We start from the raw sequence: 144,179 nt of genomic DNA on the forward strand, positions 1-144,179 counted from the left end.
ATTGTTTTGGGTATTCCTTGGCATGTTAAACATAATCCGTTGGTGGATTGGCAAAGCGGGGAGATTATTGAATGGGGAGATTACTGCCATAAGAACTGTTTAGATATTTCCCTTGCTACAGTCTCTACGGAAATATTACCTGCTTTTCAGTCTGGTTTTGAGAATGTTTTTTCTGAGAGGGGGTGTCAAGATTTGACTCCTCATCGTGCTTATGACTGTCCTATTAACCTGACCCCGGAGCTAACCTACCGAAGTTCAGACTGTATAATCTTTCTGGGAGACAAGCCATGAATGATTTCATTGCGGAAAGTCTGGAGAAGGGACATATCAGACCCTCATCTTCGCCCGTGGCGGCAGGGTTCTTCTTTGTGAAGAAAAAAGATGGCGGTCTACGTCCCTGTTTAGATTTCCGGGAATTAAATCAAATTACCATCCGTGATCCATACTCTCTTCCTCTGATTCCTGATTTGTTCAGCCAGGTTGTAGCGGCTAAGGTATTCTCCAAGTTGGATTTAAGAGGAGCCTACAATCTGGTTAGAATCAGAGAAGTGGCTGAATGGAAAACATCGTTCAATACCCCGAAAGGACATTTTGAGAGTCAGGTTATGCCTTTTGGTTTGACCAATGCACCTGCGGTATTCCAGTATTTCATAAATGATATTTTCCATCATTTGGTGGGGAGGTTTGTGGTGGTCTATCTGGACAATATTTTGGTTTACTGACCTGATTTTGAGACACATCAGCGGCATGTTAAGCAGGTGCTCAAGATATTAAGGGATAACAAACTTTATGCCAAACTGGAAAAATGTGTTTCCGCTGTACAGGAGGTGCAGTTTTTGAGGTACTTGTTGTCATCTTTGGGTTTTTGGATGGATCCAAAGAAGATCCATGCAGTCCTTGATTGGGAACGTCCCGAGAACCTGAAGGCTCTACAACGTTTTCTGGGCTTAACTAATTTTTACCGGAAATCCATCCAAAATTACTCTGTAATTGTGAAACCCCTTACTAACATGACTAAGAAGGGGTCTGATTTTTCCAAATGGTCTGATGCCTTACTCCAGGCTTTTTACTCCTTAAAGAATAATTTTGCCACTGCACCTATACTCAGTGAACCCAATGTTTCCCAACCCTTTATTGTGGAGGTTGATGCATCGGATGTCGAGGTTGAGGCTGTGTTGTCTCGTGGTCCGTCCCCTGGTAAATGGCGTCCATGCGCCTTCTTCTAAAAAATTGTCTTCGGCTGAAATTATGACATGGATAATAGGGAACTTTTGGCGATCAAATTGGCGTTTGAAGAATGGCGACATTGGTTGGACGGGGCTGTTCATCCTATTACTGTTATTACTGACCATAAGAACCTGTCTGCCCTCCAGTCAGCTAAACGTCTCAACCCTAGGCAAGCCAGATGGTCCATGATTTTTACTAGGTTCAATTTTGTTGTCACTTTCCATCCAGGGTTCAAAAATGTCAAGGCTGATGCTTTGCCCCGGAGCTTCCCTGGTGGTGGTGACAATGAGAACCCTGCCCTGATATTACAGAAAGGGGTAGTCATTTCGGCACTGTATCTTGAACTGGAGGGTAAGGTGTTGGGGGCTCAGGGGGAAACCCCTGCCACCTGCCCTTCAGGAAGGTTATTTGTGCCATCTAATCTGCGCCGCAAAGTAATTAACATCATAACTCTGGACATCCAGGTGGCAAGGCAACCGTGGACCTCCTCTCTTGTCGTTTTTGGTGGCCAGGGTTGCATCGGGATGTGATTGAACACGTAGCTGCTTGTAGTATTTGCGCGCGTTCCAAGGTTTCGCATACCCGTCCGTTTCGTACTCTGCTTCCGCTACTTATCCCTAGTAGGCCATGGACACACTTGTCCATTGATTTTATTACTGACCTACCGGTTTCTGCAGGCAAAACGGTGGTTTTGGTGGTAGTAGATAGGTTCAGTAAAAAGGTTCACTTTGTCGCATTACCTGCTCTTCCAAATGCCAAGACACTTGCTCAGGTGTTCATAAATGAGATTGTGAAGCTTCACGGGGTTCCCTCCGATGTAGTGTCAGATCGGAGGACCCAGTTTGTTTCCAAGTTCTGGAAAGCATTCTGTTCTCAACAGGAGGTGCAGCTGTCCTTTTCCTCTGTCTTCCACCCTCAGTCGAATGGACAGACTGAGCGTGTCAATCAGAATTTGGAGACCTACCTCAGGTGTTTCGTCTCCGAAAATCAGGACGATTGGGCATCCTACTTACCACTGGCAGAATTTGCCATTAATAATCATTGTCAAGAATCCACTGGCAGGTCACTGTTCTTCGGTGCATAAGGCTTTCACCAACAGTTTGGTACTTTTAGTGGGGGAGGAGCTTCAGTTGTTCCTGAGGAGGAACGGTTTGTTTCGTCGCTCTCCTTGGTATGGCAGGGTGTTCTGAGTCATTTAAAGATCATGGGAGACAGGTGTAAACGTATGGCCGACAGAAAACGCTTGCCAGGTCTGGACCTGAATGTGAATGACTTTGTGTGGTTGCCTACCAGGAATATAAGATTGAAAGTTCCTTCTTGGAAGCTGGAACCTAGGTTTGTTGGTCTCTATAAAATAACCGCCGTCATTAACCCAGCAGCGTTTCGTCTTGAACTTCCTCAGACCCTTAAGGTCCACAACGTGTTCCACAGGTCCTTACTTAAGAAGTATGTGGAACCTCTTGAGTCCTCTCCTCTACCACTGCACCCAGTAATGGTTGATGGTAATCTGGAGTTCCAGATTTCGAGGATTGTAGATTCTCGTCTCCAATGTCGTTCTCTACAATACTTGGTGCACTGGAAAGGCTTTGGTCCAGAGGAGAGGATGTGGATTTCAGCATCAGAGGGGAACGCTCCCAGGTTGGTTCGTTCATTTCACACCTCTTATCCTGAGAAACCCAGCCTTGAGTGTCCGGAGGCCACTGGTAGAGGGGGAGGGAACTGTCACGGGTGGGTCAGAAGTGACAGACAGTCACCCTGCAGTTGGTTGCAGGAGATCTCTTCGTTTGGCATTACAGACTTCTTATAAGCTGTATCCCTAGGACGCAGCGGCTACATTCCTCTGGCTAATTAACACCCTGACCTGGGTGTGTAAATATCTGCTGTGTGCCAGAGGGAGGTGCCGGCGATATTCATTACCCCTTGTGAAGCCTTGACCAAGAGCAATACTTCTTCCTCTGTGGTGCTAGAGGACGTGTGCGCATTTGTCTGGAGTCGACTAAAGCTAAGCGATTTTCCCTTGTTTGTCCCCCTTTGTTGTCTTTAGTGTTCGACTAGTGCTCATCCCCTCCCTTGCTTGAGCCTAACGCCAGGGAAAGACAGGGTGAGGTACGCATGCGGCGATTGGTGAAGAACCAATATAGGGATGTTAATGGAGACAGGGTGACACTAGATCAGCCCAGGAGGTCTCCACTCCCCCTTTTCCCTAGAGTTTGGGCTCCCTTTCCCTCTTCCCTTTGTGTTGCACTTAGTCTTTCCCACACCTTGCTGGACACTGACTGCTCTAACTGTAAAGAACCCTTTCTCATTTAGCTGCCGAAATCTCCTTTTTGCCACCCATAATGAGTGCCCCCTTGTCCTTAGTATGGTCTTTGTAAGGAATAAGCCACGAGCCAGTACTTTGTACTGACCACACATATATTTATTCATGTAAATGAGATCTCCTCTGAGACGTCGTTTTTCTAAGCTAAGCAAACCCAACATTTCCAACCTCTCATCATATGAGAGGCCTTCCATCCATTGTAATCATCTAGTTGCCCGCTTTTGAACCAACTCTAACTTCTGAATATCCCTTTTAAAATGTGGAGCCCAAAATTGGATCCCATAGTCTAAATGTGGCCTTATAAGTGATTTGTAAAGGTAACAATATGTTGAGATCACAGGATTTTATCTCATACACCCTAAAATATTGTTTGCTTTTGCGGCTGCTGCTTGACATTGAGTACTGCTGCTCAACTTACTTGTAACCAGAATACCTAAGTCTTTCTGTTCTGTAGTCCCGAATATACTCCCATTTAATGTATATGTAGCAACAGGATTACTCTGTCCTAGGTGCATTACACTACATTTATCAACATTAAATCTCATCTGCCAAGTGTTTGCACATTCAGTCATCTTATCCAGATTGTTTTGCAATATTTTAATGTCAAGATCAGATTTAAATATCCTACATAGTTTTGCATCATCAGCAAAGTCTGACACTTTAACCTTAATCCTATCCACAAGGTCATTAATAAAGAGGTTAAAAGAATCGGTTCTAGCACAGATCCTTGCGGCACTCCACTGCTGCTCCCATTTTGAGACTGTACCATTTATGACGAGCGACTCTTTGTTTCCTATCACTTAGTCAATTCCTTACCCATCTACATATAGTTCCCCAAAGTCCTTGCTTCTGTAGCTTCAGTATAAGGCTGTTATGTGGTACAGTATCAAATGCCTTTGCAAAGTTCAGATAAATCACATCAGCTGAATTACCAACATCCAGATTTGCACTTATCTCCTCATAGACACCCAACATGTTGGTTACACACGACTTATCTTTCATTTATCCGTGATGGTTGCCAGTTATTACAGCATATTATTCTTTGTAATATACAGTAAAGACCAAAAGTTTGGACACACCTTCTCATTTAAAGATTTTTCTGTATTTTCATGACTATGAAAATTGTACATTCACACTGAAGGCATCAATACTATGAATTAACACATGTGGAATTAAATACTTAACAAAAAAGTGTGAAACAACTGAAAATATGTCTTATATTCTAGGTTCTTCAAAGTAGCCACCTTTTGCTTTGATGACTGCTTTGCACACTCTTGGCATTCTCTTGATGAGCTTCAGGAGGTAGTCACCGGAAATGGTCTTCCAACAATCTTGAAGGAGTTCCCAGAGATGCTTAGCACTTGTTGGCCCTTTTACCTTCACTCTGCGGTCCAGCTCACCCCAAACCATCTCGATTGGGTTCAGGTCTGGTGACTGTGGAGGCCAGGTCATCTTCCAGTGACTACCTCTTGAAGCTCATCAAGAGAATGCCAAGAGTGTGCAAAGCAGTCATCAAAGCAAAAGGTGGCTACTTTGAAGAACCTAGAATATAAGACATATTTTCAGTTGTTTCACTCTTTTTTGTTAAGTATATAATTCCACATGTGTTAATTCATAGTTTTGATGCCTTCAGTGTGAATGTACAATTGTCAAAGCCATGAAAATACAGAAAAATCTTTAAATGAGAAGGTGTGTCCAAACTTTTGGTCTGTACTGTAGTTCTGCAGGTCATCTCTTATGATGCCCTCAAAAACTTTGCACACTACCAATATCAGACTTACTGGACGGTAGTTACCTAGATCCACCTTCTTACCTTTCTTAAATATCGCTACCACATCAGCTATCCTCCAATCTTGTGGCACCAACCATGTTACAAGAGAGTCTAAGAATATGAGATACAGTGGTCTGTCAATTACTGAGCTCAATTTCCTCAGTAGCCGTGGATGAATGCCATATGGCTCGAGGATTTATCAATGTTTAATTTGCTCAGACGCAGGCATACTTATTGTGTCAAACTAGTTATATCAGGTGGTGAACTTTGATTTTTGCCTTGCTAAATGATCCCTGGAATAGATAGCTCACTGGTGAACACTTATGAAAAGTGCCTGTTTAATATCTCAGCTTTTCCTTAGTCCTCTATAATTATCATCTTTTAAGGGGCCGATACCATCCATGGACCCGTGGCCGATTCTCCCCATCTCTTCAGTTTCAGCGATGGCATGGATTACAGCGGGGGACACCTAGGAGAGGTGAGTACATGGATTTTATTATTTTATTCTTATTTTTACAGGTGGAGACATGGGGGGCAGACTAACACTACCCTCATAATGGTCCCTGCTGGTGCTGATCACAGCGCCGACAGGGAATCATGATGAGGGCAGTGTTCAGCACCGGCGCTGTGAAACAGTGCTACCTGTAGCGCTGATTTCCAGGCGCCCGTCCGTGTGATCCTGATGTGGCACACGGATGCAACACATAAAACACACATGGACACACGGGACAAGGATATCTCCGGTACCGGAGATATGCGGACGTTTGAAACCGGCCATATTACACCATCTTAAGCTTACATACAGATCAGGTCGCTCTGTCAGTGTGAGGCATTGGCTCTAGCGTCACCGCTCTGTATGCAAGTTCGAGCAGCAGCAATAGCTCACAGTGATCCTCAGATAAAGACTGCAGATACCAGTATACAGAGTCAACCTGCAGTGTCTCACCCTGATCCTGGCTCCAGGACATCCTGCATTATAGATCAGATATACATTATAATGTGTGAGGTCCTGCAGCCAGATCCAGGAGTGTCAGTCAGTGCATATAACACTGTATATATGTGCACATAGTATAGTACATAACAGCCAGTACACAGATTAGTATACACCTCATATAAGACAAACCTGGGCAAAGTGCGGCCCTCGGACCGAGATAGCCAAAGGCCCAAAAACACTGGTCCGCAGGCCGCACCATACGGCCTGAATCCAGATTTCACTGATATCTGCATCTTCAGGATGCAGAAAGCTGTGAATATAATGGTGGAGGACGGAACCACCGACTTCTTCCACCAGTGAGCATGTGCGACTGAGATAGTAGATGCGATGACGTCACTACATTGAGTCAGTGCACACAGCAAGACCGAAGCAGAGCACCGGGGGAACGGGAGCAAAGTGAGTATGTGTTTTTTTTTATGTGTGGGATTTGTTCCTGTATATAGAGGGCTCATGCTGTATATAGGGAGCTATGTGAGGGCTCATGCTGTATATAGGGAGCTATGTGAGTGCTCATGTTGCATACAGGGAGCTATGTGAGGGCTCATGCTGTATAAAGGGAGCTATGTGAGGGATCATATTGTATATAGGGAGCGATGTGAGGGCTCATGCTGAATATAGGGAGCTATGTGAGGGCTCATGTTGCATACAAGGAGCTATGTGAGGGCTCATGCTGTATATAGGGAGCTATGTGAGGGCTCATGCTGTATATAGGGAGCTATGTGAGTGCTCATGTATAAAGGGAGCTAAGTGAGGGCTCATGCTGTATATAGGGAGCTATGTGAGGGTTCATGCTGTATATAGGGAGCTATGCGAAGGCTGTTGTTGTATATAGGGAGTTATGTGAGGGCTCTTACTGTATATAAGGAGCTATGTGGGTGCTCATACTGTATATAGGAGGCTATGTAGGGGCTCATACTGAATATAAGGAGGCAATGTGGGGGCACATATTGTATATAGGGAGAGCTTTGTGGGGGCTCTTCCTGTTTACAGATACTGTTGTATGGAACAGAAAAGTCTGCTACACTGTTCAACATTTTTATTTGTAGTGTACTACCAGATACCAGACATATAATGTAATATAATATATACATAGTTGGGCTCTGCTGGTTCCAGCAGTTATCACATAATCAAGAGGATGCGCTTTGCACACTTGCTGTCATGTGCCAACTAGAGTCTCAGCCACGTCTTGCAATGTTCTATTCACTGGCACTCGAGTTGTCACTTAACTGCAAGTATGACACCACTGGAACCAGCAGAACCGAGTCTTAATGGAGATTTTACAGGTAGAACTTTTGCTATGGGGCCCTGTGATTTCTGGCACGGCAGTAACAATGAGGGCAATCTGGCTTGTTGCTGAGCCAAAGGCTCCGAGGGTCCTGTGACCAGATTGCCCTTATCATAAGCAGTGTGCCGGGCAGAGAGGGGGGCCCAAGGTTGTCAGAATTCGCCCCTGACCTAAGATCATCCCAGCAGGTACCCCCATCACTGAGTCCGATGCCGGCCCCTTACCATTGCTCCCGGTATTTGGTTGCAGTGGTGATGTAATGTCAATAGCATGTGTCACCGCACAGAGCTCAGTCATATGTGGCACAGCCATTGGGCTCATTGCACCAGGCACTGACGCACGCTGTTGACATGGCGCCACAGCTGCAACCAAAACTGGAATAATGGCAGGAAGTCGCCTTTGGACATGGAGAGTGAGTACCTGCTGAGTTTGTTAATCTAGGTAGTATTTTTACACAGTTTAGGCCCCACTTTCGTGAAAGTGGAGAACCCCTTTACTTTTTTGCATGGGTGTAGCACAAAGTTGCCATTATTACTTTTCGGGGGGCTTTCTTAAGCAGCTCTCTTACTGAATTTGGGGGCACAAGACCTGCCTTTCCCGGAGACTACACCATGATTAGTCAGTGGGCTTGTTTCCACAAGTGTTTAGAGCACAAGCTGTGATTTCTACCCCAGCACTTTCCTTACAGGTGCCGCAGGGCAGAAGAGCCCCCACTCACCTGGTGCAGCCTGTACATGGTGGGCTCATTAGCCCACTGAGCCTCCCTGCTGTGGCTGGTGCTCTGCCCATAGCCTATGTACCTTCCCTGCCCGGAGTGGGTTTGGTCCTAGCAGGTGGCACCCTTCCCCTACAGATGAGCAGAGCCCCTCCTCTCCCGGCAGTGCCGGACTGAGGCTCTGGTGGGCTCCTATCGGTCCCCCGAGCCCGGCTTCTCTTTGTTCCCATTGTGTCCCCCCCTCTCTCAGCATTAGTGGGAGGGAGCCGGCTCTCGCATCAATATTCCCAGCGCTGACAGGAGGCGCATCCACTCCGAGCAGAGGAGGATGCAGCCTGAGCACAAGTGCAGCAGCCATCAGCGTCCCTGACAGAGCCCGGAGCCGGCAGCTAGGAGTGTGGGCTGTGCCATGGCGGAGGTGAAGTGCGGCACCACAGCGGGCACTAACGGCATGGTGGTGAACGCGGAGCTGGAGGTGAAGAAGCTGCAGGAGCTGGTCAGGAAGCTGGAGAAGCAGAACGAGCAGCTGAGGAACCGGGCGAGCGCCGTCAGCACCTGCACTGCCAGCCCGCACCTGCTGCCGCCTGCAGTACATCAGCCCGGGACATGCCTGCTGGCTGCTCCAGCCCTGGCACGGCCCGCTGCACTGTGCCTGCCCAGCCCGGTGCCCACTCTGCTATGCACCTCCACTATCGGGGGCAGCCTGTACCCTCCAGAGAATCTCGGCTACTACAGCACCAGACCCCCGCTGTCCTGCCTGAGTGCCACCGAGGGGCCACTGACTGCCAGCTGTAATCCCGGTGCCACCATCCTGGACGAGGTGGACATATTGGACCTGGAAGATGGGTATTGTAGTGAAGAGGAAGACACCTGGTAATCCTGGCATGGATCTTGTGCTTAGTAGGAGGGCACTGGGTGGAAGGAGCATGGCATGAATGCAGATTAGGTGGCAGTGATGGAGCTGTGTGTTCTAGAACCTCTCCTGGTGATGTAGCAGTTTGTGTTTTTACATGGGGCTGCCTGCTGTAGAGCTTTACACTCAGGTTGTGACTCCTACATCTTCAGCCCAGAGCCCTCCGCACTGGGAATGGCCTTTATTAGCCCAAGAGGATTTGCCCTGTGATTGCTCAGCCCCAGACAGCAGGGACACAATCTGTTCCTGGCAATAGGATTTGGCTTTATCACAGGCTAAATCTCCCCAGCTGCTTCAGATGATTTGCTTTCTATAAATGGTTTTCTGCTGCGTTTCTCGGAATACTGCAGCCCTACATTGCATTGTATGCAGCTTCCATTTATTTATTCTGAATGGCAAAGCGTCATCTGTTTTTTGTACTATGCTGCATGGGATTGGTGGGCAAGGACGGGGGCGTTTTGTTTTGCATCACACCATCTCCTTAGTCCTATGCAGTGCAGAAAGCTGGAATTTATAGGGTGCATTTCTGGATTGCCTCCTAATAAACTCCTCTGTATTCAAGGCCTGGCATGAGTTATTTTTTCGATACCAGTCAGGAAATGACAATCCTTTTATTAAATGGTCTCTAGATACCAGCTGCATTTAAGGTGTGTCAACCTTCAGTAATATGTTACCTCCAAAAACACCTGCAGAGGCAATCACCCTAACACCCTATACATGTCTGCGGCACACACTGATCGTTTTTACTTTGTGGCGAATCGTTTCTGCCATGCTTTTTACCCGCACAGATAAGTGGCAAACTAAATGAATGTGTGTGAGTGAAAACCCATTTTAGTCCATCTAGGTAATGGGATATGGCTACTGGATCAATTGATTAGCAAGGGACATCTGTACATGTGAAATGCACACCAGACTGTATTGGAGGCATTCTGAGATTTTCTTGTGGATTTTTCTCTTGGTATAAAGAGCAGTAAGAGTAGAATTGATCTAGAAGATCTAGAATTGATTCAGAACAATTTGGAGGACGCGTCTCGTTGGCCAGGTTAGTAATTTTTGGCCTCTGGGCAGGAGCCCTGAGAACTGCCCCTTACTTCATCGCATCCATGGCTCTTTGGATTTGCCAGCCTGGCGTGATGCACGTGATATTGCACAAGGCTGGCTAATCAAAGAAGAGCTGCAGATGCTAGGAGGTAGGCGATGGTTCTTAGGGCTCCTGTTCAGCGGATACAAACTACTGATCTGGCTGCTGGATTGGGTTGTGCAAATCGAGGCTACCCATTTGCCAATAAGGGTACATCCACACAAGATAAAATCAGTTGCAGATCTGCAGCAAAATCTGCATGAGTTAGGGATCATTCAGATTTCAGTTTTTCACGTGCGACACTGACGGTGTGATCGAAGATACTGACGAATCTCCTACTGTTTTTGTACAAAAAAATGACCTCTGAGTGAGCCCTTTGGCCGAGTTCTGACAGCTGTGTTTTTGATCCGTATGCCATCAGTGCACAAAATGGATAGCATACGTACGAAGGAAAAAATGAATTCAATACTGACATAACCTATCTGGCGTTTGCTTTTAACAGATCCATTATTGTTGTTTTAATTGTGAAAGTAAAAATGGATATGACATGAACATCATAAATGAGCATATTGATGACCATGGACATGAAATCTAGTCTCATATGAAACGTCATGAAGATGGAAAACTTTTTTTTTTCTGGACGAAAAACAGAAGAATTTGATTCACCAGTCTAAATCCTTGAGAGAAGAGTGTAGTCAGCATGTGACCGCAACCATGCAGATCGCTTACTTGCACTCACGTGGCTGCCCACACAGGGTATACAGGGGAATTGTGACTGTGTGCGCATCACACATGGCCATGATATGGTACCCCGCAGTCACAGAGCAACTTCAGACTTTTCTTCTTGGAAAACCCCTTTAAATACAGATTCTGCCGCAGAGTTGTTGCTTATTTTACCCTGTGCATTGTATCGGGGGAAATTCGCTATGAAAATGTTCAGCTTAAAGCACCACTCCAGCGTTTTTTAAGTGCTGGAGTGGCACTTTAAACATAAGCCGTTGCTCTCATTCTTGTACTTGCCTTCGGGCGGCTTCACCTTTTACCAACGCCGCTCTGGTCCCACGGCGCCATCTTGTGACAGTAGCTTCTGACTGGCCGGGAGTCAGAAGCCTACGGCACAAGCTCTCAATGCAAGTCTATGAGAGCCAGAATGAGGCTCTAATAGACTTGTACTGAAAAGTGACCTCCAACGTGCTCCAGTAGACACTGGAGCGAGCTGGCAGGTCAGTTTTCACCGGAGACGGACCAGATGCTCCATACGGAATACTGGCCCCCATATAATTCTCCATACAGAACACTGACCCCCATATAATGCTCCATACAGAATACTGACCCCCATATAATGCTCCATACAGAATACTGGCCCCCATATAATGCTCCATACAGAATACTGGCCCCCATATAATGCTCCATACAGAATACTGGCTCCCACATAATGCTCCATACTGAATACTGGCCCCCATCTAATGCCCCATGCCTCCATACATAAAAAAAACAACAAAAAAAAAAACTCACCTGCTTCTGCTCCGGACTTCTCAGCCGCGTCGCCGTCTTCCTGCTCTGTGCTGTGACTGCTCAGGAGAGGGTGTGATGGAAAGACATCATTGCACCCTCTGACCTGAGAGGTCACAGTCAAAAGCCGCGGAATATACAGGACCTGCTGCGGAGGCACGGGGTGAGGCAAGTATTGTGCCGGCGCCCTGAGCAAGTGGGGGGATAGGGGGTGGGAGGGCGGACGCTGGCACTGCTCTCCTCTGCTCATGGGTCCCATAGCATGCCGGGGTGCCTGACGGCGAGTGGGCCGCCACCCCCCCCCCCCCCGCCTGCTCAGGGCCCCGGCACTTGGCCGGGTGGTGACGCCGGGCCTGGTTTTGGCTTACAAATACTGATGTAAAATACTGAATGTGTGAACGTGGCCTAATAATGATAATGACTAGGGTTGAGCGAGTATGTTTTGTCCGAGTATTTATAGCTGCTCGGTGATATGGTTGAATCGCTCCCGTGTGCATGATTTGCAACTGTTTGACAGTTTTATTACATGTGAGGAATGTGTAAGAAATAGACATTCCTCACATGTAATAAAACTGTTAAACAGTCGCAAATCATGCACACGTGAGCGATTCAAACGCATCACCGAGCAGCTGTAAATACTCTGTGCTCGGCCCGAGCATACTCGGCGAAAGGGTTAATAGAACATACTCGCTCAACACTAATAATGACCCATGTGAAAATTAAGCAGATCTAGTTTTGCAGCTACATTCTAACTTCTTTATTACCAATTTAGGATTGTAGCAGGAGAAATACTCTTAATTTAGTGATTAGACCTGCAGTGGGCTGGGACTTCTGGAAAACCTTTATATGGTAAAAAGAAAATAAAAACCTTCACAAAGTTGAGCTACATTTACACAGCAGTATTTTGGTAACTATTTCAAATCAGTATTTGTAAGTCAAAAATGCAGAAGTGGTGACGGGTTTCTATTATACTTTTCCTCTGATTGTTTCACTCCTGATTTTGGCTCCCACATACTGATGTAAAATACTGACCAAATACTGAATATATGAACGCAGCCTAAGACGCAGTAATAAACCTAAATATATGTTTTGTATTCAACCATTCAATTTCTTGCAAATCCCCACATACATGGCAGAGCTGTGCAAAGGTTGTGCAGCTCCCTGTAATGGAGCCGTGGGGCTCAGTGTGCTGCTGTAAAGATGCTGCATGGACACTGCTATCCTATATCCCTGTATGCACTCACTCCCATGGACCATAACAATTTGTGTTGACTAACAGAGACATCCCCAGATGAAATGGAAAGGTATGCATGAGTACAAAAAAAGCCCTATACACTAGAATGGAAACCATAGCCTCATATCTCCTAACTTTGGACAACTTGATGCTCTCAGGCTCCTTCTAATAGACTTTAACATATAATATTATTCTGTTTTTGTTCTCAGCCCATGTATTCAGCGCTTTATTTCCCAATTTACAATGCTAGATATAGTACATAGAAATAGTCACTTTCCAGCTTGTATAAAGCATCCATTGTTCTAGAATATACAACTCTGCCATCATCCCATCTATTTGACCTTGCCACGTGTAACTTCTTTGGCCAGATTTGAACATGAAGTGATGAAACATTTACAATATTGTTAGTTTGTGTTAATAACACAAAACACCACTGACAAGGGAAAAAGAGAGATGATCCTGACAATTCATTATTGATGTCAACTGGATTTACCGTTTATAATGACTTATGTTATCTATTAAAGGGGCTATTAAAGGGGCTGGCCACTATTTTGTTTATTGATAGCCCACCCTTAAGCCCACGTCTCACATAGCGAGATCGCTAGCGAGATCGCTGCTGTGTCACGGTTTTGGTGATGCAACAGCGACCTCACCAGCGATGTCGCTATGTGCGACACTTTGCAGCGATCAGGCCCCTGCTGTGAGGTCGCTGATCACTGAAAAGTGTCCTGGACCATTTTTTGGTCGTTGCTCTCCCGCTGGTCAGCACACATCGCTGTGTGTGACCAGCGGGAGCAGCGATCAGGCTGGTAACCATGATAAACATCGGGTTACTAGGGGCACACGCACACCTAGTAACCCGTTGTTTATCATGGTTACCACTCTGCTAAAGTGAGCGGTAACCTCCCGCTCACTGTAGCAGAGTGGTAACCATGGTAAACATCGGGTTACTAGGTGCGCGTGTGCCCCTAGTAACCCGATGTTTACCATGGTTACCAGCCTGCTCCTGCTTCAGCAGCAGGCTGGTAACCGGAGCTGCTCCCCTGATCGTTGGTGAGCCTGCCTGTTTGACAGCTCACCAGCGACCACATAGTGACGCAGCAACGATCCCTGACAGGTCGTATCGTTGTCAGGATTGTTGCAGCGTCGCTAAGTGTGACTGGGCCTTTAGAGCTAATCTGAAGGTTTTGTGTACAAAGAATGTTTTACTTAATTCTTGACCCACTTAGAGAGGTCTTTTCTGAATGGAGAAGAAAACAAGTAAAAGTAGGTTACACTCTAGAGAACTTCCTAGGCACTGTTGACATGTCTGTCTATGCTTTCCGTTTGTCTGTTTTGTATAAAGAGACTGGGATTGGTGGGCAAGGACGGGGGCGTTTTGTTTTGCATCACACCATCTCCTTAGTCCTATGCAGTGCAGAAAGCTGGAATTTATAGGGTGCATTTCTGGATTGCCTCCTAATAAACTCCTCTGTATTCAAGGCCTGGCATGAGTTATTTTTTCGATACCAGTCAGGAAATGACAATCCTTTTATTAAATGGTCTCTAGATACCAGCTGCATTTAAGGTGTGTCAACCTTCAGTAATATGTTACCTCCAAAAACACCTGCAGAGGCAATCACCCTAACACCCTATACATGTCTGCGGCACACACTGATCGTTTTTACTTTGTGGCGAATCGTTTCTGCCATGCTTTTTACCCGCACAGATAAGTGGCAAACTAAATGAATGTGTGTGAGTGAAAACCCATTTTAGTCCATCTAGGTAATGGGATATGGCTACTGGATCAATTGATTAGCAAGGGACATCTGTACATGTGAAATGCACACCAGACTGTATTGGAGGCATTCTGAGATTTTCTTGTGGATTTTTCTCTTGGTATAAAGAGCAGTAAGAGTAGAATTGATCTAGAAGATCTAGAATTGATTCAGAACAATTTGGAGGACGCGTCTCGTTGGCCAGGTTAGTAATTTTTGGCCTCTGGGCAGGAGCCCTGAGAACTGCCCCTTACTTCATCGCATCCATGGCTCTTTGGATTTGCCAGCCTGGCGTGATGCACGTGATATTGCACAAGGCTGGCTAATCAAAGAAGAGCTGCAGATGCTAGGAGGTAGGCGATGGTTCTTAGGGCTCCTGTTCAGCGGATACAAACTACTGATCTGGCTGCTGGATTGGGTTGTGCAAATCGAGGCTACCCATTTGCCAATAAGGGTACATCCACACAAGATAAAATCAGTTGCAGATCTGCAGCAAAATCTGCATGAGTTAGGGATCATTCAGATTTCAGTTTTTCACGTGCGACACTGACGGTGTGATCGAAGATACTGACGAATCTCCTACTGTTTTTGTACAAAAAAATGACCTCTGAGTGAGCCCTTTGGCCGAGTTCTGACAGCTGTGTTTTTGATCCGTATGCCATCAGTGCACAAAATGGATAGCATACGTACGAAGGAAAAAATGAATTCAATACTGACATAACCTATCTGGCGTTTGCTTTTAACAGATCCATTATTGTTGTTTTAATTGTGAAAGTAAAAATGGATATGACATGAACATCATAAATGAGCATATTGATGACCATGGACATGAAATCTAGTCTCATATGAAACGTCATGAAGATGGAAAACTTTTTTTTTTCTGGACGAAAAACAGAAGAATTTGATTCACCAGTCTAAATCCTTGAGAGAAGAGTGTAGTCAGCATGTGACCGCAACCATGCAGATCGCTTACTTGCACTCACGTGGCTGCCCACACAGGGTATACAGGGGAATTGTGACTGTGTGCGCATCACACATGGCCATGATATGGTACCCCGCAGTCACAGAGCAACTTCAGACTTTTCTTCTTGGAAAACCCCTTTAAATACAGATTCTGCCGCAGAGTTGTTGCTTATTTTACCCTGTGCATTGTATCGGGGGAAATTCGCTATGAAAATGTTCAGCTTAAAGCACCACTCCAGCGTTTTTTAAGTGCTGGAGTGGCACTTTAAACATAAGCCGTTGCTCTCATTCTTGTACTTGCCTTCGGGCGGCTTCACCTTTTACCAACGCCGCTCTGGTCCCACGGCGCCATCTTGTGACAGTAGCTTCTGACTGGCCGGGAGTCAGAAGCCTACGGCACAAGCTCTCAATGCAAGTCTATGAGAGCCAGAATGAGGCTCTAATAGACTTGTACTGAAAAGTGACCTCCAACGTGCTCCAGTAGACACTGGAGCGAGCTGGCAGGTCAGTTTTCACCGGAGACGGACCAGATGCTCCATACGGAATACTGGCCCCCATATAATTCTCCATACAGAACACTGACCCCCATATAATGCTCCATACAGAATACTGACCCCCATATAATGCTCCATACAGAATACTGGCCCCCATATAATGCTCCATACAGAATACTGGCTCCCACATAATGCTCCATACTGAATACTGGCCCCCATCTAATGCCCCATGCCTCCATACATAAAAAAAACAACAAAAAAAAAAACTCACCTGCTTCTGCTCCGGACTTCTCAGCCGCGTCGCCGTCTTCCTGCTCTGTGCTGTGACTGCTCAGGAGAGGGTGTGATGGAAAGACATCATTGCACCCTCTGACCTGAGAGGTCACAGTCAAAAGCCGCGGAATATACAGGACCTGCTGCGGAGGCACGGGGTGAGGCAAGTATTGTGCCGGCGCCCTGAGCAAGTGGGGGGATAGGGGGTGGGAGGGCGGACGCTGGCACTGCTCTCCTCTGCTCATGGGTCCCATAGCATGCCGGGGTGCCTGACGGCGAGTGGGCCACCACCCCCCCCCCCCCCGCCTGCTCAGGGCCCCGGCACTTGGCCGGGTGGTGACGCCGGGCCTGGTTTTGGCTTACAAATACTGATGTAAAATACTGAATGTGTGAACGTGGCCTAATAATGATAATGACTAGGGTTGAGCGAGTATGTTTTGTCCGAGTATTTATAGCTGCTCGGTGATATGGTTGAATCGCTCCCGTGTGCATGATTTGCAACTGTTTGACAGTTTTATTACATGTGAGGAATGTGTAAGAAATAGACATTCCTCACATGTAATAAAACTGTTAAACAGTCGCAAATCATGCACACGTGAGCGATTCAAACGCATCACCGAGCAGCTGTAAATACTCTGTGCTCGGCCCGAGCATACTCGGCGAAAGGGTTAATAGAACATACTCGCTCAACACTAATAATGACCCATGTGAATTAAGCAGATCTAGTTTTGCAGCTACATTCTAACTTCTTTATTACCAATTTAGGATTGTAGCAGGAGAAATACTCTTAATTTAGTGATTAGACCTGCAGTGGGCTGGGACTTCTGGAAAACCTTTATATGGTAAAAAGAAAATAAAAACCTTCACAAAGTTGAGCTACATTTACACAGCAGTATTTTGGTAACTATTTCAAATCAGTATTTGTAAGTCAAAAATGCAGAAGTGGTGACGGGTTTCTATTATACTTTTCCTCTGATTGTTTCACTCCTGATTTTGGCTCCCACATACTGATGTAAAATACTGACCAAATACTGAATATATGAACGCAGCCTAAGACGCAGTAATAAACATAAATATATGTTTTGTATTCAACCATTCAATTTCTTGCAAATCCCCACATACATGGCAGAGCTGTGCAAAGGTTGTGCAGCTCCCTGTAATGGAGCCGTGGGGCTCAGTGTGCTGCTGTAAAGATGCTGCATGGACACTGCTATCCTATATCCCTGTATGCACTCACTCCCATGGACCATAACAATTTGTGTTGACTAACAGAGACATCCCCAGATGAAATGGAAAGGTATGCATGAGTACAAAAAAAGCCCTATACACTAGAATGGAAACCATAGCCTCATATCTCCTAACTTTGGACAACTTGATGCTCTCAGGCTCCTTCTAATAGACTTTAACATATAATATTATTCTGTTTTTGTTCTCAGCCCATGTATTCAGTGCTTTATTTCCCAATTTACAATGCTAGATATAGTACATAGAAATAGTCACTTTCCAGCTTGTATAAAGCATCCATTGTTCTAGAATATACAACTCTGCCATCATCCCATCTATTTGACCTTGCCACGTGTAACTTCTTTGGCCAGATTTGAACATGAAGTGATGAAACATTTACAATATTGTTAGTTTGTGTTAATAACACAAAACACCACTGACAAGGGAAAAAGAGAGATGATCCTGACAATTCATTATTGATGTCAACTGGATTTACCGTTTATAATGACTTATGTTATCTATTAAAGGGGCTATTAAAGGGGCTGGCCACTATTTTGTTTATTGATAGCCCACCCTTAAGCCCACGTCTCACATAGCGAGATCGCTAGCGAGATCGCTGCTGTGTCACGGTTTTGGTGATGCAACAGCGACCTCACCAGCGATGTCGCTATGTGCGACACTTTGCAGCGATCAGGCCCCTGCTGTGAGGTCGCTGATCACTGAAAAGTGTCCTGGACCATTTTTTGGTCGTTGCTCTCCCGCTGGTCAGCACACATCGCTGTGTGTGACCAGCGGGAGCAGCGATCAGGCTGGTAACCATGATAAACATCGGGTTACTAGGGGCACACGCGCACCTAGTAACCCGTTGTTTATCATGGTTACGAGCCTGCTAAAGTGAGCGGTAACCTCCCGCTCACTGTAGCAGAGTGGTAACCATGGTAAACATCGGGTTACTAGGTGCGCGTGTGCCCCTAGTAACCCGATGTTTACCATGGTTACCAGCCTGCTCCTGCTTCAGCAGCAGGCTGGTAACCGGAGCTGCTCCCCTGATCGTTGGTGAGCCTGCCTGTTTGACAGCTCACCAGCGACCACATAGTGACGCAGCAACGATCCCTGACAGGTCGTATCGTTGTCAGGATTGTTGCAGCGTCGCTAAGTGTGACTGGGCCTTTAGAGCTAATCTGAAGGTTTTGTGTACAAAGAATGTTTTACTTAATTCTTGACCCACTTAGAGAGGTCTTTTCTGAATGGAGAAGAAAACAAGTAAAAGTAGGTTACACTCTAGAGAACTTCCTAGGCACTGTTGACATGTCTGTCTATGCTTTCCGTTTGTCTGTTTTGTATAAAGAGACTGGCCACTAAATATCTGGTCGGCAGGGGTGTGACACCCGGTACCCACGCTGAATAGCTGTTACCAGCGGCGGAGGCAGAAGTTCTCAGATGCTGCTGGAACATAGCAGCTCCATAATTCCTATAGTGACTGCAGCGTGGTCCTGCAGATCCACCTCCTATACAAATGAATAGGGGGCAGATCTCCAGTACCTGGCTGTAGCTACTACAGTTTTGACAGAGCTGCTGTGTTCTGAAAGCATCCAAAACCTTGCCGATGGCGGTGCTGCTAGTAACAGCTGATTGGTGAGGGTGCCAGGTGTCGTACCCCCACTGGTCAGATATTGATGAATTATCCTAAGGAAAGGCCATCAATAAAAAAAAACAACTGGTCAACCTCTTTAAACCGAATAGACAGACATGTGAACAGAGCCATGGAAGTTCTCTAGAGTGTAACCTACTTTTACTTGTTTTCTTCTCCATTGCTGAGCCCTTTCAGCCTATTGATGCTTTTCTTCTGAAAAGACCTCTCTAAGTAGGTCAAGAATTGAGTAAAACATTCTTTGTATGCTGAGCCTTTAGATTAGCTCAACATTCAGGATGTGTAACAAACCGATTTTATGGTGGGACACAAAGGTAACCAATCTTGTGTTTTGTAGGGGAAATAGGATATTATACATGTATATGTTATAAGTATCTGTACCATCATGGCAGTGCTTCAGGCTAGTTGTGAAAGTGACCTGCCCCGTCCTGTAGTTCCATGATATCTGAGATGGTACTTAATTCCAGGTTGCTTTTAGGATGTAGCCATACTCAACTGGATTTAACTGCTCAGTTATCTGGAACCTGTTAAAGGGTGTTATTCCCAACTCCCTCCCCTAAGATCCATCCCCACCTGGTGTGAGCAGCCATTAAAGGGGTTTTCTCATGAATAAAGTACATTTTAATCAATAGGCCTTGTAATAATAATAGTTTCCACAATTGGATGTGTTTAAATAAAATGTTCCTGTGCTGAGATAATCTTATAAATGTGCCCCTGCTGTGTACTGTGTAATGGCTGTGTCTGACCGTGCAGGAACATGATCTGAGCAAGGAACAATGATGAGGGCAGTGTTCAGTACCCGGCGCTCGGGAACAGCACTAACTGGAGCACTGACATGTGAAAGAGCCCTAAATCTGAGTGATATCGGAGCGCAATACACGGTGGGGGGTTTCGGGGGAATGGCTGCTCACTCAAGCATGACTACTGCGTGTATTTCTTGAGGAGGAGGCGTGCTGGAGTCAGACTGTCCGGATTCATTAAGAGGCGTACTTCCGTGTGCACCTCGTAACAAATCTTTATCCAGTCAGGGACTAGAGTAAGATTTGTGGCGTAATGAGCAAAATGAAGAATTTGGTGAGCGGGGGTTACCACGCCATTGTATTGCTCCAGCTCCCCTTACTTTATCGGACTGGGCAAAAAGGCGTGAGAATGCCAAAAGTCACAATTTTAACGCAGCCTTGAGTTGTGCCCAATTTTTGTGAATTTTCAAAGCTTTTTATTACAAAATGTGGGCGAAAAAAGCTTTGACGAATTGGGCCCTAAGTGTTCTTTAACAAAATTATGGTTTGTGTTTTTTTTTTAGATAAAAACTACATTTTCAAGTTGAGTTAATGGGTTATTCCCAGAATTGTTAGTGATCCCCTGTTTATAGGATTGCATGGTTAGTAATTACTAAACGGTTTTCTTTTTGTCTCTTTCAGGCTTTATGTGTCGCCTACTAAGAGGCATAAATCATTTGTGTCTGCTCTCAGCCCATTGGAATGGTGTAGGCAAGTTCTGGATCATCCAAGTCCTGAAATCGAAGCAGCAAAGAGATCACTTTGCTTCCGACTTGAGCAAGGTAATCAATATAATATTGATGTTTGCTATTTTTGACATTAAGCCCTTCTACAAATGGCTTTATGTAATTTGCAAATCTAATGCTTCTCATGTGATGCACACGGTCAGGGATTCAGTGCTGACTGGCATTTCTGCAGGGTTATTGATGGGAAATGACTGTGATGAAACATCTTGTAAGATGGAACTACTATAGACCAAAATGTTGTGAGTCCTGGGAGCTTCTTAGCATATCAATACCTCAGTCCATGTGTTTATTGCTCTCAAAATATTTGCGAGTTGTTATGGAAACCATGGGTGGGCTTTACTGGAAGAGTGGGCAAGTGACGTCACCTTTAATGGATAAGGATCAAGGTAAATACTTTTACACTTTTTAGATGAAATCTGTCAGCAGATTGTTGCTACCTCATCTGAGAGCAGCATAGTGTAGGTAAGAGACCCTGACTCTAACAATGTAGCACTTAGTTTACTGGGTGAATTTTTTTTTAATTAAAGGTATTTAAATAAACTCACACACACAGAATTTGTGAACTTTGGGGGGAGACCTAAGTTACTTATAATGACCTTTCTTTAGGAAGGGTTTTATTTAATTATTCTGTTTACTTTGGCATTATTAAAAATTACTTTAAACCATTAAAGGGTATTTCCACTACTGGATAGTCCGTTCTTAAACGCTACAGGGCCCCATATACTGTAAAATAAATGTAAAAAAATCCATATACTGACCTCCTGGACCGGCATGTTCCAGTAATGTTGGTGCTGTCTCCAGGCGCTCACGTGACATTATGTCTTTACGAGAGGTTACAATGAGCCATCTGTGCTTGGGATGGATACAGTGGGTGCACAAATGTTTTGTTGTAATATCTCGTGCTGTTGTGTCAGTTCTTTAATTGTAGACTTGCCTGATGAAGAGGCCTTTGTACCATAAAAGCTTGAGCTTGCAAATATAATTTTTTTTCTGACTAGCTTATAAAGGTATCACTTCTAGAATACTTTTAGTCTCTTTTGGGCATAATTATTTACATAGATTTTTCTGGCTAACACAGTACCACAATATAATTTTTTAATGTACATAGTCATAATCAAATCCTGGCAATAGATTTATTATAGCAAATGCAATACTGATAAGTTTTTGTGCACCCACTGAGCTCTATTGGTGAGTATTGTCAGAAAATGTGTTTTTTTTTTTTTTGTTATTAATAATTCCCATATGGACAATCGGTCCATGTCCTTCTGAATTAGCCTGTGCACTTACATTAATTTGTCTGAAAAATGGTAATTTGAACCAAAATTATAACTTTTTTTTTATGTATATGGCCAATTCACTAACGTTGGTTCTGAAAGCTCCATAGACCTGGGTCAGATGACTTTCTTTATGACCAATGTTGAATTATTTGGTGGCACAGAGAACAATCTACAGTAGGTTTTCTCCATTACTCTTACATCAGTTAACTTAACAATTTTGATGTGTTGTTTTTAGTAATACATGTTAGATCAAGATCCTTTTATTTGTTTAGATATGAAGTGCTATACATGCTCATTCTACAATGACTTCTCAGCCTCCTCTTTAACCCCTTTCTGACATGGAGCGTAATAGTATGCCCCACTTCAGATCCCCCTGTTTGGTGCAGGCTCCGGCGCTAAGCCCGCACTTTTCCGAGCACATGTCAGCTGCTCTATACAGCTGACATGTGCCTGCAACAGCCGTGGATGATATCGCGATCCACCCGTGGCTGTTAACTAGTTAAATGCCTCTGTTAATCTCTGACAGCAGCATTTAACTTGCACTTCCAGTGGTCGGTGCTCATAGCAAGTGAGCAATTCTGCTACACACAAGCGATCTGATCATCGCCTGTATGTAGCAGAGGGGATCAGACAAAAAGTGTAAAAAAAAAAAAAAAAAAAAAAAAAAAAAAAGAGTTTTTTAAAATATAAAAAAATAAAAGTTTAAATCACCCCTCTTTCGCCCCATTCAAAATAAAACAGTAAAAAAACCTGACACATACACATTTGGAAGCGCCGTGTTCAGAATTGCCCGATATATGAATATAAAAAAATTAGTCCGATCGGTAAACTGTGTAACAAGAAAAAAATTCTAAACGCTGGATTTACGTTTTTTTGGCTGCCGCAACATTGCAATAAAATGCAATAACGGGCGATCAAAATATTGTATTTACCTCAAAATGGTATCAATAAAAATGTCGACTCGTCGTGCAAAAAATAATCCCTCACCCAGCCCCAGATCACGAAAAATGGAGACGCTACGGGTCTTGGAAAATGGCGCCTTTTTTTTTTTTTTTTTTTGCCAAACTTTGGATTTTTTTTCCACCACTTAAATAAAAAAGACCCTATACAGGTTTGGTTTTCGAACTCATAATGACCTGGAGAATAGGAATGGCAGGTCAGTTTTAGCATTCAGTGAATGTGGTAAAAAAACAAACAAACTGTGGAATTGCACTTTTTTGCAGTTTCACTGCACTTGGAATTTTTTTCCCATTTTCCAATACACGATATGGTGAAACCAGTGATGTCTTTCAAAAGTACAACTTGTCCTGCAAAAAATAAGCCTTCACACGGCCATATTGACCAAAAAATAAAAAAACTTAGGGCTCTGGGAATAAGGGGAGCAAAAAAATGGAAAATGCTTCATCATGAAGGGGTTAATATTACTTTTCCATTGTATCCCAGTAAACCATCCAAAAATCCAGCACCGTGAAGCCCGCATTTAAAGGGAATCTTTAATGAGGTTTTTGCTATGTACAGAGAATTGCCTTCAGATGACCCCAAAGATAAAAGTCTAAGGGGGTCTGATCGGGAGACTTTGGTGGCCATTCAACTGGCCCACGACGACCAATCCACTTTCCAGGAACCTGTTCATGTAGGAATGCTCGGACTTGACACTCATAATGTGGTGGTGCACCATCTTGTTGGAAAAACTCAGGGAACTCAGTTCAAGAGTGGGAGAAGAGGGTTGCATTGGCAATCCAACATGATGGGCAGCACTTTGAACACATTTTATAAGTGGTCATAAACTTGTAAATAACTCATGAAAGAATAAAGTTACGTTAAAACCAAGCACACTATTGTTTTTCTTATTAAATTCTCAATAAGTTTGATGTCATATGACCCTCTTCCCATTGAAAAAAATAAAGTTGGATCCAAAATGGCCAACTTCAAAATGGCCGCCATGGTCACCACCCATTTGGAAAAGTTTCCCCCCTCCCATATACTAATGTGCCACAAACAGGAAGTTGATATCACTAACCATTCCCATTTAATTTAGGTGTATCCATATAAATGGTCCACCCTGTAGTCTGACAGCACCATGATGTAGGGACAGAGACCCTGATAGCAGCGATGTATCCCTTATTTTGCCTGATGCAGCAGTTGTAATAACACCACAGCTTTCTCTGCTGCAGATCTAGCAGTTCTCTGAATGCTGAGCCCTGTATATCCCCGCCCACACCACTGATTAGCAGCTTTCTGTGTACACCGTATATTGATAACTGCTAATCAGTGGTGGGGGCATGGTTGGACTCGGAGGCACAAAACGCCTAGTCATGTAGTGATAATTTCCTGTTGATAAACCACTGATTTGATTGAAATAGCAAAGCACAGCCTAGTAAGTGACACATCCCTGGAATCAATTATCTGCCTGTACATCATGCTGCTTTCAGAAGATATAGCAAAAACCTGCTGACAGATTCCCTTTAACTCCTGCACTACATACTTAATACTGAACATTATGTACAAATATGGAGGCTGATAATAATTGTTTGTATGTACCAGCACAACTTTACTGCACGTCATAATGCCGATGATTTATTAAACAGGAGCATGAGTGAATGCTGCTGGTTCCATTTCGTAGAAAGATGTGATGTAGTACATTCATGTATCGGGAGGAGGATGGGATGTATTCTGTGATCGCTTCACTGGTTTGTGTGAGAAATTGCTTTCCTTTCACGATTCACCTGAGTAGTTTGGCGCTTCCTTAATCACTGTAATCTTGTTTCTGTCTCACTCGAGACTCTGTGAACTTTATAACAATTTTCTGGAGTCATGGTTGACTTCTTCCTTGAATTCTGGATGATGGGCTATAGGCTGCCCAGCTTTTATCCTTCTTAGCTTTTGTCAAATGAAGTAACGTACCCCTTGTTATAATACATAACACAAAGCTGTACCTGGGTGTTTGATGGTGGTGGAGAATTTTGAATGTAATGTATTTCTTGTATAAGACAATTCTGAATTCTTGAATATCCCCTTATAATTGAGATCAGTCCATTATACTACTTTCTGCTCTGGCTATGAGTCTTAGGCTGGTTTGGGTGACTTTGTTTTCAGTTAGTGTTCATACTGAATAAACGAGCGCACTGTCAATATTTCCAATTGACCTGAAAAAAAAAAAAATCACAGCATACACTAGTCTCTTCCATTTTGCAGACGAGGCAGTACTTGTGCATGAGCTGCCTGCCAATAAAACCAGTCCACGATGCCAACCAATGCAAGGAGCTGAACATGGAAACATTAATAATTTGGGAGAATGCCAATGTTCCTGTCAACCTGGCCTTACGCTAGTGACGCGCCCCTGGGCCTGTCTCGCGCTGCGTTGCGCACGCGGGAGCTTACCCGGAGCCGGATCTCTTGAGGGTTGTAGTCTCGTGGCGGTGACCCGGTCCGTGCCCAGGGAGTCAAACTGAGCGGCGATGTAACAGCGGTAGATGTAGGACGACTACGCCACCCGTTGAATGCAGCTATGGAGCTGCCGCTGCAGGACAGTCCGCTGAGGCCGGTGGATGGATGGTGCAGCGTAGATGGTATAACCCCCAACGGGGGGGGTATGGCCTCAGGGCAGCAGATGTGGATGATGGGGGTAGCAGGAACCACTCAGAGACGGTGCGGTGTAATTCAGGGTCTTTACTGGTAACAACGATAGACCCTCCCGGAGTACTTGCTAGTGAACGGGGCCTGGTCAGTCCTTGAGCAGATGGGATCTCCCCTGGCCAGGCGGAGTTGTAGGCCTCCCAAACTGACTGTACTCTTCTGGCTACCTTGCTAGAAGCGGATATAAGTAGCCCACGTCCCTGAGTGTACCGTGTGGTGCTCACCCGTATGGCCGGTGACTCGGGGCCTTCTAATGGCTTCCGCTCCACGATGGCGGTGCTGGTCCCACGCGTGTGACCGTGCCTTCGGGTTTCTGGGCCTGAGGACCTGAAATCCCCTGCCGGTCGGCTTCTGCTGCTGGGTAAGAGTTAGTCCCCACAGCCTCGGACGCCGGGTCCGGTAAGAAAGCTTTTCAGTCAGGGCGAGCTCTGCAGCTGCCAGCCCCTGACTCGTAGTAGTATTGCTTCTGCTGTTTCTTGTCTCTACTCTCCTTGACTGCTAACCCTGCTTCAGCCCCGGGTTTATATAGGGGAAAATTCTTCCCCTCCCAAGACTGGGCAGGAGGTGTGGCATGCACAGGATCCCTGACCAAAGGACCTCCCACCTGCTCTCAGACATAACATCTCTATCACTGTGGCAACCAGACCCCTGGGGTGTCACATTCCCCCCTAGTGAAATTTAGTACTCCGGGACTAAACATATTTTAGAAAAACATAACAAGATATAACAATAACAATACAATAAAGAAACACATAAAGGTGGTCACGGCATGTCCGTAACCGGGTGCAGTCTTTGAAGAAAGCAAGGTGTCCATTTCACCAAAACAGGGAGACGTAACCAGGTAGGGGTCTGTCCTACCCCGAGTCCTTAACAGTCTCTAGTCCATCCTGGGTTACGCTCCAACTATGTACAAGGATTCCCGGTAAATCCACCAAGGATTCCTAAAAATAACTGGAAACACAAAATTATACACAAGCAACAATACACAGATAAACATAAATAAAACAATTTATACACTTCAAATCCTCCAGCGTGCGGGTAACTGGCCCCTAGTGGCCCTAGTGGACCTACGGAGCTGACTGTCTGGCCCTGAACTACAGGGTGTAGGAGCTGTCAAGGGTAAACTGGGCAGCTGTCTACCGGCTCTTTGTCTCACTATGGGTACGGCACGCTCACTATAAGCAGAGGGTTGATCCTCCTGTTCTGCTTGTGTGGAGTCTTCTGCCTCCTGGACCGGCTGCTCTTCCAGCTCTACCTGTTGCTCCGTAGGTGCTTGGGATGCTGGTTGGAGGAAGGTGAGTACGGGTACCACAACTGCACCATTGACTTGAGTCCAAGACCGAGGGAAGTCCCCGAGCACAGTACTAACCATATCTTCCCTTTCCTCTACGGGTCGATGGTCTTCTTGTTCCTCTTCAGGGTTCCTCAGTTGTTCGGGACACTTCTTCAGGTGGTCCCGGGATACAATGGCTGTAGTTTCCCCTCCGTCTTTACTGATGGTACAAACCTTCGGGTTCTCGTGGCTTGAGGGCAGTACGGTGTACGGGTCCTTCTCCCACTGGTCGTCCAACTTGTGGAGCCGTCTCTTCCTCTTCAAGACCTGCTCTCCGGGTACCAGGGGAACAGCGGGAGCATACTGGTTGTAAGTTTTCTCTTGTCTTTCCCTAGCCTGACAGAGACTTCGCTCCACGCTCTCCTGTACTCTCCGGTACTGCTGCTGCCTCTCTGTGTCCCAGTCTGCTTCTGGTGAAGTGTCCTCGGGTGTCAGGACTCCCATTTCCAGGTCAACAGGTAACTTACCAGGTCTTGCCCTCATTAGGTAAGCCGGGGTACAGTTGGTGGAACCTACCGGGATGTGGTTGTATAGGTCCACCAGATCGGGCAGCTTCTCAGGCCACAGACTGCGTTCTTCCAGGGGCAACGTTTTCAGAAGATCCATTACCACCTGGTTCATTTTCTCACAAAGTCCATTAGTTTGCGGATGATAGGGTGTCGTCCTTATCTTCCGGCAGCCATACAGAGTGCAGAATTCTTGGAAGACCTCCGCTTCAAAGGCAGGTCCCTGGTCTGTCAACACTTGGTCCGGGTACCCGTGTGGACGGCAGAAATGCTGCTGGAAGGCTCTCGCTGCTGCTCGAGCTGTTAAGTCCTTGACGGGGACGACAACCAAGAACCGGGAGTAGTGATCCACGATGGTTCGTGCGTAGACGTAGCCACTTCTGCTTGGGGTCAGTTTTACATGATCCAAGGCTACCAGTTCCAACGGCTGCCGGGTGACGATGGACTGCAGGGGAGTCTTCTGGCTGGCACGATCCTTCCTTCTTAGGTTGCACGGGCCACAGTCTCTGCACCACTTCTCAATGGTTCCCCTCATGCCTACCCAGTGGAATCGCTCGCGCAGCAGGAACTCCAGCTTCTTCCACCCGAAGTGTCCAGCTCCGTCGTGGTATGCCTCCACCACCATGGCTGCGTCTCTTCGTGGCACCACTACTTGCCAGAGTAGTTCATGCGTCCGGGAGTTAACCATTCTGCGGCACAACTTCCCCTTGTAAAGGAACAGTCGACTCCTCTCCGCCCATAGTTGTTTGGCTTCCTCCGGAGCGTCTGGTTCAAGGCAAGCCTCCGGGCGAGTCAGCATCTCCTTCACCAGTCGGACGGCAGGGTCGCTGTCTTGCGTTTCCGCCCAGTTGTAGTGAGGTAAGGGGTTCAACGTAGCAGCCTGCTTACTCCTTACCCGGTGGGAGTACTGGATAGTCCCATGACGGTGGAACGCAGGGAGTTCAACTTCTTCCAGTCCCTCCGGATCTTCTCCTTCGTCCGGCAGGTTGGGCATCCTGGACAGGGCGTCCGCGTTGGTATTGGAGCGTCCGGCCCGGTATTTGATTGTGAACTCGTAGTTGGACAGACGGGCCATCCACCTCTGCTCCAGGGCACCGAGTCTTGCCGTGTCCAGGTGTGTCAACGGGTTGTTATCCGTGTACACGGTGAACCGGGAAGAAGCGAGGTAATGCTTAAAGCGCTCGGTGACTGCCCATACTACGGCCAGGAACTCTAGCTTAAATGAGCTGTAATTCTCGGGATTCCTTTCGGTGGGTCGCAGCTTTCGGCTGGCGTAGGCGATTACTCGTTCCTTCCCCTGCTGGATCTGGGACAGTACGGCTCCTAGCCCGATGTTACTGGCGTCGGTGTAGAGGATAAAGGGCTGGCTATAATCCGGGTACGCCAGGATTTCGTCCCCCGTGAGGGCCATCTTCAGCTGGCGGAAGGACTCTTCTTCCAGCTCCTCCCATTTGAAGGGCGGCTTCTGGTTCTTGGCCTTCCGGGACTGGCCTATCAGGAGGTCCTGCATAGGTGCTGCCTTTTTGGTGAAACCGGGAATAAACCTTCGGTAGTAGCCTACCAACCCGAGGAACTGCCGCACTTCTTTTACGCTGGAGGGGCTTGGCCATTCCTTAATTGCGGTGATCTTATCAGGGTCGGGAGCCACTCCGTCAGCGCTCACCACGTGTCCCAGGTACTGCACCTTTGGCTTCAGGAGGTGACACTTGGAGGGTTTCACCTTTAGGCCGTAACTCGCCAGAGCTTCGAACACTTCCGCCAGGTGTTTCAGGTGGTCCTCATACGTCTTGGAATATACGATGACATCGTCCAGGTACAACAGGACCGTCTCGAAGTTTCTGTGGCCCAGACAACACTCCAATAGTCGTTGGAAGGTTCCTGGTGCGTTGCAGAGTCCGAACGGCATGCAGGTGAACTCGCTAAGTCCCATCGGGGTGGTGAATGCGGTCTTCTCTCGGTCCGCCTCTGCTACAGGAACCTGCCAGTACCCGCTAGTGAGATCCAAGGTAGAGAAGAAGTTAGCAGATCTTAAAGCAGCCAATGACTCCTCTATCCTTGGTAAGGGGTACGCATCCTTGTGTGTGATACGGTTGATTTTCCGGTAATCTACACACATCCTCATGGTGTTGTCTTTTTTTCTGACTAAGACTAGTGGAGCTGCCCAGGGGCTACAGCTATCCCTGATCACCCCAGCCTCCTTCATGTCTCTAAGCATCCCCTTGGCATGTTGGTAGTGTGCAGGGGGTACGGGTCGATACCTCTCTTTTATGGGAGGATGGTCTCCCGTGGGGATGTGGTGTTCTACCCCCTTGACTCGCCCGAAGTCTAACGGGTGTTTACTAAACACTCTCTCGTACTCTTGAACCACCCGATAGACTCCCTGTTTCTGATGTGAGGGAGTGGAGTCAGTACCCAAATGTAGTTGCTGACACCAGTCCTCCTTTGTTTTCTTAGAGCCATTACCTTCCTCCGGGTGAGATGGAGGCAAGGGTTCCACAGATTGTATAGCATTTTGGTTAATGGTATATAATTTGGCTAGCGTGGCATACCGGGGCAGGTACACTTCCCTCTTCCCGATATTGATTATGCGAACGGGCACCCTCCCATGGCGTACATTAACCACCCCCCGTGCTGTCAAGATGGTGGGCCTACTGTCTGAGTAAACTGGTTCTACCATTGCCTGGTAATCTCTACCTCTCAGACCAATAGCTGCCCGGCACCAAATCATCATTTCACTTTTTGGGGGCATGGCAATAGGAAAAGGGTCACACATTCTTACGCTACCAATCTCACCGCCGGAGAGTTCCACCTGTTGCCGTCGCATCAGTGCCCGGATCTCTTTCTGGAGCACCCGCTGCTCGCCGGAGCTGGCGTTCTTGGCAACCTGCTGTAAAAGGAAAATCACCTCTGCAAGACAATTTTCAATTACATTAGTTCCTAGAGTTATTTTTGGGTGACTCTCATGTTTGTCAATATCTACAATGATCAGTCCCTGTGCTGCCAGTTCGACTCTACCGATTTTGATGGTCACCTCTTTAAATCCGATCTGTGGCACGGGCTGGCCATTGCTGGCGATGATACTCAAGTCGTCGTCAGGGTAGCGGGTAATATCTGTGGCACGTACGGGATGGTGGTGACCTGTGACCCGGTGTCCAGTAGGGCACTCATGGGAATGCCATCCAGTACCACAGGCAAGACTGGACGTCCTCCCACATATCTGTCGCGCCAGTTCGATGGGCCTGGTGATCTTTTTCCTGGGGGTTGGCCCTCTACCCCAGGTTGTGCCCGTTTAAAGAACAGTACCTTGCCATATGTCCGGGTTGATTGCAGCGGCGGCAGATGGGTCGTCCGTCTTCGCTGTATCGGTCACTGGGTCTTCCTCTGGCCGGTGGGGTCCTCCTTGGTCGACGCCACGGGATGTCCTCTGGTCCGGATGCCAGCTGGATCTTCCCTGGGGTGGAAGCCTGTAAAGACTGCACAGTTCGGGTTAGCGCAGCAACGCTCTTAGCTAGCTCTTGGACCTGATGGTGTAGGTCTGGAGCCGGGTCATTGTCCAAAGCCTGCGCATCAGCTCCCACAGGCCCTGCCGACAAGGGCGCCGCCTCCTGGTGGTAAGTGATAGCTGGGCGCCTGTGGGTCACAACGCCACCCGGTGCCGGTTCTCGGAGCACCCGGATGGCTCTGTCCTTGAACTGTGCAAAGCCCAGATGGGGATCCTGTAAGGCCATCGCCCGCAACTGGGTTCGGTGGGCATTACAATATAGTCCCTCTATAAATTGTTCGGTCAAGAGCCTGTCCTCGTTTCCCACTCCATCAGGGTCGGTCTGCTTAATGGCCCTCAGGGCCTCTTGTAGGTTTAGTGCATAGTCCCTTATACTCTCATGCGCTCGCTGCTTGCACCCGTAGAATCTAAGCTTAATCTCGGCTGAGGTGCGGGTATCAAAGGTGTCCTTCAGCCGGGTTAGTATCCCTGCGACAGTCTTCCTCCCAGGTGGCCAGGATTTTACTTCCCTTTTGGCTGCCCCGGTTAGTTGAGCCACCAGGATGCTCACTTTTTGCTCTTCTGTGAGGGGGTACACCTGGAAGAGGCTATCCAGCTTTTCTCTAAAGTCATGCAGGGTATGTGACTCCCCTGAGTACTGGGGTAGCCAAGCTGCTCCCGGGATATAGGGCATGGTGAAGGGCATAACTGCAGCAGCGGTGGCGCTGGCGGGGGTTGAGGCAATGAAGCTCTCCTCCGCATCCGACATCTTCCTCCCCCCTAGTGGACCGTGGCCTACCTTGCGATGATCCTGTTCCGTAGGCCGCGGCTCCGCAGTAGATCGTCAGGGTTGAGGACCTTCCGTCGCGCTCCGGTGACGTCGGCGTCTGCTGGGCTCCTTCCAGGACCTTACGCAACGTCCGGACGTGAGGCGGGGCTTCAGTTCTCGCGCGCTTTCGACGTCCACGCCCCTCTTCTTCCCGCGCGGCGTCCTCAAGATGGCGTCCAATGGCGGGAAAACTCCACGGATGGCGGGAAGAAGGCCGAAGATGGCGCCGGATGGCGGGAAAACTTCGCGGATGGCGGGAAGAAGGCAGAAGATGGCGCCGGATGGCGGGAAACCTCACCACTGGTAAGTTTGAACAGTCTTTGCTTTTCAGGCACGCAGTACCCGGTGGTTGCGGGCACGAAATCCTGCCGACTACGCCAAAGTTGACGCGCCCCTGGGCCTGTCTCGCGCTGCGTTGCGCACGCGGGAGCTTACCCGGAGCCGGATCTCTTGAGGGTTGTAGTCTCGTGGCGGTGACCCGGTCCGTGCCCAGGGAGTCAAACTGAGCGGCGATGTAACAGCGGTAGATGTAGGACGACTACGCCACCCGTTGAATGCAGCTATGGAGCTGCCGCTGCAGGACAGTCCGCTGAGGCCGGTGGATGGATGGTGCAGCGTAGATGGTATAACCCCCAACGGGAGGGGTATGGCCTCAGGGCAGCAGATGTGGATGATGGGGGTAGCAGGAACCACTCAGAGACGGTGCGGTGTAATTCAGGGTCTTTACTGGTAACAACGATAGACCCTCCCGGAGTACTTGCTAGTGAACGGGGCCTGGTCAGTCCTTGAGCAGATGGGATCTCCCCTGGCCAGGCGGAGTTGTAGGCCTCCCAAACTGACTGTACTCTTCTGGCTACCTTGCTAGAAGCGGATATAAGTAGCCCACGTCCCTGAGTGTACCGTGTGGTGCTCACCCGTATGGCCGGTGACTCGGGGCCTTCTAATGGCTTCCGCTCCACGATGGCGGTGCTGGTCCCACGCGTGTGACCGTGCCTTCGGGTTTCTGGGCCTGAGGACCTGAAATCCCCTGCCGGTCGGCTTCTGCTGCTGGGTAAGAGTTAGTCCCCACAGCCTCGGACGCCGGGTCCGGTAAGAAAGCTTCTCAGTCAGGGCGAGCTCTGCAGCTGCCAGCCCCTGACTCGTAGTAGTATTGCTTCTGCTGTTTCTTGTCTCTACTCTCCTTGACTGCTAACCCTGCTTCAGCCCCGGGTTTATATAGGGGAAAATTCTTCCCCTCCCAAGACTGGGCAGGAGGTGTGGCATGCACAGGATCCCTGACCAAAGGACCTCCCACCTGCTCTCAGACATAACATCTCTATCACTGTGGCAACCAGACCCCTGGGGTGTCACACTAGCAATGGCACATAGTTGAGGGAGAGTACTTCATCAAGGAGAGGTACAGGGTGTAAAGCTAGGAAAAATAGAACAGCCAGAAAAAATAGTAGGTAAATAAATTAATATTGAGCCTCTTGAAGGGAATTTGTCGGCAGGTTTTTGCAATTTGATCTATGAGCAGCATGATTTAGAGACAGAGACCCTGATTCCAGCAATGTGTCACTTGCTTGACTGCTTGATGTAGTTTTGATAAAATCCCTGTATTCTCAGCTGCATATTTAGTAGTGGTCAGAATGCTAAGCTCTGTATAACCCTGCCCACCCACTGATTAGCAGCTTCATGTGTTCACTGTTCATAGGCAGAAAGCTGACAATTATTTGTGGGGGTGGGATTACACAGATTAGCTGGACTGGCTTGCATTTGCCGGATCCGTTAAAAATAGACGACAACAGATACCGCGTTAATGGACTCGTTGCCCATTGACTCCAGTGTTAAAAAAGCGGATCTGGCAGTAATCAGTTAGTGAATAACGGACTAAAGTTGTGTCAGCACAACCTTTTTTCCTAACGGATTTTTGCTGCATCCATTCTAACAGATCAGTGTATAATTACTGGACATGTGAACATAGCCTTAGTCAGGCAGTGATAATCTCCTGTTGATAAAGCACAGATTGTATTGAAACTACAGCACACAGTCTAATAAAAGCCTGAATCCAGGATGTGTCATGATGCTGTCAGATACGTAGCCAAAACCAGCTGACCGATTTCCTTTTAAGGCCTCCTTCGAATATCTGTATAAAACAAGTACATGGAAAATTGGTTCTGGTGTCATCCATTTTTACCAACAGGGTGTCATCTGTGTGTCCGTTTTGATGGTGTTCTTGGGGTGATGAGTTGTTTTGGTTTGGCGTCCGATATAGTGTTTAGCTTGTTGGCCAAAAAGTTCAATTTTGGTCTCATCTGGCTACAGCACCTTCCTCCACACATTTGAGGAGTCTCCCACATGTCTTTTGGCAAACTCAAAATGAGCCTTACAATTTTGTGTGTAAGTAAAGGCTTTTTTCTGCCCACTCTTCCATGAAGGCCATCTCTATGGAGTGTATTGTGGTCGTATGGACAGATACTCCAGTCTCTGCTTGGGAACTCTGCAGCTCCTTCAGGGTTACCTTTGGTCTCTGTGTTGCCTCTGATTAATGCTCTCTTTGCCCGGGCTGAGAGTTTTGGTGGGCGGCCCTCTCGTGTCAGGTTTATTGTGGTACCATGTTCTTTCCATTTGATTATAATGGATTTGATGGTGCTCCGGGGGATCATCAGAGATTGGGATATTTTTTTATAACCAAACCCTGACTTGTACTTCTCAACAACGTTGTCCCTGACTTGTTTGGAGATCTCCTTGGTCTTCATGGTGTTGTTTGGTTAGTGGTGTCTCTTGCTTAATGTTGCTGCAGCCTTGGTGGTCTTTCAGAAAAGGTAAAGTGTATATACTGACAGACCATGTGACACATTGCACACAGGTGGACTTGCTTTCACTAAGCATGTGACTTATGAAGGTAATTGCTTGCACCAGAAATTTTTAGGGGCTTCATAGAAAAAGGGGTGAATATGCACCTGCCAATTTATTTAATCCCATAAATTTAATTTTTGCATATATTTTTCTCACTTCACCAACTTAGACTATTTAGTGCTGATGCATCACACACAAATCGGATTAAAAAAAAATATTTAAACACCGGTTGAAATTTAAAACAAAATAGATAAAAAGCCAAGGGGGTGAATACTTTTGCAAATCACTGTACATCTATAACATAGAAATTTGTGGGTGAAAGATGCAGCTGTCATCCGTCACAGCCTCCATTTTACTGTTATGCTCCCTGTGTGTACAATAAGTAGAGTGAAAAACTATGATGTGAACAGTCCTTTACTGTAGGGCAGGGTTGCCAACTTGACTATTTACTCTTTCTGGATAGCTTATCAAATAATCACAAATGGACAATATTTTTTAATGGCACATTGCAAAACCAAAACACATCATTAAGATAAGTGATATATGTCTACAGCCCACAGTTTTGATATGAAGACATCACCTGCATTCACTGTAAGCTCTAAAATAATGATAATTACAGTGAAAATAATCTGTATAAATTGCTTCAGCTTCAAGAAAATCATGGATGCCTTAAACATTTTTTACAGACAGGGCAAAAAAGTGCCCTGTTTTCACGGACTGTCCTGGAATTTCTGGACGGTTGGCGACCCAGCTGCAATGATTCATGAATGATGTTTGGTCATGACTGTGCTGTGTGGATTCATCTGTTGGTAGAAAGATACTGAGATGGCTTTCTTACGGGCACAACGCTTCTGGAAGTGATGTTCTTTTGTTATTGAGAGAGGGGGCAATGGCTAGTATCAGATTTCAATAATTGGAGTTGATATTCTTAGCATCTTCCAAGGTCATACGTCTGTCCTTTCAGCATTAGTAACCTCCAAGGGATGAAATATGAGAACTTCTCATAAGCTACTTAGTGATCTGTATTGATTCCTTGCATTAATTCGTACAACTCATGCTTATTATGTTAATCTGTATTCCATATGGTAAATAACCTTCATCAGAATACATTTAATTGGGTATAATAATTGTAACCGATGCTGGGAAATGTTTATTTGACATGCTTACATTTTACATGTTATTCTTGGAGATGAAGATTGATGTGGAAAGTTGAGGTTGATCGGTCAGTTTAATAGAACCGCATATTACAGCTACAGTCTGTACTTCTAGAAGCTAAAACAGCACATGCTTTGCCATTTTCTACAAGGGTCTCTGAAAGTCTACATGGGGTGCATAGTTATAAGTCTTCTGTATTCATGAGGAGAGCCCTCTACTGCCCTCAATTGTCCCACAGATCTGCCTTGTTATAAAAAGGTTAGATTTTTTCTAAGGCTGCGTGCCCACTGTGTTTTTCAAGAATTTTTGCCACGGAATTTTCACAGCGAAAACGCTTAAAAGACGCTTGGTAATACGTGCCCCATGGTCCCCAATGATAATCCGCATGTGCTGTGCACATGCCGCGGTAATTTCCCCTGCGGATTATCGTTGCGGAAAAATCCCCAGCATGTCCATTAATTTTGCAGAAACGCGGCGTAATTGCCGCCATTGACTTGCATTGTATTGCATAATATCCGCATGACTACATGTATACATGCGGATATTAAGCGATTCAATGCACGGATGGTACCCGGGTCTGGAGAAGAGGAGACTCTCCTCCAGACCCGGGTACCATAGTACCTGTAGTTAAAAAATAAATTAAAATAAAAAAACCCCATTATACTCACCTTCTGATGTCCCCCGGTCTCCTGTACGGTGCATCCGGTGTCTTACACCACCGCGAGCCGCTGGAAAGGACCTTTCATGACGTCATTTAGTCATGTGACAGGTCAAACGACCGCTGGTGTTGGCGGTCGCGTGATCTGTCACATGACTAAATGACGTCATGGATGGTCCTTTTACACCACCGTGAGCCGCTAAGGAGACCGGGGGCCATAGGAAGGTGAGTATAATGATTTTTTTTTTATTTTTCACCATTTTATTATTTATTTATTTTTTTTTACTATTGATGCTGCATTTGCAGCATTGTAACTTGGTCACACTAGGTCACACTATATAATTATATGCCGGTTGCATGGATTTATATAGTGTGACCAAGTTGTCAAGCACTTTTCCAAGTGATGCTAAAATCGCCTGGAAAAGCGCTTTACAACTCTCATGCAGAAATGCATGCAAAAACGCTTGACAAACGCTTCTCCCTGGTAGGAAAAATGCATGTAAAATCCGCATGCGTTTTTCCTGCCAGGGAGATGCAGAAAAAATCCGAAGCATTTCTGCTTCGTCGGCACTTAGCCTAAGGGTGGCTTACACATTAACATTTTCTAAAGATTCAAAGCCTGATTTTTTCTTTTTTTTTTCTTTTAAAGAAAATGGATTGCGTATCAGTTATTGCTCAGCATAAATGAGTACATCCCCTTTGAAAAGTAATATTTTAATCAATATTGCACTAAACACAAGAACAATTTTCCAAAAATTTGGCAAAACAGAGTTTCATACATCATTCCTCTTTAACCCATTACATGAAAGTGAGGTTAATAATGTAACTTTCATTACAAAATCTTCAGTTTTACTCAAACTAGCCAATACAAAAATAAATACACCCCACATGAAAAACTACTATATCTAGTATTTTGCATGACCTCCGTGATATTTAAGGACAGGACCAAGTCTTCTAGGCATGAGATGAACACATTGTCAACATATTTGCAACATCTATCTTTTTCCGTTTTTCAAGACCGACCTCTTTTGGAGCCTGGATGCTGGATAGAGAGTGATGACAACTCGTCTCTTCAGATTTCCCCATAGATGTTCAATTGGTTTCAGATCACTTTCACCCTATTATTTTTCAGAGATGCAACATTGGCCTTCTATATGTGTTTTGGATCAATGTCATGTTGAAGAAATGCACGTCTATGAATGACACAGATTAATGGTAGCATCTTCTCTTTCAATATAGAGTAGTACATCTGTGAATTTATGATGGTATCAATGAAATGTAGTTCCCCAACACCAGCAGCAGTGCACTTTTCTTTGTATTCCTCCTTTGTACCTACGACGCCATATAATAAAGCCATCAGTTCCAAAAGCATTTATCTTGATCTCATCCCTTCAGAGAATGGAGTACCTGTATGTCTTCATATTTTTCAAGATAGGCCTTGGTAAATTATAAGCTGGCTTTTTTGTGAACGAGCTTTAGGAGAGGCTTCCTTCATGGATGACACCCTTGCATGCCATTCCTCTGCATTTTATGCCATATTGTCACAGGAAACACTCACCCCAGTGTGTCTTTCTACTTCTTTAGCTAACTGCAGTAAACTTGCTTGATTTTCTTAAATCCTTCTCATCAGTAGGCGCTCGTTTTCAAGGTGTTAACTTCCGTGATTATCCTGGACGTCTCTGTGAGATGGTTGCCGTTCCATCTTTGTTGCGTTTTTGGATAATCTTTGCTATAGTATTCTGACCGATAAGTAATTCTTTGCTGATCTTCTTGTAGCCTTTACCTTTCTTCTATAAAGAAATGATTTTGTTTCTCAGGTCTTGTGACATTTCTCTTCTATTTGGTGCCATTGCTGACAGCATGAAATGGGAAGGTGTTTTCTTTGATAAGTAACATCTTTTTATAGTAAGCTGTCTGCTGGACACCTGTTTATTGAATAATTAGACTTACCAGTGGTATAATTCTTGTTAATTAGAATTCTGTAGTCTTAACTTTAGTTTTGTTCCTAAGACTTTCTTTGGGGTATATTCATTTTTGCAACATGGTCTTGAATAAATTTGCTAGGAAAAATACTTTTAGGTGTGCAAAATGACAAGTCTTGTTTGAAAACACTTGCCCACATTTGTGGGAGTATCTTGTAGTATGGTATCCCATTAAAAAATTTTGATTCTGAAAGGAAATTTAAAGTTTTTCTGATAAATCTGTCAGGGAAGTGTATTCATTTATGCTGAGCACTGTAGTCAGTCTATATTCATAGTGATTTTAACTTTCTAGTATTTTTACAAACAGTTGCTAAATTTATTGCTATGGCACATTTCATAGCGTCTCAGAATAATGATGGCCATACACATTAGATAGCCGACTTGTAATGCGACTATACACTTTAGATAACGGTACTCCTCATAGAGATATATGCTTCTCTGTCCAAGAGTAAAAGGCTCGGGCAGTTGCAATCCAGTTGGGAAGTCCTCATGCACCATTAGATGGTTGGCGGATCCTGCTAGAATTGTTTTTTTTCATGTAACTAACTTTGATATAAAGACAACAGCAAATTAATCTCAATGTGTGCAGCAAGTCTTTTTGTCTAAAAGTGTTGCTTTGTACCTGATGGGATAAAATGTGATGGAATACAGTTTACAGGATAATATAATTTGTTTCTTATTTGAGCACAGTTTTTATAAAATGCCATATACAAGCCTTTTACACATATGTGACTAGCTGCTGTGGAATATTTTACTGCAACTAATTTCCACAAGCGTGCTACAAGGTGATGGGATTTTTTTTTCAAGGTGATCCATGTCATATTTTAGGTTTCATATTACAATAAGTACTAATTGGTGATTTTTGTTCCTTTTTTATATCTAGCTGGTCGCTGGAGGAGTCTCTTTTCTACTCCTGTATCCTCTTTCCCATATAGTCCAGTTGCGAGACTCACTCCATTTTGCAACGGCTTAAATTCTCACAGCATCCTTAAAACCCCAACTAAAGCAATACTAACACCAGAAAAGACAGGTAAACCTGCAACTCTTTTTTTTTTTGCGAAATTTTGTATTAAGAATGTTGTGGGTTTTCGTTATCCTTACTAAAACATCTCTGCTTATTTTTTTTATTTGTTATTGTTTTTGTGATTTATCGTTTTTACATCTTTTTTTTTCTCATTGTAATATTTTATTGTGATTTTTACATCATAGCTTGTCTTAAATTGCTGATATTTGATGCTGATTAAAAGTTAAAGTATACTTGCCCTTTTCAGATGTGTTTCCAGAATGAGTTGTCTTGTATTTATGTGAAATAATGCTATTTTGGGCCATAATATGATGTATGTTGGTTTTTTTTTTAGCAGTTCTTCCCTCTTTGGGCTTTAGTCACTAGAAGCTGCAGCAGCTTTTCTGTGTGTCTCTCTGCCTCTGTCTCCATATAGCTCCTTCCTCCTTTTTTCCACAGGCAGCACCTGTAATTAGATCCATCCATGAAGACATATTTGAGCAGTTTGTAAGAGTGACTGATCAGTGCACAGGCTTGGAGGGGCGGCATGTTGGAAAAGAAGTGACTAATGAGTGGAGAAAGAGACATTTTCCTATAATAAGAGATATAATATACATACATGCATGCATATACATATATACACACACACACACACACACACACACACACACACACACACACACACACACACACACGTAAATAATTATTTGATCCCTTGCTGTTTTTGTAAGTTTGCCCACTGACAAAGACATGAACAGTCATTAATTTTAAGGGTAGGTTAATTTTAACATTGACAGATAGAATATCCCAAAACAAATCAAGAAAATCACATTCTATCAATTAGATAAATTTATTTGCATTTTGCAGTGATAAATAAGTATTTGATCCCTCTGGCAAACAACACTTAAAGGGGTTTTCCCACGAACAAAAGTTGATTTTAATCAATGGATCTTGGAATAATAATAAGTTCCACAATTGGATCAGTTTGCATAAAATATTCATGTGCTGAGATAATCTTATAAATGTGCCCCTGCTGTGTACTGTGTAATGGCTGTGTCTGACCGTGCAGGAACATGTCAGATCAGTACATGATCAATGCACAGCAGGGGTACATGTATAAGATTATCTCAGCACAGGAACATTTTATTTAAAAACATCCAAATGTGGAAGTTGTTATTATTCTAAGATCTATTGATTAAAATGAACTTTTGTTCGTGGAAAAACCCCTTTAATACTTGGTGGCAAAACCCTTGTTGGCAAGCACAGCAGTCAGATGATTTTTGTAGTTGTAGGGTTGCGCACATGTCAGGAGGAATTTTGGTCCACTCCTCTTTGCAGATCATCTCTAGATCATTCAGATTTTGAGGCTGTCGCTTGGCAACTCGGAGCTTCAACTCCCTCCATAAGTTTTCTATGGGATTAAGGTCTGGAGACTGGCTAGGCCACTCCATGACCTTACTGTGCTTCTTTTTGAGCCACTTCTTTGTTGCTTTGACTGTATGCTTTGGGTCATTGTCTTGAAGACTCAGCCACGATCCATCTTCATTGCTCTTACTGAGGGAAGGAGGTTGTTGGCCAAAATTTCGCGATACATGACCCCATCCATCTTCCCTTCAGTACAGTGCAGTCGTCTTGTCCCCTTTGCAGAAAAGCACCCCCAAAGTATAATGATTCCCCACCATGCTTCACGGTTGGGACGATGTTCTTAGGATTGTACTCATTCTTCTTCTTTCTCCAAACACGGCGAGTTGAGTTAATGCCAAAGAGCTCAATTTTTGTCTCATCTGACCACAGTACCTTCTCCCAATAACTCACAGAATCATCCAGGTGTTCATTGGCAAACTTCAGACAGGCCTGCACATGTGCCTTCTTGAGCAGGGGGACCTTGTGGGCACTGCAAGATTTTTAACTTTTAAGGCGTAATGTGTTATCAATGGTTTTCTTGGTGGCTGTGGTCCCAGCTGCTTTGAGATCATGAACAAGTTCCCCCCTTGTAGTTTTAAGCTGATCTCTCACCTTCCTCATGATCAAGGATACCCCACGAGGTGAGATTTTGCATGGTGCCCCAGATCAATGTCGATTGACAGTCATTTTGTATTTCTTCCATTTTCTTACTATTGCACCAACAGTTGTCTCCTCACCCAGCGTCTTACTTATGGTTTTGTAGGCCATTTCAGCTTTGTGCAGGTCTATGATCTTGTCCCTGACATCCTTAGAAAGCTTTTTGGTCTTGCCCATGTTGTAGAGCAGTGTTCCCCAACTCCAGTCCTCAAGGCCCACCAACAGGTCAGGTTTTCAGGATCTCCTTAGTATTGCACAGGTGATGGAATTATTGCCTGTGCAGGTGATGTAATTATCACCTGTGCAATACTAAGGAAATCCTGAAAACATGACCTGTTGGTGGGCCTTGAGGACTGGAGTTGGGGAACCCTGTTGTAGAGGATAGAGTCTGACTGGTTAATTGAGTCTGTGGACAGGAGTCTTTTATACCGGTGACTATGTAAGACAGCTGTCTTTAATGCAGGTAACGAGTTGATTAGGAGCGTCTAACTGGGCTGCAAGAGGCAGAACTCATAATGGTTTGTAGGGATCAAATACTTTTGTGACTGCAAAATGCAAAGAAAAATATCTAATTTATACAATGTGATTTTCTTGATTTTTTTTTTTTTTTTTTGGATATTCTATCTCTCAATGTTAAAATTATAGACTGTTCATGTCTTTGTGAGTGGGCAAACTTACAAATACAGCAAGGGATCAAATACTTATTTCACACACTGTATGTGTGTGTAATATATATATATATATATCATTTATTATAATAATAATATATTATTTCTTATTAGTTTTTAAGTTTTTGCTTATGCATTAAAGGGTTTGGGCACTACTTTTTTTTTATTCATGTTCTATCATTAGGATGAGCCATCAATATCTAACAGCGATGGATGGAATTCTCGTACGCTGCCAAAACACAGCAGCTCCGTAGTGGCTGCGGCCCGGTACTACAGGTCCATCCCCTAATCATTTGAATTGATTAATAGCTTAAAAATGGAGCCATGCTTTGAGTGGATAGTGAACTACTTACACATCTGTTCCTCTCTGACTAAAGGCTCTTTAGTGTATAGCACCCTGATGAGAACTTTGAATGGCTGACCAAGGGTCAAGCAAGCATTTGCTATGGTGGCAACGTATCTGAGAAATTATCGCTGCTTAAGCAATAGATATTTAATTAAAGTAATGACAAAGTTTGATTTGAAGTTACCAGCCATTGTGTTATTTGGAAGAGATGGTTGCTGATATTTTTATTAATAATATTTGAATAGTGGAATATTCCGTTAACTATTAGGCTATGTTCACACTAGGCATTTTTCAGCGTTTTTTTTCAGCAGCAAAACCTGATCTCTTGGCAGGAAAGAAGCTGCGTCAAAAACGCATTTTTTTGGTGCGTTTTTCAGGATCCCAAAGGTCATCTTTGCTTCCACCGCAGAAAAATAAACAACAAAACAAGGGTGAAAAAAATTAGATTCCTGAGAATGGTAATATAATAAATTTCATACCCTGGTGGTATATAATATTCTCTAATCAGAAATCCTGACTAATGTAAACCAGAAACACATCTACTCTTCTCAAATGGGACACGAGTCCCTCGAGAAAAGAAAACGAGTATTTAAACCTTAAAAAATCAATGTTTTATTGAGACAATATTAAAAACATGATAAAACAAATCACAGTGCTTCACATATAAGAACGGGCTTATGAATATACAACCACTGTTGCTGCAGCTATGGGATTGCAAATTTGCAATATGCTGCTCACGAATGCGACTATATTGCTTGTTCAAAAATATAAATGAAATTAAATATAGTAGTGCCAGTAAAGTTATCTATCTTTGTAAAGTAATTGTCGCTGGCAGAAGGAATGTTATAGAATACTATGCAAGAAAAATGCAAGAAAAGCCCATAAACATCAAAGCATAGACAACAGTGGAAAAAACCTAATTGGGTCGCGCCAACAGGATAATACTGAATGAATGCTGAATGAAGTTACCTGAATCTGTATATTGACGCTAAAGCCCGTCTGTCGCTAGCTCCCTGAGGAAAGATATTTGAAACGTACGTCGGGGCGACAGACGGGCTTTAGCGTATTATCCTGTTGGCGCGACCCAATTAGGTTTTTTCCACTGTTATCTATGCTTTGATGTTTATGGGCTTTTCTTGCATTTTTCTTGCATAGTATTCTATAACATTCCTTCTGCCAGCGACAATTACTTTACAAAGATAGATAACTTTACTGGCACTACTATATTTAATTTCATTTATATTTTTGAACAAGCAATATAGTCGCATTCGTGAGCAGCATATTGCAAATTTGCAATCCCATAGCTGCAGCAACAGTGGTTGTATATTCATAAGCCCGTTCTTATATGTGAAGCACTGTGATTTGTTTTATCATGTTTTTAATATTGTCTCAATAAAACATTGATTTTTTAAGGTTTAAATACTCGTTTTCTTTTCTCGAGGGACTCGTGTCCCATTTGAGAAGAGTAGATGTGTTTATGCGAATTGAGTTAAATAACCAATAACAATTTTCAGGATTCCAAGTGTGGAACTTTGTTGTTAATAATGTAAACCAGAGGACAATCGGAAAAACAACCCATCATGATTTTTACATATTTCCCGTGCATGCGCCCCTGTTTTTAGATGCTTTTAGTGTACTTATTTTTTAATTTCTAGGCATTGTTTTGTTATTCATTGTTGTCACCTGTAATAAATAAACTTATTTTGATTTCCACTGCACATGACGTTTTGGGACTCTATGGTCGGACTGCTCTCGGTTTTCCTTCCACCACAGAAACATGACCACAGGTCACCAATGCAAGACATATGTGAAATCAAATTAAACAGAATTACAAATGTAACAGTGGGGGAAGGTGAATTGTTCAGGAATAGTTTACCTAAGACACTGGCAGTGCATTGAGTTTGTAGTACACTTTATTTTCACACTATGGTTTGTCACCATAGTTGAGTTGCTCAGAGATTGTTCAATTTCACACCTCTGTGGGCCACAGTTATTGTTCAATCTCACACCTAGGTGAGCCAATGTTTAAAATTGTGCAAGTCACTAATTTAATTAAACTGTATTAATCCCAACTGCCATCTCAGGTGACCAAGACAAGATGGTAAAATCACAAAAATAAATGAGTTTCACATACTGCTGTACTTTTTTTTTTTTTCTTCACTAAAAACACACCAAAACCTGATGGCTATTTTCACACTAGGCGATTTTTCACCACCCATTACTTTCAGTGGGTGAAAAAACACAAAAAACGCTGAAAGAAGTGACATGCTCTATTGTGCAAAAAGCCATGCACAGCACAAAATACTGATGACACTAAAACTAATGTGCCTGCATAAGATTTCTGAAATCTCACAGACTTTGCTGGTACTGTAAAATGCAGCTGAAAATTTGCATAAAGAAATGCTGAAAAAACACCTAGTGTGAACATAGCCTTACACTTGTTAGAATATACTTTTAAACTTCTGGGAACTGAGGACTAGTATTAACAGGACATGAATTCTGGACATGAATTCACAGAAAGTGCCTAAGACTTTGTCTAAGGCTTGAGTCACACGAATGTATTACATCCGAGCCGAGTGTCATGCTACTGTGCTCCGATCCTCTCGCATCAGAGAATCGCAGCACAGGTGCCGAGGAGACGGAGACAGTAATTTCTCCCATCTTCTCCATTTCCTGTCTCGGCGTACATTGGACAACACTTGGATGACATCCGAATGCAGTCCGATGTTTCTGTTCCTCTTCTGATTTTGGCTTACAAATACTGATGTAAAATACTCATCAAATAATGAACATGTGAATGTGGACTTAATTAGTTGATTTCACAACAGTCAGAACTTTACTACTGCATCCCACTGGATCATCATGCTGAGTTATGTCAGGGGTTGATTCAAGTCTCGTTACACCAAGTCTACAATGATAAACACCAATAATCAAATTAATAAAAATAAATCACTTTTTTCAGAAATAAAAAACAAAACAAAAACCTATTAATGTTAATACACAAAAAAGGCTAAAACAGGGACACCTGGTTGTAAAATGTCAGGAGAAATACCTGTCCTAAGATCATGAGTGATATACCCTGTATGTCTTATGACATAAAGTAAAGAACATAGAAGCATGAATTAATATGCAAAATATGGCATGCAATAGATCAGAAAAATATCATAAGACAAAGTATGCCACCCACATAAATCCTATATACATACATACTTCATAGTTAGTACACCTGAACTGGATCACACCAAAATAGAAGAAGGATATAAGTAATGACAAATAACCAAAGAATACCTTACAGGAACAGAGGCCGGTAACCAGGGATCCACCGCACCTTCAGTGATAGAGTAAGAGGTGAAGGCTGTCAAGTTATGTTTCAACGCTCTCAAAATTTCGCATTTCCAGCCAATTAGGCAACCCTACAAGGAGTTTGGTTGCTGCTTCTGTTCTTTTGAGATACTACTTAGATGAGCCCATAAATCTATCTTTGGTTTGTCCCCATTTTTTTTGAGACCTGTAACTTTCTTTTTTTTCTTGATGATGGAACTATATGAGGGTTTTTATTTATTTTTGTGTAGCAAGCTGAAATTTTTATTGATACAATTTTGGGGTACAAACTATGTTTTAATGGTTATTTGGTGCATTTTTGGCTTTTAAATTTTTTTTTCTTTTTTGCTATACAGCTTTTAACATATAGGTTAAATAATTTTTATTCTCTTTTTATAGATTGACTTTGTCATAGGCGGCAAAACCAAATATGTGTGTTTTTTTTTTTTATTGTTTATTTTTAAAGACGAAAGGGTGGGGTGATTACATTTTTTTTAAATAATATTTGTGATATATATATATATTTTTTTTGTTAAATTCCTCTATATTCTATATACTGCAATAACACTTTATTGTGGCATACCGTCAGAAGTCCAGCCTGTTGTCAGGCCTGACAGGAATAGCAACATAACAGGTATGGTGCCCTTAGACAGGACGCCGCTGCCAGTGGCACCTCGTGATCACCCTGACCCTAGGAGCTTGCTGTTTAAATGCTGCTGTTAGAGATTGACAGTGGCACTTCAAGAGATTTTCCACTTTTTTGAAAGTAGAACTCAGCGATTTGTCCGAGTGCTCTGTGTCCTCTATGAGAGAGTCGCTGCCAGACTCCTTTGACGGCTGCTTATTTCACAGAGACCAAAGGGATTGGCATCTGGAAATCTGACATAACAGATCCTTTTTAACGCTGACATCATCTGAGACACCCATACACATTAGACTGTCTGCTGATCTTGCCATTACTGAGTTTGGCTGACTTCAGTCTCGTGTGTGAGGGCCTTTAGTCTCTGTTTTTGACCTTAACTTCTCAATTTTTGTTTTGTCCAGTCATTGTGCAATGTACAGCTTGGTGTACCTGAGCTTCTCATCTCAGTTTTTGTCACAGGTGTTATGGTATTAAGAAACGATGTGTGAGACAGCGTATGTCCTATTATAAATTATTAAATGTTAGAAGTTACTGAAGAACAGGCTTACAGCCTAAGTCACTGCTGATAATGTCAAAATGACATTTTTTAATTTGGTGTTAATTTTTATGGTCATCCTCCAATTGGACGTTGTGTACAGGATTCTCCGGTTAGTGGTGGGGCATGTCTTTAAGTTGCTCCTCATAATTACCCCGTGAGCCACACTGTCTTGGTAAAGACTATAAAAATTAGCACCAAATAAAAAGACCCATATCTCTGGAACCCTATGGGGAATTTAAAGAAAAAACAAAACAAAAAAGAAAGAACCTGATTACTCAAGGGAACAGAAATAAAATTGAAGCAAAAACTGGTCACTTTTGTACTGGTGACAGGTCCTCTTTAAGGGTCACATCTGCCGTGAGCTTAGTGATGACCTAGCTTCACCCATCTTTGTGATTGCATCTTTACCACAATATATTTTATTGCTGCTTGATGGATAATATTTCGTAAAACATTAAAATATAGTGAAATATTCTTAAAAAAAATAATATTTTGCAACCACAAAGTTGTGTGCTGGATTTTGAAGGCCCAAGTCAGATGTAACTAATGGTGCTGGTGGTTGTCCTGAGATTCTATCTTTATTGTTACTAAATCCTTACTTTGAAGATCACATGATTAATTGAAAATCTGCTTCTTTCACCACTGTCCATTTTGAGTGCAGAAATTATGAGGCGATGGCTGAATAACATAATCTCTGATGCTTCAAATGTATTATTTGTATGAATGAATGCTATAAAATGTGCTGTTGGTGGTTTGCTGCCTTGATCTTCCTGGCCTGACTTATTTGGAGGCCTTTAAGGATGGTAATAAAAACTGGAAAAAAATGCGCTTTTCACTCCATTTATCTTTTTGACATTTTCCTATCATTTTTTGGCCGTCTTTTTTGGTGGTAATGTGTTCATTTTTATTGCCTACATGAAAGAAGTTTTTTGTCTTTTCAGGTTACAATATGAAGACTTCCCCCTTGAGCCCACAGTCTTCAATTGATAGTGAACTCAGCACATCCGAGCTGGAAGATGATTCAATTGCCATGGGTTACAAACTACAGGATCTCACTGATGTACAGATCATGGCTCGCTTACAAGAAGAAAGTAAGATGTTTTAGCTTTTCAGATATTTAAAATGTTCTTTCAGACGTATCAAAGTCATAAGAAGATTAATAGTATTTTGGGGGAATTAAAATGTTATATTTTGCCGTGTAAGCATAATTCATAGAAATAATAACTTATAAATACAGTCAGACTTCTATCTTAATGGGGCTTACTCTTGTTGCAGGCCTTAGGCAAGATTTCGCATCTACCTCCACTTGTAGCTCAGTGTCAAGACATCGCTCTAGCCTTTCTCTGTTTTCTGGAAAGAAAATGTCATGTGTCAGTAGTGATCAAGAATCGGACCGTTACAGTGTTGATGACGATGATGAAGAGTTTGATCTATTACCACCTCCTCAACCAAGACTCAGTCGATGTTCTCCTCTCCAACGAGGCATTTCTCACTCGCAGACTTTCTCTAGTATTCGGGAATGCAGGAGAAGTCCCAGTTCCCAGTTCCTGAATTCTAATGGTTATCAGCAATATAGTTTTTCTTCCCAACTTCAGACCCCAGATCAACCACAAATTAGAACGAGTGCAGGTAAAGATTATGTCACAGTAAATATACATATATTTTCTAGTATAAGCATTAAATCCAAATATTGAGCCTATATTGCAGTGATACATGGGTCATTCAGTTACTAAAGTGAAAGGGTTGCCCAGATGTGGGAGAAAAATTTGAAGTCACTCTGTGACTGCAGACTGCTGAACCTGTGATTGCATACTTGCCTTCAACATTAACGTGTCCAACTTCTTTCAATTCACTTATATTTAGAGAAGTCGAAATTGTGTAGTTGGCACGTGACTCGCCCGCTCCCACCAGAAATATAGGGGAAATCGTGGCAACATGTGCACTGTACGATGTCACAATTCTGCAGTTTGCAGCGTCATACAGTATCTGCACAGTTTTGTCTTAAGCCTGGACAACCCCTTTAAGGGTTCAAGGTAGGGTTATCTGCATACTTGTAGTTCCAGGCCTAAGCAGACATTTAGGTCCTAATCAAAAACCTTGACCGAGCCTACAGAAAGTTTTTAGCACTTTCTACATTGGAATAATGCATTTGTACACTGACTACTTAATTCATCATTTTAGAGTATTTAACCAGTTCAAGACCAGGCCATTTTTCCCTGTTGCTGACCAGGCACGTTTTTAGGTGTTTTTGTACATGTGGTTTAAAGAGCTGTAAAATAATTCTCGTTTGGATATTCAAAGAATTTTTTAATCTTTTTATCTTGATACGAGGGGCTTAATATTTACATTATTTTCATATATTTAATTTTTGTCGCTATCTGACAATAAAAGTAAATGACTGTTTTGTTTCTCACCTTTTTTTATTTTTTTTTTTAACGTCGACAAAGGACATGCACTTTAAAATTTGGTTCTCTTTGCATAACAGTATTTTTTATATATATCGCACACAATATATAAAGGGGCAAAGTTGGTAAAAGCGATTTCAACTGGCAGCAGCTTTTTTTTATTTGACTTATTTTTTACATGCTTTTTTTTGTTTATTTTTAATTTATTTTACACATTGTGCCCCCCATTAGGTTATAGAAGACCTTTTGGGGTGTATTTTAAATACTTTTTTATATTACTTTCTTTATAACTGGGGATGGTATGTTGGCCCCAGTTACAGTGGAAATGTAGCCTCCTGGCTACATAGCAGAGCTGACTAGGTCTCCTGGGACCCAACAGCTCTTGCTCCCTTCCTACATATAGCCATCACATGACCACTGGGTCTGGAGGAGGAAACATCGTCGACACTTCCTATTACTGCATATACAGCGCTTGTTTTGTACAGTGTGAATAGCAATTTGGAAGATAATAAACTTTTCGTACTACTATTCTTGGCTACTGCCAAGTCTACACTTCGTGTTTTCTGATTATCCAAATCCAGCGATGTTGTATCATCTCGACATTTGACTGCTGCAGCCAATAACCTCCCTGGTTGTAATACATCATTGTGAACACTTTTTTATAAATTATTAATTTTTCTTGTATGTTATTTATCTTCTAATTCTTTTCTGTTTGCCACTAGACAAATTGCGTAGAAGTATGCCCAATCTGGCTCGAATGTCCAGCACCACAACAACAACCCCTGTCGTATCTCCAGTTACTGTACGCAATAGCCAAAGTTTTGATTCTAATCTACATGGTGCTGCAAATGGATTATCGAGATTGCAGTCAAGTAGTAAGTATCTTCTCCTGTGTATCCTATATGTAATGAATATTAAAGTGGTATCCCCATTTCAGCCATTCATGGTGCGATTACAGAAACAGACAAATGGTGTGCATCACTGCTTCGTGACTTTCGCCCACTCCTAGTCAGTAGTAGTGTTGAGCGAATTTGTTCAGCATTTCAAATTCAGGTTCGTGTTCGGGGGTTCCAGCTTGTTCGTGCCCAAAAAATCGGCTCCGCCCACGAACATCCCTGATTTGTCACGCAGATATCCCTTCATCAGGCTATGCTGGTATGATATTGCCCTTATTTGATTTATATATACACTGCTCAAAAAAAATAAAGGGAACACCTAAACAGAATATAACTCCAAGTAAATCAAACTTCTGTGAAATCAAACTGTCCACTTAGGAAGCAACACTGATTGACAATCAATGTCACATGCTGTTGTGCACATGGAATAGACAATAGATGGAAATTATTGGCAATTATCAAGACACCCTCAATAAAGGAGTGGTTCTGCAGGTGGGGACCACAGACCACATCTCAGTACCAATGCTTTCTGGCTGATGTTTTGGTCACTTTTGAATGTTGGTTGTGCTTTCACAGTCGTGGTAGCATGAGATGGACTCTACAACCCACAGAAGTTGCTCACGTAGTGCAGCTCATCCAGGATGGCACATCAATGTGAGCTGTGGCAAGAAGGTTTGCTGTGTTTGTCAGTGTAGTGTCCATAGGCTGGAGGCACTACCAGAAGACAGGCCAGTACACCAGATGACGTGAAGGGGCCCGTAGGAGGGCTACAACCCAGCCGCAGAACCTCTACCTCTGCCTTTGTGCAAGGAGGAACAGGAAGAGCACTGCCAGAGCCCTGCAAAATGACCTCCAGGAGGCCACAAATGTGCATGTGTCTGCACAAACTGTTAGAAAGGTGATATGAGGGCCCGACGTCCACAGATGGGGGGTTGTGCTCACAGCCCAACACCATGCAGGACGCTTGGCATTTGCCACTGAACACCAGGATTGGCATAGTCGCCACTGGCGCCCTGTGCTCTTCACAGATGAAAGCAGGTTCACACTGAGCACATGTGACAGACGTGACAGAGTCTGGAGACGCCGTGGAGAGCGATCTGCTGCCTGCAACATCCTTCAGCATGACCGGTTTGGAAGTGGGTCAGTAATGGTGTGGAGTGGCATTTCTTTGGAGGGCCGCACAGCCCTCCATGTGCTTGTCAGAGGTAGCCTGACTGCCATTAGGTACCGAGATGAGATCCTCAGACCCCTTGTGAGACCATATGCTGGTGTGGTTGGCTATGGGTTCCTCCTAATGCAGGATAATGCCAGACCTCATGTGGCTGGAGTGTGTCAGCAGTTCCTGCAAGATGAAGGCATTGAAGCTATGGACTGGCCCGCCCGTTCTCCAGACCTGAATCCGATTGAGCACATCTGGGACATCATGTCTCGCTCCATCCACCAACGTCACGTTGCACCACAAACTGTCCAGGAGTTGGCGGATGCTTTAGTCCAGGTCTGGGAGGAGATCCCACAGGAGACCATCCGCAACCTCATCAGGAGCATGCCCAGGCGTTGTAGGGAGGTCATACAGGCACATGGAAGCCACACACAATACTGAGCCTCATTTTGACTTGTTTTAAGGACATTACATCAAAGTTGGATCAGCCTGTAGTGTGTTTTTCCACTTTAATTTTGGGGGTGACTCCAAATCCAGGCCTCCATTGGTTAATAAATTTGATTTCCATTGATGATTTTTGTGTGATTTTGTTGTCAGCATATTCAACTTTATATAGAACAAAGTATTCAATGAGATTATTTCATTCATTCAGATCTAGTATGTGTTATTTGAGTGTTCCCTTTATTTTTTTGAGCAGTGTATTTCACGTAGCATAAATAGATATAACCAAGGTAAGTAATATATACAAAATTAATAAGGTGCAGATAGTTGTATAAATGCTGTGATCTGACACCTGGTCGTGTCTGGAAGTCCCAGCTAGAAGTGAACAGGCCTGAGCTAAAATAGCACAAAGAAACCAGATGTGTAGAGCAGACTGTCAGTCATTACATGTCTCACACTGGTAAATCCCCTTTCATTTAAAAAGAGCTGGAGGCAGATTTTCAGGGAGATCAGTGTCCAGTTCATAGAAATTAACAGCTCATTTACATTTAAGTAATATTTCTATGGGATATGACATAGGATCTCTGATATCAAGGTATAATTTTATTCAGCTTCCTATGGCCTACATGCCCATTTAGACGGCTTAGAAGGGTTGATCCTACTGACATCCTTTCTTCTTAAAGGGAATCTATCTAGCAACCATTACCTGAAGATAAATGGCCAAAAAAGTCAAATTCTAACCCTTTATCAAACGTTGAAACATGTCTACTATTGGCCAAGTCAGACACCCATTTACAAACATCAAAGAAAGACCGTCCCTTCTAAACAAAAAAACAGGTGCGAACAGGTGCAAGCTAAGAGAGCCACTTCCATATATAACTAACAAATTAAATTATGTGCTAATTAAATGATGTGCTTTAATTTAAACAAATTACATTTATGCACGAAGTATGCTCATTTTACCTTTTTCTAGAGCAGAAATGCAATTTCGATTTCATGTATTCCATGTTTGTATACTATAGCATTACAGAGTGCAGCTTTAATTTGTTATTTACATATGGAAGTGGCTCTCTTAGCTTGCATCTGTTCACACCTGTTTTTCTGTTTGGAAGTGACGGTCAGTCTTTGATATTTGTAAATGACTGAGCACTCCACCCATCGGCCAATGGCTGTTTTAATGACAGCCCGATGGCTGTTTTAATCACAGCCTGATCCTACCTACTCATATAAACGTGGCGGGATAGCTTTTACATTATTTTGATCAAAATTATGTTAACTAAATACCCTTTATTATTTATCATTATTTTTGCACTGTGTGATTTACCCACTTACTTCCAGTTACTTGGGTATTTTGCTTGTCTTTGGTTTTTCTTTGTCTAGTGACCTTGTGTGTGCATGCAAAATGTAAATGCATGTTCATCAATTTATGTTTCAGTTCAGACTTCTAGGTTTTTTCTTTGTAGTTCAGTGTGCTTTAGTACATATAAGGGTGTGGCCGCCCTTTGTCTGAGCTGAAAGGTTCATTCTGCCTCAGGTCTATGCTTCTACTAGGGGATCAGTCTCTCTGCCCTTATCCATATGTACGTCACTTGACAAATGGTAAGGTTTTAATATTGGAGTTAGGACTGTCCCATAAGGGTTGCCGTGACGTGGCGGGATAGCTTTTACATTATTTTGATCAAAATTATGTTAACTAAATACCCTTTATTATTTATCATTATTTTTGCACTGTGCGATTTACCCATTTACTTCCAGTTACTTGGGTATTTTGCTTGTCTTTGTTTTTTCTTTGTCTAGTGGCCTTGTGTGAACATGCATTTACATTTTGCATGCACATCAATTTATGTTTCAGTTCAGACTTCTACTTTTTTTCTACTCATATAAATGTAGGCTATCAGCCCTGGAGAGGTATCATATTATATTATATTATGTTAGGTTCCTAGCAAAGAAGGTTGACTTTTCGATGGTTGTTAGGCACACATGAATTTATGCACTAAGTATCTTTATTTTACCTTTTTTTCTAGAGTAGCAATGCAATTCCAATTTCATATATTCTATGTTTGCATACTATAGTGTTACAGAGTGCAGCTTTAGTTTGTTAGACACCCGTTTACAGACAGCTGATTTAGGGTACTTCACACTCATCAGTGTAGAACAGGTTTTGATTGACTGTAAAGTAAGATGAGTATCACCAGTTACATGGGTTCTTTCTTCTGGAGAGTTTCTTTTCAATCTGAGGGTAAGGAATAAGTAGAGTCAGATGAGAATATGAACTCAGTATTAGAGCATACAGAGTGCAAGATGCTCCATTAAATTAGTTGCATTGGTGGCCACAAAAAGCAGTTATTACTTGGTAAATTGTTTTTCAGTTTTCTGTTTGACTTGGCATGACTAACTCAAGTTTTCATTAATTGCCTTCTTTTCATTCAAAATAAATAAACCTCTATTAATACTATTCAATACTTTTTCTTTAATTAAACATTAAGCTTTTGCCCAACACACAGTAAATTTTTAATATTCTGTTTACATGTATGTATTATTAGTGATATTTTATTGATAAGCAGTTATTTTTGTTCAAAACAAAGTATGACTTCTTGAGTAGTAATATAACACTTCATCATCATTCTCAGTACCATACATCAATAAATAAGCCCTCCACAACCTTGATCTTGTACATCAGGATACCATTTTGTTTGTGGCCAAACGCCACGATCGATAGTTTTCTTACCTTGATCCAAATAAAAGAAGTTGGAATATTTTTGACCTGCTCATGCTCGGCCTTTAAATTGATGTGTAGAATGGGTCATCAAAGTCTCACCTCTGGCCCTGAGAGTTGAATGGTTGCCAGCATCTGGATATCTTCTTTTCAGGAAGTGTACATATTGATTTCTTCACCTATTTGTGAAGTAGCTTAGATGAATAGAGAAATCCGCATAACTTGCAGATGGGATGTGCTGCTTACCATGTATACAGACAGTAAAAAATTTACTTTTACTGAAGTTATTTATACAAGCCAGGATTGTAAACCTTGTATTAGTTTCATGCATTACGCAGTGTGTGGGACATTTGCACACAGTATTTAATATTAAAGTGTAAAGCCGGTGTGGGGAACCATTGGCCCCCGGACAGATTCCTGTTGATCACAGTGCTTGGGGTGGCAAAACACATTAATATGTGCCCCAGTCCCTCCTGTGTAATGTATATACCTCAGGGTCTCCTGTGTAATGTATTTAGTCCTATGTGATGTACATGCTCCAGCCCCAGCATTTCCTGTATAATATATATGCCACAGCGTCTCCGGTGTAATGTATAGGCTGCAGGGTCTCCTGTGTAATGTATTTAGTCCAACCCCAGCGTCTCCTATGTGATGTATATGTCCCAGCGTCTCCTGTATAATGTATATGTCCCAGTGTCTCCTGTGTACTGTATAGGCCCCAGCGTCTCCTGTGTAATTTGGTGTTGCCCCAGTGTCTACAGTAATGTTTACAGTATAGAGCAGTCTGTGTCTCCTATGCCATGTATGCAGAAGAGTTCTCACTGCTTGAGTTCTATAAATGTAATGTGAACAATGATGAATTTACCACTATGAGAAGACCTGCAGTGTAACCTACAGCTGTGTTCACCTACTGCAGCGAGTTCTTCTCAAAATTCATCGCAAAGAGTCAACTTCGCTCGATACCAACACAAACCTGGAAAAGCAGTTGAGAGTAGCAGCATAATCAATACCACCTAACATCGTACCAAAGAGAAACAGCTCCAGCCATCACATTAGGGTCGAGTTAATTAAATGTTTGACCAAATACAGCTTGATCATTTTCAAGTTGATAATTTTGTACTGCCCCTGAATGATGGTTTAAATATTCAAATGGCCCCTGGCAGAAAATAGGTTCCACACCCCTGGTGTAAAGGATTAAAAAAAAGGGTATGCTGTTTTTTGATTTTTTTTCTGAACCAGGGCCATCCTTGTGTTTTGGCTGTGTATTTAATTGCATAAGGATGCACAATACTAGACGCACCCCATGTGCAAGTTTTTTGTGGGGTGGGATTCTAATCTTATACAATTCATTTCATTAAACTTTTTACCCAATCATCGTGTTGTTAGTAATTCTCACCTGAGTTCTAAAATATACCTTAAACTTTTAGCTGCTAATTGGTATTATTATTTTCTATTATTAGTTCCTTCACCTGGTCAACTCCAACAAAGAGTCCACAGTGTGGGGAATTTCCCAGTGTCCGTGAGACCTCCTCTGAAGGCTACAGCATATGTCAGCCCAACTATACAAGGCAATGGTGGCATTCCTCAGTCAACAAGCCTGCAATCTATATCGAGTTCTGGGATCCCTATGCCCAACAAGACTGCAAGTTCATTACCTATAGCCAGAAGTGGTCTACCAAGGCCGGCTTTGTCTAGTGTCGGTGCAAGTAGTATACCGCGCAGTAAGATTGCAACTCCACCACGCAGGTAATTGGGGTTTTACTGACATTTAACTATGCTACCTGTTTTTCACTTTATATACTTTTTTCACTGAATCAGAAATGAAAAAATCATAGTTGTTGCTCTATAAGGAAACTTATAACAAGGATTTTCTAGGGTTAAGTACTGAAAAAAATCAACACATCCATGTATAGAATGTGATATTTGGTCTCTATTGTTTGCACTTTGGGCATTGGCTGTAAGACTATGTTGACCCCATATTTTTGCATCCTGTTAAAAGACAGTGGGGTTTTATATTGTAGATTCATGATTACAAAAGGATGTCACCGACAAACAAATGACTTTTGCCCTGTTAAAGAACAAGATGTAGACAAATCCAGGTATCTGCACAATGGATGTCAATGGCTGAAGAATCTCGCATCTTTGACGGTGCCTGTTTTTCTAATTTGTAGAAAAACAGTACCTTACAGCAGGAAGAAAAAAATGTGATTTGAACATAGCCTTATTGTGAATATGTCCCAAACCCTATTCAATAATTATAAAACATCTAGGTGATCGTGTGTAAAAATCTCATTGATCATCTTATTGTCCCTTAGAGGAATTCATTCTACAGAAATGAATGAGAGTAAGTTGTAGAGCACATGCTGTTCCATTGAAAGGTCTTTTAATAAGTTAATTATGAAAAGAATTGAAGTAACAACCTTTGAAATGCTTTAACATATTTTGTCATCCCACAGCCGTAGATATGTCACAAACTTTAACATGTTGTCTCTTGACTTTTACCCACATCACTGCTTGCTTCAAACTTGATTTTCCTACATAGCAGCATAATATCATTGGTATTTTTGCAATGGATGATTTAAAGTTTGGGATAAATTACAAAGATCAAACTAACTGCAGTACATTATGTAAACTATGGGAGACACCATAGGAACACCTTCTTTCTTACCTGATTTACCCTAAATATTATTAATATCCTAAGAAATAAACCTTTTGTTGATGTAATATGTTAAGGATGCTATATTGAAAGGGGTTTTTTTAGGCCAAAGACTGGAAATGTATTCAACTGAGTATGTTATTGCTGTACATCAGAATAATTAAAGGCCTGCCTGAGGGGATTGCAAACATATAATTCATGAAAGTTCATTGTTCAGCTACTTTTCTCTTGTACATTAGATTGAAATAATTTAATCTGTATTAATTTCATACTTAAATAAATAAATACTAAAAACTTTTATGGTGTCTAAACCTACACAAGATATACAGGAGAATAAAAATATATAAGCGAGTAATTTTATATATATATATATAAAATAAAAATATAAAAAATTACTCGCTTATATATCTTTATTCTCCTGTATATCTTGTGTAGGTTCAGACACTTACCAGTAGACACCATAAAAGTTTTTTAGTTCCTCCCTATTCCTCATAGCTGAGGTCCCCATATGTTATCTCTGGAGGAATCTAGCTGTATAGCTCAGAGCTGCCACCAACACTGGGAGCTTAGAAAACACTTTTTTTTTTAAAGTAGAAGTTGAACTTTTGTCTCAAGGCCTGTTCAGGTGCATTGTAATAAAACCTTTTCAAAGAGTGTAATTCAATGTAGTAGAAAATATATTGCTGCTTGTAAAACAACAAAACAAATCTTTTTATACCGGGTTTCACTTACAGAGGACCTATTGGCTCTCTTGACATCTGTTTCATTGAATATCTGTATTCCGTATAGAATAACAAATCTTGGGCATCTTTTCATAAAACTGTGCTGTGCCATTCTTCTGTTAGTCTTACAAACATTTTATGAAAAATTTGTGTGTTATAGTTAAAGGGGTATTCCCATCTCCAAGATCCTATGCCAGTAATAGGTGTAATAATAATAATATTAGCAAATATCTCCAATTAGAAATGTAGTGTAGTATAGTATTTATGATTTGCTATGTCTCTTTCCTCATGTTCAGGCATTGCAGGACCTTAGGTATCCACGGTTACGACCACTAGCAGCTAGCTAACTAACTGTCACATTATCAGTGGACATAACCATGGATACCTAAGGTCCTGCAATGCCTGCATATAAGGAAAGACATCGCAAATCAAAAATACTATACTACATTTCTAATTTGAGGTATTTGCTAATATTATTATTACACCTACAACATATTGGGATAGGATCTTGGAGATTGGAATACCCCTTTAATTTCTGACAAAATGTATAATTGGTGGAGGAAGGTTGACCTTTATGGACCTAGGTCTTTTTTTAACTTATGTAATATATTGACAACTAGACACTCGCCTTATTAAAGGAGTGTGTCTTGTACTGCCAACTCCGATTGGACAGTATCAGACTCTGTAGCGACACACCCCCTAACTTGTAAGGCCCAGTTACCAATTTATTCATACATTTCCTGGAGGAATAACATGCATAACTCTATGGAAAGATTCACCAGTATAGTTGTATTGTGGGAAATAGAAACCTTAGTAAATCGGACATGTCAGGAGTGATGATTAGTCCTCTTTAGGGTAAATTCTCTCACAGTAGATTTATTGGAAACATTTCTGCAACTGACGAATCATGTGAATGAGACTTGCAGAAAAGTATGTGCTTGCGGATGAAAAAGAATGGGTATTCAGATGTGCGGGACTGATTTTCATTAAGCTTTTAACCCTTTATTGATGAGCATCCTATATCGCTCATCGGGTGGTGAGTGTATGGAACCCGTTCAGGAGATGAGCCTTCACCTTTCCCGGCAGGTAATGGCTGTTAGTCAGCCATCATCTGCCTCTGACAGCTGTGGGTGGAGGAAAGCTCCGCCCACTACTGCAAATCTGTTAAATGCCGTTGTCAATCCTCATCAATGGCACTTCCTCTGTGCGGCCCAAAGGAGCACCATTCTAGCCCCTATTTCTTTCCGCAAAGCGATCGGCAGCTGGGGATCTGCTTAAAACAACTAGGCCTGCTGTGATTGTGCTAATTTGTGGCTGGCATTCATAGGAGACCATGATTTTTGCTATATACTGCATTACTAGATTGTTGCAGTATGCAGTATAAGTGATCAGATGATCGCAGGTTCAAGTTTGACTGACTAAAAAGAGTTTTTTAAAACATATAAAAATAAATTAGGTAACATAAAAATTTGAATCACCCCCATTTTCCCCATTGCAAAGAGATATATTAAAAAAATAAACTCATTTAGTATAAATGCATCTATAAATTGGTCTGCGCAAGTCCTGAAAAAAAATGCAATAAAAGGCAATCGAAATGGCATATCTACCTCAAAATGATATCAATAAAAACAACCTTCACTTAGCTCCATCAGCTGAAAAATGAAAACATTATGGGTCTTGGAAAATGGTGACCAAAACAAAAAATTTTTTTTATTACGAATTTAAGAATTTTTTATTCATTACTTAAAAACATTAAAGTATGCAAGCTTGGTATCTCTATAATCATTCTGACTGGGAGAATCACATATCCTCGTTATTTTTACTGCCAAATGAATGCCATAAATTCAATACCCCAAAAACAATTGCATTTCTTCTTTTCACAATCTTGGTACACTTGTAATTTTTTGTTCCCATTTTCTAGTACATCGCATGGTAAAATAAATTGTGTTGTTCAAAAATGCAAACAAGAGCAACTATGCCTATATTGACAGAAATAAAAAAAATGATGGCTCTTGGAAAAAGGGCAGTGGGGGTAAACTAAAGCACAAAAAATTCACTAGTCCTTAGAAGGAATCTGTCAGTAGCATCAACTTTCCGAAATTGTGTATGTGGGCACTTAGGTCATAGGAAGCTGAATCAAATGATAGCTTAATATCTGTGATACGATGTCCAAAGAGGTTCACATTTTTATTTAATATGTAAATGAGCTGTTAAAATCTTTGGGCCGGACACAGATCTCCCTGAGAATCTGCCTCCAGAACTTATTTTAACTGATAGTGGGTGTTACCAGTGTGAGACATGTACAGAAGGAGAGCAGACTGTCAGTCACTACATGTCTCAAACTAGTAATGCCCCCTTTCATTTGACATGAACTTTGGAGGCCGACTCTTGGGAGTATCTATGTTCTGCCCATAGATCTTAACAGCACATTTACATATTAAGAAAACCATAGATTTCTCTGGAAGAAGACATCGGATCGCTGATATCAAGATATCATTTTATTCCGCTTCCAATGACCTGCATGCCTATATTAACAGCTTAGGAGGGTTGATCCTACTGACAGATTCCCTTCAAGAGGTTGAAGGGGTTGTCCACTAGGACAACCCCTAATTGATCTAGATGTTTGGCCCCGATTTAAAATAAAAAAGTTATACTCTCCTCCCGTGCCGGCGCCATTTCAGCGGTGTTGGCTTTCGCGTTCCCTGAGCTCTCGTGCGGTGGAATGACACGTGGTGCCCGGCACCCAATCAGCGCTGGTGTCACTGTCCCCGCCTTCATATGAAAATAAACATGAAGAGGAAATCAGAGAGCGGCCGCAGCCCTGACTTTCTCTTAATGTTCAAAACGTCCGAAGGCGGAGACAGTGGCGCCGGTGCTGATTAGGCGCCTGGCACCACGTATCAGTCCACCTCACGAGCGCCCCGGGACCGTGAGTGCCGACACCGCTGGAACGGCGCTGGCACAAGAGGTGAGTATAAGCTCTTTTATTTTATTGGGGCCAAACATTTAGATCAAGAAAGGTTGTCCTCGTAGTGGACAACCCCTTTAAGGTTGGAAACAATTAGAAGTTTTGAAACCATCAATAGAAAACAACCCTGAAATATAAGAGCATGCAACACATTTCTATACACCTGGCGCCTGGTATTTTCCAGCCTTGCTGGAGTCAAATAATCAGATAATTATTCTAACTAGGAAGAATAAAAAGGTGCTAATTGTCCTTTATTTCATCTGATATTTATTTTGCTGAGGCTGCCTAAAGGAACACCCAAAACCACAAGAGCCACGGCAAGAATATTCTCTCAGCACTTGGAACCAGTCAAACATGTTCTAGAATCCTGTATCTGTTGGTATACTTGCCTCATTGATTTGAAAGCAATACCACTGGCTTACCTTGACTTTCTTGTTATAAAGGTGGTTAGCCACACGAGACTGTTGCAAAAATGAGATGACAAAGGTTATTTTATGAAATACTTAAATAATAATATTTAAATAATATGCTGCGTGAGAATTTAAAGGGAATCTGGATTGGCAAGTGCACACTTCTTTTTCAGGCAGATCACTCCTTAATCCACCAGAAAAAGCGCTAAAGAAACATTAAAAATAATGAACATACGCACTGCAATGTACAAACGTTTAACCGCTTCAGGATTCCAATGGTGCAAAGCAGTTAAAAAAAGTGACCTGATCATTGTTCAGGCAGCTCCTGCTTGGAAGCCCCTCACCAATTTATTTAATACCGGTTTAAAATAAAAGCCGGCGGCCAAAGACGTTACAAAAAATACCGAAACTATGCTAGAAAAGACATTTCAGGACAAGAGAAGCCAGCATGTCCTGAAGCGTCTTCCTCCTGAAAAACCCGCCGGGTTCGCACATGTCTCAAAGACGTCGTATGCACATACCCTTGGGCCTCCTGTCATATCTGATTTAGTAATACAGAGATGTCAATTTATTCAAACACTTGCAGGAGGATAACAGAAGAACTGAACCAGCAAGTATTTACAAAAATAGACATATTATGAGTTGAGAGGACCTCTTCAAGCGGAATGTGCCAGTAAAATCAATTCTCCCCAAAACTGTATGTATGGTCATCCAAGTCTCTGAAGTATAAACCCATTGACACCTTTATATCTCCTATCTGTTGCTGTATTTCTGAGATACTAGTGTTTCCATGCATATGCAAATGAGTTGTTAAATGCTCTGGGTGTGACAGAGCTCTTAAAGTGAACCTGTCAGCTGATTCATGCTGTTCAATCTATGGGCAACATGTATCAGGCCCTGGCTATATTATCGCAGTCTGGTATGTTTGGCTCTGAAACACTGCAGCGTTTCAGAGAAAAACATACTTTAAAAGCATCCAAGCTTCTCCCCATCTGCTGCGCCAATTTTTATTTTTTAGGATTATTTCCTCCCCTTCTTCCAAGAGTTCTAATTTTTTAATTTTTCTTCTGATGTAGCCGCTTGTGTATAGTTTTGTGCTGGAAAACGAGAAAAAAATCCTAGTTAAAATGGGAGAAAAAACAATCAACGTAATTCTGCTGTTTTTTTGGGTTATGTTTTTATGCTGTTCATTGTTTGGTAAAAATGAGTTGCCAATATGATTTTTTATGTTTCAGAACAGTACAAATATGGCAAAACCCAACTATTTTTGACAATTTTTAGTTTAATGGTTAGAGCTGTAAGAAGAAATTTGGAAAAAGAAAGAAATGGTTTGTGTGCGCCTGTAACTTTTAGGCAATGTGCACACGTTGAGTATTTGAGTTTTTTATCTCAGTATTTGTAAGCCAAAACCAGGAGTGGGTGAAAAATACAGAAACCTGGGCTCCACTTCTATTGTACTTTTTCTTCTGATTGTACAACTCCTGGTTTTTGCTTGCAAATACTGAGGTATAAAACTCCCCTAATACTCAATGTTTGCACGTGGCCTTATATTTTTTACTTTGATGGAGGTGTATGAGGTCTTGTTTTTCACAAACTGAGCTGACATTTTTATTGTTACCATTTTGGTGTGCATATGACGATCTAATAACCTTTTATTGTATAATTTTAGGCATGTGTGTCAACCAAAAAATTTCATTTTTTTCATTGATGTTTTTTTCTATTCATAGCATTTACCATATAAGTTTTATATTTATATGTTTGTTCTTATTTTTTTATTTATTTCTAAACTTTTTAATTCAAATTCTTTTATATATATTTTTTTTTTACTTGATGTTTTTGTCTCTTTAGGGAACATGAGTCTGATCCTTTGCTTGATTTGTATGTTTCAATACCATAGTGTTGCATTATTTAGTGAAAAATCATGTTCCCCTATGAAGCCCAGCCATACTCTGGGCTCCATAGGAGAACCAAGATGGCTGACACAGGGGCCTTCAGCAGGCCTCCGGGTGCCATGGAAACCTATCGACACCTCGCAATCACACTGGGCAGGAGAAATATGAGAATAGGCCCACTGGTTACTATTTCATTTAAATGCCTTTGTCAGTTTGATAGTGGCATTTACATGGTTAAATAGCAGCGATTGGAACTTGCTCCGATCACTACTGTTACAGGAAGATGTCAGCTGTATAACGCTGCTGGCATCCTTTGAATATGGTGCCTGCTCCCTACAACTAAACTGGACATAGGTCGTACTTTTATGTCCTTATTTGTGAAGTGGTTAATGATAGACATCAGAGTTAGAATAATATGAGTAATTGCATGTGTTTAGTGATTGCCTGAATGTAACCATTTTCTTCCATTTCTCTTTCACCCTCCTTTTTTTTTTCTCCAGCTTTATTCAACCTCCGAAGACCCTTTCATCACTGAGCACTCTACGTGATGGAAACTGGAGGGATGGATGCTACTGATCAGTTATGAATAATGATTTTATGAGTAATGTATATCCCAGCTGGCTGGGAATCAGACATGTACTACAACAATGTTCTTGAAATTTTAATATTTGTAATATATGTGTTTTGTGGGCGTGCTAAAAAAAGACAACGTAGCTCCTTAATGTTTGCTGTGGACTCATATATACTTTTCACTATGATAACTGTATTGTTTAACAAAATGTATAATGTATGAAATGTATGCAAACTGCATCAGCAAATAATGATTCACATCGAGGTTTTTTTAATTACTTTTTTTTTGTATTTTTTAACTTACCAATGCACTTAACCTGTTTTTTGTACACCGAAGTAAGCACTGCAATACTGGTTACTACATACTTTGGGGATTTTGTGTATTTAATGCAAAATGATCTAACACATTGAATGATTACACACGTCTCAAGACGCTGCTTCACTTTTGTGCCATAAAATATTGTTAAATACATTGCTTTTTACCACATTGTATAGTATGGTTGGGATCTATTTATTAACATCCATAACACATTTTTGTTGCTAAGCACAAAGGCCACAAAGAAGAGTCACTGTAATGTTCTACAAATCACCATAACTGTCTCGTTGCTTTTTTTTCATGTTTTATGTTAATTTATTATTATTTAATGATTTCGATTAATATTGTAATTACTCTGCAGCTCACGCTGCAATGGGGAGTGGGCTTTTCTTATGTACACAATGGATTTACTTACGGTCAAAATACCGAAAAATCAAAGGTCTCAATGAACATAAAACTTTTTGATAGGAGTTTTACAAAATTAAATTGCACTAATGCTTTAATAAGACAGTATATGATTTCATAATGATGACTTCTGTATACTGCAGTTTTGGAATGTTTCAGTAATAAAGAATATTTTTCAGCATTTATGGGTTGTTTTATGTTCGTTTCTTAACACCTTCGTTCCAACATCCTTCCATAAATGTATACAGACACCATGGCACAGAGTCCAAATCCAGCTGCAATGGCTGGGATTGGAACTAGCTCTAATCACAGCAGTTTAACATCTTAGATGCTGCAGTCAAAATGATGACCAAGAGCACTCCTCTTCTATCAGGCCTTCAGCATCCCTTCTACACATTTGCGATATGTAGATGGTTTGCGATGGCAACCTATAAATCTCAATAATGACCTCTAGGTCTACCAGGTATTGAAGCTCTTAGGCCCAATAATACACTGTACAACATGGTAGGACAGACATCTTATTACATAGGTAGGAGGTCAGAAACTTGCGTCACTCCAACTGTTGTGAAACACTGGCTGTAATGGCATATTGGGTGGGAGTTGTATTTTTCAAAGCAGGTGAAGTAATACAGGTTGCTGACACCTCCTGTTTAAGTTCAGCTTCTGAAACCATCCTCATTTTTTCTTCAGTATTTATTGAAGGGTAAATATTATGCTTTGTTATGGGGAAAAGAAAAAAATAAGCTAAAAAAATAGGTAAAAAATATACAGTAAACTCATTTGCTAATTTTGTTCATCCCCGCCATCTAAAAACATGATATAAAAAGGTAAATGTACTCCAAAAGGGTACAAATGAAAACTAAAGATCTTTCCTCAATAAACAAGCCCTCACGCAGCTCTGTCTTTGGAAATATGGTTTTGGGGTTCTGTCAATTTTATTGCATCTCATAGCAAGAATAGAGCAGCATGCAGAGCTACAGGTGCATCTCACTAAATTAGAATATCATCAAAAAGTTAATTTATTTCAGTTCTTCAATACAAAAAGTGAAACTCATATAGAATCATTATAAACAGTGATCTATTTCGAGTTTCACTTTTTTATTGAAGAACTGAAATAAATTAACTTTTTGATGATCTTCTAATTTACTGCGCTGCACCTGTATTTTGTCAGCAAAAAGATGAGAACCACAATTGACCTTAGTAGGCATGGTTCAGATCAGTTGTACAATGTGCTCTGCACATCTCTGTTATGAACGTATGTAAAAAGAGCCTCAATTTGGAGCATTGTGCAGCATGAAGATTCATTTTAGGTTGAGAAGTTCAATGGAGCACTTTAGACAAAAATCTATACACAGTATTATGTCTAGTACCAAGTCTGCAAGGAAAGTGTAAGTACGGTGTTACTCGCCTGTTCCGGTACTGAGATCTGTTTTCTTTCCATTATGGCTGGCTTCTTCTGTGCTAGTTAATGCCAAACTTGTTTGGGTAATCCAGCATGCACCTTTGATGTCATCATTCAAGACATTTTAAGTCTGGCTCAGTCAGCTACATACCGTCTGAGTATCCAGGTGGTAGTGCACACTATCGTGTTTTTTCCAGGAGTAAACCAACACTTCCCACTTTTCTCTGCTCTAGCCAAGTGTCTGGTTATTTGCTCTGAGTGCAATCTTGTATCTAGCTCTTATTAACAACTCTGCCTTGACATTCCTCTGCAGAATCAATGTACCTGCCAATCTCTTCTAATATTCCTGGTATTGTTCAACCACTACTATTCATACCCTCAACTCTGCCTCATCAAGGTACCCCTCAACCTATTTATCTGTTATAAATGTATGTTATATGTACTAATGTAACAAAGTGTCTCATTCCCTACATAAAGGGAGTCTGTCAGCACAGAATAATTGTTCAAACCAAGTACACCGCGTTCTAAATTATGTAAATGCTATTTTTCTCTGATTTTCCTAAATGCTCAATGCAAATGAGTCAGTACAATGTTCAAATCATCAACCATTATAGTATAAATCAAATTTTATTGGACAAACCTCCCAATGAAACCAGTACTTTTTTCAAAACTATAAAAAAAAAAGTCAAAATGCACTGTTTACAAATCATTATGCACAACAGCGTTTTCAAACATTTTATAGGTTGTAAGGAACTGAAAATGGTCATTTGTTGAATTTGCTGCATTAAGAGGTCACATTTACTGAAATCAAAAGCTTTTTCAATAAAAAAAAAAATCTTAACAGGCCAAGTTACATGTTAACATAGGACCCCTTCTTTCATGTCACCTTCACAATTCTTGCATCCATCTTTGTTAGTTTTTGGATTGTTTCTGCTTCAATTTCTTTGCAGGATGTTAGCATAGCCTTCCAGAGCTGCTGTTTTGATGTGAACTGCCTCCCACCCTCGGATTTTTTGCTTAAGGATACTCCAAAGGTTCTTAATAGGGTTGAGGTTAGGGGAGGAAGGTGGCCACATCATTAGTTTCTTTCCTTTTATGCCGATAGCAGCCAATGACTCGGATGTATTCTTTGCAGCATGAGATGGTGTATTGTCATGTGTGAAGATGATTTTTCGACCGATGGCACGGTTCTTTTTGTACCATGGAAGAAAGTAACCAGCCAGAAACTATATATACGTTAAGCCCGCAAGGGCAGGTCCCTCTCCTCTCTGTACCAATCTGTCATTGTTAGTTTATTACTTGTTCTTCATATTTGTATTTTGTATGTAACCCCTTCTCATGTACAGCATCACGGAATCAATAGTGCTTAAAAATAAGTATGAATAATACTTTGAGGTCATTTTCACTCCTTCAGGGACCCTAAAGGGGCCTACCAGCTCTCTCTAGGATTCCATCTGAAAACATGACTCCTCCACTTCTTTACTGATGTCGCAGACATTTTGGGACATGTAGCCGTTTACCGACCGTCCACTACTCCCTCCATCTGGACCAGCCAGGATTGCACAGCACTCATCAGTACACAGGACTATTTTAAAGTTAGTCTTCATGTATTTCTTGGCCCACTGCAACAGTTTGTGCTTGTGATAACTGTTTAAGGGTGGTCGAATAGTAGTTTTATGCATAACTGCAAGCCTCCTGCGGATCCTACACCTTGACGTTTGCGAGACTCCAGAGACTACCACAATAATGTGGAATGTCCTCCTTGAGTAATTTTCCTTTAATTGGGCTCACCTGGCAAACTAATTAACACAAGTGCTTGAGATTGATTTCAGTGATCCAAAGAGCCCTGAGAGACAATACCATCCATGAGTTTATTTTAAAAACATAAAATTACATCTTTATGACACTTAAAGCCTATTTGCATAATAATTTGGAACGCCGTGTATAGGTGCCTGTTCCACCATTGGCTTCGCCAAACATTTAAAGGGACTCTGTCGGCACAGAATGACTGTTCAAAACCAAGTACAGGCTCTCGGTGCATCATGGCAGAGCCAAACATTTAAAGGAGCTGTCCTGTTCAGATTTTATAAGTTTGCAGTAGCTCTGTGTGACTGCAGACTTTTGAATTTCCCCAGCGGATACACTGACCCAGAACCGGAAGGTATATATTCATTATAAATACTCCCAGCTGGTGGGTGTGGCCTTGCTCTATACACTTGTATGGAGCGAGGCCATGCCATCTAGTTGGCCATGCCCACTGCGCAGCCGCGTCACTAGACTGGGTGTGGCTTTGCTCAATACAAGTGTATGGAGTGAGGCCACACCCTTTGGCCGGGAGTATGTATAACTCATACATACCCTCCGGTCCCAGATCAAAACCCGAAGAATCCCTGCAGCACTCAGTGCGCACGCTGGGGGGATTCATAAGTCTGCAGTCACACAGAGTGACTGCAGACTCATCGATTTGGACCGGACACTACAGACATTACAGCGGTGGATCACAGAGGATTCATTTTGTGAGGTAAAACATTTCACTGCCTGTTTTTAAACAATATTTTACCTCACAAAATGAATCCTCAGCGATCCCCTGATGTAATGTCTGTAGTGTCTCTTGCTTCCTCCCCTGCCCAGGAGCTTTGGTATGTTTCGTACACAGTCAGACACAGCCATTGATTAAAATGAACTTTTGGTCTTGGGAAAACACCTTTAAGTACACCTTCCCACCTGCTTGTTTTCCATCTATCTCTGCCCTGCTCTGGTTCTATAAAGTCAGAGCTCTCAATTGAAGAAAAGGGGGTAGGGGTGGAGATGGTGGGAAGGGGCAGTTAAATAATTGGCCCCGCCATGGGGCACGAGCGCCTGTACTTGGTTAGAACAGCCATTCTCTGCTGACAGAGTCCCTTTAACTCTGCCTTTCCTGTGTGCTACCTACACTCCTGCAACAACTTGCCTGACTTCAAGTCAACTTTGCTGTTCCTGCGTGGTATCCGGACTTCTGCAACATTATGCTGGATTGCCTGCCCACCTGCTGTCCTTTATATCCAGCTCCACTGATCCACAATGGTCCATATACCATCCATCTGTCCTGTTTCGCTGCATCAGTGCCTCCGGACCTTGATGCCTACCTGACGTAAGACTGAGCAAATCTACCTCAATAGGTGAGCCCTTAGACCACGGCCCCACTATCAGTATTTGGTCAGTATTTTTTCTCAGGAGTGGGAGTCAAAACCAGGAGTGGGTGATAAATTCTGAATTGGTGCACTTGTCTCTCTCTGATTGTTCCTCACTTGGTTTTGGCTCCCACTCCTGAGAAAAAATACTGACTGAATACTGACTAAATACTGATAGTGGCGCCTTAAAGTGTAACTAAACTTTCATATTTTTTTTTTTACAATTTTTCCTAGCAGGGAAAGTTATGTAATTTGGCAAATCACTTTGTGGACTTGTTTTCATTCCTGTGAAAACAAATATGTATGTAAATTGCTTCCAAACCCCTTTATTCCCCAGTCTCTTTGCCTACCTTTAGCTTTATTGATATTAGAATGAACTCCTCTGGAGTATGAATGCTGGCAGTGAAACGGTCAGGACCTATGTCCTCCTCTGAGCATTCTGCTTATCGAAACAATCTCCTGCAGCACCTTGTCCCCAGTTAGTGAGCTCAACCATTGCTCCTGCCAGATTGCTGTGTAGCTGGTTTAAATGGCATAACTATCTCCTTATACTCCAGTAAGATATATAATAGCTGAAATTAGAGATGAGCAGATCTACCAAATTCCGAATTTGACAAGTCGCGTGGATTTTCCCGGGAAATTCAATCCATCGTGCTAGGCCGGAACTTCTGACTATGATGAAGTCTGAGATGTTTATTGCCAAGTTTGTGTAAGGTGGCAACGCCATAATGTGTACTGTGACCTAACGTGGGGAGACGTCCCGGGTACTACCAGAGCCAGAAGTCCTGGCCTTGTGTGAAGAGGCAACGAGATTCAGAGCTTGGCAGCTGTAATAAGAAGATGTGCTGAGCAAAAAATAAGCGGACCCTCACCTTATTCTGAATACAGTAAAGGAATATTTGTATTTGCTTCCATGAACATCCTGTTCTCATGATGTCCTCCCTCTCTGCCAGTGATGTCTATATAAATATGTATCACTGAGTGGGGACATTATGTGAGCAAGCTGCTTGTGGAATCAAAATTGCTTCCATTACAGTATACTATGCAGGGGCGGTGAGATCTATTTTCTGAGAAATTAAGGTAGGGTATAAACTTCCTACAGAATTCTTGTAATATATACAGTTAGGTCCATATATATTTGGACGGAGACAACATTTTTCTAATTTTGGTTCTAGACATTACCACAATGAATTTTAAACAAAACAATTCAGATGCAGTTGAAGTTCAGACTTTCAGCTTTCATTTGAGGGTATCCACATTAAAATTGGATGAAGGGTTTAGGAGTTTCAGCTCCTTAACATGGGCCACCCTGTTTTTAAAGGGACCAAAAGTAATTGGACAGATTAAATAATTGTAAATAAAATGTTCATTTCTAGTACTTGGTTGAAAACCCTTTGTTGGCAATGACTGCCTGAAGTCTTGAACTCATGGACATCACCAGATGCTGTGTTTCCTCCTTTTTGATGCTCTGCGAGGCCTTCGCTGCGGTGGTTTTCAGTTGCTGTTTGTTTGTGGGCCTTTCTGTCTGAAGTTTTAGTCTTTAACAAGTGAAATGCATGCTCAATTGGGTTGAGATCAGGTGACTGACTTGGCCATTCAAGAATATTCCACTTCTTTGCTTTAATAAACTCCTAGGTTGCTTTGGCTTTATGTTTTGGGTCATTGTCCATCTGTAGTATGAAACGACGACCAATCAGTTTGGAAGCATTTGGCTGGATCTGAGCACACAGTATGGCTCTGAATACATCAGAATTCATTCGGCTGCTTCTGTCCTGTGTCACATCATCAATAAACACTAGTGACCCAGTGCCACTGGCAGCCATGCATGCCCAAGCCATCTGCCTCCCCCGTGTTTTACAGATGATGTGGTATGCTTTGGATCATGAGCTGTACCACGCCTTCGCCATACTTTTCTCTTTCCATCATTCTGGTAGAGGTTGATCTTGGTTTCATCTGTCCAAAGAATGTTCTTCCAGAACTGTGCTGGCTTTTTTAGATGTTTTTTAGCAATGTCCAGTCTAGCCTATTTCTTCTTGATGCTTAAGAGTGGCTTGCACCGTGCAGTGAACCCTCTGTATTTACTTTCATGCAGTCTTCTCTTTATGGTAGATTTGGATATTGATACGCCTACCTCCTGGAGAGTGTTGCTCACTTGGTTGGCTGTTGTGAAGGGGTTTCTCTTCACCATGGAGATTATTCTGTGATCATCCACCACTGTTGTCTTCCGTGGGCGCCCAGGTCTTTTTGCATTGATGAGTTCACCAGTGCTTTCTTTCTTTCTCAGGATGTGCAAAACTGTAGATTTTGCCACTCCTAATATTGTAGCAATTTCTCGGATGGGTTTTTTCTGTTTTTGCAACTTAAGGATGGCTTGTTTCACCTGCATGGAGAGCTCCTTTGACCGCATGTTTACTTCACAGCAAAACCTTCCAAATGCAAGCACCACACCTCAAATCAACTCCAGGCCTTTTATCTGCTTAATTGAGAATGACATAACAAAGGGATTGCCCACACCTGTCCATGAAATAGCCTTGGAGTCAATTGTCCAATTACTTTTGGTCCCTTTAAAAACAGGGTGGCACATGTTAAGGAGCTGAAACTCCTAAACCCTTCATCCAATTTTAATGTGGATACCCTCAAATGAAAGCTGAAAGTCTGAACTTCAACTGCATCTGAATAGTTTTGTTTAAAATTCATTGTGGTAATGTCTAGAACCAAAATTAGAAAAATGTTGTCTCTGTCCAAATATATATGGACCTAACTGTATTTATAAACTCTCCATTTATCTTCTGTATCCTCATTTGCCAGGACATGATCCCAGTTTACAAGACTAAGCTCTTCCCCTTGTTGGCTGAATCTACACAGTTACATATGTATGTAGGTTGAAAATGACATACTGTAGATCCATCAAGTTCAACCTTTCTCAATTGATTATTCATTATCTATTGCTAAATTATTTATCACCCACAATTCCATTTGTTATGAGAAAAGCATCCAGCCCTTTTTAAATATGTAAATGTAAAGTAATATAATGAATGTCATAATCCAGGTAAGAAAAGATAGCGATACTAAATATCAAATAAAGTGCTGACCTTTTATTGAAGCATAAAATTGCTAAGCCAGGCAGATGAAAACCCAGTTGGCCAACGCCGATTTGCGTGAACACATGCTTCTCTACAAAGCCTTGAGAAATCATGTGTTCAGGCGAAATGGCGTTGCCCAACTGGGTTTTCATCTAAAAAGATATGCCAGCTCACCTGCAGCAGCTCTCGATGTGTTAGAGCCTGGATAATGTGCGGCCACATGTGTGGGAATCACATGAAAAGTAAGAGGAACTTAAGCTCCAGAACAAAATTATTTTTATAATTTCATCTAAAAGTTTATGATTCACAGGTTCAGATAAAAAATTATTGCTACCTGTTCTAAATGTAAAGAAAGTTAAAAAAGTGGACTGAGATTTTCATTGTTTACTGCATACACCAGGGATTCCTATACCGTCATACAATATGTGACCAAAGTGAGGGATACCTGACTGAAACCAAAGCATACACACCCAAAGGAACCCATTTTACTGGTGCCTGGAGTTGCAATGCCACACCTTGACCTGAGCAACCCAAGACATTACTGGGGTGTGTGTATAATAGGAAGATTGCTGAGGTAACAAGCCCTGAATGTAACTGTACTGCAAAAGAAGAGGTGGCAGAGATACCCAGACATGGCCAGAAGATCCTTGATACTGAGAAGTGAGCCTGACAGGAGGGAGCCAGCTGTAGTGAGTATGGCCTAAAGTCAGAAATAGAGCTGTGGGTTGTGGCCCAAAGCATCTAGAAGGAGTGGGGCTAAAGAGGCAACGTGTAAGCCGGTCCTGGAAGCATAGGATCAAGACTAAGCTGACCAGGTCGGGGCATGGGAACTATTGCAAAAGTAGGCTATAGGAGATTACATCAAGATGGAGAGTTCAAGTTGTTTAATGCATTGTAATTGACAAGTGCTTTGCAAACCCTATGCTGCCATTCATAACTATAAAATATGTGCCTCTGTGTAAAACTGAAGATAGAAGATGAAGTGAAGACTAAGTTTTGTACCTGCTGCCTATGTTATATATGTTCTACTAGTTCCAACAGTAAAAAATGCTAACAAAATGGGTTCCTATACCATCATACAGTATGTGACCAAAGTGAGGGATACCAGAGTGAAACCAAAACACATAGCCAGAGGAACCGGTTTCACTGGTGCCTGAGGTCGCAATACTACACCTTGACCCGTGTGACCCATACACAGTGATGAGAAAACTTAGTGCAGCAGATGAAAGACACATCATGCTTATTATCCTCTGAAATCAGATGTCCAGTAGTGCCATAAGCTCAGAACTGGCAGAAACCGGTAGTACCTAGCTACCCCAATCTACTGTTCGAAGAAGTCTAGGAAAAGTGGTCTTCATGGAAGAATTGCCATAAAACTATACCTTTGATATGAAAACAAGCCCAAGCAACTCAACTATGCACAAAGACACAGGAACTGCTATACAAGAAAATGGTAAAAGGTGCTATGAACTGATAAGTTAAAATTTTAAAGATTTGTGTGCAACAGAGGTCAGTTTATTCACCAAAGGGCTGGAGAAGAGTACGATAATCAGCACTTCCAGGCATCAGTGAAGCATGGTGGAAGTTCTATGCAAGTTTGAGGCTGAATTTCAGCAAATTAAGTTGGGGATTTAGTCAAGATTAAAGGTGTTTTCAATGCTGAAAAATAAAGGCAGGCACTTAATCATCATGCAACACCAAAAGGCAGGCATCTGATTGGGTTTAAATTTATTCAGCAGGATAACGACCCCAAACATACAGCCAATTTCATTAAGAATAGTGTTGAGCGAGCACTAAAATGCTCGGGTGCTCGAAGCTCGGGCCGAGCTCGCTGTGATACTCGGGTGCTCGACCCGAGCAATGAGCCCAATGTTAGTCTATGGGAGACTCGAGCATTTTTTGCGGTGGCACCCCCGGCAGTCTTTTAAAAGCCTAACAAGTGCCCAAAACGATAGTGACAGTGCTCAAATGACATGGGGACAGCATGGGGATCGCCCCAGGAAGCATTTCTGACTCCCAGGTCACTGCTGTCAACAACGTGGTCAGAGGTATTAAGCCACTTTTACAGGCTCACAATAAAACGTTCAAAAACGAAAGTGAAATTTTTTTCCTGTGAAATATGTTAAGGAACATCCTTTCCAGGGTAAAGACTTGTGTATAAGTTAAAATAAATGACCAAAAACAAAAATACTCCTCCACACCTTCGGCTATGTTCACAAGTAGCATTTTTTATGCGTTTTTGCACTTTTGTATTGCTTTCAACTATGACAAATGCATTCACCGTGAAATGTCATTTTAACATTTTACAACCTTATCTGGCCATGTGCTGTGTGACACATGCATAAAGTGCTGAAAAGTCAAGGGAACAGCATGGGGAAGACCCCTGGAAGCATCTCTGACTCCCAGGTCACTGTCTAAAAGTGTGCCCATCATAAGTGATCCTTACCGCATCAGAAGATGCAGACTTGCAACTATCCCCATGCAAGTTCTAGCCCCAGGGCAGTGTTCAATTGTACCTCCCCCATTCCTTGCAATACAAGCTCAAGTATGCAGCCTGCCACCCACCCACCCCCAGGCTGCAATACCATACTGCTTGCTTGCTTGCTTGAACTTGAAATTGGGCCTTTTAGGCATGTGGAGGCGGAATCTGGCCACCACGTCATGGCTGTGTTGGCGGTCTGGAATCCATACTCAGTCCCCAGCCACCCGGCGGCCGGGTGTCCATACTCGGTCCCCAGCCACCCCGCGGCCGGGTGTCCACACACGGTCCCCAGCCGCCTGGGGGCAGCCGGGTGTCCATAAACGGTCCCCAGCCGCCCCTATTTCTCCTTGGAACATCCCCCCACACACTTTTCTTAGCCCGGCCTGCTTTAGGCAGCATTGGACGAGCCCACCAGAGAACCAGACTCCTCCGGTGGGCCCTGACTTCTCCATTGGTGGAGTTGAGAGTGCCAAGGTGAGGAGCATGATGATGATGACAGAAGTTAGCATCTGCTATGTTTTCTTTTAATGCAAGTGTAAGTGTGCAGCCTGCCACCCACCCACCCCCAGACTGCAATGCCATACTGCTAGCTTGCACTTGAAATGGGGCCTTTTAGTTTGGAGGAGGCCGAAGCTGGCCACTACCTCATGGCTGCTTCGGCAGCAAGGTATCCATACTCAGTCCCCAGCCGCCCATATTTGTCCTGGTGTGCCTTATACATAAGATTAAGCGCGTATACCAAAACATTACCTGTGCCCTCCCCAGTGCATTTAGTGGGAAGGAGAGCCTATTCCGCTGTAGTGTGTGCATGCCAAACCCCTGTTCATGGTACATGCGAAGATGCCTCCCACCTTACACCTGTCGTTGCAGACTTGCAACTATCCCCATTCAAGTCCTTGTCCCAGGGCAGTGTTCAATTGTGCCTCTCCCATTCCTTGCAATGCAAGCGCAAGTATGCAGCCTGCACCCACCCACCCCCAGGCTGCAATACCATACTGCATGCTTGCTTGCACTTTAAATTGGGCCTTTTAGGTATGTGGAGGCAGAATCTGGCCACCACGCCATGGCTGTGTCGGCGGCCTGGTATCCATACTCAGTCCCCAGCCGCCTGGTGGCCGGGTGTCCCCGCTTGCTCCCCAGCCTCCAGGGGGTGGCCGGGTGGCCATACTCGGTCCCCAGCCACCCCTATTTGTCCCGGTAACCTTTCCCACACTTTTATTAGCCTGGCCTGCTTTAGGGCAGCATTGGCCGAGCCCACCGGACTATCAGACTCCTCCGGTGGGCCCTGGCTTCTCCATCAGGGGAGTTGAGAGTGCCAAGGTGAGGAGCATGATGAGGATGATAGAAGTTAGCATCTGCTTTGTTTTGTTGTAATGCAAGCGCATGTATGTAGTAGCGGCTAGGCCTGAGGTGGTCAGCGTTTTGGCGCATATCCTACCTCCTCCGAGGATTGCTGGATGTTTTCCTGCTACTATCCAAGTTCTATGACTCTCGTTAAAACAAAGCTTCAGGTGATGAATGATGGATGAGGTAGTGGCAAAGGAGAAAGAGCAGGAGGAACAGGGACCATTCACATCAATATCAGGCCAGTCAACCAGATATGTCTTGTAGGATATGTTTCTGTAACAAAAGGAGCGGTTCGGCTACACAGTTATAGGGCATACAGTGAGTGCAATGCCTACCAAAAATTTCGAGCCACTCCAATGCCCCTTGGAAATGACATGGAGGTCAGAGGGCGTTAACTAAACCTTTTTTTCCATTTATAGCAACTGGGTCTCCCGTGCACTGTTGGCCTAAGCAGTGAATGGAAGGCTTTCCAAAAATTATGAGGAACTGCAATGCCCCTTACAAGAGCCATGTGTGGCACCCCAGGGGTCTGGTCACCACAGTAATAGAGATATTACGTCGGAGAGCAAGTGGGAGGTTTCCTGGTCAGGATCCCTTAAACATGCAACATCCTCCTGCCCCAATCCTGGGAGGGGAGAATTCTGCCCTTATAAACTGGATCTGGGGCGGGGTTGAGTGAGTCAGAGAACAGTCAGAGTCAGAGTGAGAGCAAGGGAAAGTAACAACAAGGAGCTCTGTAGGAGCTAGAAGCTAAAGACCAGGGGCTGGAAGCTGAGCAGAGCTCGCCCTGGCAGAAGACAATAGGAACCGGACACAGGAGTCCGAAGCTGTGAGGACTTATATATCCAGCAGCAGAAACCAGCCGGCAGGGGATTTCAGGTCCTCTGGCCATAGAAGCCCGGAGGCTCAGTCACAAGCAAGGGACCAGCACCGCCATCGTGGAGCGGAGGCTAACAGAAGGCCCCAAGTCACCAGCCATACGGGTGAGCACTACACGGTACACTCAGGGACGTGGGCTACTTCTACCCGCTTACAGCAAGGTAGCCAGGAAGAGTGCCGACAGACGGGGAGGCCTACAACTCCACCTGGCCAGGGGAACTCCTGCTTGCTCACAGACTGACCAGGCCTCTTATGCTAGCCAGTACTCCCGGGAGGGTCTACCTTATAATCATCAGTAAAGACCCTGAACTGCACTGCAAAGACTCTGAGTCATTCCTGCTGCGCTCGTGCACCATCACCCCCATCATCCACACTCACTGCCCTGAGGCTATACTCCTCCCGAGGGGAGCTATCCCATTCTATGCTGCGCACACAACACTAGCCTCAGCGGTCTGCCTCGCAGCGGTGGTACTCCCTGACCGCAATCCACGGGTGGCGCAGTCGGACAATTAACCTCAAAACCTAAGAAAGGCTGCCACTGGTTTGACCAGCCTGAGCCACGGGACCGGGTCACCGCCACGGAGACTACAGACCCCAGAGACCCGGCACCGGGTATCCCACACACGTCACATGCAGTACAGCATATTACAAACATAAGTCCCATTATTGGGGAGTGGGTGTCCCATAGTATTTGCTTATGCTTTCCCAGCAAAAGCTGCCAAAAATTAGGACGGAGCAACTTGCAATGCCCCTTACAAGAGCCATGCAGTACAGCATATTACAAACATAAGTCCCATTATTGGGGAGTGGGTGTCCCATAGTATTTGCTTATGCTTTCCCAGCAAAAGCTGCCAAAAATTAGGACGGAGCAACTTGCAATGCCCCTTACAAGAGCCATGCAGTACAGCATATTACAAACATAAGTCCCATTATTGGGGAGTGGGTGTCCCATAGTATTTGCTTATGCTTTCCCAGCAAAAGCTGCCAAAAATTAGGACGGAGTAACTTGCAATGCTCCTTACAAGAGCCATGCAGTACAGCATATTACAAACATAAGTCCCATTATTGGGGAGTGGGTGTCCCATAGTATTTGCTTATGCTTTCCCAGCAAAAGCTGCCAAAAATTAGGACGGAGCAACTTGCAATGCCCCTTACAAGAGCCATGCAGTACAGCATATTACAAACATAAGTCCCATTATTGGGGAGTGGGTGTCCCATAGTATTTGCTTATGCCTTGCAAGCAAAAGCTGCCAAAAATAAGGACGGAGGAACTTGCAATGCTGGCACCCTGGTGGTATAGTGGTGGTGGAGGCTGAGGATAAGGAGAAGAAGATTAAACAGCCGAAACGAGGAAGCGTATACCCATGTGTGGGTGTGAAGCGGTGCATGTGAATACACCTCCCGAAATAACACAGTGGATTTGACTTTCTGTTACTCTGCTGTCATTTGGTGGTGATGAGAAGTCTGGCCCAATCCAGCCCTTGTTCATTTTGATGAGGGTCAGCTTGTCAGCATTGTCAGTTGACAGGCGAGTGCGCTTATCAGTTATAATTCCCCCAGCGGCACTAAAAACACGCTCCGATAACACGCTAGCGGCAGGGCAGGCCAGGACCTCCAAGGCGTACAGAGCGAGTACATTCCAAGTGTCCAGCTTGGATACCAAATAATTAAAAGGCACAGAGGAATCACGGAGGACGCTGGTACGATCGGCAAGGTACTCCCTCTCCATCTTTTGAAACTTTCCACTCTTTGTGAGAGTACCCCGCGCCTCAGGGCCTGTAAGCTGGGCGGGTGTCAGAAAACTGTCCCAGAACGTTGACAGTGTTCCCCTGCCTCTGCTGGATTGGAGTTGCATCTCTCTCGCCTGTACGCCTTGGTTGGGCAACGAACTGTGACCTCTGCCGCTAGCGTGTTCAAATGGGAATTTTTTTAAGAGTTCTGCAGCAAGGGCCTTCTGGTATTGCCCCATTTTTGTAGACCTCTCCACCTCAGAAATAAGAGAGTGAAAGTTCTCCTTGTAGCGGGGGTCTACAATTGTCACCAACCAGTAATGACTGTCACCCAACATTTTGACAACGCGAGGGTCACGGTTAAGGCAGCGTAACAAAGTCAGCCATGCGTGCCAGACTGGTAACGGGCAAGATTTCCGTGTCCTCACCAAGATGACGACTGACCATGCTCTCCTCCTCTTCCTCCTCCCCCCTGTCCTCAGGCCACCCACGCTGCACCGACGGTATGACACTTGTACAGGTACTACCGTCTACAACGCATGATAGCAGCTCCTGTTCTTCCTCCTCCTCCTCCTCCTCTCCCTCATTGTGCCCCAATGCACTTTGGGATGAGATGAGTCTGGGCTGTGTGTAATCGCCCGCTACGGCTTCTTGATCCATCTCATCATACTCTGGCTGCAATGCCTCTTCTTTAATTCTCTGCAGAGAGCGTTGCAAAAGACAGACAAGTGGGATGCTGACACTAATGAAGGCGTCATCGCCACTCACCATCTTGGTGGCCTCCTCAAAGTTTGTCAGGATGGTACATATGTCAGACATCCAGGTCCACTCCTGAGGTCTTATGTGTGGAGTCTGACCTGAATATCGACGGCCTTGTTGCAGCTGGTACTCCACAACTGCTCTCTTCTGCTCACAAATCCTATGCAACATGTGGAGGGTAGAGTTCCAACGTGTGGGGACATCACACACCAGTCGGTGTGCCAGAAGCTGCAAACGCTGCTGCAACACAGCAAGGGCGGCTGAAGCTGTAGCCGACTTGCGAAAATGAGCTGACAGGCGGCGTACTTTCACGAGCAGATCTGGCAACTCGGGGTACGATTTAAGAAACCGCTGAACCAAGAGGTTAAGCACATGAGCCAGGCATGGTACGTGTGTGATCTCACCTCGCCTCAGAGCCGCCACCAGGTTACGGCCATTTTCACACACGACCATGCCGGGATGTAGGTTCAGCGGTCTCAGCCACAGATCTGCCTGCTCTTTCACAGCTGTCCACAACTCACAAGCAGTGTGAGGTTTATCACCTAAGCTTATGAGTTTCAGCACAGCCTGTTGCCGCTTGGCGGAGGCAGTACTGCAGTGCTTCCAGCTTGTAACTGATGTGTTGATATCTGAGATGGAGGCTGAACATGAGGAGGAGGAGGATGCACAGGAGCTGTACACTGTGGGGGCAACTCTGACTGACATAGGGCCCGCAATCCTCGGTGTGGGGAGGATGTGTTCCGTCCCAAGGTCCGACTGGGTCCCGGCTTCCACTATGTTTACCCAGTGTGCCGTCAGAGAGATGTACCGTCCCTGGCCACAAGCACTTGTCCACGTGTCCGTTGTCAGGTGGACTCTCCCAGTAACTGCGTTGTTGAGGGCACGGCAGATGCTTTGGGACACGTGCTTGTGTAGTGCGGGGATGGCACACCGGGCAAAATAGTGTCGGCTGGGGCCCGAGTACTGAGGGACGGCCACCGCCATAAGATTGCGGAAGGATTCCGTCTCCACCAGCCTAAAAGGCAGTATTTCCAATGCAAACAGTCGTGAAATGTGCGAATTTAGGACTGTGGCCTGTGGGGCGTTAGCTGCGAATTTCCGCTTTCGTTCAAAGGTCTGGGATATGGACAATTGAACGCTGCGGTGGGACGTGGACGTGGACGTTGATGCTGTTTCTTGAGAAACTGCCATAACAAGTGAAGACTGAGAGGAGGGGGCATCTTTACATGCAGTATGGACAGGGGATTGCCTTGCACACACAACAGAGGGTTCTATTGCACGCACAACAGTGGAAGAAGCAGTGGTGACACCCGCTGACACTGGTCGTGGACCCTGGGTTTCGCCCCACAAAGTCGGGTGCTTTGCTGCCATGTGCCTGATCATGCTGGTGGTGGTCAGGCTGGTAGTTTTGTCACCCCTGCTGATGCTGGCATGGCAGGTGGAACATATGGCCTTTTTGGGGTTATCAGCAGAGTCTTTAAAAAAATTCCAGACTCTGGAAGACCTACCGCTTGTACTGGCAACGTCCCTCGTGTCGGTGTTACGGGGAACGGTTGCCTGCCTTCTGTCTGCGGCCACCACACTGCTTCTTCCTGCCTGTTGGGGTACTCTGCCTCCCTCCCCCTGTGTGCTGCTGGCCTCACTCTGCATGTCCTCCTTCCACGTTGGGTCAGTTACTAGATCATCCACCACCTCCTCCACTTCCACTTGCGCACCACGATCCTCCTCCTCACTTCCTGGCAATTGTGTCTCGTCATCGTCCACTTCTTGTGACAAATTGCCAACGTCGACTTCCTGTGGCCGTGGCTGTTCAAATATTTGGGCATCGCAACATGGGATCTCCTCTTCCACCACTTCAAGCGTATCAGGCGAGGAGCCCAAATATGGAAATGGACCAGTGAACAGCTCTCCAGAGTGTCCAAGTGTGGGATCACTTGCTGTCTGACGACACTCGGCATGGTGGGAGGAAGGAGCATCAGGGTGAGAAGGAGTATGCGGTCGAGACTCACGGCTACTAAGAGTTGACCGTGTGGAAGACAGACCGGAGGTGGTGGTGCCCAGGTAACTGGAAGTATTATCTGCTATCCAATTCTAACCTGTTCACACTGATCAGTTCTCAATACTGGTGTTGTTCTGTGCTTCCCTAGTAATTCGGTCAAGAAGTGGGAGCGAGAAGATGTGGCTGTTGGTTGTGGCACATTTTCACCTTGGCCACGGCCCCGTCCTCTGCACGAACCATCACCAGAACGTCCACTTCCACGTCCCTTGCCACGCGCCTTGCCCATTGTAAATGAAGTAAAATAGCTTACACTTGTACTATCAATGGAAAAAGGGTAATAAAGAGTAGATTAGAACCGTGGAAGAGGAAAACCACAGTTATTGTTTACTGGGGTATACCACAGTTTTTTAAATAGAAATATTTGCGGCTGAACAGTGAGCGACACACTCAAACTGCTTTTTTTTAGATACCAAAGGCCCAAAACTGGATAGTACAGTGATTTGACCCGTGGAACTGCGAAACCACACTGGGATGTCGGGCCTACACAAGACTATTTTCAACAGATATATTTTTGTGTCACAACAGTCAGGAGACACTACTGTTTTTTTTTACGGAAAAAACTACCAAAACCTGAATAATAGAGATTTTTTACCGTGGGATGGCAAAACCACAGTTATTGTTTACTGGGGTATACCACACTTTTTTAAATAGAGATATTTGTGGCTGAACAGTGAGCGACACACTCAAACTGCTTTTTTTTTAGATACCAAAGGCCCAAAACTGGATAGTACAGCGATTTGACGTGTGGAACTGCAAAACCACACTGGGATGTCGGGCCTACACAAGACTATTTTCAACAGATATATTTTTGTGTCACAACAGTCAGGAGACACTACTGTTTTTCTTTACGGAAAAAACTACCAAAACCTGAATAATAGAGATTTTTTACCGTAGGATGGCAAAACCACAGTTATTGTTTACTGGGGTATACCACACTTTTTTTAATAGAGATATTTCCGTCTGAACAGTGAGCGACACACTCAAACTGCTTTTTTTTAGATACCAAAGGCCCAAAACTGGATAGTACAGCGATTTAACCCGTGGAACTGCGAAACCACACTGGGATGTCGGGCCTACACAAGACTATTTTCAACAGATATATTTTTGTGTCACAACAGTCAGGAGACACTACTGTTTTTCTTTACGGAAAAAAATACCAAAAGCTGAATAATAGAGATTTTTTACCGTGGGATGGCAAAACCACAGTTATTGTTTACTGGGGTATACCACAGTTTTTTAAATAGAGATATTTGCGGCTGAACAGTGAGCGACACACTCAAACTGCTTTTTTTTTAGATACCAAAGGCCCAAAACTGGGTAGTACAGCGATTTGACCCGTGGAACTGCGAAACCACACTGGGATGTCAGGCCTACACAAGACTATTTTCAACAGATATATTTTTGAGTCACAACAGTCAGGAGACACTACTGTTTTTCTTTGCGGAAAAAACTACCAAAACCTGAATAATAGAGATTTTTTACCGTGGGATGGCTAAACCACAGTTATTGTTTACTGGGGCATACCACACTTTTTTAAATAGAGATATTTGCAGCTGAACAGTGAGCGACACACTCAAACTGCTTTTTTTTTAGATACCAAAGGCCCAAAACTGGATAGTACAGCGATTTGACCCGTGGAACTGCGAAACCACACTGGGATGTCGGGCCTACACAAGACTATTTTCAACAGATATATTTTTGTGTCACAACAGTCAGGAGACACTACTGTTTTTCTTTACGGAAAAAAATACCAAAAGCTGAATAATAGAGATTTTTACCGTGGGATGGCAAAACCACAGTTATTGTTTACTGGGGTATACCACAGTTTTTTAAATAGAGATATTTGCGGCTGAACAGTGAGCGACACACTCAAACTGCTTTTTTTTTAGATACCAAAGGCCCAAAACTGGATAGTACAGCGATTTGACCCGTGGAACTGCGAAACCACACTGGGATGTCGGGCCTACACAAGACTATTTTGAACAGATATATTTTTGTGTCACAACAGTCAGGAGACACTACTGTTTTTCTTTTCGGAAAAAACTACCAAAACCTGAATAATAGAGATTTTTTACCGTGGGATGGCAAAACCACAGTTATTGTTTACTGGGGTATACCACACTTTTTTAAATAGAGATATTTGCGGGTGAACAGTGAGCGACACACTCAAACTGCTTTTTTTTTCTAGATACAAATGGCCCAAAATGGATAATACAGAGGTTTGAACCGTGGAAGTGCAAAACAACACTTCTGTTTCTCTAGCCTACACCAGACTATTTTCAACAGTTATATTTGTGTCTGAAAAGTCAGAGACATGCTTTTTTTTAGGGGGGGGGGACACACCAAAAGGTTAATAAGACGGGTATTTGTACAGTGTGGAGGAAAAAAAAAGGAGGATTTAGATGAAAAAAAAGGATTTTTCCTGGCCCCCGACACCTGGTGCTAAGTCCAGCAATTTCAGCAACAGGAGCACACAGGACTGTAATGCAGCGTTTGCTAGTATAACCACTGTGTCTCCTATACAGCCTGCCTGCCTGGTATCTGGGATGGATATTAGTCCTGAAAAGGACTGTTTGTTTGTTCTGGCAGCCTTTACAGACCCTACACTAACTATTTCACAGTTTATATCTCTCCCTAAATCAGCAGCGCTGTCCCTACACTGTCTAATCCGGAGCGACTGTGTCCAAGATGGCGGCGCCCCGTTTTAAATACTCGAGGTGACGCTGTGCGGCCAGTCAATCACTGTAATGCCCACAACCAACATGGCTGCAGCATTACAGTGACTGGCTGGCAATCCCTGCATGTTCATTGGCTCTGTAAAGAGCGCCAAACATGCAGGACGGAGACCCGAGCTCCCGCCCGAGTAACCCGGAAATGCTCGGTGCTCGCCGAACATCCCGAGTAGCGTGATGCTCAGGCGAGTACCGAGCAGTGTCGAGCATGTTCGCTCAACACTAATTAAGAACTATCTTTAGCAAAAAGAAGAGCAAGGTGTACTGTAATATTTTTAAAGTGACAGTTTTTGAAGTAAAAAAACATACTTTTAAACATTTTGGAGAATTAACCAAATGTTCTGTGGATGTAAACTTGCACAAATCCTTCTGTCTCTTCACTTAATCCTAGACAGACTCAATGATGTTGCGATCAGGGCTCTGTAGGGACAATATCATCACTTACAGATCTCCTTATTCTTACATGCAGATACATATTCATCATGCAATACCATCAGGGAGGCATCTTACTGGATCAAAATGTATTCTGCCCAGGACAATGACCTCAAACATATGATGTCATTATCCCCTTCCGGCAATGCTGTTTTTCATTTTCATTTTTTCCTCCCTTTCTTCTAAGAGCTGTAACTCTTTTTTGCTTTTCCATCGCCATATGAGGGCTTTTTTTTTGCAGGTCAAGTTGCACTTTTGAGTGACACCATTCATTTTATCATGCGATGTAATGGAAAGCGGGAAAAAAATTCCAAGTGTGGGGAAATTGCAAGAAAAGCGCAATTCCACAATTGTTTTTTTGGCATTTTTTATTTACAGCATTAATTATGTAATAAAAATTACCCAGCAATATAATTTCCCAGGTCAGTATAATTACAGAGATACCAATGAAATTCTGAAATTTTTTTTTTTTTGCTTGCGTTGCCATTTTCTGAAAGCCATAAAGTTTTCAAACTTCGGTCAATGGAGATGCGTGGGGGCACCCTGAACAACATTTTTATTAATACCATTTTAGGGTAGATTCATTGTAAGGATCACCTCTTATTGCATTTTTTTGCAGTGTTGCAGTGGTCGAAAAAAAACGTGATTCTGAGTTTATATTTTCTTCTTATTACGACCCTTACCAATTGGATTAATTATTTTTAGATTTTGATATAACGGACTATTATGGACATAGTGATACCACATGTATTTTTTTAATTTTATTTCTTTATTTTTAAAAGGGTGTAATTAGAATTACATGGCATCATGGCAACCCTCCAGATGCACCCCTCCCCTGGCAAAACACTGTAAATGCTGCTGCCAGAGACTAACAGCGGCATTTAACAGCTCCACTCCTCGCTCGGCTGTTAGCAGCAGATGATGGCTGAATATCACAGCCATCATCTGCCACGAAAGATACGGACTCATGAACTGAGTCAGAGAGTGGGAATATGAGGTAACTGTACATCATATGTTGGTGAGGTGATGAGAACTATTTTTAGCATAAAGAAGAACGAGTACTGAAAGTTATTATATGCCCCCAGACCCTTGATCTCAGCATCAACAAGTGTTTTCAGGATTATATGAAGAGACAGTAGGATTTGCATGAGACTACATCCACAGTAGATATGTAGGTAGTTCTCCAAGGCGTTTAGAACAACCTCCCTGATGAATTTTTCAAAAATTGGGATCAAGAGGAATTGAAGCATAGATGAAAGGAAAGGTGGTCACACCAAATGTTGATGTGATTTAGAGTTCTCTTTTGTTCCTTCATGTTTCATTTTGTTAATTGATACAAAATAAACTGCCACCCTTGTACTTTTTAAAGCATTTGTACTTTTGCACATTTTTTTTTTAATTAATAGCAATCCAGTTAGAGGAAATCTTGAAAACTGTTCTATATAGGGTATGCACAGGTATCCTAGCAAATATCATAAGTGGGCTCTACGTTTTATCAAAAGAAAGGTTACTCCCAACATTTAAAGTTATGTAGCTAAATGTGATAACTTGCAGATCGATGAGGCTCCTACTGTTTGGTCTGCCACTGGTCCAGAGAAGAGCTCTATGAAACGCCCTATCAAAATGAAACCGTGGTCTCACATGTGCAGAACAGTTTTATGTTTTCTCTATAAGATTGCCTGACACAGGAGAGTGCAGCGTTTCAACCCCCACCTACCACAAGTTTTTCTCACCAATCACCTTCTTGTAGTATGGAGATAACTTTAAATGTTGAGATGATCTAGAAATAATATTTGTCTTAGTGCTTAGTTTGCTGACATGTTCCTCACAAGGAGAAGTGGTTACAGCTGATTAAATTTTTATTAAAATAATGTTATTGTTAATTTGATGAATCGTGCGATCTATCTACTGTATTCAGTATTAACCAAGCCACTATTCTAAATACCATTTACTTCTTTTGCTTAAAAGACACAAAAGACAAGACTGTTCTACCAATGTGTGTATTCTGCATAGTCTTACCTATCTCATTTTCTTCAGTTTCCTCTGGCTTTAGTAAACCCTCATTCCATCTTTAGATACCCCCATTTGAGAACATGATCTACTTGCATGTTTAGTTTCCAGCATGTTCTGTGGACACAAAGCAGAATATTTTGATGATGTAGCTCTCGTTCTTAACATCCTTCTTCTAGTTAAACTAATTATTATTTTATTTACGTGTTTATTTTCTGTTTATTCCTAATGATTACTTTGGGTTCAATGAGCCTGTGGCTTAGCCTTAAGCTTCCTGAGCTTGGATTGCTCATTAGACTGAGAAAGCCCAAGGCTATGTCTTGGACTTGCAGCCAAAGCAATACTTTCACAAAGAATGCTCCACAGCACACATTGATAGGAGCAAGAAAAGGCAACCGATAGAAAAAAATGAAAATAAATATGAGACTGGCCTGCAATGAGGAATTGCTTTGTTTTATTCCTAAGACAGTATTCTGAGCAGTGAAAGTATGTTTTTAATCTTCTTCGTTTTGAAGCTTACCATGTGTTTGAAAGCCCCAAATACCAACTTACAGATTTTTTTAAAAAGTCAAGGCACCCGGGAGACACTTCTTTACTGCTTGGCAGATATGATGTTTGAACCATCACTTTCTGAACGCAAATGAGATAAAAAGAGACAAACATCCAAAGTTGATTCAATATGTGGTGCATGAAGGGCAAAGCTGTGATGATATCTAGACTTTATAAAGTGTTCATGTTGTGATACACAACTACACAGCTCTAGGAACCCTCTTTTGTACAAAGTTTGCGATATGCACATAAAGCATTTTTGTTTAAGTTTAACTTTACTTAATCACTTAAGGTATCTATATTACTGATTTTCATCTTTACATTACTATTTAAGCCTATTCAGATTTATAGAGACTGTCTATATTGCATTTGTGTAGAATAGAAAACTTGGCACTCAGATATGGAAAAAAGTTCCATTTTAGACATTCATCAGAACTAAAAAGGTAGGAGATATACAAAAAGACAAAAATCAGAATGTTGTATGGGTAAACAGATAACATTAACTTGGATCAGTCAATATATAAATGCATTCAAAGAAAACTACAATTATTAGTTTCATAATCCAGTCCTCCATTGTCTTAATAATTATACTCAGCAATAATCAAATACATGATATAAAACGGTGTAGAAAAGTTAAAAAAGGTTGAAGGCATACAAGCTAATATGTCCAGAGAGGGGAAAAGGAAACGGGAACTTCCAAATGAGAGGTGGAGAAGGATCCAGGTGCTTTTTGTCTCCAAGAAAGGAAAGATGCAGTGTAATATCCTAGGTTTCAATTATATGTTTCAATTATGGAAAAATCCAGAGGACCCCCAGAAATACCCTCCCAGAGCTGTTGCTTAGATGTGAACTGCCTCCCGCCATCATAGACACTCCTTTTGATGATGCTCCAGAGGTTCTCAATGGGGTTGAGGTCAGGGGAGCATGGGTGCCACACCATAAGTTTGTCCCCTTTTATGCCCATAGCAGCCAGAGATGCAGATGTGTTATGAGCAGCATGAGATGGGGCATTATCATGCATGAAATGATCTCGATGGTCCAGATGGATGGAGTGGAGGATGGCTGGTTGATGGACACCCCATGCAAACACGGCTACGGCGCTAACAAGGAGGAGGTGGAGTAATGTTTTGGGCTGGAATCATGGGGAGAGAGATTGTCGGCCCTTTTAGGATCCCTGAAGGGGTAAAGATAAACTCCATAATGTATGTTGAGTTTCTCAAACAGCACTTCCTTCCGTGGTTCAAGAAGAAGAACCGTGCATTCCGCAGCAAGATCATTTTCATGCATGATAATGCCCCGTCTCATGCTGCACATAACATCTGCATCTCTGGCTGCTATGGGCATAAAAGGGGACAAACTTAATGAGATTGGACCTTGAGGTCCAGCTAGGCATGTGTGAAGCTGTTGGGTCCAGTTCAAGCATCATGGCTCAAAGACTGCGTGCACACAATGCGGATTTAATGCGTTTCCTTGGCTGCATTTCCGCCATGAAAATGCATTAAAACTGCATGTTAAGTTGTCTGCCATGTTTCCCAATGATAATCAGCATGTGCTGCAGAAATTTCTGCTGCAGATTATCATTGCGGAAAAATCCGCAGCACGTCCATTAATTTTACGGAATCGCTGCGAAATCGCCGCTATTGTCTTGCATTGAACCACATAACATCTGCATGTATTCATGTATGCATGCGGATGTTATGCAATTCAATGTGCGGATGGTACCCGGGTCTGGAGAAGAGGAGTACCTGTAGTTAAAAAAGAATTAAAATAAAAAATTATACTCACCTTCCGATGGCCCCCAGTCTCCTTAGCGATGCGTCCTGGCTCCCCGGCGGTTCGCAATGGTGTAAAAGAACCTTCTATGACGTCATTTAGTCATGTGCTGGTCACGCGACCGCTGACATCGGCGGTCGCGTGATCTGTCACATGACTAAATGACATCACAGCAGGTCCTTTTACACCATCGCGAGCTGCCGGGGAGCCAAGACGCATTGTTGAGGAGACTGGGGGCCATTGGTAGCTGAGTATAATGTTTTTTTTTATTTTTAACATTTTTATTCTTTTTTTTTTTTACTATTAATGCTGCATTTAAAGCAGCATATGGTCACACAATATAAATCCATGCCGGTTGCATGGATTTATATTGTGTGACCAAGTTGTCAAGCACTTTTCCAAGTGATGCTCAAAATCGCTTGGTAAAGCGCTTGACAAAACGCATGTGGAAATGCATGTTAAAAACGCTTGACAAATGCTTCTACCTGGCAGAAAAAACGCATGTAAAATCCACATGCATTTTTTCTGCCAGGGAGATGCAGAAACTCTCAGGAAAAATCTGGAGCATTTCTGCATTGTGGGCACATAGCCATACTTGGATTGTAAATCTTGGATGTGTGAAACTGGCAAAAAGAAAAAATTACATTAATTACAGAAGATCCTGGTGTTTTTTGCTATTTATCACGTTGGTGAAATGGCTCCATCATGGGCGGACATACCGCCTGTGCAGGTGGTGCAACTGCAGCGGGGCCCAGTGGTGCAGGAGGGCCCTAACAGGGCGGATGTGTTGGGGAGAGCAATGATGAAGATGATGGGGGACAGCAATGATGAGGATGATGGGGGAGAGCAATGATGAGGATGATGGGGGGGGAGCGATGATGGGGGAGAACAATGATGGGGGAGAGCAATGATGAGGGTGATGGGGGGAGAGAAATGATGAGGGAGATTGGGGAGAGCAATGATGGGAGTGGTGTGGGACAGCAATGATGGGAGGTGGTGTGCGACAGCAATGATGGGGGTGGTGTGCGACAGCAACGATGGGGTGGTGTGGGACAGCAATGATGGGGGTGATGGGGGAGAGCAATGATGAAGATGATGGAGGGGAGCAATGATGAGGGTGCTGGGGGGAGAGCAATGATGGGAGTGGTGTGGGACAGCAAAGATGGGAGGTGGTGTGCGACAGCAATGATGGGAGGTGGTGTGCGACAGCAACGATGGGGTGGTGTAGGACAGCAATGATGGGGGTGTGTGGGACAGCAATGATGGGGGTGATGTGGGACAGCAATGATGGGGGTGTGGGACAGCAATGATGGAGGTGGTGTGGGACAGCAATGATGGGGGGGTGTGGGACAGCAATGATGGGGTGGAGTGGGACAGCAATGATGGGGGTGTGTGGGACAGCAATGATGGGGTGGTGTGGGACAGCAATGATGGGGGTGTATGGGACAGCAATGATGGGGGTGTGTGGGACAGCAATGATGAGGGTGTTGTGGGACAGCAATTATGGAGGTGTTGTGGGACAGCAATGATGGGGGTGTGTGGAACAGCAATGAAGGGGGTGTGTGGGACAGAAATGATGGGGGGGTGTGAGACAGCAATATTGGAGGTGGTGTGTGAGAATAATGATGAATTGAAAGGTGGGAGAAGACGCTGTCAGGGACTTGTAATGAATTGGGATTTGGCGGAAGATGCTCAGTACCTTATAACGTCTTCTCCCACCTCCAAAGTGTGGGGGAGATGCATGTATGTATACAATATATGTGACTTTATTTTCTAGGCTGGAGATCATCGTGACAAGACGAGTCGTGGCTGGGAGATGTCGACATGAAGGTCTGACCAGATGGAGAAGAAGCAGCAGAAACCGACTCTGATCAGATGAGACATCAGAGGTAAGTGTCTTGATGTAAATATTATTCTGTATCTGCACTGTGTGACTTGGAGTGATAATATTATTTATAAAATCCTTTAGGTTCCATTCTCACATCTGTGTGAAATGTCCATGTGCTGCCAGATTTTATATTATTAGACAGCACAAGGACTTGTAGAGTTTTATAGATTCATTCACACATCCGTGTTTGAGGATTAGAATAGGACATGCTCAATGCGTCTGTAAAATCGGGCAGCACTGACTCTGCACACAGATACAGGAATGCAGCCGTATAATGTATAGCACAGTCCCTTAGTATGTAGACTATGTAAGCTATATATATATATATATATATATATATATATATATATATATATATATATACAGTACAGACCAAAAGTTTGGACACACCTTCTCATTTAAAGAATTTTCTGTATTTTCATGACTATGAAAATTGTACATTCACACTGAAGGCATCAAAACTAGGAATTAACACATGTGGAATTATATACTTAACAAAAAAGTGTGAAACAACTGAAAATATGTCTTATATTCTAGGTTCTTCAAAGTAGCCACCTTTTGCTTTGATGACTGCTTTGCACACTCTTGGCATTCTCTTGATGAGCTTCAAAAGGTAGTCAGCGGAAATGGTTTTCACTTCACAGGTTTGCCATGTCAGGTTTAATAAGTGGGATTTCTTGCCTTATAAATGGGGTTGGGACCATCAGTTGTGTTGTGCAGAAGTCAGGTGGATACACAGCTGATAGTGCTACTGAATAGACTGTTAGAATTTGTATTATGGCAATAAAAAAGCAGCTAAGTAAAGAAAAACCAGTGGCCATCATTACTTTAAGAAATGAAGGTCAGTCAGTCCGAAAAATTGGGCAAACTTTGAAAGTGTCCCCAAGTGCAGTTGCAAAAATCATCAAGCGCTAAAAAGAAACTGGCTCACATGAGGACTGCCCCAGGAAAGGAAGACCAAGAGTCACCTCTGCTTCTGAGGATAGGTTTATCCGAGTCACCAGCCTCAGAAATCGCAGGTTAACAGCAGCTCAGATTAGAGACCGGGTCAATGCCACACAGAGTTCTGGCAGCAGACACATCTCTACAACAACTATTAAAAGGAGACTTTGAGCAGCAGGCCTTCATGGTAAAATAGCTGCTAGGAAACCACTGCTACAACAGGACAGGCAACAAGCAGAAGAGACTTGTTTGGGCTAAAGAACACAAGGAATGAACATTAGACCAGTGGAAGCCTGTGCTTTGGTCTAAATGAGTCCAAATTTGAAAACTTTGGTTCCAACCACCGTGTCTTTGTGAGGCGCAGAAAAGGTGAACGGATGGACTCTACATGCCTGGTTCCCACCGTGAAGCATGGAGGAGGAGGTGTGATGGTGTGGGGGTGCTTTGCTGGTGACACTGTTGGGGATTTATTCAAAATTGAAGGCATACTGAACCAGCATGGCTACCATAGCATCTTTCAGCGGCATGCTAATCCATCCGGTTTGCGTTTAGTTGGGCCATCATTTATTTTTCGACAGGACAATGACTCCAAACACACCTCCAGGCTGTGTAAGGGCTATTTGACCAAGAAGGAGAGTGATGGGGTGCAACGCCAGATGACCTGGCCTCCACAGTCACCCGACCTGTACCCAATCGAGATGGTTTGGGGTGAGCTGGACCGCAAAGTGAAGGCAAAAGGGCCAACAAGTGCTAAGCATCTCTGGGAACTCCTTCAAGATTGTTGGAAGACCATTTGCGGTGAATACCTCTTGAAGCTCATCAAGAGAATGCCAAGAGTGTGAAAAGCAGTCATCAAAGCAAAAGGTGGCTACTTTGAAGAACCTAGAATATAAGACATATTTTCAGTTGTTTCACACTTTTTTAAGTATATAATTCCACATGTGTTAATTCCTAGTTTTGATGCCTTCGGTGTGAATGTACAATTTTCATAGTCATGAAAATACAGAAATCTTTAAATGAGAAGGTGTGTCCAAACTTTTGGTCTGTACTGTATATACATATACATTGCTCAAAAAAATAAAGGGAACACTCAAATAACACATCCTAGATCTGAATGAATGAAATATTCTCATTGAATCTGGGATCTCCTCCCAGACCTGGACTAAAGCATCGGCCAATTCATGGACAGTCTGTGGTGCAACGTGACGTTGGTGGATGGAGCGAGACATGATGTCCCAGATGTGCTCAATTGGATTCAGGTCTGGGGAACGGGTGGGCCAGTCCATAGCTTCAATGCCTTCATCTTGCAGGAACTGCTGACACACTCCAGCCACATGAGGTCTGGCATTGTCCTGCATTAGGAGGAACCCAGGACCAACCGCACCAGCATATGGTCTCATAAGGGGTCTGAGGATCTCATCTCAGTACCTAATGGCAGTCAGGCTACCTCTGGCGAGCGCATGGAGGGCTGTGCGGCCCTCCAAAGAAATGACACCCCACACCATTACTGACCCACTGCCAAACCGGTCATGCTGAAGGATGTTGCAGGCAGTAGATTGCTCTCCAAGGTGTCTCCAGACTCTGTCACGTCTGTCACATTTGCTCAGTGTGAACCTGCTTTCATCTGTGAAGAGCACATGGCGCCAGTTGCGACTTTGCTAATCCTGGTGTTCTGTGGCAAGTGCCAAGCGTCCTGCACGGTGTTGGGCTGTGTGCACAACCCCCATCTGTGGACTTCGGGTAATCATACCACCCTCATGGAGTCGGTTTCTAACCGTTTGTACAGACACATGCACATTTGTGGCCTGCTGGAGGTCATTTTGCAGGGCTCTGGCAGTGCTCCCCCTGTTCCTCCTTGCACAAAGGCGGAGGTAGCGGTCCTGCTGCTGGGTTGTTGCCCTCCTACTGCCCCCTCCACGTTTCCTGGTGTACTGGCCTGTCTCCTGGTTGCGCCTCCAGCCTCTGGACACTACGCTGACAGCCACAGCAAACCTTCTTGACACAGCTCGCATTGATGTGCCATCCTGGATTAGCTGTACTACCTGAGCAACTTCTGTGGGTTGTAGAGTCCGTCTCATGCTATCACGAGTGTGAAAGCACAACCCACATTCAAAAGTGACCAAAACATCAGCCAGAAAGCATTGGTACTGAGATGTGATCTGTGGTCCCCACCTGCAGAACCACTCCTTTATTGAGGGTGTCTTAATAATTGCCAATAATTTCCATCTATTGTCTATTCCATTTGCACAACAGCATGTGAAATTGATTGTCAATCAGTGTTGTTTCCTAAGTGGACAGTTTGATTTCACAGACGTTTGAGTCACTTGGAGTTATATTCTGTTGTTTAAGTGTTCCCTTTATTTTTTTGAACAGTATATATATATGTGGCTATACATAATATTGTATGTAAAGCGCTGCGGAATATGTTAGCGCTTTATAAAAATAAAGATTATTATTATTATATATGCAGTGGGAAAATAAAGTATTTAGTCAGCCACCAATTGTGCAAGTTCTCCCACTTAAAAAATGAGAGAGGCCTGTAATTGACATCATAGGTAGACCTCAACTATGAGAGACAAAATGAGAAAACAAATCCTGAACATCACATTGTCTGATTTGGAAAGAAATTTTTTTCAAATTTTGGTGGAAAATAAGTATTTGGTCAATTACTGACAAGCAAGATTTCTGGCTCTCACAGACCTGTAACTTCTTCTTTAAGAGGCTCCTCTGTCCTCCACTCATTACCTGTAGTACTGGCACCTGTTTGAACTTGTTATCAGTATAAAAGACACCTGTCCTCAACCTCAGTTGGTGGCTGACTAAATACTTTTTTTCCCACTGTATATCTGTAGCTTTGTCACTATAAAAGGAGGGGGGCCCATACACATTTCTTGCACAGGGGCCTCAAGCTGTCAGTGTCCACCCCTGGCTTTCATTATGGACATATTATTGAAATACATTGAATTTCTGATGATGCACGGTCTAATTGGGCATATGGAGTCTGATTGACAAAAAAAATCAGTGTGTCTCTGTGTGGAGAGTTGCCTTCAGGTCTCATATACTGTAGAATTCTGCACAATTTTGAACTTTTTCAAAATGTTAAAGCACCACCCCAGTGGGTGTTTTTTCAGCACTGGAGTGGTGCTTCTATTGTGAGTTCCTTGCTTTTACCTCTATATTCATCCTCTGGCATCTTCATCTTTTCTCGGCGCTGCTCTGGTCCCGCGGCACATTCCTCACATGTAATAAAGCTGTCAAACAGTTGCAAATCATGCACACGGGAGTGATTCAACAATATCACCGAGCAGCTGTAACTACTCGGAGCTCGGTCCGAGCATACTCGCCGAAAGGGTTAATAGAACATACTCACGCAACACTAGTCACAATCTCTCAATTCAAGTCTATGAGAGCCAGAATGAGGTTCTCATACACTAATATTGAAGCGTGACCTCTGGCTCACTCCTTGTAACACTGGAGGAATCCGGCAGGTCATAAACCGCCGGAGACGAACATGAGCTGCGATGATAGAAGGGGAAGATGCTGGAGTTGAGTATAAAACTAGGGGCAGGGACCGTAGATTCAAAGCACCGCACCGGTGATAAAATAATAAAAAACAATGCTGAAGTGGTTCTTTAAGGCTGTGTGCCCACGTAGCATTTTTCAAGCGTATATGCTGCGGAATTTCCGCAGCGTAAACGCTTGAAAAACGCATGTATATCCGCACCCCATGGTCCCCAATGGGATTCCGCAAGTTCTATGCACATGCTGCGGATTTTTCCGCAGCGTTTATGCAGCGTTCAAAAATCCGCAGCATGTCATTTAATTTTGCGTTTCCGCAAGCGGAATTGCCTTTGTCCAATGCATAAAAAACGCAAGGCAATTCCGCATGTGGAAAACGCGTGATAAACGCGCGAAAAATGCGCGATAAACGCGTGCGGAATTCCGCATGCGTTTTTCCGGGAGAGGACTTGCATTTTTGCAGCAGAAATTTTCTGCTTCATAAATGCAACGTGGGCACATAGCCTTACAAGACCAGGCTAATGAGGTCTTAAGCATCATGTTTTTATCTGTGCACTTTATTTATTTTCCAGCACATGGACATAATGGCGCCACATATGATACAGTAGCCCTAAGTTGTTTTTGATTGGAATATTTTTGTGGATTGATGGCCAGCTTAAAAGAGATGGAGACATGACCTAATAAAGTCCAATTTACAGACAAAATATTCAATTACAGTGAATGGGTTGGCAAACCTGCCCCCCCCAAAAAACACCACCACAGGCATGGTATCCTTGTGCTATCAATACTTCATAGGCTGATTTTGAAAAGATGCACTTGGAAAAACCCAAACACCTTGGGCCTCCTTTTTTTTAGCGCATACATAAAGAAGGTAAGACACATAAATTATGAAAAATAAAGACACACAGAGCGCAATTAGATTAAAAGCAGGCTATCATGAGGATGAAAAAAAAAAAGTTTATTTTTGAGGATGCAAAACATGTATGCATGTGGAAATAAAGACTTACTGGAACATTTCAAGTTGTGGTACATGAATGCTTGAAAAGAAGCAAAATCAGGAAAAATAATTTTACAAGTGTCAGTTCCAGTACTGTGCAGTAGAGGGCAGCAACAGGTTGTGTAATATATTTTTCCAGCATCTACGGTACTGTATGGTTCAGTACTGATATGAGGAGCTACGGTTATTATCAGACACTTGTAAGACTCATCTCAACCCTCCACATCATTTCATGGTCTTATTTTATTACGTGATATTTTATTATGTGAATGTTATATAGATGTAATACTGAGATCTCAGTAATAGAACATAGTGTATAATAGGGTTCTAAACATTTATATGTTCATGTTTGCATAAGAATACTGTACAACAGGGCTGTATTTATTCTATGTGTGTCTATGGGAGGGAACGTGATCCGGTAGCATTTTTCTTTCGTACTGCATCCTTTCTTCAGACAAATATATAAAAGGGCAGGAGTGGATATATTATAGGTACAACTTGTGCAGCCACATAGGGGCTCAAGAGCTCAGGGTGCCCCCCCATTCACCAAAACAGCAAATAAATGGGTGGACTCCCAAGGGCTCACATACTGTTCTTGCTCAGAGGCCCTCTTCTTTCTCTATTTACTTGAGATGAGCGAGCACTAAAATGCTCGGATACCCATTATTCGGACCAAGCAATTCCTAATACTCGAATGCTCGTTACGAGTAATGAGTATAATGGGAGTCAATGGGAAAGCTGAGCTTTTTTCCGGTAGACCCCACAAAGAGGTCTGGGGGGGGCAGTGAAAATGTTCAAATGGATGGGAAAAGTGCTGAATGGAAGGAGAACAGCATGGGGAAGACCCCTGAAAGCATCTCTGACTCCCAGATCGCTGCTGAGAACAATGGCGTCCCACTTTTACTCCACTTTAAATACTGACAATAAAACATTCCAAATCGACAAGAAATTGCATTTTACAGGAAGAAAAATGTTAAGAAACAATTTTTCCTGTATAATGACTTGTATATAAGGCCAAATTTAAAAAGTATTTATAAAAAAAATATAATTTAAGTAAACCAAATTTTTTTTTTATTAAAAAATAGAAAATTTCATTTTCATTTATGAAGACAGCAATAACTGCCAAAAATTAGGGACTCATGTATTAGACATAAAGGAGGGCCTTATACACATTTTGTCCAAATTGTCATGTAGTGGTAGTCCTAGACTCATAAATCCTATGCACTTTTGAGGGTTATATACCAAGGAAATGTACTCCAGACCAGCTTAATAGTCTATGGGTGAGGAATATAATACCGATAAATTTTTGAACAAGTTTGTGGAGGGTTATATACCAAGGAAATGTACTCCAGACCATGGAAAAGTCTATACATGAGAAATGTAATATGGATAAAGTTTTCAACAAGTTTTTTGAGGGATATATACCACCGAAATGTACTCCAGACAACGGAATAGTCTATACATGAGCAATATAATAAGGATAAAGTTTTCAACAAGATTTTTTAGATTTATATACCTCTGAAATGTACTCCAGACGATGGAATAGTCTATATATGAGTAATGTAATAAGGATAAAGTTTTCATCAAGTTTTTTGAGGGTTATATACCACCGAAATTTACTCCAGATCACCGAATAGTCTACACATAAGCAATATAATAAGGATAAAGTTTTCAACAAGTTTTTTTTAGGGTTATATACCATCAAGACGTACCCCAGCACACAGAATACTGTATGGCTGCAAAATTTAAGTCTGGAAAAATTTTAAACGCTTTATTTTAGTTTTACAGATCACAGAGATGTGCCCCAGACGACAAGATAGAGTATGGGTAAATAATGTGAACAAGTCTAATTTTTTTAGATGCTTTTTTAGAGTGTTATATATCATCAAAATGTGACAGATAGCATGTAATACTCTATGGATGGGTAATCTAATCCATAAATATTTGTCAAGGCTTTTTGTAAGTTTTACATACCACCTGTTAAGAAGTGTGGTTCTGTGCTCCCACCTGGGAATGGATCTGGTCCGGTGCTACACTATTCCAGTCGCAAGCGCCGCCATTGTCCTGACCCTGGAGGCGGAGCTACTATGCGTGCAGGGAAACCATCCCAATCTTATGGAGCATTGCATTCTGGTGTTGTAGGATGTGCAAGGACACAGGACGCCGTGTCTCTCACTGATTTCCCCGGTTGTCAGGCAACGCAGGAAGCTGCTGTGTCTGGCACTAGGCAATAGTGGGATTATGTCCATTCTGCTGTGCTAGCTAACAGGGAGTGGCTGTCTGGGGATGATTGAGAGGTATTCAACACCTGATCCTTAGGCGAGCTATTTAACTCTGCTCCCTGCTCAGTCATGTGCTGTTTATTACAGTTTCTACATGCTGTGGAGGTGAGTGGTGCCAGCAGTGGGTTGCTATCTTTTCAGGGGTTTTCTCATTTTCCCTTCTTGTTACACTTCTTGCAGAGGTACTCACCTGGTTGTTGACTATGCACCAGCCGCGTCACCAGACGCCAGCTGTCCGGCGACAGTGAGCCTGGGAAGTCCTCCTTCTATTCACTGAGAGCTGGGTGAAGAGTATTCCCGGCCCTCAAGGGCTCGCCTACCTGGGCAGCTTGCGCCAAGTGTGTCTGAGCCTGCACCTTTGCTGGCTTGGTGCCAGTCTTGCTGGGTCTATGTGCGTAGCGCATGACACCACCGTAATGCAACAATTACCATGTTAAACTTTATGAAGAAGTAATTGAATCCATAAAACTTTTTTGAATGTAAACATTTTGAAAGTGTACTTGATGTACTTATACAGTCATAAAGGCTTTGCAGAAAGTGCAAAGCCAGTCAAACATTATAAAGAGGGTCATCCATAGACCCCTGAAAGGCTACAACTGGCGGACCTCGTTAAAATATTGAATATTAAAATAACTTTGTGTTACTGTCATCTGGTGGTGTGGAAAAGTGTGGGCTAATCAAGGTTTTGTTCATTTTTATGAGAGTGAGCCTGTCTGCATTCTCTGTTGGAAGTAATTCACTGCACTTTCTTATTTCAATGATCAATTCAAACAGTTTATTTCATAAATAGTGAGTAAGACTTTGTGCACTGATATACAAAAGGTGCAGGGAAAATGCAGCAAAAAAGTTTCAACAATATTCATATTGTTGCTGGTGCTGTGTGGGGGATGAGCACTTCCACGCCTTCATCATGTGACCTAGGGAGGACACAGTATCCAAACAAGATTTGAGGGTCCTTAACCTGTCGTCTAGGGTACTGAGCCCAATTGAAATAATCGTGCTCAGTAAGGGACTCTTCTTCATCCCCATGTCTGACTTGGACTCCTTTGAGTATGTGAAGGACTTGCATTTCTTCGCGAGAAAATTGAGGTGGCGCAAGTTCTTTATGAAGCTGGATCAACGGTCCTGTGAGGAATTGGGCATTCCCCTAGATATAGTCTCGGATGTCCCTCTCCTATACAGTATTGAAACTCTGGGACCAAATTCAATGGGACTGGGGCCCTTTTCTAACCTTAAGAAAAGGAGCACCAAAATGCCATCCACTCAGGGAGATCTGACATCCATTGATTTGTTTGTTAATATGGTGACCAGGGATTTGTTAGCCTCAGCACTTCCTCTCGGTGTAACTGCAGCACCTGCGTTCCACAGTTCTGGAAATGACTTCCAGTGCAAACCCAGGTCCCCCACTTCCAGAAGTAACGTCTAGTGCCGGGCACCTGCCAGATTTGATGTCACTGAAAGCATTCCTGGAGCACAAGTCTGCGTTCCAGGATATACAAGATGCTCATATATGTCATTGGGTAAGACTCCATGTGATATCTTTAAAATAAGGGGATGATGAGGTTGGTGGGCGGCACCACATGCTCTGATTGGCCTAAGTTCACTGTGAATGTGTGCTCTGGTTGATATGGGGGCATGTACTCACACACATGACAGGTATATGACCAATCCTGGAGGGTTGGCTCCAGGTGAATATGCTTAAATAGATTGACCCATTCGTGAGATGCTGTTGCCTTTTTCTGTATCCTGATGGAAGGGTGTTAAACCCTGCATTTTTTAATTCTTTGTGCCAATCCCCTGATGAATCACTGGATGATGAGGAAACGCGTCAGGAAGCACTTTCTAGGGTTATTCCAGGGCTTACTAGCAATTTAGGGTCAGTTGTGGACTGCCTTTGTAAGGGCAGGAGTCTTGGGGTCCTAGGGTCAGCCAATGTGGCAGGGTCTGATAGGGTCAGAAAATGAGCACTATCCTGAGTTACTTTGAGGAGCCACTGATAGGACGACCCATCCTACAGGAACGGTGAAATTGTTCCATTTTTTCATCCTATTACTATACTGCATTATCTTGGTGGCCAGTAAAGGCCAAAGTTAGCCCTGCGGTGTGTAGTATCAGCGTCTCTGCCCCTTGACAGGCAGAGACGCCATCCCTCTTACGTAAGCGCTCCCGGCCCGGCGTCTTCCGGCCCTCCTGCTGCTGCTGCCGGCATGCGTAGCTTCCCGGGCACTGTGCTTAGGGCATGCGCTCCCTCCCTCTTAAAGGGGCCGTGCGCGCCATCCTAAGGAGTCCCCGACCAATGGCCGGATGACCTCTCATATAAAAGGCACTTCCTCCAAAATGGAGGTGCCCGTGCAAGGTTGTAGCTTTGTGTCCTAAACTCTGCTTCAGCCCTCAGGTCCCGCTGCTAGTCTGACTACCAGTTCAGTCCTCCAGCTTGACTACCAGTCCAGTCCGCCAGCCTGAGTACCAGTCCAGTCCGCTAGCCTGACTACCAGTCCAGTCCGCCAACCTGACTACCAGTCCAGTCTGCCAGCCTGACTACCAGTCCAGTCTGCCAGCCTGACTACCAGTCCAGTCCGCCAGCCTGACTTTCCAGTCCAGTCCGCCAGCCTGATTACCAGTCCTGTCCGCCAGCCTGACTACCAGTCCTGTCCGCCAGCCTGACTACCAGTCCAGTCCGCCAGCCTGACTACCCGTCTCCGCCTGCCAAGTGTACTCTCCAGCCCGATGGTCTGCCTACGATCCAAACCCATCAGTCTGTCTATGAGCTTGGCTTGCCTACCTACCCGGAGAACGTACCAGTTACCTCCCGTGCCTATCTGTCAGCCTACCTGGAGGCTCCTACCAGTTACCTGCCGTGCCTATCTGTCAGCCTATCCTGAGGCTCCTACCAGTTACCTGCCATGCCTATAAGTCAGCCTACCTGGAGGCTCCAGACTGTTACCTGCCGTGCCTTCCCGGAGGCTCCTGCCAATTACCCGTGGGAGTCACCTGCTCTCATACAAGGACAGACCCAGAGTAGCACCTGGTCCCTCTGCTCGGTCCTTCCCTGGTTCACGGAGTCGATTGAGCCGCCGTGCGACCTTGGTCAGTCCGAGTTGATACCTAGTTACGCCCCTCTGGTCCCTCCTTGCACCGCAGCACAGAGGTTCCACCACCCAGATCCGTAACACGGTGGCAGTATGATGTAGTTTAAAGGATTTATGGATTTTGCCCTGTTGAAATTGGTGGACCACTGTTGCTGTTTTTCCTATACAGGGATAAGGGCTCTTTAGCATTTTTGTATTATATGTGTTTTCTGTGTGTGTTTTTTATACTATGTTGGTACTTTTTAATGAATTTAATAAAAGTTATATTTTAATTCTGCTTAATTGCTGCATAACCATATTGACTAGCAGTTTTTTTGCCTTGGGGCTTTTTTGTATTTATTACTTCTACTTCTTTACTAATTTAACTATAACCCACAATGTTATGCGTATCGCGGAAATCACCCAGCCCTTTTTTAAAAGCTGTTATAGTGTCTGCCATTGCTACCTCTTTTGGTAAGGCATTCCCTTTCCTATTAGCTGCCAGAATTGCCTTTCTTCCACCTGTAATGAGTGCCCCCTGGTCCTTAATGTGGTCTTTGGAAGTAATAAGTCATGTGCCAGTACTTTGTACTGACCACTCATATATTTGTACATGTAAATGAGATCTCCTCTGAAGCGTCTTTTTTCTAATCTAGACAAGCCCAACTTTTTCAACCTCTCATCATATGAGAGGCCTTCCATCCCTTGCAATAATCTAGTCACCCACCTTGGAACTGACTCTAACTTCTGAATATCCTTTTTAAAATGTGGAGCCCAAAACTGGATCCCATATTCTAGATGTGGCCTCACCAGTGATTTATAAAGGGGGAACAGTACATTTGCAGGATTTTATCTCTCTTTTTATACATCCTAAAATTTTGTTTGCTTTTGCAGCTGCTGCTTGACATTGAGTACTACTGCTCAGCTTACTTTTAACCAGAAAACCCAACTTCTTCTCCTGTTCTGTAGTCCCGAGTATACTCCCATTTAATGTATATGCAGCAATAGGATTACTCCATCCTAGGTGAATTACTCTACATTTATCTACATTAAACCTCATTTGCCAAGTGTATGCCCATTCAAATGTAATCCTACAAAAATTTTAACAGCTTTGATCAGTTTTACAGATCACATAAATGTTCTCAGACAATGTTACACTGTGTGGCTGAGAAATGGAACCCTACAAAAAATTTAACAGCTTTTGATCAGTTTAACAGGTCACAGATATGTTCACAGACCGTGTTACACTGTATGGCTGAGAAATGGAAGCCAGCAAAATTTTTCAACAATTTTTGGGAGTGTTATATAACACAAAAATAGGACCTCAAAGCTTGTAATACTTCATGGATCAAAATATATTCAATTTTTTCAGCCCCCACAAAAAAGCTGCAGCTATATATTTGCCAACGGACTGCACAGACCTAATCCTTGTCAACAGACTGTATTCTGCGACTCTCCCTGCTCTTGCAACTCTCTCTCCCTCCCTACACTTAATGTAGAATGTATGTGATACAAACAGAAGAGCACAGGATTAGCCCTGAAAAGGGCTTTTAGTATGATGATTCAGCACCAGTATCAATCGTTATACTGTACACACACGCCTGTACAAGCACTCTCTCCCTCCAATACGAACTGTCACAGAGCTGTGCAATGGCGTCAGTGTGCCGAGCCAGGCACCGACTGCTCTTTTATAATCTCTGATGGTGTCAGACAGCCAGCCAATCACAATAATAGCACTACCAAGATGGCAACTGCATTACAGTGACACACAGGCAATCCCCGCATGCTCATTAGCTGCCTAACAGGCGCCAAACATGCGAGGTGGGGATTCCAGTTTGAAATTGAGCACTGCCCATTGCTCGCTGAGTAACGAGCACATCCGAACGCCGTGATACTCGAGTGATAACCAAGTATCGCCAAGCACATTCGCTCATCATATGTCCGTGTAATTTTCTGATTTGTGATGTTCATTTTTTTTTTATAAAATGCATTAAAAATGACAATATTTTTTTCATTATCAAGTGTTTTTCATTATTATTTTTTAGCAATTTTATAGGCTGAAAAAATCTCTTATTCTCCCTCTACAATAAAAATACATACATTGTACATAGCAGTGTACTGTATTTCTATCAGTACAATCAGCCTATAGTCAGATCCTGCAGTACAGGTAAATTATACCAAATTCTCCCATGACATCATCAGAGCTTGTAGCTTAGCCGCTTAAGTGCCTGTGGCAATGATGTTTTAAGGTTGTGGGTTCAAAACCAGGGATTCACAGATGAATATGAGAACAGAGCACCAACAAAAGCCCTGCCCACAGGCCACCCTGAAGCACAAGCATATCATAAACTGAAAACTACAATCAAAGATTAAGCAAGAACCACGGGATGGATTTCATCAACCCAGGTATCATTTTAATCAGTATAACGATGCCAACCTGACACTGCCTGTAGTTTACTTAGCACAATCCTGATGACAGGTTCACTTTAAGGTTATAACACAGCTCATTTTCTCAACCTCATTTTCATGTCCTGACCTCAGCCTGATCTTAGGTCTCAGTATGATGTAAGTGGTTAGCTTACAACTATACTCTACCTGAACCCTTTCTCTGTTTGATGATTTCTGCGAACATGCTCATTTCCTGTGGAAAGAATTTACCTCCTTGTACTGGTATAACCCACTTAACCAACAACAATTGTGCTATTACTAGTTAACAATAGTGATGAGCGAACATGCTCACCACTGCTTGGTACTCGCCCGAGCATCTCACTGCTCGAGATGCTCGGCGCTCTGCGAGTATTTCTTGGTTGCTCAGGCAGGAGCTCGGGTCCCCTCATTGAGAGCCAATGAACATGCAGGGATTGCCTGCCACACACTGTTATGCCGTAGCCATGTTGGTTGTGGCATTGCAGTGATTGACTGGCCGCACAGCGTCATCAGGTCTATGTAAGACCTTGCGCCACCATGCTTGTCACAGTCTACCCTGGAAATAGGCAGTGTAGGGAAAGATGCTGCTGAGCTAGGGAGAGATTTACTTGTTTATTAGTTAGTGTAGGTATACCACGACATCTATATATATCCATCTGAACTAACAGTCCTTCTGAGGACTAATCCAGCTGCATATTTTCAGTGGTGAAGGTGATAGCAGGAGTTAGGCAGGCAGGCAGTGTATGTGGCAGACTGCAGTGCATATAGCAAGGGGGTCCATTGAACATCCTGTTAGTCTAGATATTCCACAATATATATATATATATATATATATATATATATATATATATATACACATATACAGTACAGACCAAAAGTTTGGACACACCTTCTCATTTAAAGATTTTTCTGTATTTTTATGACTTTGAAAATTGTACATTCACACTGAAGGCATCAAAACTATGAATTAACACATGTGGAATTATATACTTAACAAAAAAGTTTGAAACAACTGAAAATATGTCTTATATTCTAGGTTCTTCAAAGTAGCCACCTTTTGCTTTGATGACTGCTTTGCACACTCTTGGCATTCTCTTGATGAGCTTCAAGAGGTAGTCACCGGAAATGGTCTTCCAACAATCTTGAAGGAGTTCCCAGAGATGCTTAGCACTTGTTGGCCCTTTTGCCTTCACTCTGCGGTCCAGCTCACCCCAAACCATCTCAATTGGGTTCAGGTCTGCTGACTGTGGAGGCCAGGTCATCTGGCGTAGCACCCCATCACTCTCCTTCTTGGTCAAATAGCCCTTACACAGCCTGGAGGTATGTTTGAGGTCATTGTCCTTTTGAAAAATAAATGAGGGTCCAACTAAACGCAAACCGGATGGAATAGCATGCCGCTGCAAGATGCTGTGGTAGCCATGCTGGTTCAGTATGCCTTCAATTTTGAATAAATCCCCAACAGTGTCACCAGCAAAGCACCCCACACCATCACACCTCCTCCTCCATGCTTCACGGTGGGAATCAGGCATGTAGGGTCCATCCGTTCACCTTTTCTGCATCGCACAAAGACACGGTGGTTGGAACCAAAGATCTCAAATTTGGACTCATCAGACCAAAGCACAGATTTCCACTGGTCTAATGTCCATTCCTTGTGTTCTTTAGCCCAAACAAGTCTCTTCTGCTTGTTGCCTGTCCTTAGCAGTGGTTTCCTAGCAGCTATTTTACCATGAAGGCCTGCTGCACAAAGTCTCCTCTTAACAGTTGTTGTAGAGATGTGTCTGCTGCTAGAACTCTGTGTGGCATTGACCTGGTCTCTAATCTGAGCTGCTGTTAACCTGCGATTTCAGAGGCTGGTGACTTGGATAAATTTATCCTCAGAAGCAGAGGTGACTCTTGGTCTTCCTTTCCTGGGGCGGTCCTCATGTGAGCCAGTTTCTTTGTAGCGCTTGATGGTTTTTGCAACTGCACTTGGGGACACATTCAAAGTTTGCCCAATTTTTCGAACTGACTGACCTTCATTTCTTAAAGTAATGATGGCCACTCGTTTTTCTTTACTTAGCTGCTTTTTTCTTGCCATAATACAAATTCTAACAGTATATTCAGTAGGACTATCAGCTGTGTATCCACCCGACTTCTGCACAACACAACTGATGGTCCCAACCCCATTTATAAGGCAAGAAATCGCACTTATTAAACCTGACAGGGCACACCTGTGAAGTGAAAACCATTTCCTGTGACTACCTCTTGAAGCTCATCAAGAGAATGCCAAGAGTGTGCAAAGCAGTCATCAAAGCAAAAAGTGGCTATTTTGAAGAACCTAGAATATAAGACATATTTTCAGTTGTTTCACACTTTTTTGTTAAGTATATAATGCTACATATGTTAATTCATAGTTTTGATGCCTTCAGTGTGAATGTACAATTTTCAAAGTCATGAAAATACAGAAAAATCTTTAAATGAGAAGGTGTGTCAGGGGTCAGGGATAATTTTTTTTATATATTAATCCTGATTATTTGGTAAAAAAGCAATCCAGAGAACACAGTTTTTCTGCTACATTTGCTTGTTGCCACAGCAGAATACAGCCAGATTCTTTCCATATTACAGCGATAAAAATCCAGAAATTTGTAGTGAATATGGAAAATATTGGCCTCCATTTAAATTTTGTTGCAGTGTGTTAGTGAAGTTATTGATACCAGGTTGCTGTGAAAACCTGTGCTTGTGGAAGGCGGAGACGACACCGGGAGAAATAGTGGTGGCTGGGGACCGAGCATGGACACCCGGCCGCTCCCATGAGGTTGTGGACAGCTTCCACCTCTACGAGCCTAAAAGGCCACATTTCAAGTGCAAGCAGCTTTAGAGGACTTCCTGGGGGAAATGACAGCTGGAGTATATACGGGTTCCCAAGTCCTTTCACCATGCTAAAGAATATGGCTGTGGTTAAATACAACTCTCAGCAAAAATGGAAAAAAGTGTGTGACTTGTGATTCAGTGAAGAGGTATTTGGGAATCCTGCAGCAAATACCTGTGTGAATTGCTGTGAGTTGCTGAATTGTGAGCTGCTGAGTGCTTTTCTACCTGTTTAGTTTTAGTGGGCTTTTTAAAACCTATTTTCGCTCTACAGTTTTACAGTCTCTTATTTTACTACTTGTGTGTTTAAGGGTTAACTACAGTGCACTTAAATGCTGAGGTGTAGCTATACTCACAAGGGCTTAATTAAGGATGAGGGGTCATAATTAAGGGTTTATATGTGGCTGCTGGTTGGGGCTTCCAGTCCTTTGGAAGTGCATTGAGCTGTAGGTTGGATTGCTGCTAAAGGGGAAAAAAAACCAAAACTCTTTAAATCTTCTTCCTTAGCGAGTGTGACCGGAGTGTAAGTGCGAACGGAAGTAAGTGTGTGACTTGTGATTCAGTGACTTTGGATTCAGGGAGTTTGGAAGGGAGGAATTTGGACTGAATTGCTGTCTGTATTTTATTAACTCTTTACATTTCTTTTTACTTAACATTTCTGTCTAGTGCAATCCCCATTAGGAAATGAGCTCCATTATTGACAATGCTATCCAGTGTACACTGTGTGCAGAATTATTAGGCAAGTTGTATTTTAGAGGATCATTTTTATTATTGATCAACAACTATGTTCCCAATCAACCCAAAAGACTCATAAATATCCAAGCTTAATATTTTTGGAAGTTGGAGTGTTTTTTTTTTTAGATTTGGCTATCTTAGGAGGATATCTGTTTGTGCAGGTGACTATTACTGTGCAGAATTATTAGGCAACTTAATAAAAAACAAATATAATCCCATCTCACTTGTTTATTTTCACCAGGTAAACCAATATCAGTGCACAAAATTTAGAAATAAACATTTCTGACATGCAAAAACAAAAAACAAAAAAATTAGTGATCAATATAGCCATCTTTCTTTATGATGACACTCAACAGCCTTCCATCCATAGATTCTGTCAGTTGCTTGATCTGTTTTCGATCAACATTGCGTGCAGCAGCCACTACAGCCTCCCAGACACTGTTCCGAGAGGTGTACTGTTTTCCCTCCCTGTAAATCTCACATTTTATGATGGACTACAGGTTCTCTATGGGGTTCAGATCAGGTGAACAAGGGGGCGATGTCATTAATTTTCTTCTTTTAGACCTTTACTGGCCAGCCACGCTGTGGAGTCGTTGGAAGCATGTGATGGAGCATTGTCCTGCATGAAAATCATGTTTTTCTTGAACGATGCCGACTTCTTCCTGTACCACTGCTTGAAGAAGTTGTCTTCCAGAAACTGGCAGTAGATCTGGGAGTTGAGCTTCACTCCATCCTCAACCCAAAAAGGTCCCACAAGTTCATCTTTGATGATACCAGCCCATACCAGTACCCCACCTCCACTTTGCTGGTGTCTGAGTCAGAGTGGAGCTCTCTGCCCTTTACTGATCCATCCTCTGGCCCATCCATCTGGCCCATCAAGAGTCACTCTCATTTCATCAGTCCATAAAACCTTTGAAAAATCAGTCTTAAGATATTTCTTGGCCCATTCTTGACGTTTTATCTTATGTTTCTTGTTCAAAGGTGGTCCTTTTTCAGCCTTCCTTAACTTGGCCATGTCCCTGAATATTGCACACCTTGTGCTTTTTGATACTCCAGTAACATTGCAGCTCTGAAATATGGCAAAACTGGCGGCGAATGGCATCTTGGCAGCTTCACACTTGATTTTCCTCAATTTATGGGCAGTTATTTTGCGCCTTTTTTGGCCAACACGCTTCTTGCTACCCTGTTGGCTATTTGCCATGAAACGCTTGATTGTTCAGTGATCACGCTTCAAAAGTTTGGAAATTTCAAGACAGCTGCATCCCTCTGCAAGACATCTCACAATTTTTGGACTTTTCAGGTCCCGTCAAATCTCTTTTCTGACCCATTTTGCCAAAGGAAAGGAAGTTGCCTAATAATTAAGCACACCTTATATAGGGTGTTGATATCATTAGTCAACACCCCTCCTCATTACAGAGATGCACATCACCAGATTTACTTAATTGGTAGTTGGCTCTCAAGCCTATGCAGCTTGGAGTAGGACAACATGTATAAAAAGTATCATGTGATCAAAATACTCATTTGCCTAATAATTCTGCACACAGTGTACATCTTGCCACATGTATGCAATCCTTGAACAGCCGGTCAGGGGTGCATACTGCTGTGCGAGATGTGAACACATTGTGCGTTTGGAAGCCCAGGTACTGGATCTAAATGAGCAGCTGGCAACACTGAGATCCATAGACAATATGGAAAGGAGTCTGCTGTTCGCTGAGCAGCTGCTCACTGGGGTAGATGTGGGGTAGGATGGTAGTATGGAGCTGCAGAACAGTGAGGCAGCTAGCTGGGTGACAGAAGGCGAGATAGAGGAAGAGTGCTATGGAGGCTAGTCCTGATCTGGCACACCCCAATAAGTTTGCAAAGTTGGCAGATGAGGGGGGTGTCAATACAGGGGTAGCACTGCTGCAGTAAGGCAGGTCCTCTGAAAGCCGGAGGAATATCAGCTCCAGTAAGGGGGGAAATAGAAGAGCAGGGCAGGCTATGAAGGTGCTGGTAGTGGGGGACTCAATTATTAGGGGAACAGATAGGGCAATCTGTCACAAAGACAGGGATCATCGAACAGTGTGCTGCCTACCTGGCGCTCGAGTCTGGCACAACGCTGATCGAGTTGACAGATTACTGGGAGGGGCTGGTGAGGACCCAGTAGTCATGGTGCACATTGGCACAAATGACAAAGTTAGAGGTAGGTGGAAGGTCCTTAAAGATGATTTCAGGAAATTAGGCTGCAAGCTTAAAGGAAGGACCTCCATGGTGGTATTCTCTGAAATACTGCCTGTACCACGTGCCATGCCAGAGAGGCAACAGGAGATTAGGGAGATAAATAAGTGGCTCAGGAATTGGTGTAGGAAGGAGGGGTTTGTGTTCCTGGAGAACTGGGCCGACTTCTCAGTTGGCTACAGGTTCTACACTAGGGATGGACTGCACCTCAACGAGGAGGGTGCAGCTGTGCTGGGGGAGAAAATGGTCAGACGGATGGAGGAGTATTTAAATTAGGGATTGGGGGGGAGGGTATTCATTTGATAGCTGGGAAAGATAGTGCAGATAGTGACTTGGGCACAAAAAAAGAAACTGGGAGTGGGGTTAGAACAGTCAATATAGTAAGAAGGAATAGAGGTACAGAGAGATACATAAAATGCATGTACACTAATGCCAGAAGCCTCACCAATAAAATGGAGGAATTAGAATTAATTTTGTTGGAAAATAATTATGACATGGTGGGGATATCTGAGACATGGCTGGACTTGAGCCATGACTGGGCAGTTAATTTACAGGGCTGTAGTCTGTTCAAAAATGACCGTACAAACAATCAAGGGGGGGTGTGTGTTTATATGTAAAATCATCCTTAAAACCCATCTTGCATGAGAATATATGTGAATCTAATGAAAATGTAGAGTCCCTGTGGGTGGAGATAAGGGGAGGGGGGAAATAATAAATTACTGATAGGGGTTTGTTATAAGTCTCCAAAAATAATGGAAGCAGCAGAGAATATCCTCATAAAGCAAATAGATGAAGCAGCGACTCAAGGAGAAGTCATTATTATGGGGGACTTCAACTACCCTGAAATACATTGGGAAACAGAAACCTGTAGTTCCAGCAAAGGTAATAGGTTATTGACAACTATGAGAGACAATTACCTTTCACAACTGGTTCAGGACCCAACAAGAAGGGGGGCACTGCTAGACCTAATATTAACCAACAGGCCAGACCGCATATCAAATATACGAGTTGGGGGTCACTTGGGTAATAGTGATCACAAAATAATACGTTTTCATGTATCCTTTAATAAGATGTGTAGTTGAGGGGTTACAAGGACACTAAACTTCAGGAAGGCAAATTTCCAATGGTTGAGAGATGATCTTAGTGCAATAAACTGGGACGATATCCTGAGACATAAAACTACCCAAAGCAAATTGGAGACATTTATTAGCATTCTGAGTAGGACCTGTGCACAATATATACCCTATGGGAATAAACATGCTAGAAATAGGAGGAAATCACTATGGTTAAATAGAGCTGTAAGGGGCGCAATAAGTGACAAAAAGAAAGCATTTAGAGAACTAAAGCAAGTAGGTAGTGATGAGGCATTAAATAAATACAGAAAATTAAATAAATTGTGTAAAAACCAAATCAAGGCAGCAAAGATTGAGACAGAGAGACTCATTGCCAGAGAAAGTAAAAATAATCCCAAAATATTCTTTAACTACATAAATAGTAAGAAACTAAAAAATGATAGTGTTGGCCCCCTTAAAAATAGTCTAGGTGAAATGGTGGATGAGGATGAGGAAAAAGCCAATATGCTAAACGATTTTTTTTCAACAGTATTTACACAAGAAAATCGCATGACAGAAAAAAAGTCACTTGCTTAACCCAGCAGGAAGTATGGTGGCGTCTAAAAATCACTAAAGTTGACAAATCCCTGGGCCCAGAGGGGATACACCCGCGAGTACTGCAGGAATTAAGTAAAGTCATTATTTTTAATCTTTAAAGATTCCATAATAACAGGGTCTGTACCACACGACTGGCGTATAGCAAATGTGGTGCCAATATTCAAAAAGGGGACAAAAACTGAACTTGGAAATTATAGGCCAGTAAGCTTAACCTCTACTGTGGGTAAAATCCTGGAGGGTTTCCTAAGAGATGCTATAATAGAGTATCTGAAGAAGAATAACCTCATAACCCAATATCAACATGGGTTTACGAGGGACCATTCCTGTCAAACTAATCTGATCAGCTTGTATGAAGAGGTAAGTTCCGGACTGGACCAAGGAAATGCAGTGGATGTTGTGTATATGGACTTTTCAAAAGTGTTTGATACAGTTCCACACAAAAGGTTGATACATAAAATGAGAACAATGGGGATAGGGGAAAATATATGTAAGTGGGTTAAGAAATGGTTCAGTGATAGGAAACAAAGGGTGGTTATTAATGGAACACACTCAGACTGGGTCACAGTTAACAGTGGGGTACCACAGGGGTCAGTATTGGGCCCACTTCTTTTTAACATATTGTCAGGCACAAACCCCCCCTCTGTTCAAACTTGTGGGGTTGAACATTTGTCACCACACAGGGTGACCGGGACAGGGAATCCGCGTTTGCCTGGACTTTCCAGGGCGATGTTCTACAGAGAAACTGAAATTTTGCAGCGACAGAAACCACCTGGTGACTCGCGCATTCCTATCCTTGGCGTTCCTCATCCATACCAAGGGTGGGTGGTCCGTCACCAAGCGGAACTGAAACCCGAGTAAATAATAACGTATCGATTCCAAGGCCCACTTAATAGCCAAACACTCCTTCTCTACCACGCTATAGTTTTTCTCTCCGGGATAAGTTTTCTACTCAAGTAGGTGACCGGGTGCTCTTCACCATTCACTTTTTGTGACAATACCGCCCCTAGGCCTACCTCCGAGGCATCTGTCTTTACAATGAAGGTTTCCCTGAAGTTGGGGATGATGAGGACCGGCTGTACACACAGGGCCAATTTCATGGACTGAAAGGATTCTTCTGAATGAATGTTCCACTGAACCATTACCGATTTTTTTCCTTTCAAGTGATCGGTCAGGGCCGCCCTCACCTGCTTTGTACTCGACGGTTTAGGCCAGTTTTTTATGGCCTCAACTTTATTGATTTGGGACTTGATAATTCCTCGGCCAATCACATACCCCAAATATCAGGCTTCCTCTAGCCCTATCGCACATTATTTTGGGTTTGCCGTTAACCCCAGGGCTCTGAGAGAATCCAACACCGCTTGTACCTGGGATAGGTGCATATGCCAGTCGGTGCTAAAGATGATAATATCATCTAGATACGTGGACACGTACTCCTGATGAGGCTTGAGCACTATGTCTGTCAGCCTCTGGAATGTAGCTGGGTCCCCATGTAACCCAAAAGGCAAGACACATAGTGATATAGACCCTCCGGAGTTATGAAGGCTGTCTTTTCCTTCGCCGATTCCGTGAGAGGTACCTGCCAGTAACCCTAGGTGAGATCGAGCTTGGTAAAGTACTGGGCCTGCCCCAGTCTCTCAATCAGATCGTCCACCCTGGGCATTGGATAAAGGTCAAATCGTAACGATCCGTCTGGTTTCGGGATCAGTACGATGGGGCTAGCCCACTCACTCCGTGATTCCTCGATGACACCTAACTGGAGCCTTTGTTTTACCTTAGCCGTGATGGCTTGCCTCCGGGCTTCAGGTACCAGGTATGGTCTCATTCGTACCCTTACCCCAGGTTCAGTGACAATGTCATGTTGGAGAAGCGTAGTCCTACCTGGTAGCTCTGAGAACACGTCGGTATTCTGCTGCACCAGCGAGCGAGCCTCCCATCGCTGCTGTTTAGTGAGAGCATCACTTATCCTGACCTCTCCCCCGGATGCAATCCTGGCTGAAGGTAGAGAACTTTCTGACCAAAGTGCCGCCCGAAGTGACGTCTGTAACTAAACACTCTCGATCTTTCCAAGGTTTTAGCAGGTTTACATGATAAAACTGCTCCAGTTTCCTCCTTCCGGGCTGATACGCCCAGTAATTTACCTCCCCCCACCTTTTCTCGAACCTCATATGGCCCTTGCCACTTGGCCATGAGCTTACTCTTGGCTGTGGGTACCAGTGCTAACACCCGATCGCCCTTGTTAAAAGAGCTGACCGTGGCTCTTTTATTATATGTACGCCTCTGTGCTTCCTGGGCATCTAACAGATGTTCTTTCACGATGGACATGACCGCTGCGATCCGGTCCTGCATACTAACCACGTGTTCAATTATACTCCTATGTGGAGTCGGCTCTTGTTCCCACCTCGTCCCTGATTTTGTCTACCCTATAGAGCAACTCACCATTGACTACCATGCATGAAAATACAGTTTCTGCACCGGGCTGTTGAGCTAGGCCATTTCCCGTGCCCGAGTCAGGGTGGGATCCTGTAGCTGAGCTGTCCGAAATGTGTCCCGGGACACTTCCAGCTCGGGGATCGATGGGGTCTCCTCGACCTCTCCTGCCAGCACCTCTAGGGGAGACCTATTGGGGTCACAATCTGTGCCTACCTTGGACACCCCTACGGCAGGTACCCATGACTCGGGTTCATCAGGTACAGCGCCTGTAATAAATTTTACCGGGGGAGAGTGGATTTTGTTTTTCCAGAACAGTCCAGAACAGGGGCAAGTCTCTTCCCAACACAGTCTCATAGGGAAGAGTTTTTACCACCCCCACCACATGTTTTATGTCGCCACATGGTGTGGACAAAACTACCTCCACGGTTGGGTACTCTCGGAGGTCCCCATGGATACACACAACCCCGACTGTCCGTCCACTGGGGTTGTCTCCTGCCACCAGCGACCCATGTACCAAAGTCACTAGGCTCCCCGAGTCTAGGAGGGCCTCCGTGGGGTACCCATTAACCAGTACCTGGCACAGTTGGGATTCACTGTCCGGGGAGTCAGCACTCGCAGTGCAGACGGTCTGGGCGTACATTGAGACCCGGCGGTTATACCCGCAGTCCATTGGCTCCATAGTCAGGGGGCAGTTAACAACCACATGTCCCGGCCCTTGACACCGCAAGCACCTAATGGTGGGGGTACTGTTAGTTCTTATGACCGTCTTGGAGGAAACCGGTCTCCTGCCAATCTCACTCCGGGGTACCCCTTCAGCACGGGTACAGTACTCACTGTCCTCAACAGAGGGACGTGACCCCTTTCCCGGTTCCTGGGTTGGCAGGGATCGATGTGACAGCCGCGATGGGGCAGAGTCCTGGATAAAGTCCTGAGTGGCCGAGTAGCGCTCGATCAGGCTGACCACCTGGTCAAGGGTGCCGGGGTCCCCTTGCCCCACCAAACATTGGATAGTGGCCGGCAGAGTCCTCAGCAGCCGGTCGACCACCACCCTCTCCGCCATCTGGGCTGGAGTCAAAGTCTCAGGCTGGAGCCACCTCTTTACCAACTGCAAAAGATCATAAGCCTGAGACCGGGCGGGTCGGGTCTCCACAAAGGCCCATGAAAACATGCACTGAGCCCTCACGTATGTATTGACCCCCAGCCGGGCAAGGATCTCACCTTTGAGCCTCTGGTAGTCCTGGGCATCCTCCTGACTGAGGTTGAAGTAGGCCTTCTGGGCATCGCCAACCTAAAACAGAGCCACCACTTCTGCCCACTGGCCGGCTGGTAGGTTTTCCCGCTCTGCCATGCATTCATAGATGGTCAGGAAGGCTTCCACGTCGTCCTCCGGTCCCATCTTCCTCAACGCTGAGCGAACCTTGTCCCGGGCCTCTCAATGTTCTGGGATCGGCATTGTGGCTGTTTCCCGCAGGGCAGCAATATTTTGTAGCATCAGTTCATTTGTTTTTTGCTGCTGCTGGTACAGTAGCTGCTGCTGATTGTGCTGCTGTCCCCGCTCCTGCTGTTGCCATTGGAGATTCTGGTGCTGCTCCTGCTGTTGCCACTGAGACTGCAGCTACTGCTGCTGGGTGAGTACCAACTGCTTTAACAGCTCCTTCATTTTGTCCACGGAGTGGGGCTGAAAGGTGGCAGGCTGGATTGTGGTCATGCAGCTGCCAGTGGGGTATGTCTCAGTCACAATGCCCGCATTCTCCACCAAGCTGTAGGGCGGCGTGCAGTAAATGAGGCAGTGACCCAAGCAAGTCCAACATAAGCAGCTTTTATTCAACGGGCTTACGGGTAAACAGAAAAGCCCTCCGGTTCGCAGCCGGGTTAACACAAGTCAAAAACAACGGTTGCCAGGGGCAGAGCCTTCCCAGGCGTGGGTTTAGCTACTCACAGGTCCGCCGAGCTTTCCTGCTATGCTCCTAGCAGATCCAAACACTGAACAACACTAATCCTTAATGTAGGGTTTTTAAAGGACCTGTGGCAAGAGCCACTGGAAAACCCAGGCTGGAGGGAGGGGGCCACCCCACTGCCTTCCTGTAGCCTCCTGCTGGGTTTTACTTAATCTGCCTTAGCCAGATAGCCTGACCAGGTCAGTGCTCACCTTCATTCCTGCATTGCAGCCGCAGCTGTGTCTGTGACTGCAATGCACTCCAATGGGTTTAATAGGTCTCTGTACACATTCTGGGGTATATATACCGTTCCTCGTATACGATCCCGGTCACTGCCTCACAATATTTATTAATGATTTTGTAGGGGGCATACAGAGTAGTATTTCAATATTTGCAGATGACACTAAACTCTGCAGGGTAATCAATACAGAGGAGGACAACTTTATATTACAGGAGGATCTATGTAAACTAGAAGATTGGCTGATAAATGGCAAATGAGCTTTAATGGGGATAAATGTAAGGTAATGCACTTGGGCAGAGAAAATAAAATGTATAATTATATGCTTAATTGTAAAACACTATGCTAAACTGTCACTGAAAAAGACCTGGGTGTATTGGTGGACGACAAGCTCACGTTTAGTGGCCAGTGTCAGGCAGCTGCTGCAAAGGCAAATAAAATAATGGGATGCATTAAAAGAGGCATAGATGCTCATGAGGAGAACATAATTTTACCTCTATACAAGTCACTAGTGCGACTACACTTAGAATACTGCGCACAGTTCTGGTCTCCGGTGTATAAGAAAGACATAGCTGAACTAGAGTGGGTGCAGAGAAGAGCGACCAAGGTTATTAGAGGACTGGGGGGTCTGCAATGCCAAGTCAGGTTATTACACTTGGGGTTATTTAGTTTGGAAAACGAAGGCTTAGGGGTGATCTTATTACTATGTACAAGTATATGAGGGGACAGTATAAAGACCTTTCTACTGATCTTTTTACTCTGAGGCCTGAGACGAGGACAAGGGAGCATCTTCTAAGTCTGGAGGAAAGAAGGTTTAATCATAATCACAGACGCGGATTCTTTACTGTAAGAGCAGTGAGACTATGGAACTTTCTGCCACATGGTGGTGTAATGAGTGATTCACTACTAAAATTTAAGAAGGGCCTGGTTGCCTTTCTTGAAAAGTATAATATTACAGGTTATATATACTAGATTCCTTGGTAGGGCGTTGATCCAGGGAACCAGTCTGATTGCCGTTTGTGGAGTCAGGAAGGAATTGTTTTCCCCAATGTGGAGCTTAGTGTTTGCCACAGGTTTTTTTTGCCTTCCTCTGCATCAACATGTTAGGCTATGGATTGAACTAGATGGACTTAGTCTTCCTTTAACCTTAAAAACTATGTTACTATGTTGCTATGTTACCTCTGACAATGTTGTTGACAGCAGTGACCTGGGAGTCAGAAATGCTTCCAGAGGTCTTCCCTGTGCTGTTCCCATGCCATTTGACCACTGTTCCCTTCGATTTGGGCAATTTTTAGGCCCTTTACAGACCGTCGGGGGGAGCCGCCGGAAAAATCCTCGAGTTTCCCATAGACTTACATTGGGCTCGTTACTCAGACCGAGCACTCGAGCATTCCAATTTGCTCGACCCGAGCAATGAGTACCCAAGCATTTTAGTGCTCGCTCATCACTAGTTATCAACATAAGGTTAGAAGCACTTAAATAGCATTACATAGATATGGCTATAATCAAGTAATAATAAACCTATAAACCTTTAAATATAGCTCAAAATAAATCTTTATTGAAAATATTACAAAATAAATTTTAGGCAAATTTAAAAAGGCACAGTGAGCAAACACTAAGGCGACAAAAATAGCAGGAGGAGATGCAGTGTAACATATGTATCAATAGATGTACAAACATATACTGGAGCACCTACATATGATTATAAATGCCCATATGGATGTAGGTAAAACAGTTATAATCTGCACCAAGTGGAAATCAAGTGATTAAATATAAAACATAGAATCCCAGAAAGATGTGTCTCTAATAACTTTTATAAGTATCTGTGGTCATCTCCTCCTGCTGGAATGGCGTGAGGTCTCAACATGTATTTCGGCATCTAGCCTTCATCTGGGGGCGTGGCGTCAGACCAGCAGGAGGCAGTTTATATATACATCCAGACCAATGAAAAAACACCAAGTGGAGGCAGGTACAGGTCATAAACTCCGCATGCGACCAATGCACAACCAACCGGACCCATCCCCAGTTGTGTCATCCGTTGGAGCCGAGCTGGGTGACGCGAGCGAGAGCTCGATCATGTGACTAAGCACAGAATCGGGATCCGGTCACGTGACCCAGTCCGGGAGCAGATAGAGTCGCGATGAGGAAAAGGACCTGTGGATCAGAAATGCGCACAGACCAGGAATTAGTAAAAGGGACATGAATGAATGAAAAATTGGCTGAACAAAAGGACTTCAATATAAAGTTAATCATAATGAATAGAATAATCAGTGAATTTAATTTAACAGGGAATTATATCAATTATTAAATAAGTTAGATATTACCTACATGCATAGAATATGAAATAATAAATATATATATATATAAATATATGTATATATGTGGTTTGTCCATAATAATTAATTCATATATATGTGAAAAAATATAAAATTGAAAATAAATGATTGTCAGTGATAAAAAAGTGAAAGATAATTCTATAAAATTGCTTGATGAAATATATATGTGTATTACTATTTATGAAGTGTATGTTGGGAATAATAAAGTGCATAAGTGCCATGCAATCCAAGCATAGAGCGTATAATAAGCACTTGTGAATTCAGCCTTAGTGAGAAAAGGCTCTCTCTGTCATGCTATCACCAACCCTGCAATGTAACCATGGGGTGCCATTGGGTTTCTATGACAACTGTTCTATGACAACTGAGGGCCCAACAAGATACCTGTCAGCTTTAACAACAATACTCTGTAATACAGAAATAGTTCAGTTTATTATACATGTGATCAAACAATTACACAGTAGCGTTCGATAGTGGGCCCTATTTTTTTTTTTTAAATATAGATCAATAACTTATCTAAAAAATTAAAATTACAAAAAACTTCAGTTTGGTTAAGTCCACTATAAAAACAGACTAATTTTATTTTTATTTAACAGAACATGTTTTTTTGGTGATTTGTTCTCCCATTATTGGGGTTGATTTACTAAACTACATATGCCAGAATTATGGCTTAATCTGTGCTAAAAAAAAAAGAAAAATCTTTTACATATCTTGCACCACATCTATTATGTGTTTTAGACATATTTTTGACTCACTCATCAAGAAGCTGTGGCTCATCATGAAGTGGACAGGAAATAGGGTGTGGCCTAAATTACAATCCATGTGCCAAAATTGTACCATAATTTTCCCCAATTTAGATAAATAATGTAAACTTAGACTAGACAGTCTAAAGATGCACCAAGTTTATCAAACACCATAACCTACTTTCAGAAATTAGCATTCTGAGTTTGTCTTGTCTAAGTCTGAAAGTTACACGGCCTTAGTAAATCTGCCCCCATGATTTTTCACATTATAAATCATGCGATTCATCGATGATGTGATTTTAATGATTTCTCTTAGAATCTTATCATTTGAAAACAAAAGTGCAAAGGAAAGCTCCACAAAGAATGCATGGCACATTACTACTAGTTTTTTTTTTATTAATATCTTTATTGAATTTTTCAAAGTGAACAAAATATAAACATAACTACTATTTACTACAATGATACATAAAAGAAAGGAACGTGGGAACGGAGGAAATCTTGCTTATGCATTTAAAACAAAGTAATCCAGTACAGTAGCTTAATTAGATAACGTTGTCTGACAATAGTAACTTTAAACCAAAGCTGAATAATAAACAATTAAAATAACATATTAAAATAATTGTTTATTCAAAATATAGAGAAAGAGAAAAAAAATAAATTAACAGTTTCTAGTAGCATAATCAACAAAGATAATATATTCTAACAATATATATAACAGTTGTGTCAGAATTCCTATTTGAGGGGAAATTGTTCATTCGAAAAGTTCCATTTAATATAATATTTGTGTAAAGAGTTGTTTATTTTGGCATTAATATATTTGTATAAATTGTGTAGGGATACGTTATTTATAATTTCGGAGATCGAATGAATAGTGGAATTTTTCCAATTAGATGCGATTAAATTTTTGACAACTAAGAAAATGTATATGATTAGATGTCTCCAATTTTTTTGGAATGAACTCTGTGCATAAAGATAGAAGCGCGCGTTTTGGGGTGATTATCATTTTTTGGTGAGTGACTCTATAAATCAATAAGGAGATATCTTTCCACATATTATCTAGAATTGGACAGTTCCAAAAAATGTGAAGCACATCCCCTTTAAGCCCGCAACTGCGCCAACTCATAGGGGATAGATCTTTATAGGCTTTGGATAATTTATTGGGAGTTAGATACCATCTTGTAATGATTTTAAAATGGCATTCATGTAAGTTCGAACAAAGATTAGATGAATAGGTAAGACTAAGACTGTATTTCCATTGTTCAATCATAGTTGTAAGTTTAAGGTCCTTCTCCCAATTATTTATGTTGTTTGTTTTGACCATAACGATATCTTCATTGAAGAGGTCATAAATGTTACGTGTTGACCAAATCCCTTTGTTGTTTAAGTTGGTGAGTAAAATACAAATAGCCTCTGTGATTATGTTTTTAGAGTTGCACATGTCCACAATCCCTTTTCTTATATGTAATAGCATGGAATGTTCTTCGTCGGGAAGATGAAATTTAGTTTTCATTTGTTGTAAAGGGATGAAGTCTATACCATTATGTAAGTTTTTTATTTTAGTAATACATAGATTGTTCCAAATGTGGGGAATGGAAAAGTTATTAAAAAGTACTAAAATAGAAAGGTTAGTGTTTTTCAAAAGGTCATATTTGTTTGGTTTCAGTTTCTTATGTAAATTAGCTACATTTTTCCATGCCATCAGAGTAGATTTAATAGTTGGGTGTACTGGAATTTTCAAACGAGAATTTTTTATGTATTTTATCAATCATAATTTAAGAGACGTGTTATTATTAAGAGAGCTTCCAATACCCACCCAACTATTATTTAAATTATTAATTAACCAGTTCTTAGATTGTTTAAGTAAATTTGTTATATAGTAGCTAACTATGTTAGGGAGTCCAAAACTTTAGAAACTCTCGGTTTCTTGTTGTTCCATACAAACTTATTTATTAACAATTGTATTTTGTTAAACCATTTTTGTTGAATAATTAAAGGGATAGTTCTAAATATATACAACATTTTAGGTAAGGTTACCATTTTAAAAGTAAGGATTTTTCCTAGCCATGTTAAGTCTATTTTATTATAATGATTGATATCTTCTTGGATAATTTTATATATATTTCCTAAGTTAACCTCGATAATGTTATTAATGGGTTTTACTAGGGATATACCTAAGTATGCTACCTCCTCATTTTGCCATTTATAACTGTATTCATTTTTTATTAGCTTGAAGTTGGTTGTCTGTATTATAATGAAGGATATTAGACTTTTCTGAATTTATTTTATAAAATGACACATCTGCAAATTCTTCTAAAATGCTGTTTACTTCCCTAAAAGAATTTAGTGGGTCTGACAGAGATAAAATAATATCGTCTGCGAATAGACAAATCTTGTATTGACGAGAATTAATGGGTATACCTTTAATTTTAGAGTTCATACGAATATGTTCCGCCAATGGCTCCATCACTAGCGCAAAAAGCAAGGGTGAAAGAGGACATCCCTGGCATGTACCATTTGAACGCTTGAATCGGTTTGATGAGTGGTTATTAGCATAAACTTTTGCTGTAGGTTGGGAATATAAGGCCATAATCGTGTTAATAATAAGTTCTATAAAACCAATGAGGGATCTCCTTTAGCTTTAGGAATGAGTATAATGTTAGCTTCTAGCATTTCTTGAGGAAATAATCCAGAAATAGAAGCTGTGTTAAATAGAGTTGTTAGATGCGGGGCCAAAATTTTTGAAAATGTAATATAATATTTATTCACAAACCCATCAGGACCTGGTGACTTTTTTTGTTTAAGCTTATTTAAAGTAATCAATACCTCTTCACATGTAAATGGTGCATCAATATTTTTTTTATGGTTTTCAATAAGTTTGGGAAGTTTAATGGAAGATAAAAATGCATTAATTAAATTTTGATGGGGTTGTTTGGTGTTAACATCTTCTTTTAAATTGTAGAGATTACAATAGTGTTTAGCAAATGCCTCTGCAATCTCATTTGGGTGACTGCAGTGTGTACCATCGGCTCTTTTAATCATACTAATGCTGTTTTTTATTCTTGTTTGTTTTATTTTCCTAGCCATTAGGGTGGAAGGTTTATTCATGGAAGAATAATATTTAGATTTCATGACTTTGGAAAATTTTTCATATTCCGAAAATAGTTTAGTTTTGAGTTCAATTCTGAGTTTTAAAATTTCCGAATGAATTATGTTAGAGGGAGTTGGGAGAGATATCAGAAGGTCTTCTTTTTCTTTGATTTTTGGTATAATTTCTTCTGTTTTTTCTCTGGATTGTTTTTTATGTCTGGAAAATATTTGTAGTAAAGTATCTCTTATAACCGCCTTGTGGGCATTCCAAAGTAGAAAGGGGTTATGCATAGATGGGATATTTTCATTAAAATAATGTATTAATGAGGATTCTATTTCATTTCTGTATTTTTCTGATTTGAATAACAATGTGTTATATCTCCAAGGAAAACTTGGATGACACGAGGTGCCTAATTGAATTTGAGAGGTAATCGGTGAGTGGTCAGACCAAGATCTAGGTCCTATTGAAATGTTTTTAAATTTTGAAATTGAAAATGTGTCAGTGAGAATAAGATCGATTCTAGAAAAAAGTCTTGTGCAAGTCAGAAAAGAAGGTATATTCGCGTGATGAAGTGTGCATACACCTGAAATAGATATTAACAATGGTACAAGGGGAGTTATTTAAAAGGCATACTAAAATGTGGTATCTGCCCTCTTTGTCTAGTTTTTTGGCCATTAATTCAAATTGTATGTTATTGTCAATAATTGTTATGACTCCAGATTTTTTCTTAAGGTTACATGACTTAAAAATGTTGGAATATTTTTTAGCTTCAAATTTGGGTTTATTTATAGAGGACAACTTTGTTTCCTGAAAAGAAATTATGTCATCTTTTGACTTTTTTATGTCCCTCCAAATTAGCAATCTTTTCCTAGGACTATTAAGCCCTTTAACATTAAGTGAAAATGTTTTAATACTCATTGTACATTTTTGAATAGCATAACAAATACCACCAGAAACCAAATCGAATTAAAATAAATTTTGAATAAACATGTTGTCGCTTTAACAAAGTTATAGATAAATTCTTGAAACTGGACCTAAAGGAAAGAAAAAGGTTAAATAACAACAGAACAATGTGACAACAGTAAGTAATACCTAAAAACTAAGAAATAATCCTCCAGGAGGAACCCGGTGTACAATTATATAGGTTCACAGCCATTGGGAGGTCACAGTTTTTGGCACTGCTTAGAAGAGACCAACTCTTCAGTTGAAAGAAGAAGTCAAAATGCAAGCTAAAATGAAAGCGTAGTATAGAATATCCTAGAGTTTAGTTTAAGTGGTATAATAATCCATAGAATTGAGTTATTTAATCCAGGATGTTCTATAAAATGTCTCGGATGGAATTAAGGGTAATCGATTGCAGAATTTATTGTAATCCAAGGGTTATGTAGTATATACAGTTATATGAAAAAGTTTGGGCACCCCTATTAATCTTAAGCTTAATGTTTTATAAAAATTGGTGTTTTTGCACAGCTATTTCAGTTTGATATATGTAATAACTGTGGACACAGTAATGTTTCTGCCTTGAAATGAGGTTTATTGTACTAACAGAAAATGTGCAATCTGCATTCAAACAAAATTTGACAGGTGCATAAGTATGGGCACCTCACCAGAAAAGTGACATTAATATTTAGTAGATCCTCCTTTTGCAAAAATAACAGCCTCTAGTCACTTCCTGTAGCTTTTAATGAGTTCCTGGATCCTGGATGAAGGTATTTTTGACCATTCCTCTTTACAAAACAATTCCAGTTCAGTTAAGTTTGATGGTCGCCGAGCATGGACAGCCCTCTTCAAATGATCCCACAGATGTTCAATGATATTCAGGTCTGGGGACTGGGATGGCCATTCCAGAACATTGTAATTGTTCTTCTGCATGAATGCCTGAGTAGATTTGGAGCGGTGTTTTGGATCATTGTCTTGCTGAAAGATCCATCCCCTGCGAAACTTCAACTTTATCACTGATTTTTGAACATTATTGTCAAGAATCTGCTGATACTGAGTGGAATTCATGCGTCCCTCAACTTTAACAAGATTCCCGGTGCCGGCATTGGCCACAAAGCCCCAAAGCATGATGGAACCTCCACCAAATTTTACTGTGGGTAGCAAGTGTTTTTCTTGGAATGCTGTGTTTTTTTGCCGCCATGCATAGCGCCTTTTTGTATGACCAAACAACTCAATCTTGGTTTCATCAGTCCACAGGACCTTCTTCCAAAAAGAAATTGGCTTCTCCAAATGTGCTTTTGCATACCTTAGCCGACTCTGTTTGTGGCATGCTTGCAGAAACGGCTTCTTTCGCATCACTCTCTCATACAGCTTCTCCTTGTGCAAAGTGCGTTGCATAGTTGACCAATGCACACTGACACCATCTGCAGCAAGTTGATGCTGCAGCTCTCTGGAGGTGGTCTGAGGATTGTCATTGACTGATCTCACCATTCTTCTTCTCTGCCTTTCTGATGTTTTTCTTGGCCTGCCACTTCTGGCCTTAACAAGAACTGTCCCTGTGTTCTTCCATTTCCTTACTATGTTCCTCACAGTGGAAACTGACAGGTTAAATCTCTGAGACAGCTTTTTGTATCCTTCCCCTGAACAACTATGTTGAATAATCTTTGTTTTCAGATCATTTGACAGTTGTTTTGAGGAGCCCATGATGCCACTCTTCAGAGGAGATTTAAACAGGAGAACAACTTGCAAGTGGCCACTTTAAGTAGCTTTTCTCATGATTGCATACACCTGGCTATGAAGTTCAAAGCTCAATGAGGTTACAAAACCAAAAAAAGTGCTTTAGTAAGTCAGTAAAACGTAGGTAGGAGTATTTAAAACAAGAAAATGATAAGGGTGCCCATACTTATGCACCTGTCAAATTTTGTTTGAATGCAGATTGCACATTTTCTGTTAGTACAATAAACCTCATTTCAAGGCAGAAACATTACTGTGTCCAACAGTTATTACATATATCAAACTGAAATAGCTGTTGCAAAAACACCAATTTTTATAAAACATTAAGCTTAAGATTAATAGGGGTGCCCAAACTTTTTCATATAACTGTATATGAAGAGGATCCTTGAACGTGTTAATTTTCTGAGAGAATTGTTGAAGATATTGTATCCAATAGGAAATTATAGAAACGTTGTTATTCCTACTATAAATAGTCCTTACAATATACCAGAACGCGGTTTGTAATCCATTATGATATATTATATTGTCCAGATAACGTCTCTGAATACTCTTGCTGAGATCAAGGACAAAGGATTAGTAGAGTTAGCTTCTAATGAAAAGGAATCAGCTAAATCATATTCATTGCTTTGCCGATATGCATTCCATAGTCAATGGGAATTATCCAGTGTGGAGTCTTCAATGCCCATATTGGCCCATATTGTATATAAATTTCTTACCTTCATCAGACGAGAGAAGTGCAATTATCTTTCCTTTAGAGGTAACCAACAATTTTGCCGGGAATCCCCAATGGTATAAGATTCCCTTTTTACAAAGAATAGAGGTGACATTGCTATAGGACTTCCTTTGTAATATTGTTTCTTTTGAGAGGTCAATAAAAACCTTAATCCTTTCAAAGGGAGATGGAAGTTGGTTATGTATTTTCATGTATCCCATGAGATATTCTTTTGTTTGGAAAAAGTGGAAACTGAGAACTTATCTCTTGGAAGATCCAGTGAGACTGTTTTGGGCTTAGGCAGGCAATGTATCCTGTCAATCATTAAGTCCATGGCAGAGAACCTTGGATTAATCTTCTGTAGCAGTTCTTTAACATAGTTTTCTAGCATAGTTTGAGAATTTTTTTCAGGGATCGCTCTAAGTTTTACATTATTGCGTCTGTTCCTGTCTTCAAGATCCGAAATTTTTAAATGCAGTTGTTTGTCCTCTTCTTGTAAGACTTGGTGATTTTTAAATAAGTAGTTATTAGATTTTTCAATGTTATCCATCTTTTTTTCGTTCGCTTCGAATCTAAGGTTGATAGAACTTATAGACGTATGCAAAGTTTTGGACTGATCATTTAGCGCTGTTTTCAGTGTGTTTTCAAAAGATTTACTTAAGGAAGCAATCAACTCCATCATAAACTGTTGTGAGGCACTCAGTGGGCCAGTTTTGATACTAGCCACCGTTTGTTGTAAGTTAAATGCGGGAACCTCAATGGGGTTACTAAGATTATCTTGTTCCCACTTGCGACGCTGTTTGTCTGGACTTATACTGGGGAACGAATCTTCTATATCTGAGTTATTATCAGACTCCTATAGTATTGTAAATGGATTTTTATCTTTATTATTTTTTAATTATCTGGACCTTTTCTTTTGGTCCTCATTGGAATAGGGACTCCTTCAAATGTGGTACTTTGTGTGCCCGGGATGTTGCTCCCAACCTCATCATTTCCTTTGATGTTTGTGTTGCTAGTAATACAAATTGAAGCTATAGGTGGGCTAATAGAATGAGCTGAATTTCCAAGCTGTGAGTTTGCTGTATGAAAGGCAGCTTGAGATTGCTGCTGTGATAATTTCTCCTTTTTTGTACGTTTTTTTTTTTTCAGAAAGAGGTATTTCGCTGACCTCTCCTAAGTTAATTTTCCCACGGAAAGATTCTTTATCCATTATGTAAGTATTTAGACTAAATATATTTTAATGTGAACAATGCGTAATCCAAAAGCAAAGACTAACAAAGTTATTCTCGCAATGAAATATCAAAAATAAATTATTGTATCCGCTGTCACAAAGTGTTTAGTGTGTATTTTGTATTAAATAACAGATACAATTATTATTTCCTGTATTCTGTGAGTCCGGAATTCCCTCAGTCACTGCTTCAGAGAGTGAACAGGGCAGCTGGATCCAGTGTTTTACAGCGATCTAAAGCAGGGCCAGCTCCAGGTTTTTCTGGGCCCCGGGCGAAAGAGTCTCAGTGGGCCCCTTTAGCACATACCACGATTCATGATGCACAGATACCACAGAGAAATATATATATATAGTACAATGCAAAGATTTCACTTACTACATTACATGAGCGATATCTATTGTAAATTCTACAATAACTCAGAAACCGGCGAATCCTCACAGCGCACAGTGCAGACCGGACAATATAGTCATCCTCCATACAGTATAATAGACCCCATATAAAGCTCCACACAGAATACTCGCCCCCATAAAATGCTCCATACAGGATACTGGTCCCCATATAAAGCTCCACACAGGATACTGGTCCCCATATAACGCTCCATACAGAATACTGGCTCCCATAAAATGCTCCATACAGGATACTAGTCTCCATATAAAGCTCCATGCAGGATACTGGTCTCCATATAGCGCTCCATACCGGATACTCGTCCCCATATAATGCTCCATACAGGATACTGGTCCCCATATAAAGCTCCATACAGAATACTGGCCCCCATAAAATGCTCCATACAGGATACTGGCCCCCATATAATGCTCCATACAGGATACTGGTCCCCATATAACGCTCCATACAGAATACTGGCCCCCATAAAATGCTCCATGCAGGATACGAGTCCCCATATAAAGCTCCATACAGGATACTGGTCTCCATATAACGCTCCATACAGGATACTGGTCCCCATATAACGCTCCATACAGGATACTGGTCCCCATATAACGCTCTATACAGAATACTGGCCCCCATATAATGCTCCATACAGAATACTGGCCCCCATATAACGCTCCATGCAGGCTGTTCCACCCTTATAATGCCCCATGCAGGATGTCACCCCCCTTATAATGCCCCATGCAGGATGTCACCCCCCTTTTAATGCCCTATGCAGGATGTCACCTCTCCCCCCTCCCCCCATATAACGTTCCATACAGGATACTGGTCCCCATATAAAGCTCCATACAGAATACTGGCCCCCATAAAATGCTCCATACAGGATAATGGTCCCCATATAAAGCTCCATACAGGATACTGGTCCCCATATAACGCTCCATACAGAATACTGGTCCCCATATAACGCTCCATACAGAATACTGGCCCCCATAAAATGCTCCATACAGGATACTAGTCCCCATATAAAGCTCCATACAGGATACTGGTCTCCTTATAATGCTCCATACAGGATACTGGTCCCCATATAACGCTCCATACAGGATACTGGTCCCCATATAAAGCTCCATACAGAATACTGGCCCCCATAAAATGCTCCATACAGGATACTGGTCCCCATATAAAGCTCCATACAGGATACTGGTCCCAATATAACTCTCCATACAGGATACTGTTCCCCATATAATGCTCCATACAGAATACTGGCCTCCATAAAATGCTCCATACAGGATATTAGTCCCCATATAAAGCTCCATACAGGATACTGGTCCCCATATAACACTCCATACAGGATACTGGTCCCCATATAATGCTCCATACAGGATACTGGTCCCCATATAACACTCCATACAGAATACTGGCCCCCATATAACGCTCCATACAGAATACTGGTCCCCATATAACACTCCATGCAGGCTGTTCCCCCCTTATAATGCCCCATGCAGGATGTCACCCCCCTTATAATGCCCCATGCAGGATTCTACCCCCCCTTTTAATGCCCTATGCAGGATGTCACCTCTCCCCCCTCCATATAATGTCCCATGCAGGATGTCACCCCCCCCATATAATGCCCCTTGCAGGATGTCACTTCCCCCCCTTTAATGCCCCATGCAGGATGTCAAACCACGCCCTCCCTTATAATGCCCCATGCAGTATGTCACACACCCACCCTCCTTATAATGCCCTATGCAGTATGTCACATACCTACCCTCCTTATAATGCCCCATGCAGGATGTCACCCCCCCTTTTAATGCCCTATGCAGGATGTCACCTCTCCCCCCTCCATATAATGTCCCATGCAGGATGTCACCTCTCCCCCCCCATATAATGCCCCTTGCAGGATGTCACTTCCCCGCCTTTAATGCCCCATGCAGGATGTCAGACCACCCCCTCCTTATAATGCCCCATGCAGGATGTCACCCCCCCTTTTAATGCCCCATGCAGGATGTTACCCCCCCTTATAATGCCCGATGCAAGATGTCACTTCCCCCTCCCCCTCTTATAATGCCCCATGCAGGATGTCGCACCCCCCTCACCTTATAATTAATGCCCCATGCAGGATGTCACACCACACACCCCCCTCCCTTATAATGCCCCATGCAGGATGTCACCCCCACCCCCACCATATAATGCCCCATGCCCCCATACATGAAAGAAATAAAAAAAATCCAATACTCATCTCACTTCTTACCTGCTGCTGGCGCTGCTCCGGACTCCAGCGTCGCCTGCGTCTTCCCGCTCTGCACTGTGACAGGTCAGGAGAGAGCGCGCACGGTGTAAAGACATTACCGCGCCCTCTAACCTGAGACGTCACAGTCAGAGGACGTGGAAGATGCTGCGGAGGCACGGGGAGGGGTCAGTATTGTGCCGGCTGCCGGGCCCCTGAGCAAGCGGGGGGGGGGTGGCGGGCGCTGACACCGGCACCGCACCGCTCACAGGTCCCATAGCGTGGCGAGTGCCCAATGGCAGTGGGCCCCTACGCCTGCTCAGGGCCCCGGCACTTGCCCGGGTGCGCCGGGTGCTGACGCCGGCCCTGACTAAAGTATTGACAGAAGCTGACAGTGGAGTAAGCTAAGCTTTAAGGTAAGTATTGATCAGTCCTGCAACTTTTTAACATGGAACAGAGAATGGGATATTACAATTATAGCTGCTCGTCCAGTCTGGATTGCAATTACTTATATGGATGCGAAATCATAATGTTTGCAGGTATTCCCTGCTTTTAACCAATACTTTATACAGATTCTCAATTATGAAGCAAAAGACTTTATCAACTCACTCTTAGAGATGAGCGTTGTTCGACTCGAACTGTTCGCCAATCTCAAATTCAAGCTGTTTTGGGCGGTGTTCGAGCCGTTTGGCGAACACGAACGATTTGAGAAAAATTCGGCTGTTCGAGGTTATGTTCGATAACTGTTCGTGCACCAAAATCATAACTGGATTTTTTCTCAGTAATGATGAAAATTAATGTTAATACGCAGTTTGAGTGTACAGCGGGGCGGGGGGAGGGGCAGGGGATGGATCTCTGCATAAATAATGAAGATCTCCATTTTTTTTTCTCTTTCCCGCATTTACAGTGGGGAGGTGCAATCTGTCAGCCTATCAGCAGCGCACACACGGAGCGAAGTGCTTTTTTTCACACAAGCAAGGGCATGTGTCATTGGCAGTGTATGTCACATGTCCTTGCCCTATAAGACCAAGACATTTTCCCCGTCGCCACCATTTTCTCACTGCTGCAGCTGCGTGTTAGACGACACCGCTGTTGCTGTGTGCGCTATACCTTGTTAATTTCAAGCCAATTTTCGCACAAATCTATAGATAGCTTGGGAGTAGGGAATAGTTGTGATTGCAGTCCTTTTAAGGACTAGGTTACAGCATTTCCTACGACTTTTATGAGGCAGGTCTGTGCTCTTAAATAGATAGGTTGTGGGAGTAAAGACTAATTGTAATTGCAGTCCTTTTCCGGACTAGGTTACATCAGTTCCTATCTGTTTTTGCCAGGCAGGTCTGTGCCAGTGCTGTGCAAGTTTTTTTCACAGCATTTGGCTGAATCTAGCAAAGCTAATCCTTTTTGGCCTATTGCAGAGTGTGTTAGTCAGTGGAGTAGCCTATCTGTGTTGCAAGATATACCACCTGTGTATAGAATACCAATTTTTTTACTGCACCTAGTGAAGTATCATTCTATTAGTCCATCTATACTGACCTCCATCAGGTTGCAAATTGAATATAATTTTTTTCTGCATCTACCTCTGAAAAAATATTTGGGCTTCTAGCTGTGTGTGGGACTTGTTCTATTAGTCCATCTATACTGACCTCCATCAGGTTGCAAACTGAATATAATTTTTTTCTGCATCTAGCTCTGAAAAAATATTTGGCCTTCTAGCAGTGTGTGGGACTTGTTCTATTAGTCCACCTATACTGATCTCCATCAGGTTGCAAATTCAAAATATTTTTTTGTCTGCATCTAGCTCTGAAAAAATATTTGGCCTTCTAGCAGTGTGTGGGACTTTCTCTATTAGTCCATCTATACTGACCTCCATCAGGTTGCAAATTGAATATAATTTTTTTCTGCATCTAGCTCTGAAAAAATATTTGGCCTTCTAGCAGTGTGTGGGACTTTCTCTATTAGTCCATCTATACTGACCTCCATCAGGTTGCAAATTAAAAATAATTTTTATCTGCATCTACCTCTGAAAAAATATTTGGGCTTCTAGCTGTGTGTGGGACTTGTTCTATTAGTCCATCTATACTGACCTCCATCAGGTTGCAAACTGAATATATTTTTTTTCTGCATCTACCTCTGAAAAAATATTTGGGCTTCTAGCTGTGTGTGGGACGTGTTCTATTAGTCCATCTATACTGACCTCCATCAGGTTGCAAACTGAATATAATTTTTTTCTGCATCTACCTCTGAAAAAATATTTGGCCTTCTAGCAGTGTGTGGGACTTGTTCTATTAGTCCACCTATACTGACCTCCATCAGGTTGCAAATTCAAAATATTTTTTTGTCTGCATCTAGCTCTGAAAAAATATTTGGCCTTCTAGCAGTGTGTGGGACTTTCTCTATTAGTCCATCTATACTGACCTCCATCAGGTTGCAAATTGAATATAATTTTTTTCTGCATCTAGCTCTGAAAAAATATTTGGGCTTCTAGCAGTGTGTGGGACTTGTTCTATTAGTCCATCTATACTGACCTCCATCAGGTTGCAAACTGAATATAATTTTTTTCTGCATCTAGCTCTGAAAAAATATTTGGCCTTCTAGCAGTGTGTGGGACTTTCTCTATTAGTCCATCTATACTGACCTCCATTAGGTTGCAAATTAAAAATAATTTTTATCTGCATCTACCTCTGAAAAAATATTTGGGCTTCTAGCTGTGTGTGGGACTTGTTCTATTAGTCCATCTATACTGACCTCCATCAGGTTGCAAACTGAATATAATTTTTTTCTGCATCTACCTCTGAAAAAATATTTGGCCTTCTAGCAGTGTGTGGGACTTGTTCTATTAGTCCACCTATACTGACCTCCATCAGGTTGCAAATTCAAAATATTTTTTTGTCTGCATCTAGCTCTGAAAAAATATTTGGCCTTCTAGCAGTGTGTGGGACTTTCTCTATTAGTCCAACTATACTGACCTCCATCAGGTTGCAAACTGAATATAATTTTTTTCTGCATCAAGCTCTGAAAAAATATTTGGCCTTCTAGCAGTGTGTGGGACTTGTTCTATTAGTCCATCTATACTGACCTCCATCAGGTTGCAAATTAAAAATAATTTTTATCGACATCTACCTCTGAAAAAATATTTGGGCTTCTAGCTGTGTTTGGGACTTGTTCTATTAGTCCATCTATACTGACCTCCATCAGGTTGCAAACTGAATATAATTTTTTTCTGCATCTAGCTCTGAAAAAATATTTGGCCTTCTAGCAGTGTGTGGGACTTTTTCTATTAGTCCATCTATACTGACCTCCATCAGGTTGCAAATTAAAAATAATTTTTATCTGCATCTAGCTCTGAAAAAATATTTGGCCTTCTAGCAGTGTGTGGGACTTTCTCTATTAGTCCATCTATACTGACCTCCATCAGGTTGCAAACTAAAAATAATTTTTATCTGCATCTAGCTCTGAAAAAATATTTGGCCTTCTAGCAGTGTGTGGGACTTTCTCTATTAGTCCATCTATACTGACCTCCATCAGGTTGCAAATTAAAAAATAATTTTTTGTCTGCATCTAGCTCTGAAAAAATATTTGGCCTTCTAGCAGTGTGTCGGACTTTCTCTATTAATCCATCTATACTGACCTCCATCAGGTTGCAAACTGAATATATTTTTTCTCTGCATCTACCTCTGAAAAAATATTTGGGCTTCTAGCTGTGTGTGGGACTTGTTCTATTAGTCCATCTATACTGACCTCCATCAGGTTGCAAATTGAATATAATTTTTTTCTGCATCTAACCCAGCCAATAGTTTTGGCCTAATACCACAGTTTGGCCACTCAGCTCTGCTCGGTTCCCATCCATTGTTTTTTTGTGCAAACAACTCCAGAGTTGTGAATTAGTTAACCACCAAAATGAGTGGAAAAAGGCCTGCTGCTGGTGGAAAGGGGAATAGGCTTGTTGGGAAGGGGAAAAAAGGTTGTGTCCGTGGGGTAGGTGTTAAAGCAACAGTAACATCTGCAGAAGAAAGACCATCTTCCAGCCAAACTAAGATGTCTACTTCTTTTAGCAGACAATGTGATAAGATCCCTTTCTTACGGCCACGCCAATCGCTACAAATTCCAGATGAGGCACAAAAACAGCAGGTGCTTCAACGGATATCAAGTGTTCCTTTAAGTGGGCTCTCCTCCACATCAACTTCAACATCACAAATACTCCAGTCCTCAAAGGTGTCACCCCAATCACACTTGCTTCCTCACAGCTCCCAAATCTCCAGCTGCCCGTCTGAGTATGAGGTAGAACAGATGGTTGAGTCTGCAGAGCTGTTTACTCATACTATAGCCTGGGAATCAGAGGTCGACTCCAGCGCTTCTGTGAATCCAGACGAGGAAATGATCTGCACTGATGCCCAGAATCTTTATGAGTTGGATCCAGGACCAGACGCAGAAGGTTCTCACCATAATGTAGACCCTCATTCCCAAACTGTAACTCCTGTTGGTGGAGACAATGAGGAATACGATGATGAGACTCAAATACCTGATTGGAGCGACAACTTTAGTTTTTTGTCAGGGCAGGAACAGGTTGGCTCTGAGGACGACGGGTGTGATAACGCACAGGGTGATGATGATGAGGTTGGAGATCCCACTTACTGTCAACCCACAGTCAGCCAAGAGATGAGGTCAGCAGAGGAGGTGGAGGAGGATGCTAGTGACGACGAGGTCAGGTTGCGCCTTCCTGGACAGAGACGTAGTACTGGAAGCACGTCAACAACTGCATCCTCAAACACAACTCTGCCTCTCACCACAAGTCGTGGTGGCTCTTCAGGTCGCATGGGTGCTAAGCCTTGCATAGCCTGGGCATTTTTTCAGATCGATAAAGATGACCCAACTCGTGTTATCTGTAACATTTGTCAGCAAAAGCTAAGTAGAGGCCAAAAAATACATAGTTTGAGTACTTCATGCATGAACCGGCACATGGACATGAAGCATAAGTTGCAGTGGGAAGCTCACTGTGCTTCAATGCGGCCTAGCCGGCCGGGCCAACCACCGTCTGCCATATCTTGTGCATCCGCGGCCTCTTCATCCTCTGTGACTGGGGGGACAGCAGTCACACCTGTTTTGGGGCGCAGACCTGCCACCTCTTTACCCGCAACAGCCAGCGTGATTGGCAGGTCATCATTTTCTTTGAAGGTGGTAACACCAGCTGGTGTTGAGCGCTGTCCGACATCGATAGCACCACCTTTGGATCAAGGCAACCTAACATGTCCGCCTGCATCTTCCTTACAGACCGGCAGTTTGCCGGGGACACCCTTATCAACCCCGTCTAAGCACAATAGCCAGCCCTCGGTCCCTCAGATGTGGACAAGTAAAAGACCATTTCCTCCTAGCCATGAGAAAGCTAAGAGGTTGAATTTCACCATCTGCAAGCTCTTGGCTACAGAAATGCTGCCTTTCCGCCTGGTGGGCACAGAGGATTTTCGAGACCTTATGTCCGTCGCAGTGCCCCAGTACCAGATGCCCAGTCGGCACTACTTCTCAAAGAAAGGTGTGCCTGCGCTCCACCAGCATGTCGCACACAACATCACCGCTTCTTTGAGAAACTCTGTGTGTGACAGGGTGCATTTCACCACAGACACTTGGACGAGTAGGCATGGACAGGGGCGTTACATGTCGCTGACTGGGCACTGGGTAACTATGGTGACAGCAGGACAAGGGGCTACTGTCCAAGTCTTGCCGTCCCCACGAGTTGTGCGTCAATCCTCTTTATCTCAAAGTTCCTCCACTGCTTCTGCCTCCTCAACCTCCTCTCGGTCCTCCACCTGCACCCAAAGCCTGTCTGGTCATGCCACAAGCTTTCTAACTGCGCAGAAGGGATCCTGCACACCTCCTTACTATGCTGGCAGTAGGGCTCAACGTCATCAGGCGGTTTTTACTTTGAAATGTCTGGGAAATGTGAGTCACACAGCTGAGGAGTTGTGGTCAGCTCTGGAGAACCAATTTCATGAATGGTTGTCTCCACTGGACCTGAAACCAGGGAAGGCCGTGTGCGACAATGCTGCAAACCTGGGTGCGGCCCTTCGCCGGGGCAATGTCACACAAGTGCCTTGTATGGCTCACGTGTTGAACCTGATTGTCCAGCAATTTTTAGCCCACTATCCCGGACTAGATGGCCTTCTGCAGAGGGCACGGTCACTGTGTGCTCACTTCCGCCGTTCGCATCCCGCAGCTCAGCGACTTACATTTCTACAGAAGTCGTTGGGCCTGCCACTTCACCAGCTAAAATGCGATGTGCCTACCCTGTGGAATTCAACTCTGCACATGTTGCAGCGACTGTGGCAGCACCGACAAGCCCTGGTGCAATACATTCTGACGTATAGCCTGGGCCAACGAGATCCAGAGGTGGGGCAAATCACGCTGAAGGAGTGGTCTCAGATCAGGGACCTATGCACCCTTCTGCACAGTTTTGAAATGGCGACGAAGATGTTTAGTGCTGACGATGCCATTATCAGCATGACTATTCCGGTGATTTACATGCTGGAGCACATGTTAAACAGAATTCGGAGTCAGGTGGTGGCACAAGAGGAGGTGGAGGAAGTAGAGGAGGAGGAGTTGTATGCGGAAGGGCTAACATCTGCAAGGTCCAGACGGTCGGCAGCACCAAGGTGGCAGGCATGTGAGGGTGGGGGAGATGGTTTTACCAGGGCGCATGGTAGCAGCCAAACTAGTGAGGAAGGTGCAGGAGCCCAGGAAGAAGTGGAGGACGAACTGATGGAAGACTCATCAGATGAGGGAGACCTTGATCACATTTCTGTTGTGCGAAGTTGGGGGAAGAGGACAGAGGAAGGAAGCATGATTGTTACCTCGCCACCAACACAACAGGGACTTGGTGCTCCTGGATGCGCAACACACATGAGTGCCTTCTTGCTGTAGTACCTGCAACATGACCCTCGAATTGTGAGAATTAGAAATAATCCTGACTACTGGGTTGCCACACTGTTAGATCCCCGGTACAAAAGTAAATTTGCAGAAATTATTCCTGCCATAGAAAGGGATGCACGCATGCAGGAGTATCAGCAGAGACTGTTGCAGAATCTTACATGTGCTTTTCCACAAAACACCAGTGGTGCAGGTAGTGAATCTCATAGTTCCAACTTGCCAACCGTGGGACCGTCGAGTGTTCAGCACTCAAACCGTAACAGAACCACAGTATCTGCTGGTAAAATCAATTTTGCGGAATCATTTCACCACTTTTTTAGCCCATCCTTTGCCAGGCCACAGGAGACAAGAAGTCTGACACATAGTCAACGCCTAGAGACGATGGTACAGGATTATCTCCAAGTAAACATTGAAGCCATGACTGTGTCACTGGACCCTTGCTCTTTTTGGGCTTCCAATCTGGATAAATGGCCGGAGCTAGCCACTTACGCCTTGGAGATCTTGTCATGCCCCGCAGCCAGCGTTCTGTCTGAACGTGTGTTCAGGGCTGCTGGTGGTGTGCTGACAGATAAGCGCATGCGGCTCTCCACTGATAATGTAGACAGACTCACGTTCATAAAGATGAACAAATCATGGATCCGAAACGACTTTTCTACCCCTGTGTCATCCTGGGGAGAGTAAAAGCTTGATGATTGGTTAAAGTCACCTCACCAACCGTTTTAAGCTTTCAAATTACTAATCATGTTTATCTGTATCTTGGCTGGAAAATAATTTGGGCTTTGTAGCAGTGTGCAGCACTGATTCTATTAGGCCATCTATAATAAGCTCCACCAGATTTAAAATTACTAATCATGTTTATCTGTATCTTGGCTGGAAAATAATTTGGGCTTTGTAGCAGTGTGCAGTACTGATTCTATTAGGCCATCTATACTAAGCTCCACCAGATTTAAAATTACTAATCATGTTTATCTGTACCTTGGCTGGAAAATAATTTGGGCTTTGTAGCAGTGTGCAGCACTGATTCTATTAGGCCATCTATACTAAGCTCCACCAGATTTAAAATTAATAATAATTTTTAGCTGCATCTAGCCCGGAAAATAATTTTGGGGCTCCGAGATGCGCAAGACACATAAGTGCCTTCTTGCTGCACTTCCTGCAACATGACCCTCATATTGTCAGAATTCGAAGTAATCCTGACTACTGGGTTGCCACACTCTTAGATCCCCCAAACTTTTCGATCAACCTTTTCATTTTAATAAAGACCAAAAAAATGGTCATTTTTGAAATTATAAGCATTATCAGGTTATTAGAAACTGAAATCAAACAGTTTTCAACTCAAAACTTTATTCTAGGTGATGTTACATTTTCACATAGGACCCCTTGTTCGAAAGGAGCTTCTGAACTCTCTCGTCCATTGAATTTGTCAGGTTTTGGATGGTTTCTGCTTCAATTGTTTTGCATGAGGACAGAATGCCCTCCCAGAGCTGTTGCTTAGATGTGAACTGCCTCCCGCCATCATAGACACTCCTTTTGATGATGCTCCAGAGGTTCTGAATGGGGTAGAGGTCAGGGAAGCATGGGGGCCACACCATAAGTTTGTCCCCTTTTATGCCCATATCAGCCAGAGATGCAGATGTTTTATGTGCAGCATGAGATGGTGCATTATCATGCATAAAAATGATCTTGCTGTGGAATACACGGTTCTTCTTCTTGAACCATGGCAGGAAGTGCTGTTTGAGAAACTCCACATACATTATGGAGTTCATCTTTACCCCTTCAGGGATCCTAAAGGGGCCGACAATCTCTCTCAATATGATTCCAGCCCAAAACATTACTCCACCTCCTCCTTGTTGGCGCTGTAGCCGTGTTTGCGTGGGGTGTCCATCAACCAGCCATCCTCCACTCCATCCATCTGGACCATCGAGCGTTGCACGGCACTCATCCGTGAACAAAACAGTTTGGAAATCAGTCTTCATGTAATGTTTGGCCCACTGGAGCCGTTTCTGCTTGTGTGAAGTGGATAGAGGAGGTCGACAGGATGGCGTATGCACAGCTGCAAACCTCTGAAGGACCCTGCATCTTGTTGTTCGGGGGACGTTGGAGGCACCAGCAGCTTCAAAAACTTGTCTGCTGCTATGACAAGGCTTTTTTGCCGCTGCTCTTTTAACCTGACGTAATTGCCTGTAGGAAAGAGTCCTCAATTTGCCCTTATCAGCACTCACACGTGTGTACTGTGAATCAGCTACATACTTCTTGATTGCCAAGACACTTCATCCTGATCATCGCACAATGTTGATTGTAGTCATGCCTTGACCTAAACACTCCACAATTTGTTGCTTCTCAGCAGCCGACACATCCTTTTTCTTTCCCATTTTGGCAGAAAATGTAGGCTGCTTAATAATGTGGGACAGCCTTCTTAAGTAGTCTTGCCTTTCATTGGACACACCTGCCAAACTAATTAGCACAGGTGTCTGCAATTGCTTACAGTGATATAAAGAGCCCTGACACACATCACCATCCATGAGTTTAACTGACAAACAAACAAATTCTTCCCTTATCACTCCTAAACACTTTTTGCATAATAATTTGGAACACAGTGTACATGTGCTTTTCCACAAAACACCAGTGGTTCACGTAGTGAATCTTACAGTTCTAACTTGCCAACCGTGGTCTGTATGGAGTTGTTCAATAAAGGGCCCAAAATTAAGATAACATAGATGGGAATAGGAATTCCTAAGTATTTGATACCCTGTGAGGGCCAGGCAAAGGGAAAGTTGGACTGGATGGAATCCTGTATGGATTTGGGGAGGGAGACATCGAGGGCCTCAGACTTCGCTGCATTGATTTTAAATTTTGACCATGTAACAAAGTGATCTATTTCAGCCATAACAGCATGGATGGATATATGTGATTGAGTGATATATACTAGGACATCATCAGCAAATAGAGAGCACTTGTACTCGGTGCCTCCCACCTCAATCCACCTAATATTGGGGTTATGGCGAATTGATGAGAGCAGGTGCTCCATCACTAGGATGTATAAGAGAGGGGACAGAGGACATCCCTGCCTTGTCCCATTGGTGATTGTGAAAGGTGATGAAAATGTTCTCATGCACCCCCTGGGCCTTGGGACACCCGGAGCTGGACCCTTTTTGGTGGATGCTGGTGGTTGTAGTCTCCGTGGCGGCGACCCGGTTCCGAGGCTCAGGGCGGTCAAACCAGTGGCGGAACTATTTATGTGGTTTTGATTTTTAAATGTCCGACTACGCCACCCGTGGATTGCGGTCAGAGTGAACCTCTGCTGCAGGGCAGACCGCTGAGGCTGGTGTTGTGGGTGCAGCAGAGCGTAACATAACACCCCACGGGAGGAGTATAGCCTCAGGGCAGTGTATGTGGAGGATGGGGGTGATGGTGCAGGGCAGCAGCAGTAACGACACGGAGTCAGTGATGCAGTCCAGGGCCTTTACTCACAGTTCTTATTATCCAGACCACGTCTGCAGGTAACGGCTGCCCACGTCGTACTGTGCTCACCAGGTGAGGGGCTCAGACAACTCCCAGATAACTTTGGAGCGCTTCACAGGACCCCCTTTGTGTGTCCTTTGTCTGGCCTTTCTTACCAACCCTTCTGTCCGGCTGCCTTGGGCCTCCTCTTGGTAAACTTCGCGCTAGTTTCCCTGACCCTATGTGGTGCCTTCCTAGCGGGTGTAGCGAGGGGCTGTGCCACATAAAATGTCACAGCCTCCGGTTTCTAGCTGAGGGTCGTTTCCTGCCTCCACTAGTTTCGGGGACCGGTCTCCCCCTTTGGCCTGACCCCTCCACGCAGGTGGATTCGGGCATGCGGTGGTGACTCGCCCGTCCGCACCCCTGGGATCCCTTCATTCCTCATTCCTGGAGCCTTCTCCGCTCCTCTTCCTTCCTTCTCCCTCTTCCAGGCTTGGGCCTCTGTTACTAGGCCCGCCTCCGGAGCAGAGTTCATGCAGAGCCCCTGCTCCCTGTCACTTCTGCTCAGACTTCTCTGCACTGAACTAAGATGGTGCCCACCTTTTATACTCCCTTCTCAATGCACCCAGGAACTGCTTCCTCCCTGCTCCTGCACTACAGGGTTCCCCTTCCTCAGTGTTCCCTCCCCCCACTCCAGCCAGGGACAGGGACTCTCGTGCCCATCTCAGGGGCATATTGGTCGCCCTGCCCCACGGCAATGTGGTGTAATGCATGCAGGTGTCGGGTCCTGATCCACACTCCATCCTTACCTGAGAGTGAGATATCACACCTCTGGGTGAGGTGCAATACCTCTGTAGCAACCGAGCCCTCAGGGTGCTACAGTTGCATTTATCTTCAGCCTAGGTGACGTATTGCGATACAGGGCCATGATTTTGGCTATAAAAGGGTCCCCTTGACCACTACCCCAAGCTTTTTAAGAGAATCATATATGGCGTGCCAGGAGACTCTATGGAATGCTTTCTCAGCATCCAACGAGAGTATCTAATTACAAATTTTTAACTGCATCTAGCCCAGGAAATACTTTGTGCCTAGTAGCAGTGTCTGCTAGTCAGCGGATTATCCCGGCTGTTAAGCAAGCTACACCACCTGTAGTTTGGACACTTCATTTTTTCAAAGGAAATGCTTCGGGACCACGGGATATTCAGTGAAGAGCATCAGGAGGCACCCCAAGGCATAGGGTCTGGGACTGGCAGTAGGATGCCTTGCGGTGGACAGCCGAGCTCGATCCTTATAAAAGCTTTTTAACTGCAGCAGCTTTAGTGGACGCTACTGGAGCTGGAATTACGCGGCTGCTGGCATGAGACTTGCCCTCCAATAGATCCTTGTAAATGGATTTAAAGTGTATTCATTCAAATTAGAGAGACAATTTAAATTTAAAAGCTTAGAGCTGCCTCCACCACAGGGGGGCTCGCTCGACCCACCAGCGGACAGGCACCAGTATTGGGAGAGGGGGGCTGGCCGTCAGGGTTCACCGCGGCTCTGGCACAAACCCGGCGACACGGAGGTGGCACGGGCAGGAGCGGACTGGCCGTGTCGGCTTCTCACTTTTTGGATTTTAGAAGGGCATGACATGCCTATATCTGTGTCTCCCCCTCCTTTTACTCCTCCACCTCTTTTCTTTTCGCATGACTATATGTACTTGTCACTTTTCCATGTGTTAGTTGTGTCTTCTGAGCAGTTTGTCAGCTTTTGGACACCTTTGAAGGTGTTTTCTATGTGTTTCTATGTGTTTTTGTTTGCCTGCCATTGGTTTTAACGGTGTTCGAAGGTGTTCGACAAACAGTTCGACGAACAGTTCGGCGAACACACGGGTGTTCGACGAACCGAACCGAACTCGAACACTACGGGGGTGGCTCAACACTACTCACTCTGTTTAAGTGTTTGACAGAGGCACGCTAAAATATGGATATGCTATCAACTACTTGACATGTTATTTCAAAGTCCTTGTTACTTATTTAAATGCTTGAATAAGGATTTTAAGCAATTACTTTAGTATTAATATTTTCATTAGACTCTGCATCTTAATTTCAGGGTCTGGAATATATGAAAACCCTCAGTAATAAGCAGTAAGACAGTTTATAGACCAATTCAGGTATTTTATATTGGTTCAGGTGGTGCCTACTGCTATCAGTTATTTAATCAACCACAGTATATAACTGCACAGTATAGTGATGTAAATAATTGATAGACTTATTTTCCTTAGTTGAAGTAATCGGCAAAGTTCTCAACAAACAGTGAATTTCAGGTTAGTTGGAAAGCTGCACCTATGTATAGCTGATGTTGTTAGCTGTCTTTCCCAACAATAGTTTAAAGGATTTAGAGGTCCTTGTGATACTAACTAGGTGACAATATTAAAGAAGGAAATGTATTTCCTTCCTCTATAATCTCACCCTATAGGTAGAAAGATCAATGTTTGCAGAAATATCAAGTTATACCTAGCTGAAGATGACACACTGGTCAAGCTCTCTGCACTACCCAGTTGTTTTACAGAGTGGGGAATTCCTTTTTCTCTGCACTGCTCAGGTCTGATGAATAAAATCTTTTAGTCCAAAGTTATCTTCTTAAATTTGGTATCAACTTGTTAAGTGAACCTTGGATCTTCTGGGAACTTTTGGAGTAGAAATCTTTTATATTCCAGTCGTTTTGTCGTTGTTTCTAGAGAAGGTACTTCAGAGCACGGACTTTTGCTACCTACATCAGAAGCGTCCGCGCCACGCTCCCCACTACTAGTTTTTATTTTAAGCTAGAGGAATAGAGGTTTATTTATTTATTTACTTTTGTTCACTTTAATATTATTTTTTTCACATACGTAAAAGAAGAACTGATTTTCATTTGTGTCCTGGAACCGATTTTCATTTATTTTTTTGTTGAGTCAATTTTTACCACCTGTGTGTTTGTCTTGTATGCAAAAAAAAACCCAACAATTGATGAAGGTCTTTCTCCGAATAACCAGTCAGTGAAAAATGGACAGCACATTGATGGCATTCATCTGCTGTTGTTTTTTTCCACTGACCCACTCACTTCGGTGCGTTTGGTTCGCATAGCAGACTAAAATAAGATATACTGCCGTTGGTCAGCAAAACAACTGACCTGTGAATGACTTCTTAAAACAGAATGACATCTATGTTCTTTTTCATTTATTTTAAGATACAATAAATTGCAAATAATAAGAATTAACTCCTTCACAACCTTGAACGTATCCATACGTCCAGGTCGGTAGGCATTAACTGACCTTGGACGTATGGATACGTCCAGGCGATTTTTGTGCGCACAGAGGCTGTACGTGTGAAATCATCACCGGGTGTCAGCTGATTCTGACAGCTGACACCCGGTACTCAGTGCCAGGAGCAGTGCCCGCACCACACCCAGCACTTTAACCCCCTAAATGATGCAATTGAAATCGATTGCAGCATTTATTATCGCAGGGGGTGGCGATCGTTACTATGGTCACTCGATGTTGTCATGACGACTTCCGGTTCACCAGAGCTAGCAAACTGCTAGATCATGCTAACAAGTTTGTCTTTCAGTGCAGCGCTGACAGTTTTTACCGCATAGGATTGCTCCTGCATTCCTATACTATACAAGCAATCAGATGGCAAAAAGTGATAGTCCCATAGTGGGACAAAGTAAAAAATTAAGAAAAAGTAAAAAAAACTAAATTTTTTTTTTATATATATATATATATATATATATATATATATATATATATATAAAATATATATATATATATATATATATATACATACAGTGGTGGCCAAAAGTATCGGCACCCCTGCAATTCTGTCAGATAATACTCAGTTTCTTCCTGAAAATGATTGCAATGACAAATTCTTTGGTATTATTATCTTCATTTAATTTGCTTGCAAGCAAAAAAAAACAAAAGAGAATGAAGCAAAACTCAAATCATTGACCATTTCACACAAAACTCCAAAAATGGGCCAGACAAAAGTATTGGCACCCTCACCCTCAGTTCTTTGAATGCCTCTTTTTTTTCCCCTGT

General features: G+C 43.1%; 1 protein-coding gene across 3 annotated transcripts; it reads left to right on the forward strand.

The window, feature by feature from the left end:
• Nucleotides 1–8,440: 8,440 nt before the first annotated feature.
• Nucleotides 8,441–64,903, forward strand: SLAIN1 (SLAIN motif family member 1). Of its 3 annotated transcripts, none has more exons than XM_073664082.1 (8): nucleotides 8,441–9,185; nucleotides 20,836–20,975; nucleotides 39,518–39,664; nucleotides 48,156–48,305; nucleotides 48,490–48,843; nucleotides 50,342–50,494; nucleotides 56,292–56,577; nucleotides 63,980–64,902. In XM_073664082.1, the coding sequence occupies exons 1-8, from the start codon at nucleotides 8,722–8,724 to the stop codon at nucleotides 64,053–64,055; spliced, it is 1,770 nt and encodes a 589-aa protein (XP_073520183.1). In that variant the 5' UTR covers nucleotides 8,441–8,721; the 3' UTR covers nucleotides 64,056–64,902. The 3 variants fall into 3 exon arrangements, with proteins under 3 accessions (XP_073520183.1, XP_073520184.1, XP_073520185.1); XM_073664083.1 differs by lacking the exon at nucleotides 63,980–64,902 and adding an exon at nucleotides 62,174–62,292; XM_073664084.1 differs by lacking the exon at nucleotides 39,518–39,664 and having other exon boundaries at nucleotides 63,980–64,903.
• Nucleotides 64,904–144,179: the final 79,276 nt, after the last annotated feature.

The sequence above is a fragment of the Phyllobates terribilis genome, unplaced genomic scaffold, assembly GCF_046119375.1.
Source record: "Phyllobates terribilis strain yellow unplaced genomic scaffold, ASM4611937v1 Scaffold_2__4_contigs__length_985480577, whole genome shotgun sequence".
Classification (NCBI taxonomy): Eukaryota; Metazoa; Chordata; class Amphibia; order Anura; family Dendrobatidae; genus Phyllobates; species Phyllobates terribilis.

What these genes read in the sequence shown, in the direction of transcription:
- SLAIN1 (XM_073664082.1), top strand. Translation starts at nt 8,722, where the DNA reads ATGGCGGAGGTGAAGTGCGGCACCACAGCGGGCACTAACGGCATGGTG. An exon ending in GGCTCGCTTACAAGAAGAAA is followed by an intron (nt 48,306 to 48,489) that starts GTAAGATGTTTT and finishes CTCTTGTTGCAG; the next exon opens with GCCTTAGGCAAGATTTCGCA. An exon ending in ATCGAGATTGCAGTCAAGTA is followed by an intron (nt 50,495 to 56,291) that starts GTAAGTATCTTC and finishes TTCTATTATTAG; the next exon opens with TTCCTTCACCTGGTCAACTC.